The 144,179-nt window shown below is 44.2% G+C and overlaps 6 protein-coding genes across 11 annotated transcripts; 3 read left to right on the top strand and 3 right to left on the bottom strand.

The window, feature by feature from the left end:
- Positions 1–7,678: 7,678 nt before the first annotated feature.
- On the bottom strand, positions 7,679–11,138 carry CEP19 (centrosomal protein 19). Of its 3 annotated transcripts, none has more exons than XM_069975628.1 (3): positions 10,897–11,138; positions 8,820–8,987; positions 7,679–8,173 (listed from the first exon to the last, which is right to left on the bottom strand). In XM_069975628.1, exons 2-3 carry the CDS (start codon positions 8,947–8,949, stop codon positions 7,812–7,814), a joined length of 492 nt encoding a protein of 163 aa, XP_069831729.1. In that variant the 5' UTR covers positions 8,950–8,987; positions 10,897–11,138; the 3' UTR covers positions 7,679–7,811. The 3 variants fall into 3 exon arrangements, with proteins under 3 accessions (XP_069831729.1, XP_069831732.1, XP_069831730.1); XM_069975631.1 differs by lacking the exon at positions 10,897–11,138 and adding an exon at positions 10,765–10,788; XM_069975629.1 differs by lacking the exon at positions 10,897–11,138 and adding an exon at positions 9,349–9,577.
- Positions 10,931–23,379, top strand: PIGX (phosphatidylinositol glycan anchor biosynthesis class X). Of its 2 annotated transcripts, none has more exons than XM_069975626.1 (7): positions 10,931–11,189; positions 12,935–13,013; positions 14,584–14,647; positions 16,075–16,216; positions 17,411–17,621; positions 20,096–20,196; positions 23,148–23,379. In XM_069975626.1, exons 2-7 carry the CDS (start codon positions 12,941–12,943, stop codon positions 23,289–23,291), a joined length of 735 nt encoding a protein of 244 aa, XP_069831727.1. In that variant the 5' UTR covers positions 10,931–11,189; positions 12,935–12,940; the 3' UTR covers positions 23,292–23,379. The 2 variants fall into 2 exon arrangements, with proteins under 2 accessions (XP_069831727.1, XP_069831728.1); XM_069975627.1 differs by lacking the exon at positions 10,931–11,189 and adding an exon at positions 11,199–11,447.
- Positions 23,380–40,571: 17,192 nt separating this feature from the next.
- On the top strand, positions 40,572–82,621 carry PAK2 (p21 (RAC1) activated kinase 2). Of its 3 annotated transcripts, none has more exons than XM_069975624.1 (15): positions 40,572–40,590; positions 70,655–70,866; positions 72,186–72,280; positions 73,805–73,955; positions 74,064–74,098; positions 75,205–75,306; positions 76,115–76,241; positions 76,626–76,689; positions 77,095–77,143; positions 77,305–77,417; positions 78,215–78,332; positions 78,792–78,891; positions 79,475–79,671; positions 80,764–80,901; positions 81,929–82,621. In XM_069975624.1, exons 2-15 carry the CDS (start codon positions 70,677–70,679, stop codon positions 82,013–82,015), a joined length of 1,566 nt encoding a protein of 521 aa, XP_069831725.1. In that variant the 5' UTR covers positions 40,572–40,590; positions 70,655–70,676; the 3' UTR covers positions 82,016–82,621. The 3 variants fall into 3 exon arrangements, with proteins under 3 accessions (XP_069831725.1, XP_069831724.1, XP_069831723.1); XM_069975623.1 differs by lacking the exon at positions 40,572–40,590 and adding an exon at positions 48,659–48,759; XM_069975622.1 differs by lacking the exon at positions 40,572–40,590 and adding an exon at positions 48,662–48,866.
- Positions 82,622–89,690: 7,069 nt separating this feature from the next.
- Positions 89,691–98,608, top strand: AQP12B (aquaporin 12B). The gene is made up of 3 exons (XM_069975621.1): positions 89,691–90,303; positions 96,296–96,412; positions 97,974–98,608. The coding sequence occupies exons 1-3, from the start codon at positions 89,697–89,699 to the stop codon at positions 98,180–98,182; spliced, it is 933 nt and encodes a 310-aa protein (XP_069831722.1). The 5' UTR covers positions 89,691–89,696; the 3' UTR covers positions 98,183–98,608.
- Positions 98,609–99,795: 1,187 nt separating this feature from the next.
- LOC138795000 (galactose-3-O-sulfotransferase 2-like) lies at positions 99,796–109,029 on the bottom strand. Its single transcript, XM_069973941.1, has 4 exons — positions 108,881–109,029; positions 105,748–105,843; positions 102,689–103,061; positions 99,796–101,214 (listed from the first exon to the last, which is right to left on the bottom strand). The coding sequence occupies exons 1-4, from the start codon at positions 108,907–108,909 to the stop codon at positions 100,363–100,365; spliced, it is 1,350 nt and encodes a 449-aa protein (XP_069830042.1). The 5' UTR covers positions 108,910–109,029; the 3' UTR covers positions 99,796–100,362.
- A 19,121-nt stretch (positions 109,030–128,150) lies between these two features.
- Positions 128,151–133,889, bottom strand: LOC138795256 (galactose-3-O-sulfotransferase 2-like). The gene is made up of 4 exons (XM_069974250.1): positions 133,849–133,889; positions 133,588–133,683; positions 131,760–132,192; positions 128,151–129,131 (listed from the first exon to the last, which is right to left on the bottom strand). The coding sequence occupies exons 1-4, from the start codon at positions 133,887–133,889 to the stop codon at positions 128,151–128,153; spliced, it is 1,551 nt and encodes a 516-aa protein (XP_069830351.1).
- Between the last annotated feature and the right edge of the window lie 10,290 nt (positions 133,890–144,179).

Genomic DNA, 144,179 nt, shown 5'->3' with positions numbered 1-144,179 from the left:
CCCCCTCCCTCATCTTTCTCATTCACCGCTCATTATCAGGAAATCTCGACTCTTCTACATCAGTCGAGCCCTGTGTAACCTATGGAGAGGGGAGGGGGAGGAGGAAGATTAGTCAGCAGCAGAGAGCAGAGAACAAAGGATTACACAGCGGACCTGTGTGAAAGCCGGTATTCAGAGGTCGGAGAAGTCAGTGCTGACTTCAAAGGAGATAGCCCGATGATGTAGCTTTAAATTAACTCTTTGTTGTCCTGTTTTGGTGCCTCATCTCCCTCAACCCCTCCCCTCTCCATAAGAGAACCATGAAGACAGGGGGGAGAGCTTCAAACTGCTTTTTCATGATAAAAATGCATTTTTCGGCTAATAAACCCAGTTACAAAGTTTCTTAAAATCGCCTGTACTATTGATTTCTGCAAAACAAATTTAAACGACAGTGACACTTTAAGTCTGACATCTGCAAAAGTGCAGCCCAACTTGCTAATTTTGATGTGACATCTGCAAAAGTGAAACCTTTCCAGACTAAATTGAAAGAGACATTGGATGCCTTTGAGAAAGAGATTATGACTAGAAAAAAACTGAAGTTTCAGAGGGACAAAAATGATTTTGACACAGGAAAGGTTTTAAAGTGGAAGCATGCTGGTAATATGCGAGGTGGAATAAAAACCCAATTCCCTAGGAATAACATAAATGAGACTGATGCACAATGTGTTGGTAAATCTACAATAACTTAATGTAAACCTGCCTGGGATAAACATATATCTATCCTAAGATAATAAGAAGGAAAATACTAAAAGGGCAGACTAGATGGACCAGGGGGTCTTTTTCTGCCGCCAATCTTCTATGTTTCTAATTATCATATGTTTCTATTGCATATAAATAACGTTCCCTACCTGTATACACTACCCCTGAGGAAGTCCGGTGGTGCAGACGGAACGCATGGGGCTCATGTGGACTGCATTCCATTTCCATTGCTGACTTATTTATCATGTGGTAGCCAACTTGTGTTATTTTTTTTTTCATCACTGTTTTTTGTCTTTTGCACTATGATAGATTGTTTTTCTCCTGTATATTTTGGTACGGCTAGGTTCACACTGCGTTTTTAGCATCCGTTTAACTCAGGGGTGGGGAACCTCCGGCCCGCGGGCCGCATCCGGCCCCTGAGACCTCCCGATGCGGCCCACGGCCCGCAGCTCCCCTGTGATGCTCGCCGCTCTGCTGGGGAAGAAGCCGGCATACACAGCATCCTCCGGTGTCTGTGACAGCTGCCGGATACAGGAGGATGCTGTCTGTGCCGGCTTCTTCCCCAGCAGAGCGGCGCGTGTCTTCAGTCTCCTGCGGGCCGCGCGCGATGACGTCATTTCATCGCGCGCCGCCTGCAGGAGAAGACCGGCACAGAGGACCTGGGAGAGAAGAGGACCTGGACTGCGTGGGAGCGGAGGTAAGGTGAGTGGGATGTTTATTTTTTTATTTGGGGGTTAACTAGGATCCCAGGGACATGACTGATGGGGGGGGGGACAACTAGGCTACCAGGGACATGACTGATGGGGGGACAACTAGGCTACCAGGGACATGACTGATGGGGGGACAACTAGGCTACCAGGGACATGACTGATGGGGGGACAACTAGGCTACCAGGGACATGACTGATGGGGGGGGGGGCAACTAGGCTACCAGGGACATGACTGATGGGGGGGGGGGACAACTAGGCTACCAGGGACATGCCTGATGGGGGGGGGGGGGAATAACTAGGCCACCAGGGACATGACTGATGGGGGGACAACTAGGCTACCAGGGACATGACTGATGGGGGGGACAACTAGGCTACCAGGGACATGCCTGATGGGGGGGGGGGGAATAACTAGGCTACCAGGGACATGCCTGATGGGGGGGACAACTAGGCTACCAGGGACATGCCTGATGGGGGGGGGGGAATAACTAGGCTACCAGGGACATGACTGATGGGGGGACAACTAGGCTACCAGGGACATGCCTGATGGGGGGGGGGGAATAACTAGGCTACCAGGGACATGCCTGATGGGGGGGACAACTAGGCTACCAGGGACATGCCTGATGGGGGGGGGGGAATAACTAGGCTACCAGAGACATGACTGATGGGGGGGACAACTAGGCTACCAGGGACATGCCTGATGGGGGGGGGGGAATAACTAGGCTACCAGAGACATGACTGATGGGGGGGGGGGAATAACTAGGCTACCAGGGACATAACTGATGGGGGGGGGGGACAACTAGGCTACCAGGGACATGCCTGATGGGGGTTAACTAGGCTACCAGGGACATGCCTGATGGGGGGGGGGAATAACTAGGCTACCAGGGACATGCCTGATGGGGGGGGGGGGGGACAACTAGGCCACCAGGGACATGACTGATGGGGGGGACAACTAGGCTACCAGGGACATGACTGATGGGGGGGACAACTAGGCTACCAGAGACATGACTGATGGGGGGGGGACAACTAGGCTACCAGGGACATGACTGATGGGGGGGGGACAACTAGGCTACCAGGGACATGACTGATGGGGGGATAACTAGGCCACCAGGGACATGACTGATGGGGGAGACAACTAGGCTACCAGAGACATGACTGATGGGGGGGGAATAACTAGGCCACCAGGGACATGACTGATGGGGGGGGAATAACTAGGCCACCAGGGACATGACTGATGGGGGGGAATAACTAGGCTACCAGGGACATGCCTGATGGGGGTTAACTAGACTACAAGGGGCATCACTGGGGGTTAACTACAATAGCAGGGGCACTAGGGGAACAATACTATGCCTTGTCCTGGGTGCTGCAAACCCCCGCTACTAACTGCCGCGCAGTTTTATTATTATTTTATTAATGCCCGACCGGCCCTCGACATGGAAAAGGTTCCCCACCCCTGGTTTAACTGATCCTTTTTTCATTGACTTCCATTATAATAAAAAAAGCGGATGCGTTTTTTTTGACGCACAATAAAGTACTGTTGACACTACTTTTTTGACCGTTACTATATACTATATTTATACCACTATATTGATTGGGTATAATTTGCCTTGATTGTTTATCATTATATACGCACTTTATGGGTTTGTATTGTTGGCCCTATATTCTGTACTGTACAGAGAGGATGTCATATTAGCGTAGGGGTGCTGCCCTGGGTTATACCATACCTGGTATTCCGAGTTGTGTGTTTTAGTTTTAAAGCGACTCTGTACCCACAATATGATCCCCCCAAACCACTTGTACCTTCGGATAGCTGCTTTAATCTAGGATCTGTCTTGGGTTCCGTTCGGCAGGGGATGCAGTTATTGTCCTAAAAAACAACTTTTAAACTTGCAGCCCTGTGTCAAATTGGTATGGCCTAGAGTATCTGTGCCCTAACCTTGCACCACCCCTCCGTCCCTCCTTCCCACGCTCTTTACCATTAGGAATGCCCCTGGGCAGCATTTTTCCTATTCGTCACCTGTGTGAACTCTACTTAGGTGCCTTAACGATCCAACACATGTGCACTGTTCACACAGGTGATGATTAGAGAAATCCTGCCTGGGGCATCAATTATGTTGAAGAGGGTGAGGAGGAGGGATGGAGAGGCGGTGCAAGCCTAGGGCATAGACACTCTAGGCCATGCTAATTTGACACAGTGCTGCAAGTTTAAAAGTTGTTTTTTAGGACAATAACTGCATCACCTGCAGAAAGGGTCCCAGGACAGATCTTGGATTAAAAGCACCTATCCTAAGGTACAAGCGGTTTGGGGGGTCAGATTGTGGGTATAGAGTCACTTAAAATTTTGGGACTTTAAATCTTGGGACTATTTGACTTTTTTTCTGTACCTGTTGGAATAAAGTACTTTTATCTTTACTACTATTCTGGTGTGCCATTAGCATATACAGCATGTGTCTGCCTTTTGCTTTTCTCTGAGGACAGGGGAGGTGCTGTTTTTGCAACAAAGTAGCTGTAGTTTTTAAACCTGGATAGTCCCTTTAAATGCTATAAAATGTTCACATCTGTGTGGCTATTTCCAATATAACTAAGAAGACAACGTAGTGCCAAAACTGCCAATAAACGGACACCACCACTCCCCAATGGACCCTGGTGACTTCAAATGGAGTCTTTTTATGTTCATGATGTTTTATGTCATTATTTATGATGGAATCTGTTATTTAGTCTCTGAAGCAGATAGACAAAAACACATTGGGCCACATTTATAAAAGTTACGACCAGGGTGTTTGTCAGGGAGAAGGCGCAGATCAGCTCCCTTTCCTTGGCATACACCTGCTGTATCCCCCGCTCTTCCAATGGAGGGCAGGGGGGGCTCGACAAGGCGGGGAGGAGGCGTTGCCTCCTCCCGTGCCTCATTTATCATGATTTCTGCCTGCTTGCGTAAATCATGGTCCAAATCTACACCTGCTGGAACAAGACGCAGATTTGTTGCCCTGGGCGCAGGGTTGGGCGCACGCCTGGCCGGATTCACTAAGAGCTGTGCGCCTCTTAGTGAATTCAGCTGGGAGAACAGGGGGCGGGGCCCATTGTGTAGTATTGTACAGATGTTCGGATTCCTTGCTCAATATATTGTCCATTTTATAAAAAATAAAAAACAAAGCAACAAGGAACACATGTACAGGTAAGATACACACAGCATGGAGACAGGGTTAAAAAATATTGTCAGTTTTATTTCTTGAAAAATACATGAATCTGCACATCAACTATAATTCTACACCCATGATCCAAAGGAATGCAATGTGCTGCATATGTGTGATGTGTGACCCTTTGCTCCCATCATTCGTTGGCCACACAACGCTATTACAAAGGGCTATTTGTGGCCAATGAAAGAAGCTTTTTTTCTACAGGTCGGAACAATGTAATCAGCCAATAAACAAGCCCTGATCACTGTGTTTGTTACATAATTTATCGTCCTGTTTAAACAATAATGGCCCCCTGTAATAGGGTACTTAGTCATCATGTAGCTTAAAGATTTGTCTAACCTGCTGATAGCTCCCTGATGCTCATGGGGGGTTGGGTATGAAGGTTTGTCTCTTACCTTCATCCTTGGTGCCGTTCCCATGCTGTTTCAATGTAATCCTGTGTCCAGTAAGGGCGTTTGGAGCACTGCCCCGCCCCCCGAGCGCTGATCCGCCCCTTCTCATGATTATTAGTGGAGCAGGCTGGTCAGGGGTGGGCCGTATTGGCACCCTGGGGGTGGGTCAGTGCTCCAAATGGCCTTACTGGACACAGGATTCCATTGAAACTGCATGGGAACGGCACCAAGGATGAAGGTAAGAGACATACCTTCATCCTCAGCACCCATTACACAATAGAAAGCTATCAGCAGGTTAGATTCGTCTCCTTTACATGACCCAATGCAGTGCTGCCAACAAGCGCAAGATCGGCACTCATTTGCAGAGCCCTTATGAAATTCAATAGTGCAACCAGACCACACAAACAAACACTATATTATTTTTGTGGCCTTTTAACCTTTTCACACTCGGCCGTACGTGCCCGTTTACACAGGAAAAAGTGCGGCCAACTAGTGATGGTTTAAATGGCCAATCAAAAGCTGCAACTGGCCGACACACAAGAGGTTACACCTTTACACAGGCCAAGTACCGGCAGTGAGCGTTTCTGCCTGATGATAATCGGCTTGTGTAAAAGGACCTGTTCACATCTGAAGGTTATAGGCTTCTGTTTATAGTGGAAGCTATGAATCCAGTGTACAACAACATCCGCAGTACATTAACATATAATAAGTCAGTACTGTCAAGGTATACATGGTTACAAGAAGAAAATAACAGTGTTTTTTTTCTGTCAAAAACTGAATTTGTATGAACATATCGGTAATCTGATGTGGTGATTAGGATGCGGCTTACACCACAAAATGGCTTACCAGACTGGCTGCTCAATAGCTTATTCTATCATCTGCAGATTCGGCAACAAACATCCGCAATCCAGTACAGTACAATGCAAAGGAATATACTCGTCTGTACTTAAGGGCATGTGGTTGATTTTTAAAAAGTTTTGGCACACTTTTATGGTGTAAAAATTGTTGTAATATTACTACACACTAACATTTGCCACTTTTATCGGCTTCTAAAGGGGATTTACATGTTTACATCTGTAAATATGGACTTCAGAACAGAGGTGGAAGCTCTTGGGATTATAATTCAGGATGATGCCAACAGCTCAGAAACTGTTCAAATCTTTCTGCTACTGTACTGATACAGCCGCGTGGCTGTGTCAGTACAGTAACGTGAAGAGTTAAACAGTTTCAGAGTGTGATGTAGTGTGTTATGAATCCCGATGCCCCCCCCCCCTAACTCTTCTGTATAGTGATACAAAAAATACAAATCCGCTGTGATTCCCAGTTTGAACAGGGTTACATACTTGCAGCAGAATTTTCATCCCGCTGTGAGTATTTAAACGCCCTGCCCCTTAAACAGCGGCAGCCTGGTGAATACATTACCGGCCCACACTTTGGTCTGCTTCTGGATCTCTGAAGCACAGTTTAGTTGAGCTCCTATAATGCAGTTAAGGCCCTTTTATACAATAACTCTGTCCCAAAACTGAGCACTGATCTCAATATCTTAATTTGAGCTCATTTATTGAACCTTCACAATGATCAATTGTGCGGCTTATTAAATTTATCACTGTCAGCCTCATATCACCTGTTCACACACGTGCGGCCGACAACGATAGTTTCTATGGCTTCACAAAAGATCCAATCAGCCGAGGGACAAGCTGTTGCTTGTTTGTTGGCGGCTTGCTGACCCTTTTAGGGTATGTGCACACTGAGGAAAAGGCAAGGAATTGAAGAGGAAAGTTTTCTGCTTGAAATTTCTCACCTATTCAGCTCTGGCAGAATTAAAGCGGAATTTAAGCCCCATTGACTTCTATAGGATTTCTTTAGCGAAATCTGCCCAATGAATTGACAGATCTGCGGCAGAAAATTCTTCTGTGTGAATACAGTGGAAATCCCATTAAACACAATGGGAAATTGCTCTGTTCATATTTTATTTCGAGCAGATTCCTCAGAGTGCACATACCCTTAGGGCCTATTACGGGGTCAGACTACGGACCAAACTTATTGGTAAACAAGCTTGCAGATCGATGCTGGTTTACTGGACCTATTAGACGGCCCAATAATCGGGCAGTAAGGGCTGCATGGACATCATTAGCAATGTCCATGTAGCCTTTGCCCAAACACCTAATACCTTACCTCTCCCCGATCCTGGTCTTCTCTCCTGTGCTCCGCAGCTTCCCTCTCAACCAATCACAGGCCGTGACGGTCCCAGCCTGTAAATGGCTTAGCGGCCTGTCAGCTGACAGCAGACGCAGCAGCTGCCGAGACCGGGAAGCTGCGGAGCACAGGAGAGATGACCTGGAGCACTGACAGGTAAGGTAACAAGTGTTTGGGGCGAACGTCAGCCTTCAGCCACGCATCACTATTACACGTAGCGATGCGCGGTCAGCACCTGATAATTTTAGGTCCAAACCTAAATCAACGATCAGCGTTTCATCTGCTAATTGTTGTCTCTATTATACGGAGCGATAATTCTGGAGCCGTGTAATAAGGTCCTTACATAGCTCGATTATGGGGAAGATGCATTCCAAGGAGCGCTTACTTCCCTGATAACTGGCCTTCAGTTTCTGATCAGATTACTAGTGTATAGACTGTAGTCTTAAAAGTTGTGAATTTTGCCATGTACTGTAATAAAGTAAGATATGATGCATGGTGCTAAAAATATAGACATATCTGATATTTCTTGTAAAGAAGTGTAGTGTCATTTCACATATCAGTCCATAGTGTTCCTGTCGGTGGTCAGAAACCCTCCTCAGACTCTTCATCCCAGCCACAGCTTTCTACAACCCCATCCTGAGGAAAATCCACTTCGACATTGTACTCAAAGTCCGGGTCATTTTTTTTCTTTCTGTTCTTTTCAAAAAGTTCATCCATGATGCTCTTCCTCTTAGCAAGTTCCTTGTCATCCAGTTTGTTCAGGTCCTCCTCTGGATCAATGGTTTCTTCCTTACGGATGAGATCAAGGCTAACATCTAGACTCTCACCTTTCAGATGTCCTTTAAGTAATTTATATAATCTTTCCAGCTGTTTTAGAGAGACGCCCTCCAGATATTGTCTGTGCCGGGGGTTGTTTTTAAGTTGCTCAGCTGCTCGGCTGCAATCTGTGGAAAATGCATATTGATAACACTGGATCCTCAGTACTACAGAACTTACAGGCTAACGCACCAGAAATGCACTTTTTTTCATTATCACTAAAGAAACACTTATTATAATGAAGAACAGTGTGTGCTCAATATATGGCATCTAACTATTTTACACGGACAAATACAGAACTGTTTTTTGTTTTTTGCAATAGAGAAGATAACTCTTTACTGCCACCTATAGGTAGATGAAAAGCAAGAAAACTTTTACCAATGTATTGTTTAGGAGATCAAATAGGAAAAAAAAACTGCCCCTCTAGTGCCACCTACAGGCAAATTCACTATTTATATACAAAAAATTCTATAGGGTACTAAAAAATCTGTATCTATGTAACATACAAAAGATGTAAAATACAGTGATGTTAGCTAATTAGTTGAGCGGCCCCATAAGGTATACTTGGAATAAATGGGGCTAAAAATTGCACCAGCAATGGCCCGTGCACCATTTCTATTCTTGGTCTAGAAGGGAACAATATTCTGATAGCATATGTACCCAGGTCTCCCCTGGCAGGAGCCAATGGCCATTGGTGTGATCATCGGGGAATGTGCTTTGTCAGAACCTAATAAAGCTACATCATCCCAAATAAAATGTATATACATATGTTACCTGAGAATTTAGAAAAGTTCCTGATAGGCATAATGCGTTGTCTGGATTTCCCTTCTTCTGTCTTCTCATATACTAAGATAATGGCAGGTGGCTCAAACCGTACACCACATTTTATAGCCTTGTAATTCATATTATCCAACCAGAATTATATCACTGACACGTTACCACCTTGAAGAGACAAAAAAATAAGTTATTAAACTCAGGTACATTCTAACAATAAATCACAGATGTTGGCAGCGCACAGATATGGCACCGCAGAGTTCTGATGCGGGCACATCCGTGCGCGCCCGCATCAGAACTCCTCACAGCACACAATAGGGCGTACGGCTGCAGCCGCTCACTCCATTGTGTGTACTGACAGGGTTTTCTGCGGCCGCTATTCACTGCATAGCAGCCGCAGAAAAACTGACATGTCAGTTTTCTATGGCGCTGATAGGGATCCCGGACGGAATGGATACCAACGTGTATACACTCCGTCCGGGATTCCTTCAGCCTGCAGCACTACGTAAGTGATTTCCAAGGAACTTACGTAGTGTAAACATAGCCAAAAGCTGCGGCTTTTAGGCTGTAGTGTGTTACGTGTATGAGGGAATCACACATGTAGGACATCCGTGTCTGTCAGCATAGTTAAGGAGAAGAAAGGAGATGCCACAACGACCATAATAGAGGGAAAATTAGTAGACCGACAGGTAGTACAGGCAGCAGCTTCCTGAATGCACCGAAGACATATCTGGCATGTACTAATGTACTAATGGGAGATACCTCATGGGAAAAGTCTGGAACTAGGAGCAAGTTGCAAACTGCATATCAGGGGGTCTAAAAATGAGTGAAGGAATGAAGACTGCAAGGTGACCCCTTTTTTTCCCCATATCATACCTCCCAAGTGTCTCTCTTTGCCCCTTCCATGTCCCTCTTTGTGACCTAGAAATTAGATTACCATTAATAAATCTTTTATGTCGGTATAGAAAGTGCCCGGTTTCTTATTGCATAATGGACCCAAACTTGCATATTATTCTATCATGTGGTGCAAGTTGGAGCCTAAAATTGTTATATTCAGATGAATCATGTGACATTTTGGCCCCATGTGACGTTTTGGGGACATGATCCGTACCACAAAAAAAACCCAAAAAACTATTAACATTGTGCATCCGCGTCACCTATATGACAGTGGGTGCCTACAATGCGGACAGTTACTGAAACACAGTCGTAATCCAGTCCACATTTGTGGGTCCCCAATTACAGACAGCGTTACTGATGTGTGAATGAGACCTAAGGATGCAGTCACACATACAGGATCTGCTGCAGATATAAATGTAACTAAATGCATGCATCAATCCTGTAGGTGTGAATGCATCCTTGAATTAAAAAGTATAGAAATGTCTGTAAAGTTTTCCTGTGACCCACAAGTGTCCAAAAAGTTGGGAGTTACGTCCCAGATCCCAGGTTGTAGATGCCCAGTGACTGGTATTGCTACAGCACATCCAGCACCAGTAGACGGCATAGGGCAGCTTCATCCTGCAGGATCTATCATTATACCTCCCAGGTTTTGGTTTTTTTACATTTCCATCTCCCAGATATTTTATATAATATTGCAAGATTCACCTGATATAACAATTCTTAGGATCCAAACTATGTGGGGTCCAAGTTGGGGTCTAATATACATGAATAAACCAGACACATACTTTGTGGAGCAATGGAAAATTGTGAATCTATTTCCCTTGTTGCAAAGAGGGACAAAAGTAGGGATTGTCCCTGCAAAAGCTGGGAGGTTTGTGTGTGGAGTATGGAGGACAGGTGGACAATGTCTGGAGCCTCTGCTGTGATTGGATTAGATTACTAAGCAAACATACAGAGTCACTGATTAGGAATAAAAGGTCTAGTGGTGACAGAGGACTACAAGTCCCAGAAATCCCAACATACTGACAAAGAATAACAAGGCTTGCACCTCGCATATGTCCTATCTACACTATGGTGCCCCAGCTAACTACAACTCCCATCATGCCGTGCGGTGTATCAGTAATGTCACCGCATTCTACCACAATGCCACTTATTTGGATCGGAACACTGTATCACTCACCTGCAGCAGCGGAGGGAAGGCGTTACCCCGGCAACCAACCGACGAGTCCCCTCAGTCGGGCTGCCCTGGCTGCCTGATGGAATAAATACGCGCTTTACGACCGTAAACCAGAATTATGAGGATTCCCTGTTAGCGGATAATAAAACGTTTACACCCGGACTGATTTACAATTACGTATTGGGAAATATCCCATGTATATATCAAGCAGGCATTTTGTTTGGCGCCAATGTCGGGTCCTGTAGAAGGACCCCCGTGGAACGCGGAAGTGACTGCAGGATGAGCAGAAAGCAGGAGTAGGTGACATGTTATTCTATTCTAGAGTTTCACAGTCTGTACAGGAAATGTCATGATGGGAGTCGTAGTTGTGTAAGAGCTGGAGATCAGCAGGTTGGGGAACACAGCGTATGCAGTAGGAGCTATGGGGTATTGAGATTCTCAATGGAGCTAGCTATAGCATCCAGCTGTTGCAAAACTACAACTCCCATCGTGCCTGGACAGCCATGCCTGTGCAATAGTAATAACAGCAGTGGGCAGGAAAGAAAGCTAAGGGGGTAAGTATGCAAATGACTAATCAGGGAGATGCATGATGGGAAATTTAGTTTCCTATCTTAGTTATAGATTTGGCTTTTAGATAAAATTGTGACTCAGGAATGCCAGCAGCTAGAAAGACAGGAGATGGTTCAAAATAGTCAGGTGACTTGGTGAGTAAGAGCAGCTAGCATTTTATTTTTTCACTCTTAGGTGGATAACCCCTTTAAGGCTTGTGGCCATAATACTGATGCATACATTTGTCTATGAAATGCCTGTATGAAACTGTCCTAAAACAGTCTTGGAGATGGTACCTGTCTCTGATCACACAGTACAGTAAAATGATCAGATTAAAGGGCAAATCCAGTGAAAATGTTTTCCTTTCAAATCAACTTGAGTAAGAAAGTGCCAGAGATTTATAATTTACTTGTATTAAAAAATCTCAAGTCTTCCAGTACTTATCAGCTGCTGTATGTCATAGACATGGACATAGATACATAGGACATACAGCAGCTTAGGCTACGTTCACATCAGCGTTTTTCTTTTTTTCTAACGGATCCGTCCATATTAATTAAACGGATGAGCAGACTGATGCAAACTGATTGCAAAATGTAAATTTTTTTTAATGGTCCGTTTGTATTTTGGCTTAAAAAAACTGACTTTTGTACATCAGTTTGCATCAGTCAGCATCCGTTTTTCTATCAGTTTATTTTTCTTCCTTGGTTTCTTGCTGCTTCTGCGCATGCTCAGTGCATAAACGGATGAAAACAAACGGATGTGAACGGAAATACCTTCCATTTTAGATCTGTCCTCATTGACTACAATGTAAAAAAAAACGGAAGTGCACTTTCCGTTCGTGATCCGTTTTTTGAAACGGAATAAAAATTACTGCAAACACTATTTTTTCCTCCGTTCAAAAAAAACGGATCTTGAACGGATTGCATGCAAACGGAGCACAATTAGGGCAAACAGAGCACACTAAAATATCATGGGAGTCTATGGGGATTTTAACGGATCCGCCAGTTTCCGGTTTGCTTACTCCAAAACGGAAAAGGTAGACGGAATGGTGCCGGATGGTCAAACGCTGATGTGAACGAACCCTTATAAGTACTGAAAGACTTGAGATTGTTAAATTGCGACCATCCACTCAATTTCAACAGTGTGTGAACATAGCCTTTCTGTGTTTTCAATCTACTCCTGGTTTTGGTTGCAGAATACTGAGCAAAAATACTGTGTGGGAACATAGCCTAAACATGTACCCTGCTTACAAGTCATACTGTATGCGTCTGATTTTCCAAATCTTTATGTGACTCCTCCATGCTGAGAATTGGTGGTGAACTACACCTAGGACCATCAGTAGCTGCACTGTATTAGGAGATGTGCCATTTCGGACATATATCACTCACTGCTCCATGCTTGGTGGTAAATGTGCCACAATGTGATTTGGTGGAAATTGAAATGACTTCCATTATTGGTTAATGCTAAAAACCTTTTTCTTTTGTTTTTACAGACTGACATGTCGAAATCCGCAGATGCCTTGATATTAAATCTAATAGTGACTCTTTCCTTCTGTTGCGGTATTAGTAGAGGTAAACCTAATGTGATGTTACACTGCTGGAGCCCTTTAAAGGTTTTGTGACATTGACTATGAAAATGATAGATTTTTTTCTTAATTAAAGGGGACCTCTCATCATTATCTTGCTGCCCGAATCACAGGCAGCATTGAACAGGGGCAGGCTCCCTTATTGCCACTAGTGCTGCAGCATTGCACAGAAATCACCATTTTAAAACCAGCTGGGAATGGAGTAAGAAGTCACCCGGTTTCTTTTTCAGATCTTTCCCTATACACAAATAGGTTTTATGAATTCTCTAAAGGGCCACAATGTTTCAACATTTATCATACATGGCTGTAATAAGGAAGCCTGCCCCTTTCTCATGCTGCTTGGGGTTCGGACAGAAAGAAACTAATAGGATCCCATTATGTACTAGCAGTAGTACATTTCCATATAACCTGTTTGTATGGATCAGTGGATACATTGCTGGCCCCTGTATCATACCTGCATCCGGTATCCTAAAGTGTACCTATTTTTTAATAGTACAGGCTATTTTAAGAAACTTTGTAATTGGGTTTATTAGCCAAAAAATGCATTTTTATCATGAGAAAGCAATTTGAAGCTCTCCCCCCTGTCTTCATGTTTTTTTATGGAGAGGGAAGGGGTGGAGGGAGATGAGGCCGCAAAACAGGACAACAAAGAGTTAATTTACAGCTACATCACTGGCTATCTTCTCTTATGTCAGCACTGAACTCTCTGAATAGCGGCTTTCACAAAGCTCCCTCTGTGTAATTCTTTGTTCTCTGCTCTCTGCTGCCGCTTAATCTCCTTCCCCCCTCCCCTCTCCATAGAACAGACAGGGACTCGTCTGATGCAACAAGACATGATTTCCTGGAAAAAAGGCTTTTTGAATGCAGATAATGGCATATTTGCTTAAAGAGGATGTACAATCAGGTACATTCTCTTTAATTTGACCCACCGATAGATGAGCGCCGTCACAGGCAGCTAGTGCCGAGGTCCATTTTTCGATCCGCGGCCTGGTTCCCTTGTACAGCGCCGTTTTATCCATGGGTACCAGGCCGGTGCTCAAGCACGGGAGGTAGGCTGGCCCGCCCCCTATGACGCGGCTCCTTTAGAATCCATGGAGCCGCGCCATAGAGGGGCGGGCCGGCTGGCCTCCAGTGCTTGAGCACTGGCCGAGTACCCATGGATAGAACGGCGCCGTACACGGAAACCGGGCCGCGGATCGAAAAACGGCGCTGTTCTATCAGTGGGTCAAATTAAAGGGGATGCACCTGATGGTACATCCTCTTTAATAAACCCAATTACAACGTTTCTTAAAATCGACTGGACTATTGATTTTTGCAAAAAAAATTATAAATAAATATGACTGTGACACTTTAACCTCCTCTAAAAGCAATACTTCCAGCAAAGAAAACCTTTGTAAGGTTCTGTTCACATCTGCCATCCATGCTATGATGGTTCTGTTGCACAGTGGGCACCAGCAGTATCCAGTTGATCCCACTGCCTTACAATACATACTTTGTTTAGTTTGCTGTCATGTTTTTGTATCTTTCCTTTAATCTTTTAAAATCTTTATTTTCAGCTGCAGAAACGTTCTGTCCCACACTAACTGTTAGGAGAGAGATCTTGAAAAATGGATTTCACAGGTACAGATAAATTGAAAGCTTTCTTATGTTATTTGTAGTTTGCTTTACTGTTTGAATATGGAGAAACTCTTTTTCCTCAAATCGAACCTTTGGATTGGGGTAACACATTGTGAAGCGGTGAACCAGTAAATACTTGCATTCCATGTAAAAGAACGATTCTGGATGTGTCATACACATATAAAGAAAAGCAAGTCTGGCACTACTGACTCTGCTTGAGTGGACGTGGATATGAATCATAAGGTCCTATTACACAAAGCGATTATCGGCCGTATTTGGCAGCAGACCGCTGCTATTTCCTATGGGATCTGAAGATCGTCTGGGGGCCCCACCCGCAGCTCCCCGCGGCAACCCCGCACTTACCCGTTTGCTGGCAGTGAGTGGGGAACAAGGAGCAAGCAAGAGCTGACCTGACAGGTCGGCGCTGACTTGCTCCTGCTGATTGCCCTGTGTAATAGGGACTATAAAGACACCACTAGTAATGTGGCTGGGGCTCTACATTTATACAAGCTGTAGATACAATGTCCCAGTAGAGAAAGAAATGTGGTACTCGCTATTTTTATTTGCAAAATCCCCAAAAATTCTTATTCCATCCAAAGATAAAACCCGTTACACAGGTCTATGAGAGGATGCTGGAGCGCTTGTGGCAGCAACGACCTTTGTGCATTGGCACTTCATCCGACTGCATGGCCACAAATGAAGTGCTTAGACACAAAGCGTCCGTCGCTGCCACACATGCTCCAGTGTCCTCTCATAGACCTGTGTAACCGGTTTTATCTTTAGATGGAATAAGGATTTTTGGGGATTTTGCAACTGAAAATGGTGAGTGCCACATTTCTCTATTAGGACGTTGAATTCTGCTTGTGTTGTGCCATTTCCTTATTACTCCTCTAGGAGTATGAATAAATGCATGGCCCTGTATCCACTGAGCAAGAACGTCCTGCCGCAAAATCGAGCCGTGCTCATTGTGCTGCTTTGAGTGAAGGAGAGGGTGAGCTCTCCTCCGCTCTCTGCTCAAAGAAATGACAGCTCACTTCTTTGAGCAGAGAGGGGAGGAGGCAGACGCGCGCACCCACTCCTTCACTCAAAGCAGCACACTGAGCACGGCAGGATTCTTCCGCCGCGGAATTCCAACGTTGAATGGGACCAATGTGTGTATAAACTATCACTTTAGGATTGTGACATCTCAGAATATATTGTCCCTGTGGGAATGCTCTATCTGCATTTTCTACGCTTTGTGACGTAATAAGGTGACATCATGTGTATGACATCATGGTGACAGTGACATCCTGTGTATTTTCAGGGGTGTAAGTGTATGAAGTGCACCTGGGAACTTATGCCTTGTACCTCAGTTCTTTGCAACACTAGCAGATACCTGTGCTGTATGTGATGTGTTTTACAGAACTGTAGTTTACACCTCTTTGTTTTAGGGATCTGGTAACCAAAGTAGAAGTTCATGGTTATGCCAAGCAGACAGACAGCTGTCGTGTATTGCTGCAGGAGACTATCCCAGCCGGGCTATTTCTGGATCCCTATCAGCTTTCCTCTCTGAGACAGCACAATATAACAGAGGTGAGATCCTGTAATATCTAGAGATGAGCGAACCTCGGGCATGCTCGAGTCCATCCGAACCCGAACTTTCGGCATTTGATTAGTGGTGGCTGCTGAAGTTGGATAAAGCCCTAAGGCTATGTGGAAAAACATGGATATAGTCATTGGTTGTATCCATGTTTTCCAGACAACCTTAGAGCTTTATCCAAGTTCAGCAGCTCCAGCTAATCAAATGCGAACGTTCATCTCATCTCGGTTCGCTCATCTCTAGTAATATCCCATCACAGCCTTCTTGTCAGGTATCCAAGAGGGAAAACTAATCTGCCAGCAGAATACGCAGTATAATAAAACAAGAACATATTACTCCCGGATAAGTCTCCTATGGCTCCAGAGCCGATGGGGGAGATTTATCAAACATGGTGTAAAGTGAAACTGGCTCAGTTGCCCCTAGCAACCAATCAGATTCCACCTTTCATTTTCCAAAGAGTCTGTGAGGAATAAAAGGTGGAATCTGATTGGTTGCTAGGGGCAACTGAGCCAGTTTCACTTTACACCACGTTTGATAAATCTCCCTAGATGTGTCTGATCTGTAAGCAGTCATGACATGTAATCACTAAGGCCACGTTCCCACTGAGCAAAACTAGCGGAATTCCGCGGCGGAATTGTCCGCCGCGGAATGCCGTTAGCCTCCCGCTCATAATGGGAGTCTATGGGAGGTGCGCGCTCATGCTCTATCCGCACTGAAGAATGAACATGTTCATTCTTCAGCGCGGACAGGGCAGGAGAGCGCGCCACCCATAGACTCCCATTATGAGCTGGAGGCTAACGGCATTCCGCGGCGGACAATTCCGCTAGTTTTGCTCAGTGGGAACGAGGCCTAATGGTGAACCAATCTGTTATGGTGATACCAGTATGGCACATTACTGTGTGGCCAGTGATTGTGTATAGCAGTCATGTCAATCTTATAACATGTCATGGAACCATCACCATTGGATTGACAGAGAATATAACAGATGAGTAATGTATTTTATTTTTTTTTTTATGACATAGTCTACTGCCAGTTGTTGGACCCCCATTAACTGGACATTGGTTGGCTTGTCCCAGCTTTATGCCACCTATATATTTCCTGAGCAACTTCTTTAATATTTGATATGCTGATTTATATAGTTATGATTAAAAAAAAAAGTTTTAGTATCATTGTTTTTTTTTCTTAAGGTTCTTTTGCTAAATCCAGTGGATTTAGAAGCTCCTGAGTATCTGTCCGCAGAATCTATTGTGCTGGTGTATACAAGACCAGGCCAGTCATGTGAGGATTGTTTCATCTCCTCGCTGCCAATCCATGCTAGATACCACCGCCCATCAGCTCAAGTCACTGAAGTGTCCATTGTTCTTCACAAGCCTCAACTGCTCGTTCACTGCAGCAAAGGTATATTCACTACAAAAGCCCTAGCGTAGTTTTAACAATCTAACACAAAGACACTCATGTGGTACAACGGCCATGTGCAGTATTTATTGCTACCTAGATGATCATTTTCTAGTCTGCAAGTTACAGAAATAACCTATGTAATAGAAATCCAGAAGAGAAGAAGACACTGATTGCAAGTATAGGTTGTTTTGATGTTAACAAAATTGTGGTTGGCTGTGTTATTCTGTATGTCATAAATGCAGTGTGAACCCAGACATAGGGCCCTATTATGTGGCTGAATCAGCCGATTATCGCTTTGTGTAATAGGGCCTTTAGTTGGCAGCACATTCCCCCTCGTAAGCAGCGTATGGGTCCTATTACACGGGCCGACTACGGCCCAATTTATTTTTACGTTTACTGGACCTATTAGACTGCTTGATAATCGGGCAGTAAGGTCTGCATGGACATTGTTAGTGATGTCCATGCAGCCCTTGCCCAAACACCTGATACCTTACCTCTCCCCACTCCCGGTCTTCTCTCCTGTGCTTCACAACTTCCCGGTCCCGCTGGCAGCAACGTCTGAGCAGCCTGTCAGCTGACAGGCCACTCAGATGCTGCAGCTGCCGGGACCGGGAAGCTGAGGAGCACAGCAGAGAAGACTGGGAGAGGTAAGGTATCAGGTGTTGGGACAATCATTAGCCATCGGCTGTGCGTCACTATTACATGCAGCCATGCACGCCCATCAATTGTAGGGCCAAACCTAAATTAACGATCAGCCGATGATCGTTTCATTGGATAATTGTTGTTTCTATTACATGGAGCGATAATCCGTTTCGGCCAATTATCAATCTGTGTAATAGGGCCCCATGTGTTGCCACCAACAATGGAAGTAAATGGCCACAATATCTTGCACATTTCTTCACTCCCAATAATTAATAAGTGCTGACTGACTGACAGTTATCTGCCTGTTCACACATGGCGTTTAATCAGCAATATTTTGCAGCAAATTGCGCAATTTACAGAAAAATAGGCTATGTGTGTTAACATAGCCCAAATGGACCCTTACTGTCCATGACTGGCTGAGGCATTAGAAGGGTGTGGCTTAGGGCCCCAATTACAGTGGGCGATTATAGGCAAACAGGGTCAACACAGAAAAATAGTCATCATCCTTCAAACGCACGGCTTCCTGTAATAGGGAATGTACAATCAATGACTGATTGCAGCAAAGGGACACTTAAATGATTAGTGATTATTCATTCACTTTTTCATGCATATTCATTTCGGCTGCAGTTAAAGGGAATTTGTCAGCTGTAATTTACTTCCCAAGCTGCTGACTGTTACATAGCCGTTAAGTCAGACAGACACCTGGTACCCTTCATATATCCAGCTGTGCTTCCAGGATGTGTAAAATTTATTTTATTCTCTGGTACAAAGAGTTATAGATTGTCCCAAGCAGGATCAGGGGGGAATAAGGTGGTGTTCCTACTTGCTGCATTTCAGGATCTCAGGAAAACCTCTTTGACTCTTTGTACTATAAAATAAAAGTATTTTCTGTGTTATGGAAGCACAGCTGGATATATGAAAGGTACCAGGTGTCTCCTTCACCTAACAGCTATCTAACAGTGTCAGCAGTTTCGGACATGATGTGCAGCTGACAGATTCCCTTTAACTGCTTCCCACCAGATGTATCTTTATATTTAACCCTTTGGATTGTCATTTGGGTTTTCAGAAGATTGCAACGGTTACTTGTATTATTCTTTAGTGTGCTTTTTTTTAAATTTAGCAGTATAGCAATCTAGTCTGTATTAGGACTTTAAAGGACCATTTTTAGACTTAGTTAATTTCAGTACTTTCAGAAGTACATTAAAGGGAACCAATTGTGCTGATATGGTTCTCTGCAGCACAGTATAGAGTTACTGTGCAGCCTGCAGAGCACACTGGCCACAGCTGCAGCAGTAGCTTTATATAGGTGAAAACAAATTTTTATTACTCTGAGTGAGGCCGGGAGACGGGCAGCAACTAGTCATCTGAGTGGGGAGCCGTCTGTGACTAGTCACGGCTCTCTCCTTGTCAGCGTGCAGTGCGGGGATGACTGACAGGCAGAGAGGCCTCCAACAGGTCTCTCTGCCTGTCAATCGTCTTCACACTGCACGCTGACAGGCAAAGAGCTGTAACTAGTCACGGGCGGCTCCCCATCCAGATAACGAATTGCCGCCCTTCTCCCGGGCTCATGTGACATAAAACTCTTTTTTTTTCACCTTTATAAAGCTACTGCTGCAGCCGCGACTGGTATGCTCCGTCAGCTGCACAGTAGCTCTATACTGTGCTGCAGGGAACCATGTCTGCACAGTCATGCTGATTGGTCCTCTTTAATGTTTACCTCCAGTGCATACACGTGAGAGAAATCATGTAACACAGGTTTCATTTCTGACAGTGTTCTTCCTTAGTGCTTTTATTTGTTCTATCTAACTTCTTTATTTTGATTCCAAGTGTAGACTTTCTTTTAAGAAGTTGCTCAGATTACCCTATAGTTGAAGCTCCTTGTGGACCTACTGATGACGTACAATGCCAGTGGATGGATATCCCTTACACTGAGGTGTGTGCTCCATCCCTTACATCTTCTTTTGCTGCATAATCTGTGGTATTCCCAAAATAACAGTAGACACAAATAAGGGACAGATTTCTCGGCTGCTTTCTAGTTTAGAGTATGAATGGTTCACTATAATGTTAATCCTCTTGTTAACATGTTTTCTATAGAATTTGTATATATCTGTGCTGTCAACTCCTAGATCACACTAGGTACATACTTACCTAGTGTGCTGCTGCTGTGATTCAGCATCCTGTTCTTCAGCTCTCTCGTCCAGCCACTATCTTTTCAGGCCCGTCTCCTTCAGCTGTCAATCATTCTGGAGGAGGCGCCGGTCTGAAGATACAGCGACTGGCTGGGAGAGCTGGAGAGCAGGATGCTAAATCACAGCATCAGCTCACTAGGTAAGTATGTACTGCTGTGTGATCTAGAAACTGACAGCATAGATATATACATATTCTATAGAAAACATGTTAACAAGAGCATATTAGCCATCGGATTAACATTACAGTGAACCACTCATACTCTAAACTAGAAAGCATGTCAGAGCAATGATATATCTATAATGTGAGTATGAATATACGGCGTAATTTAATGTCTTATGTCAGAAAGTAGATAACCCCTGTATCTACAATGTTACATGTATGTAAGGCTGCCGTGTAACTAAAAGGGAACATTGCAAATTGGTTATATTGATTGGACCTATAAACCTATAATTAATATCCCTATCATGAAGGTTGTGGTGTGGTAACAACTCAACCTGATAATGCAGATGGGATTGTGGGTATATTACGAGTGCACTACTTGGTTAGCACCTCTGTACCGGATAAATTTGTGTGAAGTGGTAGGCTCTCTAGTAGTCACCCTTTGTGTAAAACTAGTAGTGCAACTAGTGGTGAATACATTAATGTGCTACTATACTATGCTAAACTCTCAGGATATATCCTAGCCTCAATCCCTGGCTTTTGGAGCATTTACCAACACTCCCAACATCTCATCTATGGGAGGAACGCCCAACAGAGGTGGAATTACCTGGCTGCAGTGAGCCTCCACTGCTCAAGCGTCGCTGTGCAAACTGCAGGTGGAAGCATCCATCAGTGTTCATATACGAGCAGGGAAGCCACAGCCTATCTCACGTATCCTCTGCATCTATGGCTGTAGACTTCAAGAACAATACAGGACTGGTGAGAGGTGGACTTCCACCAACATACTTTTTCTCCACTTAATGTATTACAAACAGCACAAATAACGGAGAATTATTTAATGAATTTTTTATGAATTTTCAATGAATGATCAACTATCCAACATCCCATTTAATATGCAGTAGATGCTGAAATCCCTGCTGCCAGCACAGTATTTAAACAATTGGCGGCTTGCAAGGGCCCTGCAAAGCCGCCAACGGACAACAATTATATCTATATTTATATATACAGTATTCACCACAAGACTTTCTACGTTAATAACATATTTTATTTTTTCATAATTTTTTATTTTTCATGTTTTTTAACAATTTATAACACTTAAGTTTATTGCTATATACTCCTTGTCAATGTGCAATGTGCATATAATCTATTTTTAACTTTGTTTTATTCATTTTTTCTACACAAGTAAAGTATATAAATGTTAAATTAATCATACTTAGGGTATAAACCCACACACCATATATGCAGCGTATTTACTGCTGCGATACGCAGCAAACTTGCAGCAAACTCGCAGCAAAATCGCAGCAGATTAGATCTAAATAACTGAACACAGCATCAAATCTGTACCAACAAATCTGCTGCGTATTTGTTGCATATCTGCTGCATATACGGTGTGTGGGTTTATACCCTTAATGTAGTTCTTTTACACAAAGAGTGATAACTAGAGAGCCTAGCATTTAAATCAGCACAAAAGTGTCCTCTGGGAGCTTTATCGCTAAGCAGCTGCATGCAAGCCTTACATCACCAAGCACAATGGCAAGTATTGGATTGAGAAGTGTAAACCTTCCGCCACTGGACTCTGGCATCTGATGAATGGGTCTGGGTTTGGAGAATGTTACCTGCCTGACTGCATTGTGCCAGCTGTAATGTCTGGGGGAGGGAGGGGTAATTCTGTGTGGCTGTTTTTCAGGGATTGGCTTCCTAACTTCAGTGAAGGGAAATTTTAAAGGTAAACTCTGTTATATCTATATAGCACACGGACGCTGAGAATAAAGGGCATTTTCTTACCTTCATCCTTAGTGCCGTTTTCACAAAATCTTCAGTGGCAGTTCCTGACACAGACAGAGGTGGCAGCAGAGAGCATTGTGTCAGACTAGAAAGAAACCACCACTTCCTGTAGAGCACAGGTGTCAAACTCAGGCCCTCCAGCTGCTACAAAACTACTATTCCCATCATGCCTGGACAGCCAAAGCTAAATTTTAGTTTTGCAACATCTGGAGGGCCTGAGTTTGACATCCCTGCTGTAGAGCATACAGCTGTAGCTCTCATTCCGCATCTCAGAGGTGGAGGGATGTGATATCCACCGTGTCTCCGATGTTGCAGTTTTCACCCACACGTGCTGATTGGGGCTTAGACCGACCCCTCCCTGTCTCAGACTGTAAAAAAAATTCAGCGCTTGGGAGAAGAAGGCTTTAGCCAACTTCTGCTCCCCGGACAACCCCTTTAAATCAATGACCGAGTGATAGTTTCACCATAAATCAGTATGGCTGAACTCCTTCTTACTTCTTTAAGTAAATAAGCTATACACTTTAGTTACTGCTGGCCTATGTGGTAAGATTATTGCCAGTCAGAGAGGTTGTCCTGGATGAGATAAGAGTCCTTGATCAGGTCCATTATAGCAGCTCACTCATACGCCAGACAGATTCATGTATAGTTCTGGTTCTGTTAGAATACATACAGGTTTGTTTCTATGTATGTATAGATTGGGGTTATGATAATTGTGTACATAAGAATAATGATGCTTTTCTCCCTTTACAGGTTGATGAGAAACTTGCGCTCCAGGTGCCAGTGGGCATAACACACCATGGTCCAGCAGTGTGTGCCATTACTGTAGCCGTCACCCTCTTCTGCACTGGATTGATACTCACATCAGTGTCCAAGCACAGGAAGGTTTACAGATAGCACGTAACATTCTCCGCTAGATGATGTCATTGGAAATTGTCGTTTTGTCATAGACTTTATATCACAAATTAAGTTAGTCTGTGTCCCTCGTTTTTTTTTTTTTTTTTTATAAAAAAAATAAAAATGTAGCAATCCACTGAATTTTTTTCATCAGCTCTATGCATGCTGTCTGCAGATACAACTCTATTCAGGGTGACAGTCCACTCATAATAGTACTAACATCAGAAAATTCAAAATTTTACTTGTGAGCTGACAAGTTCTTCTAAGCCTCATTTCTTAAATGGTCACTGTCATAGCCTATGTCACAGGTGTCCATATCAGGCCCTCCAGCTGTTACAAAACAACAATTCCCATCATGTCTGGAGAGCTTAAAGTGTCACTGTTGTTTAATTTTTTTTTGTAGAAATCAATAGTACAGGCGATTTAAAAAAAACTTTGTAATTGGGTTTATTAGCCGAAAAATGCATTTTTATCATGAAAAAGCAGTTTGAAGCTCTTCCCCCTGTTTTCATTGTTCTCTATAGAGAGGGGAAGGGTGGAGGGAGATGAGGCACCAAAACAGGACAACAAAGAGTTAATTTACAGCTACATCACCGGGCTATCTCCTCTGAAGTCAGCACTGACCTCTCTGACCTCTGAATACCGGCTTTCATACAGTTCCCGCTGTGTAATCCTTTGTTCTTTACTCTCTGCTGGTGTCTAATCTTCCTCCTCCCCCTCCCCTCTCCATAGAACAGACAGGGCCCGACTGTGTAAAAGAGTCGAGGTTTCCTGATAATGAGCAGTGAATGAGAGAGGAGGGAGGGGGTGACCTGGGGAAAGTCTTTATTAAAGCAGATAATTGCATATTTGCCTATTAAACCTAATTACAAAGTTTCTTAAAATCGCCTGTACTATTGATTTCTGGAGAAAAAGAAAAAAAAAACCACAGTAAAAATTTAACCTCTTAAGGAGGGGCCAATTTTCATTTTTGCGTTTTAATTTTTTCCTCCTTGTGTTTAAAAGCCAAAGCACTTGCACCTAGAAACCCACATGAGCCCTTATTTTTTGCGTCACTAATTGTACTTTGCAATGACAGAATGGCCAGAAATGGCTCCTTATCCCCCCCCCCCCAAAAAAAAAAAACAGCTCTAAAGTCCTGGGATCTCCTATGTGCAGGAGAGAGTGAAAGCTTGAGCTGAGCACCTACAATCTGTGCCATACTGGCTGCTGAATATAATCCAGACTGTTCCTGATGGATAAAGCAAGACTTCTTTTTCATCTCTCACCACCCATAAGGTTAGGGCAGCTGCCCCTTATGTAACTACCAATGTACCTACTGCTGTTCATCCATAGAGCTACAGTATAATCTCCCCTTCCTAAAAGGGTACTCCGGAAAAAAAAGTTTTAAAATAACTGGTGTAAGAAAAGTATACAGATTTCTAATTAAAAAAACTAACAAAAAGTCTTCCAGTCTGACACTGCTCTCTGCTGCCTCCTCTGTCCATGACAGGAACTGTCCAGCGCAGTAGAAAATCCCCATATAAAACTTCTGCTTTTTACAGTTCCTGACACTGACAGAGGTTTCAAACTGATAAGGATATAACACTTCATGCAGGACATAAAGCAGCTGATATGTACTAGAAGACTGGAGATGTTTTATTTGAAGAAATTTACAAATCTTATATAATATAATATAACTTTTCAACTCCACTTAATTCAAAAACATTTTTTTGCTGGAGTACCCCTTAAAGGGGTAGTTCACCCAAAATTTTTTCTTTCAAATCAACTGCTGCCATGAAGTGCCAGAGATTTGTAATTTACTTCTATTAAAAAATCTCAAGCCTTCCAGTACTTATCAGCTGCTGTATGCCCAACAGGAAGTTGTATTATTTCCAGTCTAGAGAGCAGGAGAGTTTTTCTATGGGGATTTGCTCCTGCTTTGGACAGTTCCTGACATGGACAGAGGAGGCAACAGAGAGCACTGGGTCAGACAGGAAAGAAAACACCACTTCCTGCTGGACACACAGCAGCTGATAAGTACTGGAAGACTTAAGATTTTTTAATAGAAGTGAATTACAAATCTCTGGCACTTTATGGCACCAGTTGATTTGAAAGAATTTTTTTTTGGGTGGACTACCCCTTTAAGGACAGAGCCTGAAATGGCCCTAAGGACCGGACCAATTGTCACTTTTGCACTTTTGTTTTTTCCTCCTCGCCTTCTAAGACCCATAACTCTTTTATTTTTCCACCTACAGGGTCATTTGAGGGCTCTTATTTCAGGAGCAGGTGTACTTTGTAATGGCATCTTTCTATCTGCCATAAAATGAATGACAGAACCCCCAAAATATAATTTATAGGGGGGAATTTGGGTAAAAATTGTGATTCTGTAAATTTTGGGGGGGGAGGGGGGGCTCATGTTTAGGTAATGCACTTTACAGTAAAACTGGCATTTTTTTCTTTATTCTATAGGTCGGTCTGAACACAGCAATATGCAGGTTTACTAGGTTTTGTAATGTTTTACTTTTTTTTATTAGCAGTAAAACTTTTTTCTGCAAATAGGTATATTTAAAATGGCCCTATTGTAACTCTTATAGCGCTTTTATTTTTTCACTTATGAGGTCGTATGGGGGTATCATTTTTTGCGCCATGATCTCTAGTTTTTATTAGTAATATTTTTTTTCTAGCTCAAACATATTGATTACTTCTTATTAATTTTTTATACATAAAATGTAATTTAAAAAAAAGCAATCCCTGCGTTTGTTTTTTTTTAAACTCAGTTTTATTAAAGTGTAAAACATGTTACAGGGTAAGACCAATAATGTTGACAGAACATAAGATAGGATCATAATGTGGTCCCACAAAGTTAAATAAATCAAGGATATTGGCCAGTATAGACAATTTAACAAAAGCAGTGTAACTATTGCTGCTAAAACAAAGCAAATAGATCGGAAACAAGGCAAATTAAAGTACAAAAGAGGGTATGGAGTCACCATTCGTACGCAGCATCTTAAGTAGAGATGAGCGAACCAGGTTCTGGTTCGAGTCGATCCGAACCCGATCGTTCGTTATTTTATTAGCAGTGGCTGCTGAACTTGGATAAAGCTCTAAGGTTGTTTGGAAAAACATGGATACAGCCAATGACTATATCCTTGATTTCTACATAGCCTTAGGGGTTTATCCAACTTCAGCAGCCACCGCTAATCAAATGCGTTCGGATCGACTCGAGCATGCTCCAGGTTCACTCATCTCTAATCTTAAGCAGATGGCTAGTCATCGGGAGATTGTAGTGAGAGGTGAACTAACCATTGGTTACATATTTTGTAATATTTAGTAGGGCACTTTTTGTGAAGATACAGCGTTCATAAGATACTACAACATTTATTTACCGCTTTTTGTTCACGCCCTTCATCGTTCAGGAAGATTACGCAGGCTGGGGTATATAATATGTTAATAAGCTTTATTATTTTTATGTGTTTTATGTATAAAATGAAAATCACTGGAATTTCCACCTAAATATTTGGTGGACAAAGGTGTACTACATGTACAACAAAACACGCTATCACTGAAAACATGTAGATCTAAAAAATAATAAACTTTATTGGATATGCATTAAAAACGTGGTCCACAATAAGTCATAAATATAAATTAATCAATAAATCCCAACCAATATTAAAGCAATAATTCATTAAAGCAATAATTCATACTGTGTATCACTGGTCGTGAGATGACACTTCTTACCCCTATCAACAAATGTACATATCTTACATAAAATCGGGTGGCCCCTATCTGCCACCTCAGTCTCTACGCGTTTCTCCCCTCCGGGATCATCAGGAGACAGAACAAAAGTAAGTAAACAGAAATGGGGTCAAAATTCCACTACTCCAACATGTCCCTCTGGACAATAATATACAGAAAGTGGAGGGGCACTGAAACATAAATACTTCACTCTGTGGTGTCAAAAGCATACACAATATAATCAAGTGAAGAGTGTCATAATAGACCAACAGTGCAGAAATAAAACCAGGCTCGCAGAGAGCCACTTACGATCCCCCCGACCAGATATGTGGTCTCGTGTAATGGTGCCGGGCACCATTACACGAGACCACATATCTGGTCGGGGGGATCGTAAGTGGCTCTCTGCGAGCCTGGTTTTATTTCTGCACTGTTGGTCTATTATGACACTCTTCACTTGATTATATTGTGTATGCTTTTGACACCACAGAGTGAAGTATTTATGTTTCAGTGCCCCTCCACTTTCTGTATATTATTGTCCAGAGGGACATGTTGGAGTAGTGGAATTTTGACCCCATTTCTGTTTACTTACTTTTGTTCTGTCTCCTGATGATCCCGGAGGGGAGAAACGCGTAGAGACTGAGGTGGCAGATAGGGGCCACCCGATTTTATGTAAGATATGTACATTTGTTGATAGGGGTAAGAAGTGTCATCTCACGACCAGTGATACACAGTATGAATTATTGCTTTAATGAATTATTGCTTTAATATTGGTTGGGATTTATTGATTAATTTATATTTATGACTTATTGTGGACCACGTTTTTAATGCATATCCAATAAAGTTTATTATTTTTTAGATCTACATGTTTATGTATAAAATGGTAAGGGGGGGGGTGATTTTAGACTTTTATTGAGGGAGGGGCTTTGAGACATTTTTTAAAACTTTTATTGATTTTTTTTATTACACTTTTTAAGTCCTTTTAGGGGACTTTTACTTTAATACATTAGATTTCATACACTGAGCACTGCTATGCCATAGCATAGCAGGGATCAGTGTTAACTGTGATCTTCTGATAGAGCCTGGCTGTGGCCTGTGGCAGGCTCTATCAGCAGACTGAAGATCTGACTGCACGGAGGAAGGTAAGGGACCTCCGTCAGTCAGGCCATGTTATCGGGACCCCCGCAGACACGCTGTGGGGGTCCTGATCTGTAACAGCAGGAGATACTTACACTTAAACTCCATCCCTCTGCCATCATCCTCTCCAGCAGCCACAGCCCGCACAGCTTTGGGAGTCAGGTCGTGACATCACCATGTTATCCAGGAAGTGAAGCCTTGATGCAGTAGTAAGAGCAGGGAAAGAAGCACTTAATAAGCATTTCCTGTAATAAGTGTATATTGGGGATTTGTATAACTATTGGGGGGCAATACAATACTTTAATAAAATTTTTCGCCAGACTTCTCCTTTAAGCGTTGCAGCAGTTAGGTGTTTAGTGAATCCCTTTCCTTTGTTGCTGCTCTTTCTTTTTTAGATTTGCTTACAAGGCTCAACCTTGTGAGAATACAAAAATCAAATTTTCACCACTTTGAATAACAAAACCAAGCAGGTTGTTAAAATAGTTTAGAGATGACAGGTACACTTTAATTCACATTAGTGAAAGTGTTCAGAATGATTTAACCCTCCCATGATGTAACAGCAGGTAAATGAGGAGGGGGCTTTCCTATAGAACATTTTAGTAAAGGCTTCTGTTCTCTCATGACGGGCTCTAATACTATGTTTGACAGTAAATTGGTGGGGGTAAGGATTAATAAATGCATATTCATAATATAGACCCGGTAGATCATGTGATTCTAGGCCAAAAGATCACCATAGCACCTTAACAACAAAGGGTTAGCAGGATACTCATTTAGAAGTCATTGAACCGAGTTGCCTACTCACAAAGGTGGTCAAAGAAGCCGAGGAGCGCTGTGGGGGCACCAGAGTGCTCTCTACTCAGAAGTGTTCTCCAATTGGTACCAGTCTCACCAAGTCCTCACGTCTGTTTCAGAAGACTGCAAGATGTCCACCTTCAGCTTCAGCATTCTCAGAATTTATTGAAATCAGTCTGGTCACAGTGTAACCTACAAGTATTTTGCTGCCATCAGATGAATGCCCTTATAAAAGAACTTTATTACAGGAGGTGATTTGTATGCAATGGATGAGGGGATATCAGATTGAGAGATGCATGATGCACTGTAGTGTTTATTAAGTCTAAAGGCTCTTCAGATTCATAATAGAGATGTATTTCCACCAGGACCCCGTGAATATGAGAAATATATAAAAATATAAAATCATAAAATATAAATCATATTAAAAAAAAACAAAAGTATATAGAGAATGGTGTACCCTGCTGTGCGTGGGGATAAGCTGTCTAAAGGCTTTTCAGCTTCATAATAGAGATGTATTTCCACGAGGACCCCATGAATATGAGAAACATATAAAAATATAAAATATAAATCATATTTAAAAAAAACAAAAGTGTATAGAGAGTGGTGTACCCCACTGTGGGTGGGGATGAGCTGCCTCCCAGACACAACTGCATGGAGGAGCTCTGTCAAATACTACTGCAAAGGAGCTTCAGTGCCTTTCTTTCTACCAATTGGTGGGGTCCCACCATTTTTATCTATCCATCTATCTATCTATCCAGCTCCACCGGCCCACCACTCTATTCATCTGGTGCTCTACAATGATGAGCCCCGACTCAATATTCCAGAACATACACTCACCGGCCACTTTATTAGGTACACCTGTCCAACTGCACGTTACCACTTAATTTCTAATCAGCCAATCACATGGCGGCAACTCAGTGCATTTAGGCATGTAGACATGGTCAAGACAATCTCCTGCAGTTCAAACCGAGCATCAGTATGGGGAAGAATGTGATTTGAGTGCCTTTGAACGTGGCATGGTTGTTGGTGCCAGAAGGGCTGGTCTGAGTATTTCAGAAACTGCTGATCTACTGGGATTTTCTCGCACAACCATCTCTAGGGTTTACAGAGAATGGTCCGAAAAAGAAAAAACATCCAGTGAGCGGCAGTTCTGTGGGCGGAAATGCCTTGTTGATGCCAAAGGTCAGAGGAGAATGGGCAGACTGGTTCGAGCTGATAGAAAGGCAACAGTGACTCAAATAGCCAACCGTTACAACCAAGGTAGGCAGAAGAGCATCTCTGAACTACTACAGCAGCAGAAGACCACACCGGGTGCCACTCCTTTCAGCTAAGAACAGGAAACTGAGGCTACAATTTGCACAAGCTCATCGAAATTGGACAGTAGAAGATTGGAAAAACGTTGCCTGGTCTGATGAGTCTCGATTTCTGCTGTGACATTCGGATGGTAGGGTCAGAATTTGGCGTCAACAACATGAAAGCATGGATCCATCCTGCCTTGTATCAACGGTTCAGGCTGGTGGTGTCATGGTGTGGGGAATATTTTCTTTGCACTCTTTGGGCCCCTTGGTACCAATTGAGCATCGTTGCAACGCCACAGCCTACCTGAGTATTGTTGCTGACCATGTCCATCCCTTTATGACCACAATGTACCCAACATCTGATGGCTACTTTCAGCAGGATAATGCGCCATGTCATAAAGCTAGAATCATCTCAGACTGGTTTCTTAAACATGACAATGAGTTCACTGTACTCAAATGGCCTCCACAGTCACCAGATCTCAATCCAATAGAGCATCTTTGGGATGTGGTGGAACGGGAGATTCGCATCATTGATGTGCAGCCGACAAATCTGCGGCAACTGTGTGATGCCATCATGTCAATATGGACCAAAATCTCTGAGGAATGCTTCCAGCACCTTGTTGAATCTATGCCACGAAGAATTGAGGCAGTTCTGAAGGCAAAAGGGGGTCCAACCCGTTACTAGCATGGTGTACCTAATAAAGTGGCCGGTGAGTGTATTTTCCAGTGCAAAGTGTCACAGAGTCTTTCCCAAGCTCCTGATCTTCTGAGGGCTGTAACGCCCCCCCCCCCCCCCCCTCCCATCCCTGACTACAGCTGACTCTCCATCAAGCATGTTGGGGGGGGGAGTTAGCAGGTATTGCAGCCTGCAGCAAATCAGGGGCTCGGGAAAGCCACATTGCACTAGAGAATAAAAGCATTTCTCAATGTCCTGGAAGCACAGCTGGATATATGAAAGGTACCAGGTGCCCCACTGACCTAACAGCTATCTTAAGGTTCCTGTGCACTTTATAGACTTTAGAGTTTCATCAGGCTCACGGCAGATTCGGCCGTCAGTCTAGAGCCGTGATGGCGAACCTATGACACGCGTGTCAGCACTGACAAGCGTAGCCATGTTCTCTGACACATGGCCACATACAGAGAATAATGCGGCCACATCCCGAGAAGGACTCCGGCATGCCCTGGTGGCACCGCAATAACAGTAGCCAGTGTCTGGCAGCGCTCCCAGGCCTGTCCCGTCCGACATACCCTGCCACATGTACCGCCCCGACTTTGTATGCTCCACGCTACCCGGCATGCTCCTGCACGTCTACACAAGCAGAGCACTCCCTTCTAAATAATGGACCGGACCAGATTGTTCTGCAAGTCAGTGACTAGGAATGGGGGGGGGGGGGGGGCAGGGGGACTGCGTTGTGTGTGCTGGTGAAGAGAAGTGGGCAGGGGGACTGGGGTGTGTGCTGGTGAAGGGATGGGGACAGTGGGACTGGGGGTGTATGCTGGTGAAGGGATGGGGACAGGGGACTGGGTGTATGCTGGTGAAGGGATGGGGACAGGGGGACTGGGGGTGTATGCTGGTGAAGGGATGAGGGGAAAGGGGGACTGGGTGTATGCTGGTGAAGGAAGGGGGACTGGGGGTGTATGCTGGTGAAGGGATGAGGGGAAAGGGGGTGTATGCTGGTGAAGGCATGGGGACAGGGGGACTGGGGGTGTATGCTGGTGAAGGGATGGGGACGGGGGACGGAGGACTGGAGGTGTATGCTGGTAAAGGGATGGGGACAGGCGGACTGGGGGTGTATGCTGGTGAAGGGATGGGGACGGGGGACTGGAGGTGTATGCTGGTGAAGGGATGGGGACAGGGGGACACTAAAAAAATGGATGCACTTTGATCCATTTTTTTAATAATGGAAGTCTATGGAAAGACGGATCCAAAGGGGGATGCACACAAATCCATAAACAGACAGCAAAACCACAGAGGTGCAGTGTGACCCCGGCCTTAGAGGTGCAGTGTGACACCAGCCTTAGAGGTGCAGTGTGAGCCCAGCCTTAGAGGTGCAGTGTGACCCCGGCCTTAGAGGTGCAGTGTGACGCCAGCCTTAGAGGGGCAGTGTGACCCCGGCCTTAAAGGGGCAGTGTGACCCCAGCCTTGGAGGTGCAGTGTGACCCCGGCCTTAGAGGTGCAGTGTGACCCCGACCTTAGAGGTGCAGTGTGACCCCAGCCTTAGAGGTGCAGTGTGACCCCGGCCTTAGAGGTGCAGTGTGACCCCGGCCTTAGAGGTGCAGTGTGACCCCGACCTTAGAGGTGCAGTGTGAACCCAGCCTTAGAGGTGCAGTGTGACCCCAGCCTTAGAGGTGCAGTGTGGCGCCAGCCTGATGCTGCGTTTACACGAAACGATTATTGTTCGAATTTGCACAATAACGATTGAATTTGAACAGTAATCATACGTGTAAACGCAGCGAACTATCAAATGACAACAAGAAATCGTTCATTTTGATCTTACAACATGTTCTTAAATCGTCGTCCGCAAAAAATTCGCAGATCGTTCCGTGTAAACAGTCGTTCACCGATTTAACCTATGTACGAGGTAGGCTTAACCATAGGGACTGACCATAGGGCATCTCTGGCAAATGCCAGAGGGGCCGACCCCCTCCGAGCCGGTCCCGACCCCCTACATGGCCGCCCAGACCCCATGTGATGTCGGCATATTCTGCACAGTAGCTATGAGCGCTCGTAACAAGCGCTCATAGTTACCGTTCCGCAGCACTGACAGAAAGGGAGCCCTTGGCTCCCTCCCTGTCAGTCACTCTTGTGGCTGCAGCGGTCACAAGAGGCGGCTCTGTCCTCTCTCTGGTTTGGGCGCCAGGACAAGGGAGCACTGCAGTGCAGCCACAAGAGCGAAGAGAAGAGGAGACGCTGGACCCAGGTGAGTATAAGTGTTTGATTTTTTGTTATATGCTATATGGGAGGGGAGCACAGGGGGGCTATATACTACTGGGGAGCACTGGGGGCTATATACTACAGGGAGAGTGCACAGGGGGGCTATACACTACTAGGGAGCACAGGGGGGCTATATACTACTGAGGGAGTGCACAGGGGGGCTAAATGTAAGGGAGAGCACAAAGCAGGGGTCTAAAGACTACTGGGGAAGCACACACAGGGGCTATATACTACTGGGGGAGCGCACAGGCGGCTATATACTACTGGGGGAGCTCACAGGAGGGCTATATGCTACTGGGGGAGGGCACAGGGGGCTATATATTACTGGGGAGCACACAGCGGAGGTCTATATACTACTGGGGGAGCGCACAGGAGGGGCACAGAAAGGGACATTATTACTATACGGGGACACAGAAAGGGACATTATTACTATATGTGGGCACAGCAGGGGATCCTACTGACTTTACTGAACCAAACAGCAGAATTACTACTGTATGGCAGCCTACAGGAGGGAAAAGGGGTATAACGTTGCTAGAAAAGTTTGGAGCCTAAGATGTTTGTCTGGCAGGTTGCGAAGAGACGAATTGTAGCTGCAAGAAATCATCATGGTGGTCTAGGCTGGATGAAGAGGACAAGGAAAGTGACACCTCAGATGAAAGAAGACGTCACCTGTGAGTCCCTGAATGATGATTTTTGTATTCAGTAGAACATTATTTGGTAGGAGCGCTGCACTGCTCAAAGCCGCAATAACAGTAACAGTTCATGAGGAGCAGCGAGTGCCGCACTAGGTAGCAAATGTTTACAGTTTAAAAATAAAATGATCACATTAAAAATAACAGATAATTAATTTTAAAAAAACAGAAAATATGAAGTTGTGAACTACACCTCCCAGCATGCCCTGACAGCTATAAAACTTCAAGAACTGCTGGGAGTTGTAGTTCTTCCTACAAAATTTTAACAAATGTATTTTGTAGGGCGAACATAACTGCCAGCAGTCCTGAAGGTCTATAGCGTTTTGGGCATGCATGGAGTTGTAGTTCACAATCTATGAGGTTGGGTGTTACAGTTTTTATTCCTGTAAAATGAATACCCCAGAACTATGTAACACCTAACCCCATAGATTGGGAACCACAACTCTCATCATGCCCTAACAGCTATAGGCCTTCAGGACCTGCTGGGAGTTTTAGTTCTCCCAACAAAATATATTTTTTTATTAAATGAATACCCCAGAATTATCTATTTTTTTGGAAGAATTAGAACTCCCAGCAGTTTCTGAAGGTCTATAGCTGTCAGGGCATGACGGGAGTTGTAGTTTGCATTCTATGGGGTTAGGTGTTACGTAGTTCTGGGGTATTCATTTTACATGACTGAACAAATGTAACACCCAACCCCATAGATTGTAAACTACAACTCCCAGCATGCCCTGACAGCTATAGACCTTCAAGAGAATCGTAGCTCCTGGTATTGTCCAACAAGATTATATGGTGTATAGTGTCTGTGCTGCAGTGACATTTTATCATATAATTTCCCCCGTACGGTAAGTGGGCCTATGTGCGTTGAAATGCCAGGGCTGTTTTTCAGTCCCAGCCCGGCCCTAGCTAACCCTAATACCCATTATTACACTACTACCCACCGCACCAGGGGTACTGGGAAGAGCCGGGTACCAGTAGTTTTGTAGAGTCAAAAATGGGGCTTCTGGACTGGACGGTGGCAGGCTGCTATTATTAACTAGAGATGAGCGGACAGTCGGACTTTTGGTCCAACGGCATCGGCGCTCTCTCATTATGCCTTTGATCCTGGCCGCATAGTTGCGATCCCGCAAATATGCGTCCAGGATATTCCAGGGAATTCAACAGTGATTCCCTGGAATATCCTGGCCGCATATTCCCATGAGCGCAAGTATGCGTCCGGGATCAAAGGCATGACGAGAGAGCGAAAATCCGCGCAGTTCGCTCATCTCTATTATTAACCCCTTGAGGACAGAGCCCAAAATGGCCTTAAGGACCGAGACAATTTTCAATTTGATTTTGTTTTTCCTCCTCTTCTTCTAAGAGCCATAACTCTCGTATTTTTCCAGCTACTGGGCCATTTAAGGGCTTGTTTTTTTTAGGAAGAGGTGTACTTATTAATGGCGCCTTTCGATCTACCATACCATGCATGACGGAACCCCCAAAATATCATTTATGGGGTGAAATGGGGGGGGGGGGGAATACAATTCGGCAAATTGTGTAAAACTGACATTTTGGGGGAGATTTATCAAACATGGTGTAAAGTGAAACTGGCTCAGTTGCCCCTAGCATCCAATCAGATTCCACCTTTCACTCCTCACAGACCCTTTGGAAAATGAAAGGTGAAGCCAGTTTCACTTTACACCATGTTTGATAAATCTCCTCCTTTATCATTTTTCTATAGGTCAATCTGAATACAGCGATATGCAGTCTACATAGCTTTTCTAATGTTTTATTATTTTTTTTAACGGTAAAAACTTTTTTTTTTGCAAATAGGTGTGATTACAATGGCCGTTTTTTGGCCCTTTTTTATAGCGTTTCTATTTTTTCACGTACGGGGCTGTATGGGGTGTCATATTTTGCGCCCTGATCTCTAGTTATTATTAATACCATATTTGTGTAGATTAGACATAATTGATCAATTGGACAGAGAGGAGGAACCAGCCCAACGCGCCGCATTGCGCAGCGCAACACGTTGGGCTGGTTCCTCCTCTCTGTCCAAACTGTGATGCTCTATGGTGCAGGTTGTATGTCTTGCCATGCATGCTTTTGTATTAATATGCTCTGGGAATTTTGCTTCCCCTATCAGGGATATAGACGGTTCATATTTACTGCCAAGGACAGAGTGGATAGCACACCGTATCATTGGTTGTGCTATATGTTTGCATGTTTTTAACTGTTTTTATTAATTTTCTGTGCTTCAATAAAATTATAATTAGCTAAATATGAAGTTGTGCTTATATATAGTGCTTTCTTTTTATTTTATTTTTTTTTAAGTGCCTCAATTGCGGCACTGCAGGGGTTAATGGTGGGTCGCAGCCGGTCCCCATGTGCTTTAAAGTGAGCTCACCTCATGAGGTACAGGTACGGCATGGGTTCTTAAGTGACAGAATTCCATGACATACCTTTATGGCATGGGTCCTTAAAGAGTTAACCCCTTAACGAAAAAGGGCGTATATTTACGCCCTATTGCCGGTAAGGGTGTTCAGAGCGGGGCCGCGCGGCGACCCCGCTCTGAACCGCCGCGATCCCGGGTGCCGTGTGTAGCCCGGGACCTCGGGTATTAGCGGGCACGGTCCGATCGCCGTGCCCGCTAATACAGTAATCAGATGCAGCTGTCAAAGTTGACAGCTGCATCTGACCGGATGCAGCACTTCCCTGGTGTCTAGTGGTGGAGATTGCTCCCCCGGGACGTTGTCCCGGAGGAGCGATCTCCGTACCTGCTGCCGGCCGGGGACTTCTCCAAGATGGCGCCGTCCCTGGCTCGGCACTCGTTTGTTATCGGCTGCAGCAGCCGAAAGCAAACGAGTGCCGATCTCATTGATCTTTGCTGTATAACTATACAGCAAAGATCTCAATGAGAGATCAAAGTGTATATACTAGAAGTCCCCCAGGGGAGCTTCTAGCATATGTGTAAAAAAAATTGTTGTTGTCAATAAAAAGCCCCCTCCCCTAATAAAAGTCAGAATAACCCTTTTCCCAGGTTATAAATAAAAATAAATAAACAAACATGTTTGCTATCGCCGCATGCGTAATCGCCCGAACTATTAATTAATCACATTCCTGATCTTTCACGGTAAACGGCGTCAGCACAAAAAAATTCCAAAGTGCAAAATTGCGCATTTTTGGTCGCATCAAATCCAGAAAAAATGTAATAAAAAGTGATCAAAAAGTCGTATATGAGCAATCAAGGTACCGATAGAAAGTACATGTCATGGCGCAAAAAATGACACCTCACACAGCCCCATAGACCAAAGGATAAAAGTGCTATAAGCCTGGGAATGGAGCGATTTTAAGGAACATATATTTGTTAACAATGGTTTGAATTTTTTACAAGCCATCAGATAAAAGAAAAGTTATACATGTTACATATCATTGTAATCGTAATAACTTGAGGAACATGCATAACAAGTCAGTTTCACCATAGGGCGAACGGCGTAAATGCAAAACTCCCCGAAATCAAAACAAATTGGGGTTTTTTTTCAATTTGACAGCGCAAATGATTTTTTTCCGGTTTCGCAGCAAATTTTATGGAAAAATAATGCCTGTCATTGCAAAGTACAATTGGTTTCACAAAAAATAAGTGCTCATATAAGTCTCTAGGTGAAAAAATGCAAGCGCTATGGACTTAAACATAAAATGGAAAAAGCAAAAGCGCAAAAACGAAAATTGGCTTTGACCTTAAGGGGTTAAAATTACACATGAATCGAACGGCGCCTGCATGGGGAAGCTGGTGTCGCTGTCCTTTTTTTAAACCGCAGCCCGGTTCCTGCGTATAGCACCATTCTATTGATGGTAACCGGGTTGGGGGTGAAGCACTGGAGGTGGGCCGGCCCGCCCCCTGTGGAAGGAAACCCCTGCCCCTCCATGACGCGGCTCCATTGATTCTAATGGATGGGCGTCATGGAGGGGTGGGGGTTTCCTTCCACTGGGAGCGGGCCAGCCTGGTAACCATAAATAGAACGGTGCTGTACGCGGGAATTGGGCTGCGGTTCAAAAAAGGACTGCGGCATCGGCTTCCCTGTGCCGTTCGATTCATGTGTCATTTTAAAGAGAGTGTACCTGATGGTACATCCTCTTTAAGCTGTGGAGAGGGAAAAAATTGCCCTTCCCATCTGGTACTACTAGGCTGATGCTGTAAGGCAGGAGTAGAACCCCCATTATTGTGACAGGTGTTCTGCTCCTTACAGTGTGCAGCATCTTTACAGATAGCTGCTTACGGTCTGGCAACCAAGACTTATTTCACACTGCATCCATACCAGCAAGAAAGGGGGTTAAGTGCCCTCCTTCCTTGCTCCCTGGGCTGGGCGCAGTGCAATATACAGGCACAGGCAGGGCCGGACTGGCACTGAAAAGCAGCCCTGGCACACAAACCCCACCAGCCCACATATAAATCTCCCGCACCCATTGCAACTCATTTTTCAGATACCAGGTGTACGCAGGTGCTAAAGAGTAATATCACCCAGCAGACTATAGAGAGTACAGCAGAGATCAGATGCAGAATATAGAACAATAACTGAGGATCTGTCCAATCCCCTGTCTTCTGTCAATCATAATAATAAAAGTAAAGGAAAAACAGCACCTCAAGATCTTAAAGTTATAGTACTGAAATAATTCAGGGGCATCTTTCCTTCCTGCCTCCGTATTGTGCTGTTCCTGTTATTCCTCCTGGAAATCTATGTATAAATTCCTGACTGGTTGCTCCTGTTCCCCTCGTTCCTAAACACTGACCCCGTCCTATCACCACTGTGGAGACCCATCCTGATGAGCAGAGGATTGGTAACACCCAGATGTCACTCAAGCCTGGCATACATAGTGTGTGGTCATATATTATATTATTGTGTCTCTAAAAGTCTCCATATAGACCAGGGCTGTTATCTTACGTTTCTGGGAGGAATAATAGAGGAAAAGCACAACACAGAGTTGTGTGTAAGATGCAGCAACTAGAACAGATATTCCGGCACTCACCCACTTGATAAAACAATGCTTTTATTAATTAATAATCTAACTTAAGATGCTCCAGGACTCATGGGCAGCACAGATATTTCCTATAAGAGATGTCAGGAGAGCGGAGAGGGACTCCATCAGCCAGGGACTCACAGGTAACATCTTCTCTCATCCAATCTCTAAACTATGACTCAAGCACCCTAAAAAAAATCATACCCCAGACATCTGAATAAATTTATATCCCAGACCCCTAAATAAATTCATACCCATGCAGGCACAGACCACCATGTTAACATACCCAAACACCAAAAGAAATTCAGATCCCTGACTTCCTGCCCCCACACAATAACCACACGGCTCAACACCCCTGAACTCCTATTCTTTCTAGTGCACCAACACCCTACTCCCATTATTTATAGTGTGCACCTCCTCACCAAACTATAGGGACAGAGAAGGTGATGCACCATAAAGGATGGGGGGAGTATACAATGAGCAGGTATAATCCCATACATGGTACCATTATACTGACCATATCCAGTACGCACAGACCAACTGTATATGAGGGTTAAATGATAACACCACACCATTACCAGATATTACCACCACATAATAAATATATGTTACCATTATAGTCTTTCTAAATAAAACAAAAGGTAATATTACCAATAACACTATACAGGGAGCAAATAATGCTGCCATGCCATGACCACACATCACCACCACATAATGACTAATACCATCATACTGTGTATAAACCCTTTATGCAGACCATTTATACCTCCATACATTGAGCACAGTACAGCACAGTTACAGTGCATTCAGTGACTCACAAGGGACGTCTTCTCTGATTAGAGTCTTCCTCTTTTGTTGTCTTCCCCACTTGGACCAGGCTGATGATTTCTTCTGGTCACGATTAATCTCCACAGAATCTGTCAGACACACATTTTAGGCTCTGACATTTTATAACACCACCTACCTACCTCTATATAAGCTGCCCATCCATAGTGCCCCAAATGGTAATAATGCCCTGCCGGGACCTCCAGGGAAGCACAGAGTGTCTGTACCTCTCTGCCACGCCGGATAGATAAACGATAGAGGCTGTCGGGACCTCCAGGGAAGAACAGAGTGTCTGTACCTCTCTGCCTGCGCCGGAAGATGACAGGGGAGACCGAGGAGGACGCGCGGAGAGGAAGAGGACAGAAGAGACGGCTGCCGGGAGAGGAGCTGCGCTGCCTGTTATTGTTTGCATAGTGTATGGCAGCTGGTGGCCCTCTCAGTTTGGTGGCGGCCCTCAGCCTCCAATTAGTAGCGCGGCGGTGGCCGGCCGTGGCGCTGCCAGGTAAACTTTGCACAACATTTTGCTGCTGCGAGTTTCTCTGCTATTGAAAGTATAGGGCCAGGATCTGCAGCGCAGTTCCAGTCTCGCTGCAAAAACGCAGCAAGGAGACTCGCTGCAGATCCGGCAAGTGTGTTTGTAACCTTAATGTTCTTTGTAGCCCATAGCAACCAATCAGAGCTCCCCTTTCACTTTACCAGGGCAACTTAATATGTGGAAGCCAAGCTGTGACTGGTTACTATCTGGAAACAAGGACAATATGTGATAAATCCACCGAGACCCCACCGGGTATACTCTTACAGCTAGCTTGAGAGAGAAGAGCTGGAGAAGGAGAGTGACCAACAGGGGGCGCTCCTGTGTGCCGTCCACCTTGGTTGTAGTTCCCCTTTCCTTCTCACCTCACACAATAACGGTGAGTACTACAGAGCGGCCATCTTTGGGGGGGGGGGCAGAGCTGACAGGTACAGTGTAAGAGAGGTGGTGTATGGTGTATATAGTGCCCCACATTTTCATTTTTACACACCTATACCCTTGGGACACCTTACTCCATGCTGGTGTATACCAAATCCCCCTATGTCTATTTCCTAATAACAAGAAGTACACATTTTTTGCCAAATAAAAACATTTATTTAGTATTCTAAATTATCCGCTGTCCAGGTAGGGATGCCCCTCAGAGTGTGGTGTGGTGGTGGTGGCGGGGAAGCCACGGAGCAGCTCCTGGGATATCATGGCGATGCATCTCCTTAGCGTCTCGGTGCTGGTAAAGCATCGCAGTATTAGTCTGGTGTTGTTGATACAGCTGATGAGCATCCTGCAGGTAGTGTTGATCCAGCTCAAGGTCTCACTGGCGGTTATGAGCCAGATCCACCTGTTGAAGAGGCTGGTCACCCACGTAAGAAGCTGAATAGTTGTGGCTATCCAGACAAGCTTCTCACTGACTATGCCCATCAAATGTATCAGCTCACCGGTGGTAGTTGTGGTGATCCAGCTGGTAACAGTTGTCCGGATGTGCAGGTAGCTGCTGCGGGTGAGGGTGGTCATCCAGATAATCAGGTCGCTGGTGGTGCATATCCAAGACATGATATCGTTGGTGGTGGTGATCCAACTCAGCTGCTGAAGAGTGTCAGTGATCCAGATGAGCAGGTTGCTGTCAGTGAAAATCCAGCTCAGCAGGCGGCTGGTGGTGGACACCCAACTGAGCACATCACTGACAGCGGTGATCCAGCTGAGCAGGGTAAAGAAGGCACTTTTCACGCTGTGCAGATGGCTGGTGATGGAGACCAGGCTTATCGGGTCTCCGGTGGTCACATTCCAACTCAGCAGCTCTCCAGTAGTGGTGTTTGGACCCTGTAGGCTGCTGGTGCTGGAGGTGGGCCTCTGCAAATTACTGGTGGTAAAGTTGGGATGCTGCAGGGTGGTGGTGGTAGAGTTCCACATGGGCAGATCTCTGATGGTAGCATTTGCCCACTGCAGGTCGCTGGTGACATTGTCCCAGCTGAGCGGGTCGCTGATGAAATTGCCCCAGCTCAGCGGGTTGATGAAGGGTTCAATCAAGACTAGCGGGTGTCTGGTGGAAAGACAGCCCACCAGGATTGGAACCACATAACACAGGAGGTTGCCAAAAATAGCAAGATCCCTCTCAATCCTCTCCTCTCTCTCCATGGATTGACAAAAGTAAGAAACATTAGAAATAACTGGCAGTATACGCAGGCAGAATGCAAGGTAGTACAGACAGTGTGATCGCTAGTGAGTTCCTAAGAACAGAGAGTCTGGGGCTCTGCACCTTCTTTTCTAGGGCCCAGGGATGACATCACCAATTATGTCACTTACTTGATATCACTGCGTGTCGGGTTCTGATATGATGTCATGGGCGTGCCCAGACACGTTGTTGCCATGCAACAGTGCAGACACAATCTTGCCTGCAAGTGAAGTGAAAACCAACTGCCAGTACTAACGAGACAGACCATGTGACTGTGATTGAACTGAGCATGTGCAACGCAAGAAAGAGGATGCCTGGAGGCAGGGGCGTAGCTAATGTCTCCTGGGCCCTGGTGCGAGAGGCCAACTTGGGCCCCCCCCCCTCCTTTCACGACCAAGTGATGCTATTGGTGTGTGTGTGTATATATATATATATATATACACACACACCAAGACAGATATTACCACTAACACCAGCATATTGGAAGAGAAAGTATTATCACCGTACATATTACTGCCATACTGTTACCGACCAAATCCTGTATACTGAGACCTATATTACCAGTAATACCAGTATATAGGAAGGGAACATTACTGCCACACCACGACCACTATCATCACCACCATATTGTTACTGACCAAATCCAGTATACTAAATCACCTCATCCAGTCATATAGAGGTGGCCCCAGCTCTACACAGGCTCTATACACCATATACATTACAGTGCAGATATATCAGGTGACTCACAGGGGGACGTCTTCTCTGATCGGAGTTCTTCCCTTTTCATCTTCTTCTCCATTTGCCCTGGGCCGTTATGAGAACTTCTCCGAGCCACGAATCCACAGAATCTGCCAGACAGACATATTAGTCTCCTCACTCTGGCACCATCCTCATCTATATACACACTGCACATCTGTATTGGCGCCTAAACACACTCCTTTAGTGGGTAGCCTGACTCTATGTGACCCCCTAATAATATATGCCCCCCTCTGTGTATTCCCTCTCCCCCTATGTTGCCCCCCCCCCAAATAGATGGCCCCTCTCCCCCCATGTTGCCCTCCTTATAGATGGCCCCCTCTCCCCCCACCCTCCCTTATAGATGGCCCCCTCTCTCCTCACCCTCCCTTATGGATGGCCCCCCTCTCCCCCCCTCCCTTATAGATGGTCCCCTTCCCCCCCCTCCCTTATAGATGGTCCCCTTCCCCCCCTCCTTTATAGATGGTCCCCTTCCCCCCCTCCCTTATAGATGGTCCCCTTCACCCCCCCCTCCCTTATAGATGGTCCCCTTCACCCCCCCCCTCCCTTATAGATGGTCCCCTTCACCCCCCTCCCTTATAGATGGTCCCCTTCACCCCCCCCCTCCCTTATAGATGGTCCCCTTCACCCCCCCTCCCTTATAGATGGTCCCCTTCACCCCCCCTCCCTTATAGATGGTCCCCTTCACCCCCCCTCCCTTATAAATGGCCCCCTCTCCCCCCCCTCCCTTATAGATGGTCCCCTTCACCCCCTCCCTTATAGATGGTCCCCTTCACCCCCCCTCCCTTATAGATGGTCCCCTTCACCCCCCCCCCCCCTCCCTTATAGATGGTCCCCTTCACCCCCCCCCTCCCTTATAGATGGCCCCCTTCACCCCCCCCTCCCTTATAGATGCCCCCCTTCACCCCCCCTCCCTTATAGATGGTCCCCTTCACCCCCCCCCTCCCTTATAGATGGTCCCCTTCACCCCCCCTCCCTTATAGATGGTCCCCTTCACCCCCCCTCCCTTATAGATGGTCCCCTTCACCCCCCCTCCTCCCTTATAGATGGTCCCCTTCACCCCCCCCCCTCCTCCCTTATAGATGGTCCCCTTCACCCCCCCTCCTCCCTTATAGATGGTCCCCTTCACCCCCCCTCCTCCCTTATAGATGGTCCCCTTCACCCCCCCCCTCCTCCCTTATAGATGGTCCCCTTCACCCCCCCCTCCTCCCTTATAGATGGTCCCTTTCACCCCCCCTCCTCCCTTATAGATGGTCCCCTTCACCCCCCCTCCTCCCTTATAGATGGTCCCCTTCACCCCCCCCTCCTCCCTTATAGATGGTCCCCTTCACCCCCCCCCCTCCTCCCTTATAGATGGTCCCCTTTCCCCCCCACCCTCATAGATGTCCCCCTCTTTCCCCCCACCCGTACAGGCTGATAAAAAAACAAACTTAACTCACCTGACATCGCGCTCCCACGTTGATCCTCACTCCTTCGGTCTGTCCCCGGCTGCTGCGCGGCTGCCGGGGGTGTCGCGTCTTATCCCCGGCAGCGCGCGCATCCCAGAGCTCCCTGCGCGCCGGAACCGGAAGTCAGGGCCCAAGGCGCGCAGGGAGCTCTGGGATGCGTGCGCTGCCGGGGATAAGACGCGACATCCCCGGCAGCTGCGCAGCAGCCGGGGGAAGACAGAGTCGGACTCTTGTGACCGCAAGCAAAACAATGCTTGCGGTCACAAGAGTGATTGAAAGGGAGGGCCCCCCTTTGTGGCGGGCCCGGTCGCGGCGGCGACCCCCGCGACCACGGTGGCTACGCCACTGCCTGGAGGGCTGTTACCTAGGGCAACAGGTTATAAAACTAAGCAGATTTATCAGACATGGTGTAAAGTGAAACTGGCTCAGTTGCCCCTAGCAACCAATCAGATTCCAGCTTTCATTTTCCAAAGAGTCTGTGAGAAATGAAAGGTGTAATCTGATTGGTTGCTAGGGGCAACTGAGCCAGTTTCACTTTACACCATGTTTGATAAATCTCCCCCTATATCTCTGAGACAATACATTTTGGGGCTATGTTCACACTACGTATCTTTCCGCTCGTAGTGCGAACCGCGAATATACGCACGTAGTTTTGAGGTTGATGCGTTCGCTTGAAAGTATACGTTATACGCCCGCACAGTGCACACTACGTATGAGCTTACGGCCGGATCGTATACGGTGCCGTGAAAAATTAACAAGACCATTGTTTGAGGACGGAAATGTTCAAACTCACGGCCGTGGATTTCCATGCGGTCCCGTACAAAGTACTTATTTCAGCAAAATTGAACTCGATTTTTCGATCCAAAAGGTTCTGTGTGTTTTATTGGGCTGGGCGAAGATTTCCAAGTAAATGACCTGTTTCAGATCGCTTCGAAACAAGCTAGGGAAGCATAACTGTACTACGGGCGTATGTTCGCAGTTCGTACGCATCCGGCCGCATGTCGATTTTTCCCTATGTGCGTAGTTTCAGCCGCACATGCACGGCGGCGTAAGAACTGCGGACGGAATCGTACGCAGTGTGAACATAGCCTAAGTAATACTTGTACAATGGAAATTTGTTTGATTTAACATAATGCATCACTATAGATGTAGTTGTGACAAAACCCCTTTAAATGAGCGGGGAATGATCTCCAGCGCCAGTGACAGTAAGCACACTCAATTCATATAATAGGTCAGGATGGGTTAGTTAGCTGTGTAGGAGCTTGTATTCTTTTAAAGGTGTCTACCCATTAGGGGGAGGAGGTAGTGATCCTGCAACTTCTGTACCCCCCCACCCAAACGTTGTCTGTCTCCATGGTAGCTACAGCACAGCACCCACTGGCAGGGTGAGTATTGGGGGGGGGGGGGGGGGGGGGCGGGGGCATACAGGATTCATGAGGCACCGTACAGTTTTTTGCTGTGAGGCCCCATGGATCATAGCTAGGGCCCTGGCAGTGATTTATTGCAGCAGTTACTGTTAACTGTGGAACCTTAGGGGATAAATGGTGTGATGTGAGTTATCTCTGATCCCGGCATTACAGCAGCTTGCACCTGCCAGTGATGGTGCAGCCTCTGTGCCAGTACCTCCCCACACCTCCGAACCGTCTCAGGTCCACGATCTCTGATCGTCCGGGCAGCCCATAGGATATACTATTACACGGAGCGACGGCAGATCATCGTTGCTGCATAAGTCGTTTGTCTTTTAACATGTTGAAAGACAAACGACTTCAATAATCAGCTGACATGAATGATGTCGGCTGATCGTTGCTGATATCGGCCGATAATCGTTCTGTGTAATAGGGCCTTAAATCCCTTAGGGGGTTAACCAACATTAGAAAAAATATAACTTTGCTCCAGAAACAGCGCCACTCTTGTTCTCAGTTTGTGTGTGGTATTGCAGTCCAGTTCCATTGAGGTAAATGAAGATAAGCTGTAATCCCACTACTCCCACTACTGGGGAGGGCTGGCTACTATATAAGAGACTATGGGGAAATGACTGGCTACTATATAAGAGACTACTGGGGAGGGCTGGCTACTATATAAGAGACTATGGGGAAATGACTGGCTACTATATAAGAGACTTCAGGAGGGCTGGCTACTATATAAGAGACTATGGGGGAGGGCTGGCTACTATATAAGAGACTACTGGGGAGGGCTGGCTACTATATAAGAGACTATGGGGAGGGCTGGCTACTATATAAGAGACTATGGGGGAGGGCTGGCTACTATATAAGAGACTATGGGGGAGGGCTGGCTACTATATAAGAGACTCTGGGGGAGGGCTGGCTACTATATAAGAGACTATGGGGGAGGGCTGGCTACTATATAAGAGACTATGAGGGAGGGCTGGCTACTATATAAGGAGACTATGAGGGAGGGCTGGCTACTATATAATAGACTATGAGGGAGGGCTGGCTACTATATAAGGAGACTATGGGGAGTGCTGGCTACTATATAAGAGACTATGAGGGAGGTCTGGTTACTATATGAGACTATGGGGGAGGGCTGGCTACTATATAAGAGACTATGGGGGAGGGCTGGCTACTATATAAGAGACTATGGGGGAGGGCTGGCTACTATATAAGAGACTATGAGGGAGGGCTGGCTACTATATAAGGAGACTATGAGGGAGGGCTGGCTACTATATAATAGACTATGAGGGAGGGCTGGCTACTATATAAGGAGACTATGGGGAGGGCTGGCTACTATATAAGAGACTATGAGGGAGGTCTGGTTACTATATGAGACTATGGGGGAGGGCTGGCTACTATATAAGAGACTATGAGGGAGGGCTGGCTACTATATAAGGAGACTATGAGGGAGGGCTGGCTACTATATAATAGACTATGAGGGAGGGCTGGCTACTATATAATAGACTATGGGGAGGGCTGGCTACTATATAAGAGACTATGAGGGAGGGCTGGCTACTATATAAGGAGACTATGAGGGAGGGCTGGCTACTATATAATAGACTATGAGGGAGGGCTGGCTACTATATAATAGACTATGAGGGAGGGCTGGCTACTATATAATAGACTATGGGGAGGTCTGGCTACTATATAAGAGACTATGAGGGAGGGCTGGCTACTATATAATAGACTATGGGGGAGGGCTGGCTACTATATAATAGACTATGGGGAGGGCTGGCTACTATATAAGAGACTATGAGGGAGGGCTGGCTACTATATAAGGAGACTATGGGGAGGGCTGGCTACTATATAATAGACTATGAGGGAGGGCTGGCTACTATATAAGGAGACTATGGGGAGGGCTGGCTACTATATAAGAGACTATGAGGGAGGGCTGGCTACTATATAAGAGACTATGGGGGAGGGCTGGCTACTATATAAGAGACTATGGGGGAGGGCTGGCTACTATATAAGAGACTATGGGGGAGGGCTGGCTACTATATAAGAGACTATGAGGGAGGGCTGGCTACTATATAAGGAGACTATGAGGGAGGGCTGGCTACTATATAATAGACTATGAGGGAGGGCTGGCTACTATATAAGGAGACTACTGGGGAGGGCTGGCTACTATATAAGAGACTATGAGGGAGGGCTGGCTACTATATAAGAGACTATGAGGGAGGGCTGGCTACTATATAAGAGACTATGAGGGAGGGCTGGCTACTATATAAGAGACTATGAGGGAGGGCTGGCTACTATATAAGAGACTATGGGGGAGGGCTGGCTACTATATAAGAGACTATGAGGGAGGGCTGGCTACTATATAAGAGACTATGAGGGAGGGCTGGCTACTATATAAGAGACTATGAGGGAGGGCTGGCTACTATATAAGAGACTATGAGGGAGGGCTGGCTACTATATAAGAGACTATGAGGGAGGGCTGGCTACTATATAAGAGACTATGGGGGAGGGCTGGCTACTATATTTTTTTATTAAGGTAAAATGAATACCCCAGAATTATTTTGTTGGGAGATTTACAACTCCCAGCAGTTCCTGAAGGTCTTTAGCTGTTAGGGCATGATGGGAGTTGTAGTTTCCAATCTATGGGGTTAGGTGTTACATAGTTCTGGGGTATTCATTTTACATGACTAAACAAATGTAACACCCAACCCCATAGATTGCAAAATACACCTCCCAGCATGCCCTGACAGCTATAGACCTTTATGAACTGATGGGAGTTGTTGTTCTTCCTACAAAATATTTTTTTTATTAATGTAAAATGAATACTCCAGAATTATGTAATACCTTGCACCATCAATTGTGAACTACAACTCCCAGCATGCCCTGACAGCTATAGACCTTCAGGAACTGCTGAGAATTGTAGCTCCTGGTATGTCCAACAAGATTACATGGTCTATAGTGTCTGTGCTGCAGTGACATTTTATCATATAATTTCCCCCGTACGGTAAGTGGGCCTGTGTGCGATGAAATGCCGGGGCCGATTTTCAGTCCCAGCCCGGCCCTGCTGGGCGCTTTGATTGCTTCGTGTCCCCTCTCACACAGACACACAACCTATAGGAAACAAACTGGTCCTCCCTGCACAGCGCGGGACAGGCAGCAGGGGGCGCGCTCACTGAGGAGGAGAAGGAGGAAGAAGGAGGCGGCCGCCGTGCTGTGTGTCCCGGTGCGAGGGGAAGAGGAGGAGGTGTGGCAACCCGGAACCGGAAAGGGTGAGGAGAAGGAGGGTCTGTGCAGCGAGAAAAGGGTCTGAGCAGAACGTAGGAGGGAGCCGGCACCGGCGGGGAGTTCAGGCCGCAGCTCTACAGTCTCACGCCCGGTAATTACCTGATCACCGCTCGGTACTGCCGCTGTTCTCGCTGCCGCCTGCAGGGGGCGGTGTGGCTGTGCCCGCTCCGGGTGACCACCCTGGGGAGCCCTTACCTTTTATTACTTTCGGTGGGTTGGGGGTCGTAGTGTATAATATAGGGGGCGGCGGGTGACTGGTCTCAGGTGTGAGCGTGTACGTGTATGACTGGTCATGTGACCTCCTGCCTGCCATACAAGTCTATGGGGAAACTTTCCTGCCTGCTTTACATTAACTTCTATGGTGTCTGTCATCTCTAGTCCACAGATGTGTGAAAAATACAACTCTCATCATGCTGAAGGCTGTCATGTATAATGGGGGTTGTTGTGTACCAGCTGGGGAATCATTGGTGTATGTGTATATATATCTATCATAGTGATAAGTCATTGAGCCATAGCTGGCAGATCCGCTATATATTGCATAGACATGGCTGTATATTACATGAGTACAGCTCCGGGTGCCTGCTATATCCACAGGCTGTCACTTTGTGAGCCTGTCATTGGTTTATCATCCAGGAAGTAATTCACACTAGGAGGTGATATATACCGGTCAGCGATGATATATATCGGGGATGCAGAACCTTTGGCCCTCCAGCTGTTGCAAAACTACAATTCCCATCATGCCTGGACAGCCAAAGCCGAAGGCTTTGGCTGTCCAGGCATGATGGGAATTGTAGTTTTGCAAGAGCTGGAGAGCGAGGGTTGTGCATCCCTGATATATATTGATCAGCCATAGTACATGTTCACACTAGGAGGTGATATACACTGATCATCCAAGGAAATAAATACATGAATCATGTCAGGACATTGGCCCCTGGCTGATGCTGTATATTAGGAGGTAAGTTAAAGGGCTATTCCTATGTGAGGCAGTCCTGGCTGAGATGGTGATACTTGCCAGGGTGTGGGTAGCTCGGTGTCTTAGGGCGCAGTCACATGACACTAAGAGTTATCTGCAGTCTGCTGTACACCAGTCAGTCTGCACTGAGCTCCGTCCAGTGTAAGAAGTACCTGTAATGGGAATGTGAGCTTTGTCACTGGGCTACGGGAAAATGGCGGCAGCCTGCTGACTCCATATTCTTCAGGTCTCAAGGATCTGGTGCCAGACACAGTCAGGCACCTTGTTGTCTCGGTTGTTCGGGTGGCGCTGGGGCTCTGACACCATATTAGGCAGATTGTGTAACATTATGGCTTAAAGGAGAAGTCCGGCAACATTTTTTTATTAAAGTATTGTATCGCCCCCCCAAAAGTTATACAAATCCCCAATATACAAGACCCGGCTCCCAGAGCTGTGCGGGCTGTGGCTGCTGGAGAGGATGATGGCAGAGGGACACTGAGCATCCCTCTGCCATCATCCTCTCCAGCAGCCACAGCCCGCACAGCTCTGGGAGTTGGGTCGTGACATCACCATGTTATCCAGGAAGTGACATCACCATGTTATCCAGGAAGTGAAGCCTTGATGCAGTAGTAAGTGCAGGGAAAAAGCACTTTATAAGCATTTCCCGCAATAAGTGTATATTGGGGATTTGTATAACTTTTGGGGGGCGATACAATACTTTAATAAAAAATTTTTGCCAGACTTCTCCTGTAAGCCATAATGTTACACTATCTGCCTAATATGGTGTCAGAGCCCCAGCGCCACCCGAACAACCGAGACAACAAGGTGCCTGACTGTGTCTGGCACCAGATCCTTGAGACCTGAAGAATATGGAGTCAGCAGGCTGCCGCCATTTTCCCGTAGCCCAGTGCCAATGCTCACATTCCCATTACAGGTACTTCTTACACGGGACTGAGCTCAGCGCGGACTGACTTGATTCTCCTAGATACCATTGTGTGACTTGGGGACTGTTCATTCAGTGACTACACCAGGTGCTTTACACTTCTCGTAGCATCTCAGTCCCCAGGAGCAGAACCTTGAGACCCCTGTATGTATTCTTCCTCCATGGACCTGTCTCATGAACCAGTACAGGGCCGCCTAGGTAGGACTTTATATGTGATAACTTTCATAGAAACCTTCTTATTGAGCTCGCCTATGATACCCTGCAAGCATTTTTATTTTAGTAGGAGGAGGAGATAAGCGGATGCCAAACACATCTGGCAGAACTCGTTGAAGAACAGGTTGAAATCCATCCTGTAGTATCCGCCGCCCTATCTCTAGCAGTATGGACGCCTTTCTTGTCTTTGTATAAATCTCCGCACTACTGTACTGACATGCTAAAAACAGAGTTCCAAAGTCGGTTTCATAGCACATCGCCTGTATATACGGACCATGGAGGGAACATGTAAATGATCTTCATATCATCCCCCAGCTTCTGTTTTATGGATACAGCTGTGGGTACAGCACCTGACCGGCGGGTCTATTCATTCCTATGGAGTGACAGAAAGAGCCAAGTACAGAGCTCTTCCGGTGTACTCTGCTTTTTCTGTCTATAGGAATGAATAGAGCTGCAGAGCACGTGCTGTACCCGCGGCTCTATTCGTAATACAGAAGCCAGGGGCCCGATATGGAGATCAGTGGGGGTACAGAGGTCTGACCCCCGCAATCTCCTACTTTTCCTCTATCCTTTGCATAGGGGATAAGCTGATTTTCCTGGAATACACCTTTAAGCTGGGTTCACACTACGTATATTTGAGGCTGTATTTTTGAGGCTGTATAGCAACCAAAACCAGGAGTGGATTGAAAACACAGAAAGGCTCTGTTCACATAATGTTGTAATTGAGTGGATGGCCATCATTTAATGGCAAATATTTGCTGTTATTTTAAAACAACGGCTGTTATATTGAAATAATGGCAGTTATTTACTGTTATATGACGACCATCCACTCAATTTCAACATTGTGTGAACAGAGCCTTTCTGTGTTTTCAATCCACTCCTGGTTTTGGTTGCTATGAGGACCTGACTTGCGGACCAAATATTGCCTGAAATGTACGTAGTGTGAACCCAGCCCTAATGTTACATGATAAAGGCTTAAAAAAACACTCCAACCTAATGTGTTGATCCAGAAAAAGGCAAAATCTCTTATGACACAGATGTTGTTTGCATTAATTGAGGGGGTATTACTTCCTGGCCCCAAATATGTTGGTTCTGTACTTTGTTTGCAGGGGTAATTTTTAAGCTACAGAAATGATTGAGGGTTTATTGGAGCCAGGACCCCGTTGTGGAAGTTGTTAGAAGCTTTTGTGTCTCCCAGCTCTATAAGGTTCGTTCTTTCGGACTGGTTATGTCTGCTGGGTGTAAAGTCAACAGCAGTGCTTCCATGCTATGTGAAGACTCAGCAAGCTCTGGTAGGCAGCGTGCGTTCTACTGACATTGAGCAAGGTTTACAGGCAGCAATGCAAAACTTTCACTTTTTATTAACACTTTCTAAGGTGAAACACAGTGTAACTTAAAGGGGTTGTCCAGGAAAAACCTTTTACAGTGAAGGTATAATATTAAAAAAAACAAAAAAAAAACGTAAACCCCTTGTAATTTACTTTAATTAAAAAATCTCAAGTCATTCAGTACTTATCAGCTGCTGTATGGACATGGTGTATTCTCTCCAGTCTGACACAGTGCTCTCTGCTGCCACCTCTGTCCATGTCAGGAACTGTCCAGGCAGTAGCAAATCTCCATAGAAAACCTCTTCTGCTCTCCACACTGGAAAGAATACACCACTTCCTGCAGGACATACAGCAACTGATAAGTAACAGAAGACTGGAAATTTTTAATAGAAGTAAATTACAAATCTCTGGCACTTTACAGCAGGGTGCCGGCTATATGTTACTTGTTCTCACTATACATGTATGATCTCCCTACATGGTTCGCATGAAGAGGATTTAGAGAGAGGACTTCTGGTGGTTCACACAGCTGTCAGACCCCCCAACAATTGTCAGATGCATCACCCATTTTAATGATGTGGATGGGGGGGGGTACTGCTATAGGGAGCGAGGCACTACTTGCTTCCAGCCTCTGTCTAGGGTTTTGGAAATTGTTTGACCAAGACAGTACACAGAAATGTCTGATATAGTCTTGTTGGCACTTGCAGAAAAATAGTTGAATATGTTTAGTAGAAGGGTTGAGAAGGCCACGGAGGAGCCCTGCAGGGAGATCCATCTATGTGGTAATAATACACTTCCTACGTGGCAGGACCTCTCATGGCACGGCCCGGGGACGAGACCCTGTCCAACACTGTACAGGGGGAGATTTATCAAACATAGTGTACAGTGAAACTGGCTCAGTTGCCCCTAGCAACCAATCAGATTCCATTTCTTATGCCACACAGACTCTTTGGAATATGAAAGGTGGAATCTGATTGGTTGCTAGGGGCAACTGAGCCAGTTTCACTTTACACCATGTTTGATAAATCTCCCCCTATGTGTTTCTGTTGAGCATTGGGCACATATGTTCTGCTGCCGGACTGGTCATGGTGGACAGAGGCAATGGCGGATGCATGCACACTCTTCTATAGTGCCAGTCCTGCCACGTTACCCTGTCCTGTGTGACTCTAGACATTAGCTGACCGACTCACGTCATACCCTGTAAATCCTACCCTATTACATGTGTTATACAGCAGTGCATACCTTACCTGACTCCTCCTGTAGTCACTAACGGACTACTTATTGTGAACAAGGCTTTGCTATTAAATCCCATATAAGAAGGCATTGCACATGGTGGATGGGCTCTATACGTGTCTGGATGCCGGCGCCCCTGTCTTCCACAGTGGCCGCTCCTGTGCACTCTCTAAGCTCCAGCTCTTTGATTCCAGCTTGTTTCTGCACGTCTGGCACATTCTGCAGCACATTCCACCTGCTCTCACAAAGTCCGTGCCCGCAGGCAGATTAGTTTTGAGCTATTTTTGTAGTAGCACATAGGTAAAGTGAGTTTTATCACATACCACATTGTCAGTCTGCTGCGAAATATTCTAGATCGTGGCTGTAACTGCAGCAATTTCTCCCAGAACTATAGTGTGTGTGCATAGAAGAGGGAATACCTGCTGTCACTTATTATAGAGTAGGGAAAGCTCCGACCTGTATGTTCTGCTGGATTACTAATAGAAATGGAATGTCAACATTGTACGACAGCAGCGGCATCGCCAAGCTCATAATGATTCAGCCATCTTGAGAAAACGCACAGTAGGATGTGCTAGAGTGACTGGTGCACATGCCTTACATCCCATGGATTATGGGGGTTATTGTCTTTTGGCTAGAAAGAGATTGGACACCAAAGTTTTGAGTCCCTGCAAAATTTTAAACATGTAGTCTAAAGAGGCTCCAGCCGCCTGAGCTTATGGTGATAAATCTGATGCATCTTAAAGGGTTTATCCAGCGCTACAAAAACATGGCCACTTTTCCCCCTCTCGTCTCCATATTGGGGGGGTTTCAAACTCAGTTCCATTGAAGTAAATGGAGCTTAATTGCAAACCACACCTGATCTGGAGACAAGAGCGGGGCAAAAGTGGCCATGTTTTTGTCTCGGTCTTTCCTTTATTACCTGTTCTCTGTTTAGAGTCCATTCCTGGCTTTGGCTCAGAAAAATCTGTCAGATAATATGTTTTTGTAATAGGGCCCTTAAACACTATAAAAGGTTGAACTTCTGCCTCTCCTGCCCTGTGACTGAGCCTAGTGGTGCCCATACCTTTAGTGAACCCCCTTCTAATTGAGGGTAATCCCTTTTAAAATGGATTTTTCTGAGACCTTTCTATTCTAGTTTTTTCCTTTTGGACTGGCCATTAATATGAGTGCCCCCCCCCTTCGATCAGCTTACCTCTTCTGACAGTTTTTGATGTAGGAAGCCGTGTCAGAAAATGTATACTAGTAATGGCCGTTCATCGTTGTTGGATGTCGTTCATCACGATCATCTGTGAGTTTTTAATAAATCTGTGGCTCCATTTTGATGTGTATGAACAACTAAAGCCACATTCACATATCCATAGTCCGTAACTACAGACAGGACTACGGATGTGCAACCTGTCTACCGTTGTATGGACCCCCTACATAAACCATAGGTGATCAGTGTACAGATGCAGGCTCTATCATGGCTCCCGTCCCGTCCCAAAAGGTGTGTGTATGGGGCCATAGAGACAAATGGGGCCTTAATCTTATTGTTCTGTAATGGATGACTGAGGGGAACCAGGGTTGTGGAGTCGGTAACCCGCAGCTTCGACTCCCGACTCCGACATAAATAGCCAGTCATATACCAGGGGAGTTATTTATCACACTGGCTCAGAAGCTTCTCCCTAATGTCCTACATGATCATGGGGCGATTTCTGAGGGAATAAGGAAAGATATAAAGCAGCTTCTCCTGTGTGTGCAGTGGATGCATCCAGTCTCCAGCCTCCATGTCCTGAACAACTCAGAACTAGACTAGGTGGAGCAGGTGGTCTTGTAGTTTCTAACTAAATATTCACCATACACACAGAAACACTGCTAACAATGCCAGATACCTGTGATATAGAGGGGGTCACACATAGTGATATGGAGGGGTCAGTCGTAGTGATATGGAGGGGTCACTGTGGGTGTGGGGCCACGCCATAGCGCGCGCACGCGCACAGCCTGCTGCAGCCATGGCACACGCGCACAGCCTGCTGCAGCCATGGCACACGCGCACAGCCTGCTGCAGCCATGGCACACGCGCACAGCCTGCTGCAGCCATGGCACACGCGCACAGCCTGCTGCAGCCATGGCACACGCGCACAGCCTGCTGCAGCCATGGCACACGCGCACAGCCTGCTGCAGCCATGGCACACGCGCACAGCCTGCTGCAGCCATGGCACACGCGCACCGCCTGCTGCAGCCATGGCACACGCGCACAGCCTGCTGCAGCCATGGCACACGCGCACAGCCTGCTGCAGCCATGGCACACGCGCACAGCCTGCTGCAGCCATGGCACACGCGCACACACAGCTGCAGCCATGGCACACGCGCACACACAGCTGCAGCCATGGCACACGCGCACACACAGCTGCAGCCATGGCACACGCGCACACACAGCTGCAGCCATGGCACACGCGCACACACAGCTGCAGCCATGGCACACGCGCACACACAGCTGCAGCCATGGAACACTGAAGAAAAACACCACATTGAGGACAGAGGTTACTGCTACACTACTTATGTCTTCTCCTCCTCCTCTATATTACACAGGATATCTTCATATTACACTGCTGCTCATATACAGTCATCCAGCATCCAGGAAGAGACCAGCACAGATCTCCCCCCACACAATGGACTCTTCCAGCTTAGAAACAAACTGCCAAATAGTGACCGACAACTTTTCCATGGCCCCCCTTATGTAATAGGACCAGTGTCCTATTACTGATATATTCCCTGACCCCCCCCCCTTATGTAATAGGGCCAGTGTCCTATTACTGATATATTCCCTGACCCCCCCTTATGTAATAGGGCCAGTGTCCTATTAGAATGTTGCTCATAATATATATTCATGAGCAAAACTTGTAAAATTCATATCAAAATTCAATTCTAAATTGTTCTTAGATTTTTTTTTTTTAAAGCTGGAGTCGGTACTTTTTGCAGACTCCGACTCCAGCCAAAACTAACTCCACAATCTTTCTCTACGTCTCTACTCCCTGTTCTTGCTCCTGTTGTATCATCCGTGGCTTCTACAATAAACCTGAGTCCTACCTCTGGGCATATTCACACAGTGCATAAAGGAGGCTGAATAATACTCTTCCTGTGAATCAGTGTCAGGATAAGTGTGCACTTCTTATAAGCTTAGCTCCTTTTTTATATGTGTTTTCAGTCTTTACCTGTAGGACATGGTTATGAAGTTGTGCATTGGTAAAGTAGTCTCTCTGTTTAGTAGTATAGCCCTTATGCCAGGGATGGGGAACCCTCGTCCCTCCAGCTGTTGCGAAAATACAATTTCTATCATGACAAGGTTCCCCATCCTTGAAGACCCTGTTCACACAGTAAAAACTCGTACTGATTTGAATGCATAGTCTACATCCATTTGGTATTTCCAAAAAACCCCAGGGCCTCCCTGCACTCGGGCTGTCATTTGAGTTGACTGCATACCAATGACTTGCAGTGTCACCTGTCAGCTCCTGGGGCCAGGGCTACACCAGTGTGGAGTTTCTTAGTGACCTCTTTATCCCATTTTGGCATATAACGCCATAGGCCTAGGCTTGTCCGGATTTACCCATAGGGAAGGAAGCATTGCGGTAATTCCACCAAACTTGGTCACATAAGGCCTTATTCACAAGTTCCGTAATTTATGGATCCGTATTTCCGTATCCGAGTTAGTGCACATTGAAGTCTATTGGGCTATTCACACGATCAGTAGCAGAAATGGATGAAAATCAATCCGTAAAAAAAAAAAAGGACATGTCCTGGTGCAGAGCCGGATTTTTTCCCGGATGCTCTCATTGACATCAATTGTCTACGGATTGTTTGCAGATTGCAACATGTTTGGCATCCGTATTTCCGTAGAAAAATATGGATAACTCTATATGCTCCTATTTGCACAGCAGTATATAGAAGTGCTGGGATCTATAGTTCTCCGGATCTCTGTTGCTGCTCACCGTATGCCGATTGTAGCAGAATCCTATTGTGTGCCGATTATAGCAGAATCAGTAGACGAATGTATTGAGGCAGTGTTAATGATGGTATATCAGAGAGCTGGGATCTGTAGTACTCCACAAGGTGAAGAGCATACAGAAGGGTGCCTGCTCGGAACATTGCATACTTTATATTGTGCCGAATTTAGCTGACAGGCCATTCATTAACTGCTCACAGTCTCTTAATTGATTCATTGATACTTTCCTAACCACATAGTAAACACCAATTTATTGTGCTAATTGGTAATGATGATTGGCAGCTGGGCTACAAAGGTACAAGTACCAATTACCTCAATAAATTGGGGTGTTTACAATATAGTTAGGAAAGTATCAATGAATCAATTAAGAGCACTGAAGGCAGAACGGCACAGGAGGATCGCATCCTTACCGCAGGAGGGGGTCTGATGCCGCCGCAGGAGGGGGTCTGATGCCGCCGCAGGAGGGGGTCTGATGCCGCCGCAGGAGGGGGTCTGATGCCGCCGCAGGAGGGGGTCTGATGATGCCAATCCCGGCCGAGCAGGGAAGCGTCCCCGGTTGCTATGGTGATCGCAGGAGGGGTCTGATGATGCCTGTAAAGACCGAGCACAGAAGTGTCCTCCTGCGATCACCATGGCAACTGGGGACGCTTCCGTGCTCGGTGGTGATTGCAGGCATCATCAGACTTCCGTGCTTCCGGATGCAATACGGAAGCAATACGGATGTCCAACCCGTAATTTTTAGCGGGTGGTTTCCGGACCCGAAAAAATTACGGAACGTGTGAATAAGGCCTAACTCTAGTTGAACTTTGTGACCGGAGCCTTATTCACTGTAGAATATATAGGTGGCTTTGCCAGAGAAGCCTGCGTTCAGACATTCATATTACAGGGACTTATCATGGCTTTTGTATAGGATTGTTGGGTAACTTGGGGGGATTCCGCTGCTCAGGATTCATATCTATCCCCCGGAGCGGAGAGCTACTAACAAAGAGCGAGGCTGACCATGCTCAGACAGTCTCATGGACGGACGACCGCAGCTTCCTATGCTGATAACAGCCTATTGACAAAAGTTTCTGAAGCAGAACCTGCAGCGATCGACAACATCAGACTGTAGGGCTGTACTAAGAGAGTCCCTGTAATAGTGATCATCTATATTGTCACAATACTAATGACAATAATTAGATTTCCAATATTTGCTGTTATAGCTTGGCATTGTACCGGTTACGTGAGCCACGACCGTCACAACCTCCTCGGAGTCCTTATCCTGGCGTATATTATCCTCGGAGTCATTATCCTGGTGTATATTATAAAGTCGAGTGCTATACACCTGGCATAGTCCCTATGTAACATCACAGCACATTGTTCAGATGCTGGCAGCGTCCCTGGGGCGGTCACACAATCTGCTTTCATCACGGTGTAATCTGACTACCTGCTAACAGGGCGGGATGGCTGGAATTTGGCCTTTGCACAATCCCTATGTTTGTTCTTGCAGACCATGACTGTACGGAGAGACTCTCTATATTAAGAGATGGGGAACGGGGAGCTTGGTTTATCTAATGTTTCAGCTGGGTTTTGATCACTTTTACTGGGCCCATACGTGATTTTCTGTTACCTGAGGAAAAAAGTGGTGCCCCCCTCCTGCCCAAACTTTGCTCGACAGGGCAATCCTACAAGTGCAACAATACCAGAGGTGAAATGTCCCTAGATTATATGGAGCATTATTCAGCTAGCGCTTCATTTATTGATGATAGGTTTTCAAACATTCTGAGCTCGGCTGTGTTTGGAAAATCCATAGAGAATGAATGGAACTGGCTGTGGGTGTATGGAGAGCACCGCTCATTCCCGGGACAATTTTCTTACAGTTTTTGGTATCTGGGTAGGTACCAGCAGTGGGACACCTACCAGTCCCTCCTACCCCACCAAATCCCTGTTTTGCAGCAGCCTTCCCCCACGTTTACAATGTTTCCCCCCTTGGCCAGTCCCTAAGGAAGGTTATATTATGATGCCTGGATCCCCTTCTAGGAAGCCACAGGAATATCTTCCCCCTCCTGTGCTTTCTTTTAGCTTATCACTAAAGGATTATGTGTCAATTTTTTTGGGCGGATGTTGGAATCTGGACGACCATAGAATGAAGTCTGTGGAGCCAGCGGAGAGGGTGCGAGTGGGGGAGTTTTCCACTGGAATTAACCCTTGTGCATATACCCAAAGACTGTATACAGAAACCTGCAGATGCCTACATGACCAGGGGTGACACGTCTTGTGAGCGTGCAATGCATGGGTCACACAGATCTGCTGGAATACAGCAGCCTACCCCCGTATCTGCCTGCGGAGTCCAGTATCTTGTAGACTTGTATCTGGATACTAGTTTACATTTTTCTGTTCTGTATAGGAAAGCTTAATTTGTGCAGTAAATTTGGGGCCTGTGATGGCTTTGTTTACCAGAGCCTGATGGGACGGCCTGGTATTTGATGTTCTTGTAGCCGGTCATTATTGCGGAGACCTGTTTCCTGATGCGGGTGTTTGGGGTGACGTAGGAGGAGCCCCGTCATCTGTAAGTCTAATCATGCCTGTGTGTTACTGGCGGCATAAGTGGCTCTCCAATAGGAAATCCTGCACGGAACTTCCTTTTATATACACATTCTTAGTCTGGGGAGCTCGGTATCCTTTTTCCTGTTGAGCTCTGAGCGGACTTTACATTCATTCAGTCTAATGACTTCACTGGGGTCCAGATGAAGAGCGCGATTTGCACACCTGCATTTGGTGGCTACGGTTTATGGACGGTCCTTATGGCTGACTCCTAGCTAGCCTGGCGTCTGATACTTTGTCTTACCAGTGATGCTTCAGGTAGGTTACCATTTTGTACGTTTTGCGGTTAGGACTATAGAGCGGCCAGATCTAGTAGACAAGATGAAAGACTGGAGAACCCTCAAGGTCGCAGTTATTCACTTGGATATGAGGTGTTTTATTGGCTGGAATACCCCTTTAAAGCAGGGATGGGGAACCTTTGGCCCTCCAGCTGTTGCAAAACTACAATTCCAATCATGCCTGGATAGCCAAAGCCTTCGGCTTTGGCTGTCCAGGCATGATGGGAATTGTAGTTTTGCTACAGCTGGAGGGCCAAAGGTTCCCCATCCCTGCTTCAAATATTGAACCAGCTTCCCATCCATTAAGGATTTTTGGCTTCAGATTTTATCAATTTTTATGGCTAAATCCACAACAGGACGTGTGGATTTTGTGTGACTATAAAAGAAGCTATGTAACTCCATTGCTATTGCCAGGTCTGATCGTGCCCAGTATTTCCCATAGCAAAATTATTTCATATTGGAGCGCTTTATTGTATTGTTGGAACATTTTTATATCAGTTGTCGTTACTGTAAAAGGTTGGCAGGGCATGCTGGGAGTTGTAGTTTTGGAGAGTAGCACATTCTTAGCAGGTCTGCAGTGGGCCTGAGGCTGGTCAGCATGGTGGATGTGCCAGTCTCACAGTCGGAGGTAATGTGGAAGTGATGTTGTGAAATGGACTTGTCATCGCTGCAGGATTTCCTCCGCACACATGTGAACGCTGAGCTGCTCTTGTGAAGCTGCTGCGGCCGCCCTTGGCCTCCACGTGTTCTGTCTTGCTATGCAGATGTGAGCTGCCTCCCAGCATGGAGCAGCTAGGAAGGATGTGCACACTTCTTTCAGATTACCAATTCAGACTTTATCTGGTGGCTCAAGATGGAGTCCGACAAAAGGCCCTATTCCACGGGATAATAATCGTTAACGAAAAACGATCTCAAACAATGGCTATTGCGAACGACCTGAAATCGTTCACCCATTTACACAGAATCGTTACTTGTGATCGTTCTTGCGGTCGTCTTGTTGATGTATTGCGTTTGTTGCTACTGCGAACGACCTGACAACCGAACGACGTCTTATTCCACGCAAACGATTTGCGAAAGAGCAACAATAAAAATAGGTTCAGGTTTTATTAAGCGATCAACGATTTCTCTTTCGTTGTGTAATCGTTAACTGCTATCTAACCGAACGATTATTGCTTCGCTCCAAACGATTTAACGATTATCCGAATGACAATTGTCCCGTGGAATAGGGCCCTAAATCTGAATATACATAGCAGCTTAATTACAAATAAGGTCACTATAGCAGACACCTGCTCCAGGGGACCTGCTCAGCATATTCTGTCAGATCTGACCAATCGACCAGTAAGGTTTGTGAGGCACTGGTGAGATCCCACCCTATGACTGATCCTATACTGGTGTGGCTCATCTGCTGAAATTTTCTGTAAAATCCTCAAAAAAAACCTTCCGATACATCTGGATTTGCATTCAAGAATGGTTAGAATGTTATGTTCTGCACTTTCTCAGAAGTCTTCATAGTGTGCAGACTGTGTATGAAAGAGGCCTTATATACCCCAATACCACTGGTAATACACAGTATGATCTGAGTGACACTACCGGACCACCTGAAATGGGGGCTGCTGTCTGGTTGGCTGAGTAGCGGGGCCAGGAGCGCCATGAGAATGGTGGTTGTAGTGTTGAGAGTAAGCTTATGTTTTTTCTATTTAGTAAAAAAATAAAATAAATAAATTCACAGATAATCCTTTAATTGTACATCATTAACATCCAGAGCTGCGTTCAGAATTCTGACCTCTCTATGTGCTGTTTCACTGTCTGTGTGTTATATTATGGCTTAGTTTTGTACAGAGCTGTAATAATCTGCCCATAGAAATGCTAAGGGCCTATAGGCGTCACGTGTAAGAGGACCTGCATACATTTATTTACTACGGACATCTCTTGCTGCTTTCAGTGCAGTGTTAGTGTGAACAGGATCTTAGGTGACACAATTGCCAGTGTCTAGTTCTGCTGCATAGAAAACTCCACCAGAGAACAATGATTGTTTTCCTCAGACAGTGAAAGAATTGGCAGCAACATAATAGTGAAATGTTCCATGGTCGCCTACTTTGGTGCTTTTTTCTAATTTATTTTCACCTCGCTGTTTTATGTATTTTCCCTCCCAGTTGATTCTAGACTAAAAGACTATGCTCTTCTTCACCATTTTATTTTGTTATCTCACTTTAAAGTATAGAAAAAAAGCAATGGTGTGTAGTATGCAATCCTGCAGTCTGTACTTTCTTCCATTTGTCCCTTACTTTGTGCCAATGTGCATATATAGTAGACCGCGCTGGCAGGACAGAGAGCCGTGACTAGTCACAGCCCAGATGACTAGTTCATGGCTCTCCCCCGCCTCTCATTTTACTGCACGCGAAGCCCACGGAGCCTGTATCCCCCTACACCTCCAGAGAGCTGGGTGCGTGCAGCTGTTCTGGGAGCCCAGACAGCATAAATGTGCTGATTGGTTCCCTTTAAAGAGGTTATCTGGGATTAGAAGAACATAGCTGCTTTATTCCAGAAATATTGTCACCCCTGACCCCAGGTTGTGTGTGGTGTTACATCTCTGCTCCATTCACTTCAGTGGAACTTAGCTGCAGTACCACACACAAGCTGAGAACAAGAGTGGTGCTGTTTCTGGAATAAAGCCACTATGTTTTTAAAATCCTGGATAACCCCTTTATTGTATACCAGGAGATTGTGTGATAATATATATAGTAATATACTCGCCTGCCTTGATCCCCTGCAGCTGATGCTTCTGGACACCACCACTTCCTGGTGACTCTGCAAGAGCTTCCTGCTTGACCAATCATTGACTAAGGGTCCATTTACACAAAGATTATCTGCCAAAGATTTGAAGCCAAAGCCAGGAATGGATTTTAAAATAGGAGAAATTTCAGTCTTTTCTTTATTACCTGATCTCTGTTTTTAAGTCTGTTTCTGGCTTTGGCTTCAAATCTTTGGCAAATAATCTGTCAAATAATCTTTCTGTGTAAACTGACCCTAAGGTGAGACACTGCTGTGGCCAATGACTGACTGAGAGGGGGCAATTCCTGTGGGGACCTGGGTCTAAGAAGTAGAGATTAGGCCTGAGTCCTGACTCTAAGTGCCCTTGATGTCAGATGGAGGGAGCCCACATGATTCATATTATGTGGAGCTGTACAGAACTGGAGAGATATTGGAAAGGAGTCCTTGCTCTAATTATAAAAGTATACCATATCACGATACCCCTTGAGCCCTTGCGGTGCATACTAGGTCTGATGGGCGGGTCGGCTGGACCCGCTGGAGCGGAATTGGCAATATGCAGAATATTATATCAGGCCCGCAAATTGATAGCCCAGCATTGGTTACAAGCTGAACCCCCTAGTATGGTTGAATTGACCAATAAATTAAATATGATACGACTGGAGAAAGGGATATATAAAAAAAGGAAGGCCATGAAGAAATATGAAACCATTTGGGGCCTATTGGTGGACACTCCTGGTTTGCCGTCTCACTTTCTAAAGCGTAACCCTTTGGAAGTTTTTCTATTGTTGGCTGATCAAAACGTAGATGCCGTGTGGAATAGGCCTTAAAAAACAAGTGCCATGAAAAACTTTTTCCCAGTAATTGAAGCACATTACAAAGTTATATAACTGTGTAATATGCTTCAATCACCTATCTGCCTCCCTTCCCTGTCTTTTCCCCCCTCCACCCCCCACCAGGAAGTGTCCTAACTCACACAGACCTGATTACTGTCGTCACGTCACCAGGCAGCTCCTTCTTGTGAGGATGAGTCATCAGCAGGAGGGCTGCTCTAGCTCCTGTTACACCAGCCTCCCCCTCCCCAGTCCAAGTGATGGCTTGCAGTTATTCAGCCAATGGGAGCTGAGCAAGCCTGTCACCTGACAAGGCAGGGGAGGGGGGAGGCTAGTGTAACAGGAGAAGGAGCTGAGAGAAGAGCTTGGTGACGGCAGTAATCAGGTCTGTGTGAGTCAGGACACTTCCTGGTGGGGGGTGGAGGGGGGAAAAGACAGGGAAGGGAGGCAGATAGGTGATTGAATCATATTACTGAGTTATATAACTTTGTAATGTGCTTCAATTACTGGGAAAAAAGTTTTTCATGGCACTTGTCCTTTAATGGACTCGAGGCCTCTAGTGACTTTCTATAATTAGTGCTGCATATTGTAGATGTGCTGGGGAGAATGTTCGTGTGAATGGGGTGTGTGAGTGGGGTCCCCTGCCTGGGGAAGATGAAAATTGATCGGATATGTAACAGAATGTACTGATATATTTATGCAAGATATATTTTTGTGATGACTGTGTTTTCTTGTTAAAACATGTGACGGGTAAGGGACATGTAGTCCTAAGGGTTGGGGGGGAGGGGGAAGTTGTGGGAGGGAAGGGGTGGAGGGGTTGGGGAGGGGTTTGTTGTAAAATTAAAAAAATGTTTAATAAAAAAATATCTGATAAAAAAAAAAAAAAAAAAAAGAAGTAGAGGTGACAAGTGGGAACGGGAGGATCAGCATGGCAGCTGCAGGGATTGAGTTTGGGCGACTAATAGATTTTTTTTTTTTTAAAAGCTTTTTTTTTTTTTAATTATTTCTTTCAAGGAGTAATGCATCTATTAGTAAATGGTCCCTGTTGCGTAAAACAAACCTTCAAAACATTTTAATATAGTAAGTTTTTTGCTTATGCATGTGGTGTGAATGGGGCTGAAGTGCTACCAGGAGTTGGTAATTAAGTAGTTAATACCACGTCATGAGTTGTCACCCCCTTCTCTTATGCAACCCATCCCTTCCTGACTACTTCTGCTCACAATCACAGAAGTCAGGGTGTTGGAGGAATTTACAGGTGTGTAGGCTCTGCAAGTACAGGACTTGTAGCTCTGAATCAGACAGCCTTCCTAGTGCATATCCTGTACGGGAGATCTATAGAGACCGTCACAGCACCACATGGATCCTGTTCAGGGAGGTTTCTTTGGATTTCTATAGATAGATGTTTTCCATACTGTACAGGGGTTGTGGCAGCATGGCAGGGACTGTAGATCCACATGTATTCATATATGGTTGTGCCCAGCACTTATCAGGTTCTGTGTTTGCTGAAGGATTGGCCTCCCTCCTGGGCTCGGCCTGCGTTATTTTCTTGTGTATTTTGTACTTCCAGGTTTTTCTGTTGTAAAATAAGATATGAGACTCAGAGATTGCACAGAGGTGATAGGGCTTTTATTCCTTTAAATTCCCACTGTGCTGGACCTCATAGGGCAGGGGTAAGGAACCTTGGTTCTCCAGCTGTTGCAAAACTACAACTTCCATCAGGCCTGGACAGCCAAAGCTTTAGCTTTGGCTGTCCAGGCATGATGGGAGTTGTAGTTTTGCAACACCTGGCGAGCCAAGGTTCCCTACCCGTGCCATAAGGTATCCTCAAGGGCTAAGGCTGGGTTCACACCAGGTTTTTGCAATTCGTTTGCAAAAAAACGGATGGAAAAAAACTGCATGTGTTTTGATCAGTTTTTCCATTGAATTCCATTACGTTAAAAAAACGGATCCGTTTTGATCTTTCTTTTTATAATGGAATTTAATGGAAAAACTGATGCGTACACATTTTTTTTTTTTTTTTTGGGGGGGGGGGGGGGGGGCGGCTGCTGCCAAGAGCGGATGGGGAAAAAAAACAGATTGCAAAAAATAGTGTGAACCCAGCCTAAGAAGATCTTACCAAACACTCCAGTAACAGTCAGTTTATGGTCACATTGTCATCAAATTTTTGAACACATTGGGGAGTTGTTTTAGCCACATGCCTTCCTATGTAGGGGAGAACGCAACCTCTCATGTACCCTATTTTTTTCTACTTTTGTCTAATATATTCCAGTGATACTAGGCCCATCGCTTCCTAGGCAGAATACAGGCTCCCTATCCTGAAAATCCAACGTAGAAAGAGATTTTCCACAGCTCCTTAGGATAGTGCGAATTCTTTATTGGTACATATACGGTGAAATTAAAAACTGGTTAAAATCACGCCGACGCGTTGCGGAGGCAGCCCTCCTTAATCATGGCAATGTAACTACTATACAAATAAGCCTTATATAATGTGTAGGATGTACCAAATACCACTGACTCCACCCCCACAAAGGTGGGAGGGAGAGGGAAAGGGAGGGGGAAGGGGAAAGGAAGGAGAAAGGGGGGGGGAGGGGGGGAGGAAGGGGGAGGGGGAGGGGGGGGGAGGGAAAGGAGAGGGGAGGGAAGGGGAAGAAAGGAGTGGAAGGGGGGGGGGGGGGGGAGGAACGTCCCACAGATCAACAACGGAAAAGTAGCTGCATAATAATTAATCAATATTCAGTGATATATATATGGTATGGCATACCATATATATATCACTGAATATTGATTAATTATTATGCAGCTACTTTTCCGTTGTTGATCTGTGGGACGTCCCCCCCCCCCCCCCCCCCCCCCCCCCCCCCCCCCCCCCCTTCCACTCCTTTCTTCCCCTTCCCTCCCCTCTCCTTTCCCTCCCCCCCCCCCTCCCCCTCCCCCTTCCTCCCCCCCCTCCCCCCCCCCTTTCTCCTTCCTTTCCCCTTCCCCCTCCCTTTCCCTCTCCCTCCCACCTTTGTGGGGGTGGAGTCAGTGGTATTTGGTACATCCTACACATTATATAAGGCTTATTTGTATAGTAGTTACATTGCCATGATTAAGGAGGGCTGCCTCCGCAACGCGTCGGCGTGATTTTAACCAGTTTTTAATTTCACCGTATATGTACCAATAAAGAATTCGCACTATCCTAAGGAGCTGTGGAAAATCTCTTTCTACGTTGGATTTGCCGATACGGGACACGGCCCGCATATATTTCCACGTGCTCCACTCCAAACCCGGAGACTCGTGTACCTGCATGCGCCATTAATTATCTGGGGTGAGCTGATCTACATATATATGTCTCTCCCTATCCTGAAAGGTTGTTCAGGTTTTGGGTTCTCCTATGATAACACTTTGGCTGCTTTCAGTCTCTTCATCTTACACCATTGCACGTTTGTACTTCCTCTTCAGCGGTGACGTATACCACAATAGGCGCCACTATGTAACCTGTAGTGTTTCCAGTAACCCATCACCACTGGGTTTCCCCTACTCCTATGACCTAGTGTAATGTACACCTGCTTCAGGAAGAGCGCACTGGCTTATAGGAGTCTGTTATTAAACCCTGGTTATCGCTTACTATTCTATTAGCTGCCTTCTACTTACTGCTTTTATATAGAAAATACGACTCCGTTCCCTACGTCTGAGCTGTATATTCAGCGTATAAATTAGGAAATGCCCTTGGTGTCTGTGTCCTAATACAGTGGTACCTCGGTTTAAGAGTAACTTTGATTGAGATCGTTTGCAAGAAGAGCTCACAGTTTTTCAAAATTGTGACTTGGTATAAGAGCATTGCTTTGGTTTAAGAGCTCCCTGTACTAGGTGTGAGGGGGAGTAGGGGAGGGGCATGGTCTGCATAGCGGGGTCTACAGCACTGTACTCTGACCCAGGAACTCTCCCTCACCTTCCAAATAATAGCAGATCCACTTCAGGCTGGGGCTTGCATCAGGGGACAGGACTGTGGAGGTATTCTCTTCATAGCTGTAACCCCTATTTCCCTGGACAAAGTGCTGCATTTATGTGTCCACATCTGCCCTCCTCATTCCTTCATGCTCCCTGCAGTTTCGGCAACCCGTGTGTTTCCATCCTCCATTCCTGCTATAATGTGCCTGCACTTACACTCCGCTATACACACTGCTGCTATAATCTGCCTGCACTCACACTCTGCTGTACACACTGCTGCTATAATCTGCCTGCACTCACACTCGGCTGTACACACCGCTGCTTCTTCAGGTTTATGCGCTTACTATACATTATACACCACATGCTGGTTTTTATACTGTACAGTAACTTGACACATAATATGACATATTCAGCTGGTTCTCATTGTTTCATTTGCTTTACATGTTTAGAATAAACATGCTTGTAATCCAAGGCACCCCTGTATTAGGCTATTATATGTTGGTATATTTAAAAGGGTTATTTTGCTTTGTAAAATTCATAGCCTATCATTGGCATAGACCATTAATAGTAGACCAATGAGGGACAAATCTCAGCACTCCTGCCAGTCAAATATTGGTGCAAGTGCTGCAGCCTCTTCAATGTTTACACGCACTTGTTACAGTGCCATACTTACAGTAGTGGCAGTGCAAGGTATTGCAACGTTGTAACTGAAATGAAGGGGAGGATGCTGTATTACCTTCAATGTTCAATAAACATTGAAGAGGCTGCAGCACCCTTGTGAAAACATTGCTAATTGGCATCAGTGCCTGGGGTCGGACCCTCACCAATCTAATACTAAGGGTTACAGAGGACACTCCTATTAGACAAATCGGATTTTTTTTTTTCTCTGATAAACGATTGCAGACAAGCACTTTTGCAAATGACTTGAAATGTTTCTCCAGAATACACAGAACGATAGTCATTAGTGATTGTGATCATAATTACAATCGTTCATATAGCTCTAGTATATGAACAATCGTAATAACAAGGCAACTATGTGTACATACACCGAAAGATTTGTGAATGATTTTATGGTCGGCTCAAAAAATGCGATCGACTGCATACGAATGAATTTTGTTAGTCGTGTGATCATTGCCTGCATACACACAGAAAGATTATAGTTTAAAGTGACTCTGAACCCACAATCTGTCCCCCCCAAACCACTTGTACCTTCAGATAGCTGCTTTTAATCAAAGATCTGTCCTGGGGTCCGTTCAGCAGGTGATGCAGTTATTGTTCTAAAAAACAACTTTTAAACTTGCAGCCCTGTGTCAAATTGGCATGGCCTAGAGTCTGTGCATTAGGCTGGCACAACCTCTCTGTCCCTCCTCCCCTTCCTCCTCACCATTAGGAATGCTCCAGGTAGGTATTTTCCTATTCATCAGCTGTGAGAACACGGCACCTGTGCCGTGTTCATTGCAGAGGACTAGGAAACATCCTGCCAGTGGCATTCCTAATGATGATGAGGATGGGGAGGAGGGACCGAGGGGTGGTGCACAGTTAGGGCACGGATACTCTAGGCCACGCCAATTTGGCACAGGGCTGCAAGTTTAAAAGTTGTCTTTTAGGACAATAACTGCATCACCTGCTGAACGGACCCCAGGACAGATCTTTGATTTAAAACAGCTATCTGAAGGTACAAGCAGTTTGGGGGGGGGGGCAGATTGTGGGTACAGAGTTGCTTTAAATTTAAACAATATAATTTATTGTACAATAATCTTTCCATGTTATAATCCCCTTCAGGCTTTTCACCTTTTTAGATTAAGTTAAGGACACACACTGTACAGTAATTATAACTGTTTTGAAGGCTCTGTTCACACTATACTTCAGATTGGGTCTGTTGTAACACATGACTCCCCTTCCCTGTCCAGTCTGACACTCTACAATATAGATGTTCACATCTACATCACTAGTCATTGTAAATAAAGAGGAAGATCAATGATAAGCCAGCATGGCGTCCGCAGTGGTTTCGGTGTACAGTATATTTGGACATTGCCAGCATTACTTTTCATTAACCAATAGGGGAACCTACAAAGAGATCTGCTGTATACTGCACATACTTTTTCTCTTAAAGGGGGAACTAACAGCAGGTTACACAAATCTAACCTGCTGATTGCTCCCTATTGTACAGGAGACAGCGAGAATGTCTCTTACCTTCATCCTTGGCGCCGCTCCTGCGCACTTAAGTCATTTACTCCATGATCCAGTAAGAATATTACTAGCACTGCGTGCCTCCCATAGCGGCAATCCAGCCCTCCCCACCTCTTCTAATGATAATCAATGAAGCAGGCCGGATTAGCGCTATGGGGGCAGGGCAGTGCTCCTAATGGTCTTACCAGACTGAGAAGTAATTGAATAAATGCAAAGAAACAGAGGATAAAGGTAAGAGACAGAACTTCATCCTCAACACTTCCTGCACAATAGGGACATATCAGCAGGTTAGATTTGAGGATATCCAGGATTAGAAAAAACATGGCTGCTGTCTTCTAAAAACAGCTCCACATCTGTCCTCCAACTTGGCTCCACTCATTTCAGTGGAGTTGATCTGCAATACAGCACACAAACTGAGGCCAAGAGTGGCGCTGTTTCTGGTTGTAAACAGCTATGTTTTTCTGATCATGGATCACCACTTTTAAGGCCCTCTTGCAGATATTGCCCCATGTAGTAGGGCCTACAAACAAGCAACTGTTTGCCTACTGGCTAATCGCTTTGTTTTGACATGTCAGAAAATAATCTGACTGTATCATTGCTGTCACAAGTGTGAACATATGTTCTAATATGTGTGTTTTAATGCTCTAGGTCTCAGTCAGCTGCAGCTACCATGTCTGATAATGGAGAGCTTGAAGATAAACCTCCAGCCCCCCCAGTGCGGATGAGCAGCGCCGTCTTTGGCTCTGGGACAAAAGACCCTCTGTCCAGCAACCACAGCCTAAAGCCTCTTCCATTGATCCCAGAAGAGAGAAAATCCTCCAGAAACAAAATCATATCCATCTTCTCTTACAATGAAAAAGGTGAGTGGGGATGTGCACAGACATGGCGATTGCTCAGGTGGTAGTTTTAGTTTTCATTTCAATCACTCTCACCACTGGTAAGATCCCAGACCTCCTCTCTGTTGATGTTATCACCTGCCTTCTTAGCCAGTTACCAGAAAATTATCTTTTGTTTTTAAATCTGGTTTGTGTAGTGTGTTTTTTTTTTTTTTTTTTTGTTAAATTAATGGGGGATTCCAAGTCTTATTATAAACAAAACTAAATATTTACTCAGCCTGGTGCATAACAATTATACTCTTCTTTCTCACTCCTGCTGCCGTTCTACCAGAGTGAGTGCTATTCCACAGCGCTGCGGTCAGTGTTTTTGCACTGCTTGATCAGGCAGTCGGCGGGACTGATTGTTGTCAGCGCATGCACTGCCTGCTCAGCCAAACAGAAGAAGCCCCGTGCAACGGGACTCGTTTTGGGCAAGCAGGACTGAAGGTGAGTATAATTCAGGCATGGGGGACCTTCGGTCCTCCAGCTGTTGCAAAACTACAATTCACATCGTGCCTGTACAGCCAAAGCTTTGCTTTGACTGTCTCCAGGCATGATGGGAATTGTAGTTTGGGGGCCGAAGTTCCCCATGCCTGTTATAATTGTTATGCACCAGGCTGACCACAATTTTAGAGTAATAATACAGTTCAGATACTAATAATAAGATAATAATAATAATACCCCAAAGAGTGTGTGTCATCTATACTTGAACTATTGTTTATATCAAGCTTTTTTTAAATTCCTTTATTTTATATTATTCATACAAATGTTAAAATTAACATCATGCATCCAGCTTGACAGCATGGATATCAAGCTTTATTAGGCGTACTTTATTAGGCGTATTTTTGGGGGTATGTCTTTTTTTTTTTTTTTTTTTTTTTACTTTTCTATGTTTTTAAAATCCTGAAATCTTGTTGTTTTCGTCTCTCTGCTACAACTAAAACCAAGCTGAGACTTTCTGTTCTTTCTGTGTTGATAAGAGGAGGCAGCTGTAAAGTGATCTGTACAAAATAGGTTCACAATAGGTGACGCTTACTGCTCAACCTCCCCTCTCTGTTTTTCACTGTGTTGCACTATATCCAGGCCTGTGTGTTAATACTCAGCACACTGACTCTGAGCTAGACAGTATAGTCACAGGTGAGGATAGATGTCTGTTATAGATCACTACGTTAGATCGATCCCGCTTGAAGCAATTATTTGCTCCTGGTGTAAAATGTGAGTTTAGAGAATGTTATACAAGTGTTTATAAGAATGTACTATGCTTTTCAATGGTTTTGTTATATTATAACTTTGTCTAATGATAGGGGGTAAGAAAAAAGAACGTCCTGAGATCTCCCCGCCCTCCGACTTTGAACACACTATACACGTGGGCTTTGATGCGGTGACTGGCGAATTTACTGTAAGTTATAGATCTGCTACTAGTGTATAAGTATAAGTGTATTGATGCTGAATATCAAACCACTAGTGAATACGTAGGCCGGGTTCACACTGTCTTTTTGCAATCCGATTTTCTCATCCATTTTATGCAAAAGACTGATGCAAAAACGGATGGATTTGTGTGCCTCCGTTTTTCCTTTGACTTCCATTTAAAAAAAGGTTCCTTTTTTATAATGGAAGTCAATGGAAAAACTGAGCAAAACTGATGTACACAAATCCCCAAAAAATGGACTGCAAAAACGCAGTGTGAACCTAGCCCTATCAAAAGCATAAGGCTCTCTCTACATAAGCGTCACTCTCCATTACATTGGGTTTCCATTCATGTTTTGATGTTAATCATATAACCTGCAGCGCTGTATTGGTATTCATCAATAATGGTAACCTGACTGCCCCATTGTTAGCCAATGGGATCTATTGGAAGATAGAGACATGACAGCTATGATGGTCTGTCATTTAAAAAAAAACAAAAAACTTGAGACCTATCAGAAGTTTTTATCCAATCTTGCAATAGGAGATGGCTTTGCAGGCTTATGATAGAATCTGTGTCCTGCAATGAACTAGGGGAGAAGAGCTTAGGTGTGCACTTCTCCCTGCTCAGCCTATCATGCAGTCTGTGATGTATGTGACTGTCTTTTTAAAAAAAAAAAAAAAAAATGCTGAATGCTTTTTCACCCCGCCATCTATTCACTGCAGGAAACGCATTCTATAGAGTCTATAGTCGTCCTGCAACAAGAAGATGGCAGGGAGAGGAAGCACCTCCCTGAGCCTTTCTCCTCCTCTGCTTTTGGTACTATTAGTGAGTGCGAACAAGCACATTGCATGCTAAGCAGTTAGCCCAAATCAAAAATTTTAAACATTATACCCCAGTTTGGAGCAAATTTAATTCCCCTCTTTGCCATGCCAGTAATTCCCCTCTTAGCCCAAGTAAGGTCTCCTTCACATGTTCAGTAGTTTTTAAGGACCATATACTATGGGGGAGATTTATCAAGCATGGTGCAAAGTGAAACTGACTTGGTTGCCCCTTGCAACCAATCAGATTCCTCTTTTCATTTTCCAAAGAGTCTGTGAGGAATGAAAGGTGGAATCCAGTTTCACTTCACACCATGTTTGATAAATCTCCCCCTATGTCCGCAATCTGCAAAAATATGTTCCTTGTGCATCCGTAATTCGTGTTTTTTTTTTTGTTTTTTTTTCCCCCGAACCCTTCTTCCACAAAAAAATTACGGACACTCCCATAGATGTCTACAGGTGAAACTGTTTCGCAATTATGGCAGTGTGCCCTAAATTTGACCGTAATTACAGGTCCAGAATTACGGATACAATAAAGGCTAAGGTACAAAAAAAAAAAAAAAAAAGATGCACAAGCAATATACTTTCATTTATTGTCATTTTTCTGCATAAGCGATTCCCCTTGCTTTTAATAAAAACAGAATACAAGATACTATTTCACTATTCAGAGTGTAACTAAGTGTGCGGTCTTCTACAGGGTATGCCAGAGCAATGGGCACGGTTGCTGCAGACCTCAAACATTACCAAGCTGGAACAGAAGAAGAATCCTCAGGCTGTGCTGGATGTGCTGAAATTCTACGACTCAAAGGACACAGCTAAACAGAAATACCTTAGCTTTTCGGCACCAGGTAAATTGAGCTTTTTTTTTCCCCCCATACAACCAAATTAGTAGCTCATGAAATGTGGCATTATTGTAACTACACTTTACATGCTTTGTGTGTTTTATTTTTCTTTAGATAAAGATGGCCTCCCTTCCGGCGTGTCACCCGCAGTAAGTATCAGTATATTCTGCTTACTTCTCTGAGCTCGTCATGTATCTCAAGGAATGTTACATTAAAGCCTATATATACATTTTAGATTTATTTTTTAATTTGTTTCTTAATAGAGACAAGTTAACTTGCCAAAAGTTGGGGTTCCCACTAATCTGAAAGATTCTCATGTGAATCATGCTGCTTGGAGAAGGTGGTTGCAGCCTGAGGACTGCCTAGAAAGCATGCATAGCCATATCCATGGATTCCAGCCAGTCCTCAGGCTGCTTCCACCTTCTTCAAGCAGTGGGATTCAAATGACAATTGCTCAGGTTAGTGCCAACCTGAACTGAAAGTTCATCGCTACTTCCGAACAATTGAAGCAACATTTAAAACTTTTAAAGCTGATGTGGAGCCTGTGCTGCTCCTGTACATAGCCGACTGTACTGCTGCTTTTGATATAGGTCCAACAGCACACTACTCCACTACGCACAAAGCCTTCTCTGCTCCCCCACTCCCTTCTGTGTTTGAGATATAAGTAGGTCATAGTATGGAGTAGGGGGAAGCATCTATGTTTAGAGGGCAGATCATAAAATAATGTATCTCTTTTATGAGAAAAACAGACATGTGAGTGTCAGTGTCTCATAGTATGAGGGGGGGGACTTGCCTCATGAGGCTCTTTTACACGGGCCAATTATCGTTAATGAGAACTCCTAGGAATAATTTACCGATAATTTGCTCGCTCGTCAGATGATCGCTGGCCAACTCACTCGTTTGCTGATTTGCTCTTTTGTGTAGCCGGTGAAGTCATCATTATCGGCAGGACATGTGCGGCTGATAACAATGCATTTAATAGCCACACCAATTAGGCATTCATGCAGCCCCACCGCACAATTGATCCTGCCTTGTAAGGGCCATATACAGCCACATATAGGGCCATCTTACAGGACCCTGGAGCCTAAAGAATGAGAATTCTGTACAAATATATAATTTTCTGAAGACTGCAGCATCCCTATCACACAACCTGCGTATATGCCCTATTCCTCAGAAGCACGTACCCTCATAATAAATTATTTAGGTGTGAAGAGGGTCATTAGTATAATAATAATAATTTATTTCTTTATTTTAGCCAAATGCTAAAGGATCTGAACCTACAAGAGCAACAGATGATGATGACGATGATGATTCTGCACCTCCAGTTATTGCTCCGAGACCTGAGCATACAAAATCGGTAGGAATTCTCATGGAAACACAAAATATGATATTTTTTTATGCAACTTTTATTTAAAGGGAAAAGACACAATATTGAGGGACTTGAGAGTATTTATGCAACTTTCCCTTATTCTTTTCTTGCCCTACTGAATGATTGGCAAGATGCTTGAAACAAAAGCTGAAAAGGAAAGAAAATCAAGCAGAGAGGCACTTTAAAGCGACTCTGTACCCACAATCTAAAAAAAAAAACAGTGCCACACCTGTCATAAGGGTGAGTGTGGTATTGCAGCTCCGTTCTATTGAAGTGAATGCTGCAGAGCTGTCATACCACGCACAACCTCAGGACGAGTGTGATGCTGTTTTTTTTTTTTTTTTTTGTTTTTTTTTAAGAAACTAGCTGTGTGTTTCTAATCCTAGGTGACCCCTTTAAGTCTTTAAATCCTTACATGGAAATATCTGGGTCATCTGAACAGTGATATGGATTCTTAATGAAAACAATGAGATATTGAATTCTTACAGTTTCCGTTCTGAATATCGGTCATGTGAACATGGCCTAAAGCATTTATAGCATAACCCACATGCAATGCCATAAATGTGAACAGAGGTCCTAAAGGCCTCTATAGGGAAAACCACATTCACATGCAGCCACCTCTACTCTGTAAATGTGAGCAGGTACAAGAGCGTGCCATCATATTATACTATGGATGTGAGAATAGATGTTTTAACTGGCATACAAATGTCTGACAGGGAGTGGAGGGTGAAGACATTTGGTGTCTTTGGAGAAGTAAGAAATATGACACTGACTGTGCTCTCTTGTTTTCTTAAAGATGTACACACGATCTGTAATTGACCCAATACCACCCCCTGCTGGAGATGCTGACAGTGCAGCAAGGAATGCAGACAAACAGAAAAAGAAGACAAAGATGAGTGATGATGAGATCATGGAGAAACTACGTAAGTTACATTACTCATGTTATATAATGTGTGTGGGGGGTTTATTTTTTCCTTTTAAAACACAAACCGGATCTATCTGGATAAGTAGTAATAATGTAAATATATTTTTGTTAAAATAACAAAAATATATATATATTTATTATTTCCCTTACATTACCATAAAACAACAAGATCCAAGCAGGTTGAGAAAAGACAGCCACCTTATGCCATCTGCTTTAAAAATGTTGTGTTTTTGTTTTTTTCTTACCAGCATTGTATAGGATACCAAGTATCCTCACCTGTATAAAATCCTCTTGTTCACATTGATAAGAAAATTCAAAACAGAGATCCAGAATGTGACTCTAATGCATTTCTCACAATCCCTTTTTTTTTTTTCTTTCTTAGGAACGATAGTGAGCATAGGTGACCCAAAGAAGAAATACACCAGATATGAAAAGATCGGTCAGGGGTAAGTGTCTTCAGTTATACCTTCCTTCTTTAGTTCAGTCGTTCATAGGGCAGATCAGAAATGTCTGATTGTTGATCTCAAACGTATCATCCGACTTTTTATCCTGTGAATATATGCTATAGATGTATAATTGTAAGGCCTTAAAGAGGCATTGTAGCCCACTCACTAAATGTTAGAGATTTTGCTAACATGAAATATCTTGGGGTGCCCCGATTACACATCTCTACAGTTAACCTCCCCTCCCGTTCTCCTTTTTCATGACAGTAAAATCTTATTTTTTTAGTGGTTGGCTACAGGTCCTCTCTTAAAGGGGTTTAACCCCAAGATGTTACTGAACTAATATCCAATTTATCCAATACAGGCTGATTTCTCCATGACTGTATTATATTTTGCTTGTCTTTTTAGGGCCTCTGGAACTGTCTTTACTGCTATCGATGTAGCCACTGGTCAAGAGGTAAGACCTAACTCAGTCACACTCTTGTGTATAGTATAGTTCAGTCTGGGTTTTTGTGGCTTGTAGCACTATGTTTTGTAGAGGTTATGTTTCGATATTTTTTTATTGGGATATTCTGTAAACATTGTTTATTTTGACGATGTGTTCTACTTTTCTTGCAGGTTGCCATTAAACAAATAAACCTTCAGAAGCAGCCCAAGAAAGAACTGATCATAAATGAAATTCTTGTGATGAAGGAGCTGAAGAACCCGAATATTGTAAACTTCCTGGACAGGTAATAAAATAATCTGATTGCACTTTTGTTAAGGGGGAAAAAAAAAAAAAAAGAAATTGACATTTTATGGATTAGTGTTGTACACTGTAGGTGCAGGCTGTGTTGTATAACACCTTTATGGTGTTGTGGTGCAGGTTCTGTTACACACAAGGTGACATTTATCAAACAAGCCTATAACCTTGTGCAATTGATCCTCTTATTATACTACACATCCAAAAGTAGAAAAAAAAACACTATTGTTGCGGTTATTAACCTATCCACGAGCCAGTGAAAACATTATAGGTAGGATAGATTTTAAATATCAGAAGGGGGGGGGCTGATCAGTATGGGTATTTGGCAATGTAGTCCCAAAAAACCTTGTTGCTGTGTTGTGAATACTTTGGAACATACAACCCAATACTAGTATAATGGCCGTTGTATTGTCCCACCTAATGAATTACCTTGCGTGCCCCCATTCACGTTATGATCTTGGACTGCATCTCCAATTTGTGGATACCGGCAGAAAGAGTGCTGCACACTTTGGAGTCCCACAGAAGGGAAAAAAAGTATAGGGTCATTACATAGACTATAAATTGGCCCACTGTGATGTATGTCAAAGTATGTCTTTGCCGGTATTGCTACTTGTGGTGCGTCAAATGTAATGTAAGTGTGGCCTCTGTTTTAAATATGGATGTATGGTAAGGCCTTGTAAAACTTAACTGACCATGTACAGGACTGTAGATAAATGTGGTATTACCATTGCCACTCTGTTCCCAGTAACCTCTTGGCCCTGACCTCATACAATGCGTCTCTTGCAGCTTCCTGGTTGGCGATGAGCTCTTTGTTGTGATGGAGTACTTAGCCGGTGGCTCGCTCACTGATGTTGTAACAGAAACCTGCATGGACGAAGCACAGATAGCTGCTGTATGTAGAGAGGTACGTACATTGTGCCGAACGTCCTGAGAAGACCGCACATCTGACCTGGAATATATAACTAACAGCGTCTTATGGAAGTACAGCCAGGGCAGCAGGTCTCACATTTGTTTACGTTGCCTAATACATGCTATTAGTTGGAAATTTTATTTTTATGTACCCAGTTGCATATAAGAAGCCAATGTTTCTACCTTTACTACTTGTTTGTACTAGTAACGCGGAGAAAAAAGGAAAAAAAAATACCACAATTATTATTTAGCTGGTTTTCTTTACTATACATGACTGCTTCTATCTGGAACAAAGAAAATAATAGTTGTGATATAAAAACAGAAGACAGTGTTACAGTGAAGACTCTTTGTTTAAAGCCTTAGCCACTCTCCCTTTATTTCTTGCCCTCTTTCTAACCAAATAATACAACGCATCATTTATTCTTTTATCCACATTGTTACATTCTGCCCTTAGTGTTTGCAAGCTCTGGAGTTCCTGCATGCCAACCAGGTTATTCATCGAGACATCAAGAGTGATAACGTACTTCTAGGAATGGATGGCTCTGTCAAACTAAGTGAGTATGTCGCAGAGTATTATATACTGGGGGTTTTCCCCAAATCCAGAAAATAAAGTGCCCCTAGTTTTCATGGAATTGCGGTCAAGCATATACATTGCTGCTCCCTTCAGGGTCTAAGATTGATGAGGATCAACGAGAGCTGTGCATGACCACCGTCAATAATCCTATAACCCTTGTATTGACATGGCAGTCAAGTCTGTGCGGGCAGCTTGACAGTGTGCTGCAATGTAAATGACCAGGCTATGAAAAGATGTTATTTACCCCACACTATGAACATTGTAAAGGAAATATCCAATGCCAGAACAGGCAGCATGAACATGGGATAAAAGACATCCAATCTACCCTAAAAATCCAGCAGTAAACACTACAGCTCAGCACTTGAAATAGGCTTTTCCCATTGCTTATATCTATATAGTCATCAGAATCACAGTTCATTCTATTATCATGTAATTCTGTGGAGCGTAGACTTGGCCACACATCCATATGCTATACACTGATCCACTGCTTCTCGGCAGAATTATAATGAACCTCTTGAGTTTTCAGCAACCTGAAAACCTTTTCTTGTTTTTGTCGTCTTCAGCCGACTTTGGTTTCTGTGCTCAGATCACCCCTGAGCAAAGCAAGCGTAGCACCATGGTGGGGACACCATACTGGATGGCACCTGAAGTGGTAACCAGGAAAGCATATGGTCCCAAAGTAGACATATGGTCACTGGGAATTATGGCTATTGAAATGGTGGAAGGAGAACCACCTTATCTCAATGAGAATCCCCTAAGGGTAAGTGTTCTATTTTTACACCATGGTAATGATGATACAGAAGATCAGCTTTAAATGTGTTGGCCGTTCACATTGGGTTACTGTCATCTATCCTTAATTCTTAGGGGCCTATTCCACGGAGCGATTATCGCTCTGTGGAATAGAGACAACGATCAGCCGATCGTGTTATCAGCTGATCGTTTATTTAGGGTTAAACCTAAAATCATCGGGCAATGACCGCGCATCGCTGCATGGAATAGCGAAGTGCAGCGGGCGACCAACGATTTCACAAGCAGCATACTTACCTAAGCATGTTGCAGGTCTTCTCCTGCGCTGCTCCTTCCTCCCGGTCCAGCGCGCAGCAGCAGCAGCAGCTTCGGTGCGGCCTGTTCAAGCTAACAGACCGCTCAGCCAATCACTGGCCAGGACTGCCGCGGCCATTGACTGGCTGAGCGGTCTGTCAGCTTGGACAGGCCGCTCCGAAGCTGTTGCTGCTCGCGGGACCGGAAGGGAGAAGGAGCGCAGGAGAAGACCTGCAACATGCTTTGGTAAGTATGGTGTTTAAACAAGGGCTGCAAGGACATCGGTCGCTGCAGCCCTCACTAAACATTTATCGGGCCATGGAATAGACCCAGTAAACTAGCAGATCAGCGCTCGTTTACATTATTGATCGGGCCCCCATTGGCCCGTGTAATAGGACCGTTAGGGGGGGATTTATGAAAGGGTGTAAATATACACCTGGTGTAAACTGCCCACAGCAGCCAATCACAGCTCAGCTTTCAGCTCTGGTAGAACATAAGAGATGTGATTGGTTGCAGTGGGCAGTTTACACCAGGTGTATATTTACACCCTTTCATAAATCTCCCCCTTAGAGTTTAGAAAAACTATATAGTATTTTTTTTTTTTTTTTTTTTTTTTTTTTTTTTTTTGCTTTTCTAAATTGATAGCAAAAAAATTTTTTTCTTTCAGTAAGATAATGAACCCAGGTTCCCTAGCAAAGGTAGCGGGCTAGATTTGTCATTCGGGCATCTGGCAAGCTGTCTTGTGTGTTTTGCCTTGTCCCCTGACCATCTAGAGGTTCATATGTTTCTTTTTACTATTCTCCCTCCTTAGGCTTTGTATTTGATTGCTACTAATGGCACCCCAGAACTGCAGAACCCTGAAAAACTTTCTCCAATCTTCCGTGATTTCCTGAATCGTTCTTTGGAGATGGATGTAGAAAAGAGAGGATCAGCAAGAGACCTCTTACAGGTTAGTAAAACAAATGTTATATTCCTCTCCCCCCCCCCCCCCCCCCCCCCCCCCCCCCCCCCCCCTTCGTTTCACACCGCATTTTAAAGGTAATCTGTCAGCTCTGTGCAGGGTAGGAAGCTTCAGACCCCAGCAGAGAGGGCCTAGAGAGATTAAGGATGCGTTCACATATACAGAATCTGAAGCAGATTTGATGCTATGTTCAGTTATTTAGTTACATTGATATCTGCGACATCAAATCTGCTGCGGGTCCTGTTTGTGTGAACGCATCCTTAAAGACTACCGCTTACTGTCATGGTTGTTTGTATACTTATAACCAAGCCGTGCTGAGCTGCAGTGGCGTCTTCCCTGCTGTCCCTGATTGAAGTACAGGCCTCCATGCTCGGAGCTGAGGGTATGCCGCTGTGGCTTATCCCACACCTATGACTGTGTATAATCTTCGCTCATGGCAAATAAAGGCATCTTTCCACTAGGTTAACAACACGGCTGACTGCATAAACTTGTGTATTTTATATTATGGTATTCACACAGACAGAGACACACACACATATCTTATTTGAGTTTTTTTTCACTTCTCACAAGGGTACAACTAGACTAACAAACTCCATGTTGCTAAAGTGCAAGTACCATTAAAGCAGACCTGAGTGCTGCTCCAGGGCCTTGAGGATCCACTCCTAGTTATTCCCATCCCCTTTGCTGTTGGGTGATTAGAACCTGTGCTGCACTGCTCTCTGCTGGTGAAGTGCATCATTACAGAACAAGGCATTATTGACCATTGAGCCTTGGGGAAAGGATTACCATTCGGTCCTGTTTGACATACCTTTACTTGATTTTTACTGCTTTCTCGGTGTATTGTCCTGCGTGTAGCAGTTAGTATGACTTTAATCGTTCGGTTGCAAACAAAAGCTAAATAAAAATACAAATCTATCCAAGGGTTCTGGTAATCGCTGATATAAATGGTAAGGAGAATATCATTGAATGCTTTTTTTGTGTCTCTAAACATAGTTATGCTTATTCTTTCTCGCAGCATCCGTTCTTAAAACTTGCAAAACCACTGTCCAGCCTGACTCCTTTGATCCTTGCTGCAAAAGAAGCTATGAAAGGCAACCGTTAACATCTAGTGAAGACCTTCCTCCAGTATGCCCTCTGCCCTGTTAACCCTCCTAACATTTTATAAGTGCCACTCCTCCTCCTCCTCCGCTCATCGGGAGCTGAGACAACGATCAAAACCAGCGTCCGTCGGAGAAAACACAGACCAGAGATTCACGTTCTCTCCTTGTGGCCGTGAAAGTACTGAGTGGAGGACGTGGCGCCCCCCCATGCTGTGCATCTTTCTTCCTGAAAGAAGGAAAATACTGTTTGTGGCCTTTTTTTTTTTTTTTCAATCCACATCTTTTTTGGGATTTCGACTGCATTATGGGAATAATTTTATACGTCTGCACCCTCTGAAGACACCTGCTCTTGTTTTCTGGCCTTTTTTTTTCTTGATACTTGAATAACTCTCACGCCAGTGCCTGAGCTTTTATCTCTCACTGGCTCCTTTATATTCCATTCGCTGACCCTGTGCCTGGATCCGCCACTGTCTTGGGGCGGTGTGCCTGTGTCGCTTACATTGAGGGGCAACCCGGTGAAGCTCATTGATGCTCCCTGTTACAGCAGTTCAGGTTTCTAATGTGCAAGGCATATTGTTAGTGGGGAGGTTTATTGAAAACGTCTTAACTAATGTTGATTTTTGCAGTAGGGAAAGGGCCGAGGAAGTGAGGACTTGTCCGTGCCTGTGCCATGCTATTTCAAGAGCTAATCGATTCTTCCACAGCGGTGGCCTTTTATTTTTTGGAATTAATATGAACACTTCTATGTAGTCTCAAAGTGCTCTTAACATTACACCCAAGGAAAAAAAATCTAAGTAATTTGATGTTCTTAACATCCTTCTGACGCCTTGTAATTTCACATTTAAGGGAAGCTGTGCCAAAATTACAAGCATTTTCTATGCAGGATATTGGTTTGTTTTTGTATACTCTGTTTGATTTTTATTTTATTTTTTTTTATTCTTTCAAAAATACTGTAAGAATTAACAAAATTAAGTGCCTATGATGAGGAAGTATTTTTCTGTTGGGCAGCTGCATTAGAAAATATTTCCTGTATCTGATCTACTGCCCTCGACTAAAAGTTGATGTCTCCCTTCTTCCCCTACCCCTGCAGTGTATTAGGATTAATCCCTTATTTCTGTCTCTACTAAATCTTTTCTATCTTCAAGATGGAGCTTGTGCCAAAAGTCCAAAGTCTTCAGCAAAACGTCGATTTACCATTCAGTCTTATTTGTGTACAAGGTTTGACATGTCCGACTCCCTTTCGTTGTGTTTGTAGCCCATTGGACAAAAGGGAATTCTAGTATCCTGCTATATGCCGCATTATACGTCCTAGTCCTTGCATTGTTTTTCTCGTCCCACCTTTCAAGCAGGAAGTTGAACCCAGGTCTTAGACATTTCATTGGAAGAATAGCGGACCGTGCCAACATAAACAGGAGAGAGACCGCATTGTCCTCGAGCAGTAGCATTGTGCCTTTAATGCTGGCAGACAGCCTCGTTACTACAGGCCAGAGTTTCCCGTTATTGTGGCGGTGGTAACTTACCCTCTATACATATCGACTGCTGGTATTGCGTTATTCCATGTCAGTGTTGTAGATTCTCACTTGGTCCTGTGATGCTGCTGCCAAGGGAACGATCTGTTCTGAATACAAACATTTCCAGTACCGTTTTGTTTTCCTTGTCCAAGTCCATACTGTCAGCCTGTGCTTTAAAGTTCCTGTATATAAGAAATGTGATATCCCAGCAAACCTTTTGCCTAAAGAGGTAATGTAATTTTACATAAACTTTTGACGTGTCAAGAGTTTACATCGGCCAGGGTCTCAGTGCTTAGGCCCCTTTTGATTGTTAGCCGTAAGCAGTGTACTTCACTCTCAGGCTCGCGATAAGTTCCATAGACACATAATGGAGCTGCACGCTCCAGGGGGTTCTCGCTCAACCGATCTAAGAGTTTGACATGTTGAAAATGTATTTATATCACCATAACAGTTTACAACATGGATGGGATAAGAGGGGGTTTGTTACCCAGATGGGGTAGAAGAAAGATGTTGTGTTGAACCAACATTCTGGAGGACGCAGAATTTGTCTGAAGCTTTCAGTGGCGTCTGGCTGGCTGCATGCGTTATGACCATGGCATTGCTGACACGGTTTAGTTCTTAAATTGCCCCTGTTTTTGCCTCTGTCAGATAGTCCAGGATTTAAGAATGGTGAATCGACTAACCTCTAGTGATAGTTACAAACTGGTACATATCTAACATAAAGGAATAAGGGCTTCAGTTACCAAGAACCTTGGAAATATAGTGTATAAGGTGTATAAATTCAGTTATTAGTTAGGTATTAAATGGTATAAAAAAAATAAATAAATAAAAAAAGACTTCCTAGAAAAGCGTCAAGAGTCGGGGTCTGAGTGTTCATGATTGTTGGTGCTTCTCTTCTCCATTGTAAGTCTACAGAGCCCCTCGTCTTCAGAGAGATGGAGTTCACAGTATGGTGGGGAGTGAAGTGCTCAGCTTATGCTTCCTGCTCAATGTGATGATCAGTGGGGGTTTCAGCACCCAGACTTTTCCAATCAACATTTTTGAGGTATCTCTAGGACGTGTTTTTTTTTTGTTTTTTTTTGTTTGTTTGTTTTTTTTGTATAGTGACAGGAACTCTTGTCCGCTCCTCCATAGGGATTATACATGTATCTTTGAACTGTAGATCAAAACTTAGACTGTCCTTATTTCTCCGAAGGGCTCTTTCTTGGAGGGATATTTATGTCAATATTCAGTATACACTTGTCGGTATTGATGTCTGTGATGACTGCCTAGTATAGAAGTTGCCACATCTGATGAATCATACTGTATCTGGGTTATGTGTGAAGAACGCTGTAATATCTCAACCCTAAATTATGCTTTGAGACATGTGAACATAGTATATAGAGGTTGAATAAGTGAATGTTGTGTTTTGTTTTTAAGCAAAAACCTTGGGCATTTTTAATGACTCCTTTTGCATTAACAATACCTTGGTTCCTTAACGTTTGGGACTTGAAAGGAGATTTCATAGTTGCAGTATATACACAGGGTTTTGTAAGACCATCTTGTATAAAGTATTGTAATTGTCCTAAGACACTGATGCAGAAGAACCCACGGTCTCCAGGAACCGGCGTCTCCGACTTCAGGCGTACACCGCACACACAGCTAGGTTCTGGCAACTTCTCCTTAACCAAGAAAGACTTGAGATTCCTAAAGGTCATTGGCAATGTCTCCCTGGTTAGATCGTTGAAGTTTCCTGAATCTGCATCATGACACTCGTCCGATGTCTCAAGGATGGAAGAGTGTGGTCTCCATTCAAAAGTAATCCAAGATACTTGCCCCTCCGTATTTTTGTTTCTTCTTCTCCTCCCTGTAGCTTTTGCATGCGGATGTTACATATTTTTGTGGTTCCAATCTCTGCAGTTCTTCCCTTTTTGCTTTTCCCTGTCTCGTTTAATTTATCCCATCTTTTTATTTAATTAATTTTTACGGCAATAACTACTGAATCATTTGTGTGCGTCAACTTTGCTTGGAATAAACATTTTGTTTTATTTTAGAAGTAACCTTGTCATTGTTATTGTGTGACATGGGCCGTGTAGGGTATACACTATGTGGTGCAGAACCTTCATCTGATTGAGAGGCACAAACAGGAACATGTAACTTTTCAATTAAATGCCATACTTCTGGTAACCTAGGATTTGGCTGTTGGTCGTCCTGTCTGGCTCTTGAAACCAAGACTATTAGTCCAACATGGAGGTTTCTTGTAAAAAAAACCTTAAAAGTACATAAGAGTTAAAGGGTTATTCCACTCAAGAATATCTATTATCTATTCAGTCTCCTTCCCCCAGTTCTGAGCTGCTGCTTTCTGCTGAAGACACAAACATCCGTGTGTGAGCCTTTCTGATTTCCCCCCCCCCTCCCTTTCATCTCCCTTCTGAGGCGGCTGATGTTAACAAGTCCCTGGCAGGCTTTATCTGCAACATTGTAGCTTCTTTGTAATGCTGGGAAGGCTAATCTGAGAGGTCAAGTTGCTGAAGAACTCACTGTGATTAAAGGACAACTCCCACAAAATTTTTTTTTTGCTCATTTAACACACATTACAAAGTTATATAACTTTGTAATGTGGTTAAATACCCGACCCCCCACCCCGGAAGTTATGGAATGTATACATTACCTATTACGATCGTCACGGTCCTCTTCTCCGGGGCGGCATCTGGTGACGACGACGTCAGAGCCGAGGGGCGGTCCGGGTCTTCTTCCTCCTCGGCGTCTTCATGCAAAGTGAATGGGGATGAAAAGGCTGCTGGTGCACATGCGCACCAGCAGCCTTTTCATTGGCTGGAGCGCATCACATGGCTTCCAGCTTGCTCAGCCCTGATTGGCTGAGCTTGCTGGAAGCCATGTGATGCGCTCCAGCCAATGAAAAGGCTGCCGGTGCGCAAGCGCACTGGTAGCCTTTTCCATCCCCTGGACCCGGAAGTTGGAGACATCGCTGGATGGCGGAAGGCGGCGACGGAGAGGCGGACGGCGGGCGGATCGAGTGGCGATCGTCACCGGAGAGATGGTGAGTATGGTGTCTGTGTGTATCTGTGTTTTTTTTTTTTTTGGGGTCCCGCGGGAGTTGTCCTTTAACCCTTCCAGCATTACAAAGAAGCTACAAAGTTGCAGATACAGCCGGCCAGGGACTTGTTTACATCAGCTGTCTCAGGAGGGGGGAGAGAGGCTCACACACTGATGTTTGCGTCTAAAGCGGAAAGCAGCAGCTCAGAACTGGGGAAGGAGAATAAGTATATAAGGAATTGTTAGTCTCACCATGGGCAGCAACATATCAAGTTATGTTTGAGTGGAATACCCCTTTAAATCTAGACTGTTTTGCGAAAACTTAACATGCATTATTTACATTTGTATTGTGCTCACCTACTCCTTGCACTTATTTCTCACTGTATGTCACAGTCTTCATGGAACTACACAGATATCTTTGCTGGCCCCTAAGGTCAGTCCAGCTCACCACCAATACAAAATAGGTCCGTTTCTACAATGTCCAACTACATGTGGTTGGTAGAACATCATATAGCGGCTCACAATACCCCTTGTATTGCAAGCCTCTATGTTCTTACACTGATTATCTGCTTCTTAACATATGTAAGCTTCCCTAGGTTTAAAGAAGTGGTGCTTGATTTTGAAGACTGGAAGTCAGGGTCTCCAATGCATATGTCTCTGAGAGTGTTCTTGTAGAGATGTATTAGAGTCTGACTTTTGGCCTACTTAGCTGCGAGACACCCAGTGAAGACGTCACTTGGGAAACCGATCATCAGTCCAGTAAGTATACATGTCAGCCTGCAGCAGGGAATAAAAACAAACTGCACTGCATCTTTAAGGATGGTAGGCCTCATCAGAATGTTGCTGTGATTTACTCCTAAAGGACACCCAGCCTTTGTTAAAGGGGTATATTGGTAAAAAAAAATAAACTGAGCATTGGTTATGTGATTTGTTTTAGTTCTGCACTTCTAGTTTCTCAGTGCTACCATTCTCCAGAATGAAGTGCCAGGGGAAAGCAATGCATCAGAGTCCTCCCACCCTACCTAACAACACACTTGCCAGCTCCTTGCCCAGAGCTGTTGCAGAACATTTCTTCTCATAGCAGACATACACGAAGGCTGCAGGCCCTGCTGCATTTATCCCCTGTCTGCTCTTGGGCATCATTCATCACAAGGCAGCATGCTCTAAACAATGTTCTTTTCCTCTAACTTAGTCTGGAGGGGCTGGTCGGAGATGGTAATATCACTTGAAGGTAGGGAAAGCACTCAGAGACCAGAACCAGCAAAGCCTTCTAAATTTCTGTGGCAACAATACCATGTTAGACTGCACACCCAATTGATAAAGCCAAGCCTCCTGTTACATCATAGGATAATGTGTTGTCTCGGGAGAGGGAGGAGCCTAGGAGTTGATGAGACAACACCTCTGTAATTCTATTTTCTACTTCCTGTCAGAGGTAAATCCACAATAACTGAATGTAACCTGCCTGGGATAGAAATATATCTATCCGAAGATGAGAAAGGACATAATATACAGGTGGACTAGGTGGTTTCTTTCTGCAGACAGTCTTCTATGCATCTATATTATGGATAGTTAGCCAATACCACCCTCTGATACCACAAAGTCATACTCTAACGATAGCTCTGGGGGATCTATGTAGCCGTACGAATCTTTTACATTATTTCTTTTTCCGTTTTGCAAATTGTGTCCTGCAAAAATGGTTAAAGTGATTATACAGGATTAGAAAAAGCACGTTCTTTCAAATACAGCACCATCCCTGTCCTGAGTTCTGTATGATACTACAATTAACTTCACTGGAATGGAACTGCAAAACCCCCACACAGGCAGGACAATTGGTTAAGAGAAGAGGGTACAGGGTGACCAGTCTGGGGTGGGGTAGGGATGGTCCGAACCTGCCAAGGTTCGGGTTCATATGAACCCGAACGCTCGGCAGCAGATTCCCGCTGTCTGCCCGCTCCGTGGAGCGGTCGGATCCAGCGGGAGTAACGCCCTGAAAACTGGGATACAGCCTATGGCTATGGCTGTATCCCAGTTTTCCAGGCGGTCCTCCCGCTGGATCCGCCCGCTCCACGGAGCGAGCAGACAGCGGGAATAATTACCGAGGGTTCGGGTTCGTACGAGCCCGAACCGAACTCTGTTTGGACCATCCCTAGGCAGGGGGTACAGGGTGACAAATCGGGTGGGGGCAGGGGGGTACAGGGTGACCAGTGTGGGGTGAGAGTAGAGACACAAGAAATATGTTTAAGAGGTTGGCCATTAGCAAATGGACATCATATATAGTAGATATGAGCTCACCTTGAACTTGATCGAGTGATCATACAGCATTCGAATACCGGTGGATGAAGAAGTTGGATGCTGCCCTAGGGAGTCTGGAAAAACATTGATACAGTCATATTCCATAGGGTATCCATGATTTCCCTAGGGCTGCATCCACCTTCTTCAGCCACTTGTATTCTAATGCTGAGCAATTGGACTCGAGCATGTTCATCTCTTACATATATGAAAATCTCGCTTCCTCTAAGAGACGGAGCGCAGAGCTAGTCGGTGGGACTCGATCTATCCTTGTATGACATGGATGGTCATTAATCTCAGTTGTTGCCAGTTTATACTACATTTCCTGGATCTCCTTAGCTTCTACCAGCCAAAACATCTGGTCGCCAGGAGCATCTAGAGAGCAAACTCCAAGGCCAACCGGTGCCCGAATTAAAGGGGTCCAGAGAGGAAATATTCGTTTTTGTTTTTTTTTCACTTTTGCAATCATGATCACTGCCGTGAAATAGATATGTAATCATCTCTGAGGAAATACCTGCTTACAGATCTTACCCCTTCTCTAACCAAATAGAATATTATACGGACAGTTTCAAGTTTTGGGTGAAAATTCTTCTTAAAACTCGTAACTTGTGCAATGATCACAGCGTTATACAGTAGCTCTGAGAGCCGTTGTTACTATAATGCTGTTTAAGCTGTAGCTTCCCCTTTACTTACATTATAATGTGGGCAGCACACCTGTCCTGATTCCCACCTGCATCCTTGACACAGCCAGTAGCAGATTGGGCCACGTATGCCAATTCTAATCACTGTATAAGTGCACAGCTACTTTTCCTAAGTTTCCTCTATCAGTCACCCCCTTCCTACCACCATGGCTGGACTGAACATAGTAGTAGGCTTCTTTATCTCGGTCATAGCCTTGTCCCAACTTATTCGTTGGATTAGTAAGAAATGGCTGCCTGCCAGGATTTACCGGTCTACTGTCAGTGAGTTTGCCAGTTCTCTGCAGCTATGTGCCTGCTATATGGAAATCCGCATGCTGGGTGAGATTGGCATGTGGGGTGGTGGATTTGGCCCAGATGTGGTGTCTACTCTGCTCTTTTTGCTGTTTTTAGCTCATGGATTCACTTTTGATGGAGCATCTGCCAACTTCTCGGTCTCCCTTCAGGAGTTCTTGCTGAGGGATGGCACGTTGGTAGACACAATACTTAAGTTAGTAGCCCAGTTTGGGGGCATGGAAGCCGCCAGGTTCTTGAGCAGACAGTACTGGAGGCTGGAGCTGACAGAATTCCACACAATCCAGATGCTAATGGTAGATGATTGTAGTTCCTCCTTACAAACCACTGTGGCTCAGGGGATCTTTGTGGAAGCATTGAGCGCCTTCTGCTATCATATAGTGCTACTTCGCTTCCAAAGCACAAGATTGCTCTACCGGGCGCCGACGACCGCCCTGACCGTCACCTTACTCACATATGCAGGTAAGCAGCTAAACTCTCCTTTACTTATGTACCTGTAATCACTGTATTCTATAACATCACACTGTTGGGGAAGTCTCTTAACATCTCAACATATTTAGACATTATAAAGCCAGAAATGTTAGATTGTAGCACATATCTGCCCAAAATTCATCAAATTTCCAAAGTCTACTGAAGATAGGCTGATCATAAGTCATCTTTAATGGGGTTGGATACATGTATCTTTAAAAAAAAAAAAAGTTTTGAGCAGTGGGGGTCCAGGTGATGAGCTTCCTAAAATGAATGGGAGGCAGTATTTGGCTGAGAGCTGTGCCTGGTGGTTTCTGATCATCACTGCTCAGTTACGCTTGACGCCTCTCTCCCCTCTGATATGGTTTTCTAATGTAGCCTACATTTCTGATGATGCCTCTGGCTTGCAGAGACAGAGATGACCAGTGTCTGACTGGGGTACCTTGGGCCCACCAGGGCATTTAATTCTAGGAACCCGCCTTACATATATCAGATATAACCAGCGGCAAACCTTTCACATTACTATAGTGACTCTGCTGTGTATGTGACCAGCGATGCTAGCTCACTGCTAGTAACTTGTCAGTCACTCTATGCAAACAGCATAGTGTGCCACTTAATTTTCTTGAAAGTAGAAATGTCATGAAACTAACAAATCTCAGACAGGCAGGGGGGGGTGCGGGAACATAATAATGAAAGTATACTTACCTGTCCCCATGCCCTCGTAGCGCTTCCTTAACAATATCTGACAGATGCTGTTAAGTCAAGAAGACACATGGTACCTTAAATATACACTCACCGGCCACTTTATTAGGTACACCTGTCCAACTGCACGTTACCACTTAATTTCTAATCAGCCAATCACATGGCGGGAACTCAGTGCATTTAGGCATGTAGACATGGTCAAGACAATCTCCTGCAGTTCAAACCGAGCATCAGTATGGGGAAGAAAGGTGATCTGAGTGCCTTTGAACGTGGCATGGTTGTTGGTGCCAGAAGGGCTGGTCTGAGTATTTCAGAAACTGCTGATCTACTGGGATTTTCACGCACAACCATCTCTAGGGTTTACAGAGAACGGTCCGAAAAAGAAAAAAACATCCAGTGAGCGGCAGTTCTGTTGGCGGAAATGCCTTGTTGATGCCAGAGGTCAGAGGAGAATGGGCAGACTGGTTCGAGCTGATAGAAAGGCAACAGTGACTCAAATAGCCAACCGTTACAACCAAGGTAGGCAGAAGAGCATCTCTGAACGCACAGTACGTCCAACTTTGAGGCAGATGGGCTACAGCAGCAGAAGACCACACCGGGTGCCACTCCTTTCAGCTAAGAACAGGAAACTGAGGCTACAATTTGCACAAGCTCATCGAAATTGGACAGTAGAAGATTGGAAAAACGTTGCCTGGTCTGATGAGTCTCGATTTCTGCTGTGACATTCGGATGGTAGGGTCAGAATTTGGCGTCAACAACATGAAAGCATGGATCCATCCTGCCTTGTATCAACGGTTCAGGCTGGTGGTGGTGGTGTCATGGTGTGGGGAATATTTTCTTGGCACTCTTTGGGCCCCTTGGTACCCATTGAGCATCGTTGCAACACCACAGCCTACCTGAGTATTGTTGCTGACCATGTCCATCCCTTTATGACCACAATGTACCCAACATCTGATGGCTACTTTCAGCAGGATAATGCGCCATGTCATAAAGCTAGAATCATCTCAGACTGGTTTCTTGAACATGACAATGAGTTCACTGTACTCAAATGGCCTCCACAGTCACCAGATTTCAATCCAATAGAGCATCTTTGGGATGTGGTGGAACGGGAGATTCGCATAATGGATGTGCAGCCGACAAATCTGCGGCAACTGTGTGATGCCATCATGTCAATATGGACCAAAATGCTTCCAGCACCTTGTTGAATCTATGCCACGAAGAATTGAGGCAGTTCTGAAGGCAAAAGGGGGCCCAACCCGTTACTAGCATGGTGTACCTAATAAAGTGGCCGGTGAGTGTATTTGTCTGTGCTTCCATAGCATAGAAAATGCTTTTATTCTCTGGTACAAAGAGTCAAAGAGGCTTCTCCCTGCTGAAATGACACCTGGATGCTGAGTCCCCAGCAGGTTTACGTTTTGGAGGGGGAGTTACTAATAAGTTAACATAACGTGTACATGCATATCACATACAAATATGCACAATATATACACACATCATACACAGATATAAAGAAATGCACATTATCTTTCTGCATACATAGTACACACACATGCACAATACGTACATCAAATCCTTAGGGGTTTAATGAAATCTATGATTTTATCAAAGCCCTGCAACATATATATGATGTGTATTATGGGGGTGTCTGTGTTGCTATGCTATCATCGGTGAGACCCTGTCACTTGAAAAAAACTTTTTGACAAACCTCGCAGATGTAGGTATAAGCCTTGCGATGCATGTTTTTCATCAAGATTTCAGTGCCCCTTTAATCCAGGGATATGCACATACATGCAGGAGTTCTATTATCCACTGCTCCATCCTACTTCCGCTCATTGTGCAGGTGATAGATCTGTGTAGCAGGCAGATGTCCAGCTTTATGACTCTGCAATATGTAATGGATTCCCAACTCCCAAGCATAATAAGTTAAACCAAAGAATGCAAAATAAAGACACAACACATTGTAATCAGGTGTCAAAGGGTCCCAATTTTATTTAAAATTACATGACACTGAAAATGGCAGACCCCCGACTCTCTCCAGCACTCAGGCGAGGAAAGAGTCACTCTCCAGCACTCAGGCGAGGAAAAACCCCCTGTGGGGGGAAACCTTGAGGGAGCCATGGCTGGAGAGTTGCCCCTCCGCTGGGCTTAGAGGGCAATACCATACTATAAATATAATAAACTGGATGTGAGAGAAATCTGGCATCAACATCTGTCACCTTATGTCTAGACGGATGTATCTCTTCTCCCTCACAGATCCAGGTCCACTTCTCAAGGAGGTGAAGACTTGATGAAGGGGTAGTCTAAAGCAGACCACCCCCTTTCCTCCTGCTAGAACCTCCAAATTACATCAAGGGTAGGGGGCAGTAAAGTATACAAGCTCAAGGTCCTCTGGCGCATCCAAGATGGCACTGATCAGGGCGCGGTGCATTGCTTTATGGAACCTTCTTCATGACATAAGCGCTTGTCATTGCAGTGCATGGTTGCCATGGTTACTGCAGGCAAACACATCTGAAGCATTAACCCATTAATGACTGGTGATGCACTTGACTGCAAAGGTCACTAAACACACTTGTGACCAATCAAACAGCCTATGGTTAGGCCACACTAAGGAGACTAAATAATATGGTTTTATGTGGCCCATAGCAACCAATCACAGCTCAGCTTTTGTTTCTCAAATTACTCTGGTAAAATAAAACCTGAACTGTAATTGGTTGCCATGTGCAACTTAGACAGTCTAACCTGCCCATAGCAACCAATCAGAGCTCAGATAAAGCTGCTCCATTGCTGTAAAGCTTATGATGATGATGATGACTGAAAACACATGACATCAAGCTTCCCCATAATGCTTTGCAGTCAGCCCTTCCTCTATACCTCCAAACTTTTTGGAGGGACACTTTTGGTTCACAGACATTTCTATACACTGCAATTCCCAACATTTCCTGTCACTCAGTTTAGGATCCACTGGTATACGGTTATATACGACGGATTTGTTTACATGAAGGAGAAATCTGACAATCTGATGTAATTGTATGTGGAAAGGGCTGCCAAAGAGTATTACTAATAAAGCTGTTCAAATTAATAGACTAGCAGGGGAACTCTACCTGTATATTTATGATGCGATTTGGTTGGTGAACTCCCAAGTCTCTCAAGTTCACCAATCAAAATGCATGTTACAAACGCAACATATATTCGCATTGTGTGAACACAGCCTTCTCCTAGAAACAGCTCCACTCCTGTCTATAGGGTAGCTCTTCCTTAAAGGGGTAGTGCGGCGCTCAGCAATTATTCACAGAATAACACACATTACACAGTTATACAACTTTGTAATGTATGTTATGTCTGTGGATCGCCCCCTTCCCGTGTCCCCCCACCCCCGCACGTGTACCCGGAAGTGTGGTGCGATATACATACCTGACGCGTGTCGACCCCCGTCTTCTGTTGATGGAATCCTCAGGAGGCCGGCCGACAGGTTGCAGCCGTCCCGCATGCCGGCCTCCCTCTGCAGCGTCATCAGCTGCTCAGCCGTAATTGGCTGAGCATAACTGTGCTCAGCCAATCGCGGCTGAGCAGCTGATGACGCGTGTCGCGTCACCAGCTGCTTAGCCGCGATTGGCTGAGCATAACTGTGCTCAGCTAATCGCGGCTGAGCACAGTTATGACGCGGCAGAGGGGGGCCGGCATGAGGGACGGCAGGAGCGGGTCGGCCGGCCTCCCGAAGATGACGTCTTTGAAGAAGATGGCGGACGGATCAGGTATTTATAACGCACCACACTTCCAGGTACACGTGCGGGGGTGGGGGGACACGGGAAGGGGGCGATCCACAGACATAACATACAGTACATTACAAAGTTGTATAACTTTGTAATGTGTGTTATTCTGTGAATAATTGCTGAGAGCCGCACTACCCCTTTAATAATATCCAATAGCCACCAGCCTCCTGCAGCTCCTCCAGCTGTAACTTCACATATTGGCTGATGGATCGCCCACTCAGCCAATCACTGACTGGGGATGGACACGGCTGTATTCATTGACTGGCTGAGCAGGCAATCCATCAGCTGAGTATGTGACATTGCAGCTAAAGGAGCTGGGGCCGCGATATACATGGAACCCGGTCGAAAATTAGTGAAAATGACTTCTCGCGGCTGCAGGAGAGAGAACAGTGCAGGGGCTTGGGGACTGGTGAGTATAATTTCTTTATTATTTTCCCGCACCCCAATGCCAGAATACACGCCACTACACATCTAAACAAGTGCATATTACATATACGCATAGAGAATACCCACACATATGCACCATACACACAGTCTCACACAATATACATACTTTATGTCCACACACATATTTATATCTGGTACAGGAAAGGTCACATGCTGTCAGATTTGCAGCACCAGGGCCACACTGGGCAGGCTGCAGCCTCTCTCCCTCCTCTCCTTCTGTGTCCCGACTGCCAGCAGCAGCACATAGAGCAGTAATAATATTAATATTTATTTGTATAGTGCCAACAGATGAAAGGCATGTGCAGCAGTGTTGGGGATTATATGTTATCTTGGAGCTGCTAGAAAGGGAGGCCCACCTCCTGTTTAGGGGCCCACCAAAGGGTAGGGCCCACTGGGGGATTCCCCCGCTCCCCTGAGCCTGGAGATGACAGACTCTCATCACTCACCACAGAGAATGAATGGAGCAGCAGCATGTTTGTAAGACTATACAGGTAGATTGGGGTCTCTGTTCTAAAGAATGACAAAGAACAAGATAAATATACTCCAAACCTTCATTGACATAGATCAATATAGAAATGTTTTCTAGTCATGTATCAGGACACTTTCTGCTCATGCTGCTCTTGAACTGGGACTCCAAAGGGATATTCACAGCCACATACAGATCCGCTGAGACCCCCACCGCACCATTTATTATCTATGGAGGCAAGGGCTGTGTTGGTACAGTCCACACTATTAATTCCGTGTATGATTGTGTCCCTGTTTCCAGGATTGGCAGGGGTCCTAGATCCCCAGCTATCTGTTATCCTGTGGCTAGAGGGGATTGGCATGTGTAGGAACCTACCAGGCCCTGTAGGACACTGAGAGAAGTATTGTAATGCATTATTTAAGTGATCAAACAATTGCAGGTACAAGTCACCCGGAGGAAGAGAAAATATAAGTTATGGCTCTTGCAACACAGAGATGAAAAGAACCTTGTGTCCGAAAGACCCCAAAAAAACAAGACGTTACCCAATGTGTTGTCTCCAACTTTATTCATTTACTTTTCATTTTGTTGTTCCTTTTCTCAGGTGGCCCATATACTGCAGCTTACTTCAACCCAATTCTGGCCTATGGTTTGACATTTAACTGTCCTGGAAAGACATTGCGGGAATACTCGATTGTTTATTTTGCTGGTGCTTTAATTGGTGAGTAAAAGATAGCACATTTTTATAGCGGAGGCTGTCTTATGTACTGTATGCAGGCTTGGACTAGCCTGCAGGGGAGCAGGTGAATCTTCCGGTGGACCCCCTCTTGTGTCTACTTTAAACAGAGACACTGTATCTCTGTGCAAGTCATCTTTCCACTTACATCCTGTCTCAGGTGATCCATCTCCTCTCTATTTGGATGCCCTTCCAGAACTCAGTGTCACCAGATGTGCTCTACTTACCCTATCAGACTGTAGCTTCTTGCTGCAGACATGTATACACTCCGGCTGGGATCCCTAGCAGCGCCGTAGAAAACTGACATGGCAGTTTTCTGCGTCCGCTATTCAGTGAATAGCAGCCGCAGAAAACCCAGTCAGTGCACACTATGGAGCCCCTAGCAACCAATCAGATTCCACCTTTCATTCTTCACAGACTCTCTGGAAAATGAAAGGTGCAATCTGAGCCAGTTTTACTTTACACCATGTTTCATAAATCTCCTCCTATGTGTATACACTCCAACCGGGATCCCTTCAGCCTGCAGCACTACGTAAGTTCCTTGGAAATCAAGGCCGTTGAAACAACGGCCGTGATTTTTACGGAACTTACGTAGTGTGAACATTGCCTAAATGTGTGTATAGGCTTTCATTGCCAGTTGGAGGGTAAATATGGCGTATGCTATAAAATAGCATAGCAGACTATACTTTTCTATACAATGGTATCATCTCAATGGTATCCATCTTAAAAAGTATAGTTAAATGTATACTTTATATTTACAATGTGACCCTGGATCTTTATGGCGTGAATTCCTCTTGGCCGGACCAGGTAAATATGACCAGGCCGGACTCAGAATATGCAAAGAAAGACACCAGGCACAGGAACGTTAATATTCAAATGTAGTTTTATTTGTAGTGGATGCAACAACGCGTTTCGAGGGCTACAGCACCCAGATTCCCAATAATCTGAAATGCATCCACTACAAATAAAACTACACTTGGATATTAACAGTCCTGTGCTCAGTGTCTTCCTCTGCATCGCTTGAGGTCTATTCACCTGGTCCGGCCCATAGGGATTCGCGCCATAGAGATCCATCTCTTCTCAAGCTGATCCTTCTGCTGAAGTGCCTATGCAGGATGTTGGAAGGCGAAAGGCAGTAGCTACATGTATGTGCTTAATAGAGTTGTACCTAGAGTACGACTCTCCCAGGTGAGCGTGCATTCTTCATGCTTCATGCACATCTACTCACAGGTTTAATGTTGTGCGCATGCATCGCTATTTGTGTTCCTTTTCTTTTTATATGTTGGGCATCTGTTACAGGCCTTGGTTAAACATCTATTTCATCTCCTTGAGAAGGGGAATTGCCTCTTATTGAACAAAAAAATAAATAAATAAATAACATCCTTAAACTACTAAATTAACTATTTGTGGATTTTTTGTTAAATTATTAAACAGTTTTTTTCTGCAAATAAATAATTTGGAATAATAGAGATTTCTGCTGCTATAATGAGTTAGATATGGAGGCATGGACCATTCTTTTTATTATACCTATGCGTTTCTTTCCTAGGAATGGTTTTGGCCCTCTTCCTGTACAAGGGGCACATCCCACGTCTCTTCCAAAAGAACCTTCTCTACAACCAGAAGAGCAAATTCAGAACCCCGAAGGCAAAAAGTGTTCAGTCTACAAATTCTAGGAAAGCCCTGTCCTCCCCAAAAGGGTCAGAGAGAAAGGCTGAAACAAAAGTGAAGAAGGTCACAAAAGAGAAAAGAAGCTAATCCTGCAAAGTGAATGCACCATATTGTACACAGAGACCAAGATAGACAAATCCCATGTAGCTACCTGTCATGCAGTCCTGTCAGTAATATATGTGGATAGTTACTAAAACAAATCATGTAGCAGCATTGATGTAATATTCGGGCAATAGCTAGAGAGATATAAGGTCTCCCCAATATTTTGCAATATGCTATTACTCCTATGCACTTCCCATTCATAATACTGCTGTCTGCTTTTGGGACAGAGAGCCCCTAAAAGTCCGCACCTCTATTGCTACAATGACAAAATGTATTGATGACTTTTCCTCAGAATGGATCAATATCAAATCAGTGAGAAGTCAAACACCTGCACCTGCCTGATCAGCCTTTTGACAGAGTCATGGCGCCGGCATACACAGTGTAACAGCAGGAACCAGACAGCTCCATACATTGTGTAGTGGCTAAGCTGGGTTACTGCAGCTCAGCTTTCAATGAGAGCTGAGCTGCAGTAACCCAGCTTGGCCACTACACAATGTATGGAGCTGTTACACAATGCAGGCTGGCACCATGGCTCTGAAAAACAGCTGATCGCTGTGGTCAGGTGTTGGACCCCCACTGATTTGATATTGATCTATTCTGAGGAAAGATCATCAATACATTTTGCCTGAAAACCCTTTAATGCTAGGGGTCCACTATAATTTTTCAATGTCCATGAGTAACCACAAAATTGTTACCACATCCTCAGTGTTTCTTCTAAACAGAAAAAGTCATGGTCTATATACTTGCATTCAACAGAGGTTACCTGCTAACAATAGCTAACAATTGTTGTATAGCCTATTCAGCAGTATCTGGCTGCTCCAACCTCCATAAACATAACATACTAGTAACTTACTATGTTGTCTTATGTTTTATACCTAACTCAACGTATACATTATATGACCTGTTACTAAGAGAATTAAATACAATAAACTACACTCTACTGTTTGTCCATCATCTCTGAATGTAGCAGGTATTATACTATCCTATTCTCATCTCTGATCAAAGTTATCAATCGTCTTTAGTCTTTACAAGTGAGAACAAAATATTTGTACAAAGACACCACTCAGTTTACCCCTTAGGGTCCTATTACGCGGAGCGATTTTTAACGATTAGCAACTAACGATAAACGATCGCAAACTAGATTGTTTATCGTTAACCTGAAATTGTTCACCATATTACACAGAACGATGGTTGTTTTTTACGATCGTTCGAACTATATAACGATTTTTCGCTAAATAATCGTCCCGTGTTATAGGGCCCTGACATTTTCGGGTATAGTTTAGAAGAATGAAGGCTGTAATATTGCTAGTGTACGTTTTATATACACAAGGTATGGGAACTATTTTTGTATATATAAATGTAGCAGTATGGTTTCCAGGGCTTCCTTAAGACGGAATTGAAGGAAGTTTGTGAGACTTTTAAATTTTTCATCGACCATCAATCTTTGATCATTAGCGTTCGATAATTGGCCCCTTGCTGATTCACTTTTCGCCAAAGCCATGATGCGTTTATACACTGAATACAGATAACTATGTACAGCGCAGCAGATTTAGCATTTTTGATAGCCTCTTAAAACCATTAAAAATTTTGGTCATGTAAATTTTTGAAGAAATTTAAGTTTAGTGCAAACACAGTAATCCTTTCACACTATAACCCTTCTTCCAAGCACAGACCCCATAACCTTACAGAAAACAGGACAACCCATTGCAGGCACTATAACGTCATATCATCACACCAGCCATACAGGGCATCGCGTCCCTGTGTTTCAAAGGCTGCAGGTCTAAAGTACCTGTGGCCTATGAGAGTAGATGGAAGAGCAAGTTGACAGCAATTGCTTCACCATTCTCATACGTTGTATCTGTGTCCAAGGTGTAACAGTAACCCAGAGATCCAGGGCTGAGTGTCCAGAAGTTTGGGTAAGTTGTCAGTCTATGCGTTTCAAGCCCACCCCTACTGTATAGTAGTCATGCAGGGTCACAACAGCTCGGCTCACATTCGTTTCAAAGGGGCAGGATACAACACTGAGCTCCAAATGCGAATGCTGCAATACTGTACAGGTACATTTTGAATCATATTGTGTAGTATGTAGTCCTATACATTAAACCACAGCTAAAACTGTATGTTCCAAGTTTCTCCAAGGTTGTGGCATATGGTTCCTGGTGGGATCAGGGAGCCCACTGCCGTTGTCTTGATTTTTGATTCCTTATAAGACCTCTCCATCTGGTCTTCTTAAAACCTTTCATTTTAGTTTGCTGATATTGCTTGTTATACAGTACTGCAGTATACTGAAGTTCTGGGGTGACCATGCGGCGACATAACAATTGTTGGGCTCTTCGGAGTCCTGGCTTCAGGTTGTAACCAAGAATTCTAGAAACTCCAGGCTGAAATGGTTTTAGGAACTTGTCTCTTATTTTATTTGGGTCTACGTGACCTTGGAGACAGACCTCAGATTGCTCAGCCCTCCTCCTACGAAGTTCCTGCACCTCGCTCTTCATCCGGTCTCGCCCAAAGGTGTCTACCTTTTCCCAGAAGGTCTTGTTGAAGTAACCATATAGCTGCCAATCCAGCTGGTTCCAAGTTTTGATCTTCTCTTGTGTCTTCTCAGAGAGGACATTTCGGCTGTCGTTACCCCTGCTATTTAGAGGAAAGGACAAGATATCATTGAAACGCCAACAGAGGGCATCCTTCAAAAGAATTAAGGACTCATCAAAGTACTCCGTGATCAGGACCAAGTTGAACATGGTTTCTATAGTTTTCCGGGCGAGCTCAAAGTGTTTGGGAGTTGCAGGATCATTGTGGTCAAGGCCAAGATCAAAGGCCATAAGGTTTTTACCATAACAGCTGTCTATAGACGTTTGGTTGTAATATTTGTGAGGATTTGTCACATATTCTTCTAAGCTGGAAGCATTAACAAAGACGTCTAAAGACTTGTAATAGGAAAATGATGACTCCATGTGAGACACTGGATTCCGCATTATGGTGAAGTAAAAAGTGTCCTCGGGCATCACCTTTTCCACCTGTAAAGAATTGTAAGACATGTAATTGTGTCAGTAGAGATCAGATCTTCATATTGATTCACATTATATACTGTACTCACGTGGATGGAGACATGATTGTTTCATGTTTCTTAAAGCGGACCTGTTGGGAAGCCTGTTATATGTAAATGAGGCTCAGGTTCCCAAGGAGTGTTCTCCAGTGTGGCAGGAGCCCATTTATAGCCAGTCCATCTTCTCCTATTTACCAGGGAGAGTAAGCTTAACCCTGGTGTTGTTGGGAAACGCCCACTTGGCCTCATTTGCATATTAACAAACAGGTTTCTGTACAGGTTTACTTAAAGGGGTATAAGGGAGTATTAAAAAAAATGGAACAGACTGGAACTATAGTAATAAAGCCACTGCCTTTCTAATATCACCACTTTTGTCAATGTCTAACTCAAGGTGTGAGTATTGCGGTCATGACAAGGGCTGGCCAAGGTAGGCATCCATCCACAGACAGCCATTTTGGGGTATTTGCCCCTCGTCAGTGTGGAGCAGGATTCTGGCTAGTTGGAGCAATGACAAATCAACCAACAAAACACAGTAATCACTGAACTCAAGGAGATCAGTGAAACAATTCCAATAAAGTACTCATTTAAGAGTCTCCAGTGATGCCCCAAAAAATTTAAATATGGAGGCACCCCGTGGCAACAGGCTAGAGATATCTGGCTATCCTGTGTTTTGAGACTTGCAACCGAGGCTCCACAGACTCCTGCATATTTAAATTTTTGGAGACATCAGTGGAGACTCTTGATTGAGTACTTCATTGGAATTTTTTTGTTGGTTGATTTGTCATTGCCCCAAGTAGTCAGAATCCTACTCCACACTGACCAGGGGTAAATACCCTGAAATGGATGGATGGATGCCTGCCTTGGCAAGCCCTCATCGTGATTGCAATACTCGCACCATGAGTTAGACATTGACAAAAAGGGGCCACCCTGTTGTTTCCCTATTTATTTTCCAATACTCACAACCGAGTGGGACTTAAGGGGCTATTTATCAGGGTGGTGTGGTGCTCTCCCCATCATGGAGGCACCCCGTGGCAACAGGCTAGAGATATCTGGCTATCCCGTGTTTTGAGACTCGCAACCGAGGCTCCACGGATTCTTGTTTTGCATATTTAAATTTTTGGGGGCATCAGTGGAGATTCTTGATTAAGTACTTCATTGGAATTTTTTCACTGTTCTTCTTGAGCGGTAGGAACTGTTCAGAGCAGTAGCAAATACCCATAAAAAACCTCTCCTGCTCTCCAGACTGGAAGCAACTTTGCTTGAAAAAGATCTAATTGGGAGATCGAAATGTTGCACATTGATGAGTGAATAAAAATCATCTTTTCTTCACTGAATATCAGAGTGCGGCCTTTTCTGGGATTTGTTATGTATATCATAGCGTATCTAAGTATCTGTAGCTTAGTAGTTCATGTCTCCGCATTGGCATAGATTTGGAAAGAGCGTACCTCTGTGAGGTGGAAGCGCATGTGATGGCACATTATATCATAGCTAGGCCTGATTCTTGTCACAAAGCCTTCCACGAAGTAAGCCCTGAAATGGTATGGATAAAAGAACTGCGAGAAGTTATTAGTCGGTAGAGCAAACATTAAGTTACGTGATTCTCCAAACCGGAAGAGCATATTCATGATGGTGCTGCTGCCTGTTTTATGGGTTTTTAGGAAAAATATATGTCTGTGAGGCCAGCAAGATCTCGGTTTTATCACTTTGAAGGGGCTTGCTTGAAACACTTCCACTTGTTCAGGTGATCTTTCCACAAGCTTCTGTATAATACTGACGTTCCTGCCATTACCAGAGATGAATGACAGAGTCTCAGGGCACCTGTAAATAAGAGACATAGAGTAACAACTACTTTTATATTGGGTCAGAGACATACAAAGGCCCTGGTGTCATCTGTCCACAACCAATCACAGCTCAGATCTCATATCTTTATGGGCTTTATAAAATTAAAACTGAGATGTGATTGGTTGTTGTGGGCAAATTACACAGGCTGGCATGGCAGAGAGAAGCTTCAAGTGATGATAGGTCCCGTTTAAAATGTCTGGTGATACTGCATAAGAAATGCAAGACTGCATGGCTCCCCTTTAGGGTAGCTTCACACGTAGCGGATTCGCAGCGCATTTCATGTTGCGAGTTTGCCTCACATGCAGCCGCAGCGCCTAGGTAATGTATGCTGCGGGCGGCGGGGGGTAAAAGGGCCGGGTTACATACTTGCAGCGGAATGGAAATTTGCTGTGAATCTGGTACATGTGAAGCTAAGCTTAAAGGAAAACAAACAGCAGTTTGTACTTATGAACCTGCTGTTATGTACCGGTACCTCTATGTAGGGGAAATGACAATGATTCCAGCAATGTTCATTAGTTTAAAAACCAAATATGTGACTCTATGTTTACTTGCGGTGAACAAGCCTGCAAGGTGGTGCAATGGCACAATGGACCCACATAAAACAAACATCACAGGAATTGTCATCCCTTCACTTAAAGGTACATAGCAGGAAGTTCATGTGCCAGGAAAAACAGAGGTGGTTGGGAAGCCAAAATCAGACAAAGCCGGGAAGAAAATAATAATGCAAATGGCGATACTGCAAGAAGGTAACAATATGGTTACTGTCTTGAAGAATATTTCTTATACTTGTCAGATTAGACTAGAATGTTTCTTGTAGTTCTGGATGAACTGGATTTATAGCAGTGATAATAGTTTAGGGTAGGCCAATGAAAGAAGGCATAGTGTCACTCTTAAAGAGATATGTTATCAGAAAATGTTTACTGTTTATATCAAGTTATTTTTGTTAAACATTGAATTATTTTTTTTTTAATTTCCACATATCTATCAGCTAAGTAGCAGTCTAAATGTATCCAAACTTTACTCTCCTTAGAGGTGAGAACAGATGAAGATAAGCTAAGGTCAGTGCCTTAATAACTCCCATACAGGACGCCTACTTGGAGCTGTTTATTCTTGGAATCTGCTTCCAAAACAAATTAGATACAGGGAATACCTAGACCTTGCTAGAAAGTCGTACTGATAAAATGCTATAAGAATAGAACTACCAGAACTATTCTGTACAAAAATATTTTAATAACAAATCTAGGGTTAGGTATCCTAACCATCTGTATATGTTGTATACTTGGGCCGAGGAAACGTACAATTATGAACTAAATAGTAAATCACTGTGTACGACTCCAAATGATAAGGATTTAGGAGTATTGGTGGACAGGAGACTCAACATTAAAGCTGTTGTCAAGGTCTTCCTCAGAAGGAGCAAACTGGATCTCTAGTGTCACCTACTGGAGGTAGCTTCCACTTAAAGGGGTTATCCAGCGCTACAAAAAAATGGCCACTTTCCCCCTACTGTTGTCTCCAGTTTGGGTGGGGTTTTGAAACTCAGTTCCATTGAAGTAAATGGAGCTTAATTACAAACCACACCTGACCTGGAGACAACAGTAGGGGAAATTGTGGCCATGTTTTTGTAGCGCTGGATAACCCCTTTAAGTCAATATTCAACCACTTAGAGATTTTTAAAGGAACCCATGTCATCACTAGGGATGAGCAAACATCCCGATGTTCGGTTCGGATCCCAAACACGAATATAAAAAAAATATAATTGTTCGCCGAACATTCATGAACAAATAACAAACATACAGCAGAAGCATACGTTTCGGTCTACACACATGCGTACAAATTATCAGGTGCAAAGCATAAATTACGCAGTGGCGTGCATTCGCAAGTTCGAATATGTATGAAAAATGATTGTTATAACCATTCCGATCATTGAACAAATTATTCGTGATCGGCAAACATGAAGAATTAGCGTCATGTTCATACGAACGTTCACGAACAGGTTCGCTCATCACTAGAGATGATCGAACATCGGGAATTTTCAGGTCCGTTTGAACTCGAACCATCGGTTTTCCATTCAAATTAAATGGAAAGCCGATGGTTCGAGTTCAGACGAACCTGAAAATTTCCGATGTTCGATCATCCCTACTCATCACTAGTCATCCCCTTCACCTGGCAGCTTGAGCCAAGAGACTCTGGGGCAGTCCCTAGCGCCCCCTCCCTAGATCTACCAGACTTGATAGATCTCTTTCTGTTTGGGTATAGGGTGAGATCTCTGAATCTAGCCAGGTGGGAAGAGGCCTTTATTCTGTTCTATTCTGTAGAATGCTGCTTATAATAGAATAGCTCCTGAGAGCAGGGCAGCCTGCATGAATATTATTTCTCCAGCGGATGTCAGGAATTTTTTTGTACTTTTGTATTCTGTCACTTTAGTAACAGTATCCAGACTTACATCGGTGGGTGTTGCATGTCAGCATGCATGATTCTTATAGATTCTATATATCATGTGATTCAACAGATTCTATATCATACCATAATAATAATAAAAAAAATTAAATCAACTTATATGTTGTTGTTATGTATCACAGCAATTGTTGACCATGTTGTGTAGCCATGTAACCCTAGCCAATTAGGACAACCAAGGAAGCAGTATACAGAATGTGACTCTCACCTTATGGGTTTGCAGAAGCTCTGAATCAATATCATGATGGACATTATTCCAGCGACCATAAACACCATATAGAATTGCTTCACCAATCTGATTTTCCTGTAGATAAGATGAAAAATAATGTTATGCCTTATGGGTGGTAGGTGGGGATGGTGGGTTGCATGATGACTATTGGGACATAGAACACCTGGTGCCTGATTAACTACCTGATAGTTATTTGGGGTTAGGGGCAATCTTTAAGGGTACATCAGTATTCAAACCATTGGTACATATGTTCTATTTATAGTAGCAAAGCCTCTGGAGAAGCTTAAAAGTGTTCATGTCTTTGTTGTCCAATGGTCCACATACACCTGATGGACACTAGGGGAGAATGACTCTTACGTCTACAGGATAGGGGACAAGAAGGAGATTCTGGGGGTCCGCCAATCTCCAGATCAGCCCCCGACTTCTTTGTTATGAATACAGATGTGGGTACGGCATGTGATCCACGGCTCTAATAATTCCTGTAGAGCTGCTGGAAAAAAACGAGCTCTGTACTCAGCTCTCTCCGGTGGCTCTATTCATTCTCTATTAGGCCGCCAGAGAGAGGCGAGTACTTCACTCTGCTCTTTCCATCGGCTCCATAGGAATGAATAGAGCCAGGGGTCATGTGCTGTACACGCATCTGTATTCATAACAAGAGAGCCTGGGGCCAATAGGGAGATTGGCGGGGGTACGGAGGTCGGACCCCCTGCGATCTCTTACTTGTCCCCTAAAATATGTAAAAAAAATTGTACTTTATACTTATATAAGCGTTTGGCTTTGTAGTTTTGGTAGTTGAAAAGTACTAAGACACAGCTGTATTATGGCATTTGCCCTGTTCGGGTATTGTCCTAGAGACCTGTCAAATGTTTTAATGGGTCGTAGTCTGAGTGTAGATCGCTAAAATGACTGGCAAGAGAAGTCTTATCTCTTTCCTCTCTGCCTATGGCACTAAAAAGGTCCCATAGATCTGCACTATGTGACCATCGCATTCATGCGGCAAAGAGCCAGGAGAAAACGTGCATGGCCCACACTTCTCCTGGCTCCATCACTTAGACCTGTTGTTTTTTTTCCTTCCATCTGTGGCATATGTCTGGAGGCTATGACTTCTGCTTCTGTATACACATACAGGCTATGACTTCTGCTTCTGTATACACATACAGGCACACATCACCCATTGGTTTTAATGGAAATTTCTGCTTCTGTTTCATACAGCTGAATGAAGGTTGTGAAAGTCCAATAATATGCTGCTGAGACAATACATGTAATGGAAAGTTTTAAAAGCTTGTTCTACTATATTAAAAAAAGAAAACTCCTTAGAATGCCAAGTGTTATCTACTATTTGCTCCCCTCTTAAATATTAATTTTAGATAAAAAAGTAGATATTGTTTTTATTACATGGCCAGCTAGAACAGATACTAGATAGTTATCTTGTGCTTTTCAAAGTCATCATCCTTGTTCTGCATAAAGAAGGACAATTCCAAGGCTCCAAGGAAGAAGTAAGAAAACTCCACAGATCTATGATGCAGCAAAGTCCTCATATGTTACATTCAGATTTCAATGCTGATTCTAATGTGGATTCACCATAAGGTTTTAGGATACCTTTATACACTCGCTGTGAAATCTGCTGACATACTCGGTACTATTATAGTCTATGACCCTCCATTCTTGCAGCAGATTTTCATTCCTTGTCCTCCTTATTTAAATAATTAGTTGCCATCCGGATAAAAGTAATAAACAGCCCATGTTTACCTTTGTGCGCTCCCTCGTTGTTCTCCTGCCTGAGTCTCCAGGTCCATGCTCACTGATGGCCCACTCAGCCAATCACTGGCTGCAGCGGGAGAGCAGGCTGAGCAGGCTGTCACTGAGCAGGGACCCAGAGACTCATGCAGGAGCAGAGGCCGGTAAGCATGGGCTGTCTATTATTTTTACTGACATGGCATTAGTTAAAGGGGTTATCCAGTGCTACAAAAACATGGCCACTTTCCCCCCTCTCTTGTCTCCTATTGGGTGGGGTTTCAAACTCAGTTCCATTGAAGTAAATGGAGCTTAATTGCAAACCACACCTGAACTGGAGACAAGAGAGGGGGGAAAGTGGCCATGTTTTTGTAGCACTGGATAACCCCTTTAAATAAGGCAGTCACTAAATTCTCACAGCAGAATTAAAATCTGCATTGAGAATGCAGGGTTACAGGCTATAATGGTCCATAGCGTTAAATCCACTGCAAACTTGGTACCCTGAGGCTATGTTCCCACACAGTATTTTGTGACCAAAACCAGGAGTGGATTAAAAACACAGAAAGGCTATGTTCACACAATGTTGAAATTTAGTAGATGCAGCAGCAACCCACAGGTGTAAGGGCTTACCGTATATATTCCTCCCAGCGTACACACGGCAAACACCTACTCTGTAGATATTAAAAAATGAGGATCTTAGCAAACCTTTTGATCAAACAGAGTGTACCATGTCGCCAACGTTAAGTTTTTTTGTCTGTACTTAAGCCACAAGCAGCGTGCAACCTGCAGTATGAATAGAGTCATAGATGTGCGGCCAATTTTTCTGAAATTTAGTAGATGGCTGCCATTTAATGGCAAATAATTACAGTTAATTTAAAACAACAACCGTTGTTTGCCATTAAATGGCGGCCATCCATTCAATTTCAACAGTGTGTGAACATAGCCTTTCTGTGTTTTCAATCCACTCCTGGTTTTGGTTGCAAAATACTGACCAAAATACTATGTGGGAACATAGCCTTATGCAAAAAGACCTACCCCCCCCCCCCCCCCCCCCCCCCCCCAAAAAAAAAAAACATTATTACTAATAATAAAATCTAGAACTGAAATGCAGTGGGGTATACCCTCGCCGTGAACTGTGTGCTGTATGCTAACCACTATACTGACACGGTCTAAGGCCAGGTACACACACTGCGGTTGCTGTTTTTAAGCTCAAGCTGGATCTCTCAGGATTACAGGTAATATAGTATAAGGTTCAACAACAGAAAATACTAAACAAAAAACTAAAACATAAACAAGTAGGTCTTTGTCTGTTCTCATAAAATATATATATTCTACAGACTGGATTACAAGATGTAACGTATCCTGTTTCTGTACTTACCTGCAGAAGCATCTCAGCATCAATGTCATGCTTGAAGAAAAACAAGATTTTCCCAGAAGTGATCAACAAGGATGTCTTGTCCTGTGTGTACAGCGGGGATCACTGCAACTCCTTATTGCTGTAGTACAATTCTGGGCAGCACTTTATTCCTCATCCTCTTTTCTCAACTGGAATCTTCCTCTGCAATAACTTTGCTTAGCACACACCCCTGTACCTGCCCTACTCCTCCTGATTTATTCATTGTACAAATACACGGAATGAGCTGCATAGTGGAGCAGACCGTCTACAAAGGTGTATTCTATCATTGTTGCTGAATTGTATAGACGCAAGACTAGATAGATAGAAAGAAAGAAAGAAAGGAAAGAAAGGAAAGAAAGAAAGAAAAGAAAGGAAGGAAAGAAAGAAAGGAAAGAAAGGAAAGAAAGGAAAGAAAGAGAAAGAAGGAAAAACAGAAAAGAAAGAAAGAGAAAGAAAGAAAGAAAGAAAGAAAGAAAGAAAGGAAGGAAAGAAAGAAAGAAAAAGGAAAGAAAGAAAGAAAGAAAGAGAAAAGAAAGAAAGAGAAAAGAAAGGAAAGAAAGAAAGGAAAGAAAGAAAGAAAAGAAAGAGAAATGAAAGAAAGAAAGAAATGAAAGAAAGAAAGAAATGAAAGAAAGAAAGAAAGAAAGAAAGAAAGAAAGAAAGAAAGAAAGAAAGGAAAGAAAGAAAGGAAAGAAAGAAAGAAAGAAAGAAAGAAAGGAAAGAAAGAAAGGAAAGAAAGAAAGAAAGGAAAGAAAGAAAGGAAAGAAAGAAAGAAAGGAAAGAAAGAAAGAAAGAAAGAAAGAAAGAAAGAGAAATGAAAGAAAGAGAAAGAAAGGAAAGAAAGAAAGAGAAAGAAAGGAAAGAAAGAAAGAGAAAGAAAGGAAAGAAAGAAAAAGAAAGAAAGAAAGAAAGAAAGAAAGAGAAAGAAAGGAAAGAAAGAAAGAAAGAGAAAGAAAGGAAAGAAAGAAAGAAAGAGAAAGAAAGGAAAGAAAGAAAGAAAGAGAAAGAAAGGAAAGAAAGAAAGAAAGAGAAAGAAAGAAAGGAAATAAAGAAAGAAAGAGAAAGAAAGGAAAGAAAGAAAAAGAAAGAAAGAAAGAAAGAAAGGAAAGAAAGAAAGAAGGAAAAAGAAAGAAAGAAGCACAGCAAAGCAAAGCAATGCAGGTATAGGTGCCAGCGGTCAGGGTCCTGACTTCAGACCGTCTTCATATATTAGCAGAGAATCCGCAGCACACCAAAAATTCACACCAAAATCACAGTCTTTACAAATTTTTGGTGTGCTGCGGATTCTCTGCTGATAGATAGATATCCAAACAAATTCCAACGGCACTCCGGAGACTTCAAATCAAACATGCAATTTATTCATATTGTGCAGCACAGCAAAGTAAAGCTAGCAGGGAGGAGAGATATATGTGAATGAATAAATAGATAGATAGGAGATAGATAGATAAATAGAAAAGAGTTTCGCGGCACTCAAAAGAAAAAAAGAAAAATAAAAAAATACAGGTGGGTGCCAGCATGCGTGCCGGGGAGCCTCCAGGCGAATTATATATGTTCCAAGAAAGGCTGCAGCACTCCAATGTGATGAAAAAACGGTGATAAAAGTTTATTCACATCCAACAGCAAACACAGCGACGTTTCTGACCACAACCGTGGTCTTTTTTCAAGCCATAGTGACACACATGCCCCATAGGGGTATATAAATACAACACAAGTGGTAATCAGTGAGATCAGCTGAATAAAAATTAGTGACATCACAACAATGTTATATCATGTGATAACAGATCATGTGATAACAAATCATGTGATAAGGGGAATAAACCCAAAAGTAATACAATGCATATATCACGTGGTAATATTACAAAGTGTATAATATAATGTCATATAAAATCCAAATGACTAAAAGGAATTAGAAGTGATCGCTCACCATATGCGCCGGAGCTATATGGTTAAGTCCATCCATGAGGGCGACGCCCGCTTGGAACGCAACCAGGTGCGTGTCTGTTCGGGTTGCGCATGCGTGAGTCAACTCCCGTACAACACATGAGAATCTCAGGTTCGTCACGGGGACGTCCCCAAAAAGAAAACATATGAATAGAGATCTGACACCTAATGGTAGATCAGTGTAATAACAAGTAACAAAAGCCGCTCTACCGCAGCCTAAAAGTGTTAAAGCAACATAGCAGACTTACTGTTTAGTAACTGCAAACGATTATGTTTAATGAAATCAGAATCACAGTGTAGCGCCAACCCATTAGCACGGACCAGGGACTAGAGGCCAACAGGTCCCATAATCATCCCTGAAGGGGATCGCCACCGACACACACCAAATGCCGCTTGGAGGCCGCATCGGGTGTGAACAGCGGCAAAACCCGCGGGTGTCCATGGGGGCCCATACGGTCAACTGAATATATGCTTTCAAGCAATAAGAGAAAAATAAAATAAAGTGATGTATGCGGCAAAAATACTCATAAAATAAATACAATATGGTGCAGATCGCTATTCATAATGTGTGATGTATCTGACGAATCCTGGGCAAAAGGAGAAGTTGGATGGTCACCATATGTTCCTTTGCAGAAGTCAGACGATCACCTATTCCCACAGAAAAGCTTGGATCTAAGAGCAAAAAGACAAAAATAGGATTAAATAGATGTAAGTCATTCACCTTAGTATAAAGAAAATAAATGTTTTTATGTACACGTGTGTCGTGGACCTGTGTTACAGAGTGCGAGAGCGTGGTACACCAAAGTGATAAAGAATGGTTATACCCGGTGCGTACATCGGCATTAGGTGCAAAATCTTGGTATTATTTTGAAATCCACATTGAGTCCATGTGGTCTCAACGTGTTCAAGCGATGAATCCACTCTAACTCCTTCTTTTTTAGAATGGTAAGTCGATCTCCTCTGCTCAGTGGTGCGACCTGATCTAAAATCATAAATTTCAAGTCGAGCTCAGTATGTCCGGCCTCCATAAAGTGTTTCGGGACTGGTAAAACCATTTTGCCCTTTCTAATGGTGTACCTGTGCTGTCCCAGTCTCGTCCTTATGTCGTATGTGGTTTCTCCGACATAAAGGAGTGGGCATGGACAAATCAGTAAATAAATGACCCAATCTGAGTTACATGTAAGATGTTTCCTAATCTGGTAAATTTTACCTGTCATGGGATGGGTAAACTGCTGACCCTTGATCATGTAGGAGCAGCTGATACAAGTCAAACATGGAAAAGAACCCACCCTCCTGGGACCCAAGAAAGTGGTGTGTGTGGAACTGCCCCTATTGACCTCTGTCTTGACTAAATGGTCTCTAAGGTTCCTGCCCCTCTTGTAGGACATTAATGGCCTGGATTGAAACTCAGAGATGGAAGGAAAACTATTCGAGATGATTGGCCAGTGTTTGTTAAGGACATCAGCAATATTCTGGCTCAATGTGTTATAGGTGGTGACAAATGGAATCCTATTGGAAGTCCTACGGCTAGAGGGAGACAACAATGCTGGGCGGGATGTATTGTAAGCAGTGTCAATGTGTTGTTGGATCAGTCTCCGCGGATATCCACGTTGCATGAAATTGTTTGTCATGTATTGAAAAGTGGATTGAAGTAGATTGGTATCATCTATAATTCTCCTGGCTCGGAGAAATTGACCCTTAGGTAGATTTTTCTTAAGACCAGGGGGATGACTGGATTCAAATCTTAAGAGTGTATTCCTGTCAGTGGCTTTGGTATAGAGCTTTGACAAAGCTTGTTTAGCGAAACGCAGCGTTGGGTGAGTGGTCTTACCGGGCGGAACATATTTTGGTCACCAGAGGTCTAAGTACACTTTTTTGCATTACTTTCTTATGCTTGTCTTTTTCTTAGATTATATTCCTTTGTAAATTTTTGCATTGGTAATCTTTCTTTGTATTTTTTAGCTGCACTCGCAGCTCACTTCTCTATACATATATATATTTATGTACAAAAGATTTAAGCACTTTATGAGTATATTGCTTTCCTAGACTTATACACCTTGATACCTCCTGTGATTGGGTGACATATCATCAATTAAATTGCTATACAGAGCAGGGCCGCTTTAACCAGAGGGCCCATGGTGCACGTGCACCGGGCCCACTGGTTAAAGGGGCCCCCCCGAGCAGGGCCGGCCTTTGCTCCGGTCACCAGCCTGCCAGGGGCGCCATCGGGATGGGTAAGTTACCCATCCATGGCGCCCCCTGCAGGGCCCCCCGCCTGCTGCTGCGCTCTGTACTGTAGCTATGAGCGCTCGTAACAAGTGCTCATAGGTACAGGCAGCAGCAGCGGCACTGACAGGTCGGGAGCCATTGGCTCCCTCCCTGTCAGTCATCCCTGTGGCCGCAGGCAGTGCTTTACCTGCGGTCACAAGAGGCCGCTCTTCCGTAGTGGTATCGGCGCTGAGTGACGTCACTCAGCGCCGACACCGCGAGAGGGGAGAGCGGCCTCTTGTGACCGCAGGTAAAGCACTGCCTGCGGCCACAGGGATGAAGTGATGAGAAGAGGAGCGCGCGGACCCAGGTGAGTATAAAGTGTTTATTTTTTTTATTTGCTATATGGGAGGGGGGAGCACAAAGGGGGGCTATATAACGGGGGGCAGCACACAGCGGGGGTCTATACTACTAGTGGTGCCTCAGGAGGGGCCTATATACTACTCGGGGGGGGAGGCACACAGGGGGTATATATAACTGGGGGGCCACACAGGGGGTATATATAACAGGGGGAGCGCACAGGGGGGTATATATAACAGGGGGAGCGCACAGGGGGGCTATATACTACTGGGGGTGCATAGGGGGTATATATAACTTGGGGAGTGCACAGGGGGGCTATATACTACTGGGGGGTGCACAGTGGGGTATATATAACTGGGGGAGTGTACAGGGGGATATATATAACTGGGGGAGCGCACAGGGGGATCTATATAACTGGGGGAGCTCACAGGGGGTATATATATAAATGGGGGAGCGCACATTGGGTATATATATAAATATAACTGGGGGAGCGCACGGGGGGTATATATAACGGGGAGCGCAAGGGGGGTAAATATAACTGGGGGAGTGCACAGGGGGGTATATATAACAGGGAGCACAGAGGGGGGCTATATACTACTGGGGGTGCACAGGGGGGTATATATAACTGGGGGGGCGCACAGGGGGTATATATATAACTGGGGGAGCGCACAGGGCGGTATATATAACTGGGGGAGTGCAGAGGGAGGCTATACACAACTGGGGCGCACAGGGGATATATATACAACTGGGCGGTGCGCGGGGGGTATATATAACTTGGGGGCGCACGGGGGTATATATAACTGGGGGTGCACAGGGGGAATATATAACTGGTATATATAACGGGGAGCGCACATGGGGGCTATATACTACTCGGGGGCGCACAGGGGATATATATATATATATATTTAACTGGGGGATGCACAGGTTATATATATATATATAAATGGGGGGGGTGCACAGGGGTTATATATAACTGGGAAAGCGTACTGGGGGGAGCACAGGGGATATATATACTACTGGAGGGTGCACAGGGGGGTATATATACTACTGGGGAATGCACAGGGGGACTATATACTACTGGGGGAGCACAGGGGATATACATAGTACTGTGGGTGCACAGGGGGAGTATATACTACTGGGGGAGCACAGGGGATATATATACTACTGGGGGCTGCATTGGGGGTATATATACTACTGGGGGATGCACGGGGGGTATATTTAACTGGGGGAGCACAGAGGGGGCTATATACTACTGGGGGCAGCACCTAGTGGTCTATAGTACTGGGGGAAGCACACAAGGGGTCTATATACTAGGGGCAGCACAATGGGGTCTATATACTACTGGGGGGTGCACAGGTAGTATATATACTACTGGGAGCAGCACCTATTGGTCTATAGTACTGGGGCCAGCACACAGGTGTCTATATACTACTGGGGGCAGCACACAGCTGTGGGGCAGCACATAGGGGTGTAACTACTATATAGGGGTACATAGGGGGGTAACTACTGTATAGGGGTACATAGGGGGGTAACTACTGTATAGGGGTACAGGGGACCTTACTACTGTATGTGTTGGAGCCTAAAATGTTTCTCTGGCAGATTCTGGAGAGAAGATTCACAGCCGGGGGAAGACTTCATGGTGGCCCAGGCTGGATAGAGTGAAAGAAAAGGTGACAGACTCTGATCCGAGAAGACGCCCCCTGTGAGTAAATGGATGTAACTGTTATAGGGCTGTAGTGATAGTGGTCATGGTGTGGCGGTATTATGTAATGGTATCATTGGTGATATCGTTATGAGGTAACTACCATATGTATTGGGGCTCTTAATACAGTGTGGGGACATTTTCGGGGGATCATACTGTGTGTGGAGCTCCGATTCTGATAACGCTGGGTTGGGGGGGGGGGGGGGGGGGCCACTCTTGAGGTCTGTGCACTGGGCCCACCATTGTATTAAAACGGCCCTGATACAGAGTATACATTATCTCATCTGCCTTGTAAGCCATCCGATGCATGTATTGTATTATTTTCATGCCTCCTGGTTTTTAATATGTTTTTAAATATGTATTCTTTTTTCTATATGTGACAATAAAGTATGGATTTAATATATTGATTTGGGTGTACTGTCTAGCATCATTTTTTGTTGTAGGAGATATATTTATTTTCTGATGCATATGGACATTGGAGATAAGTAGTCCGAATTTAGGTTACCTATACTGTATAGTAATAATAAATACCATAGAAATTTACAATTAAAAGGGAACTGTCAGCTGATAGCCCCCTATAGTGTTGGGGACGCTGAGTTGGAAGGTATGTGTGTTACCTTCCTCCTCCTCACCGGTCCTGCACAGTTAGTCGGAGTAATCTTCGGCCTGGAGCACAGTTAGGAGCACTGCCGCGTCATTGGCCTGCTTCTTCTAATGATAGTCAATGGAGCGGGCCGGATGACGTGGCAGTGATCCCAACAGTGCACCGGAGAGAAGATTACTCCAACTTATAGTGCAGGACCGGCGCCAAGGAGGAAGGTAACAGCCATACCTTCCTCTTCAGCGTCCCCAACGCCAAAAGGGGCTATCAGCAGGTTAGATTTGTCTAACCTGTTAATAGTTCCCCTTTAAGTAATAAATAAACTTATACCAAACTGAGCATGGTTTACAAATAGATCAAATATAGAACAGACTGTCTGTAGAATTAATGTACTAAGACTCAGGGATTCTCTTATTTAAATAAAGCAAAAGAAAAACTATGGTCATCTAGGCAAGTACACTCTGTTATATAACTGTACATGCTTATTATGCAAGAATTAATTAATTTTATATCTAATTAGAATTCTATAATGATAAGGTTTGCTCCACAGTATGGGCACATAGAAAACGTGGTGCCAATATTCAAGAAAGGGTCAAATAGTAAACCTGTAAACTACAGGCCTGTAGGTCTATCATCTACTGTGGGTAAAATGTTTAAAAGTTATCTAAGGTATGGGTATTAATAGAATATTCTCCGACTGTATCACAGCTAATTGTGGGGTAATACTGGGTTTAGTATTGTTAGTATTGTGCCCTCTTTTTACCTATTAGGGGATTAAGCTGGGTTCACACTACATTTTTGCAATCCGTTTTTTTTATCCGTTTTTGCATAAAAAAAAGGGCAAAAAATGATTCATTTGGGTGCATCCGTTTTGATCCGTTTTTCTATTGACTTCTATCATTAAAAAAAAACAACAGATTAAAACGCATCCTTTTTTAATGTAAATAAAAATAAGGTCAGCTACGTTTGTGTATGTTGAAAAAACGGATGCAATATAATCCTTTTTTTTACGTAGTGTGAACCCAGCCTAACACAGTAAACTAACCATATGAGAAGGTGACACTAAGCTCTGCAGTGAAATAAATACAGTATAATATTACAGAGCTATATGGAGAAGCTGGAGGCTTCAATCGTGCCAAGGAAACAAAATGTCCAGTTATGTGTTACTGGGTAAGTTTTAGGTTGGGACCAGGGAAGACAATGGACAAGTGCAGCCCTAGAACTTGCACCCGCCCCAGCTGTCCCTGCCTACTAGCCACATCAGCCCTAAATGGCAGCGGACTACTGGGCGACGTTCCCTAACCTGAGCAAGTGCAACACATAGAACGAAGACAGACGTACAAACACAATAAGGGGAAGTAAACAGTCCAAGTCAGTAACAGCCGATCAGCAAGGTACAAAAGCAAAATCCAGAGAGTAGTCTAAGTCCAAGCCAGAAATCTGTTACCAGAGAATAAGTCAGAACAACACGCTAGTTCAAGATACTCTCACAAGTGAGGCTCTATTGCAGGCAAGCTACTGAGACAGGGGGGAATAATTATGGAGCCTGTAGTCCCAGCCCCAGGCGTAATTGAAGCTGAGGCTCCAGGTCCTGCCCAGATACTGACAGCTGACTGGTGAGCAAGCTGTCAGTCAACAATCAGTGAATTCACTACACTTTGTGCTGATCAGCCAGGGAGTACCACACTGGCCACTGCTACAACAAGGAATAGCAAAGTGGTGCAAAACCTGAGAAGCAGTCCAGCTGCTATGGACGCCGAGCCAAATGCACAGCCTGAGTCCAAACAGTAAGATTGCCACTAAAAAAACTTGTGGTTGATGGTCAGCAAACTCAACCTTACTAGTGTCAGGTAGCTGGTGACAAGGCAAATAAAATGAAAGAGGTATAGATGCTAAAGATGAGAACATAGTTTTGTCTCGTTATAAATCACTGGTCAGACCACATATGGAATACTGTGTATAGTTCTAGGCACCAGTATATAAGACGGGCACAGCTGAACTGGAGCGGGTGCAGAGGAGGGCAACAAAGGTCATTAAGGAAATGGATGGGTTACAGTCAGGGGCGGTCTTGGCATTTCTGGGGCCCCAAGCAAAGTTATGTCTGGGCCCCCCCCCCTTGACACGCGTTTCAAAACAATAGACCGCTGTGTGTTGCCCCCAGTAGTATATACCCCTTGTGCGCTACCGCCAGTAATATATACTCCTTGTGTGCTGCCCCCAATAGTATATACCCCTTGTGTCCTGCCCCCAGTAGTATATACCCCTTGTTTGCTTCCCCCAGTAGTATATAGACCCCTGTGTGTTCTCCCAATTATATATAGCCCCCCGTGTGCTCCCCCAGAAGTATATAGACCTCCTGTGTGCTGCCCCAGTTGTATATAGACCCCCTGTGTGCGGCCCCCAGTTGTATATACCCCCTGTGTGCTCCCTCACTAGTATATAGGCCCCCTGTGTGCTCCCTCAGGGGTATTTAGCCCCCCTGTGTGCTCCCCCACTTGGATATAGACCTTCTGTGTGCTCCCCCACTTGGATATAGACCTCCTATGTGCTCCCCTACTTGGATATAGACCCCTGTGTGCTCCTCCAGTAGTATATAAACCCCCTGTGTGGTTCCCCCAGTAGTATACAGACCCCCTGTGTGCCCCACCAGTATTATATAGACCCCCTGTGTGCTGCCCCAGTAGTATACAGACCCCTGTGTGCTCCCCCAGTTATATATAGACCACCTGTGTGCCTCACAAGTAGTATATAGACCCCCTGTATGTTCCCCCAGTAGTATATAGACTCCCTGTGTGCCCCACCAGTAGTATATAGACCCCTGTGTGCTCCCCCAGTAGTATATAGCCCCCCTGTGTGCTCCCCCACTTGGATATAGACCTCCTGTGTGCTCTCCAAGTTGTATATAGACCCCATTCTGCCCCAAGTAGTACATAGACCCCCTGTGTGCTGCCCCCAGTAGTATATAGACCCCTCTGTGAATCCCCAGTAGCCTGTAGCCCCCTGTGTGCTCCCCCTGTTATATAGCCCCCCTGTGTGCTCCCCCCATTTATTTAGACCCCCGATGTGCGCTCCCCCAGTTAAACAGACCCCTGTGTGCTCCCCCTCCCATATAGTATATAACACAATAAAACAAACACTTATACTCACCTGGGTCCGGGCGTCTCCTCTTTTCTTCACTCTTGTGGCCGCAGGAATAGTTTTCCCTGCGATCACAAGAGGCCGCACTCTTCTTGTCCTGGCGCCGATGCTCCAGCGCCGGCACCACAAGGACAAAGCTGCCACTTGTGACCGCAGGGAAAACCCTTCCTGCGGCCACAAGAGGAAGGGGGCCAATGTCTCCCGCCCTGTCAGTGCTGCTGCATGTAACTATGAGCACTCATTACGAGTGCTCATAGTTACAGTTCAGATGGCAGCAGCGAGCGGGGCAGCGGCCCTGTCTAGCGGTCTTGAGCACAAGAGCGGGGCGTAGGGGCCCCCCTGGATGTTGGGGGCCCCAAGCGATCGCTTGGGGTGCTTGGTGCCAAAGACCGCCACTGGTTACAGTACCAGGACAGGTTAGTTTGTTTGGGGGGAAAAAGGTGTCTTAGGGGCGATCTAATTACAATGTACAAATATATGAATGGACAGTACAGAGATCTTTCTAGTGGTCTTTTTACTCCTAGTTCTGTAACCAGAGGGCATCCTCTACGTCTAGAGGAAAGAAGATATCACCACCAGCGCAGACAGGGAAATGGGTAAGTAACTGGTTGAGTGATAGAAAACATAGGGTGGTCATTGATGGAACATATTCAGATTGGGTTTTAGTTACTAGTGGGGTACCACAGGGATCAGTGTTGGGTCCACTTCTTTTTAATATTTTTATTAATGATCTTGTTGAGGGGCTACAGAGTAGAATCTCCATTTTTGCAGATGACACTTAACTGGATAAAGTAATCACCACAGAGGAGGATAATATCATATTGCAGAGGGATTTGGAGAAGCTGGAGGCTTGGGCAGTGAAATAGCAAATGAAGTTTAATGTGGATAAATGTAAGGTTATTCATTTGGGCCATAGAAATAATCAGTACAGTTATGTGCTAAATAATAAAACACTGGGTAAAACTGCTCCCGAAAAGGACCTGGGGGTATTGGTGGACAGTAAACTCAACTTTAGTAATCAGTGCTAGGCAGCAGCTGCTAAGGCTAATAAAATAATGGGGTGCATCAAAAGAGGTATAGATGCTAAAGATGAGAACATAGTTTTGCCTCTTTATAAATCACTAGTCAGACCACACATGGAATACTGCGTACAGTTTTGGGCACAGGTATATAAGAAGGACACAGCTGAACTAGAGCGGGTGCAGAGGAGGGCAACAAAGGTCATTAACCCCTTTGTGCTGCAGCTAGTTTGGGCCTTAATGACCAGGCTAATTTTTCAAAATCTGACCTGTCTCACTTTATGCTCTTATAGCTCAGTGATGCTTTAACGTATGCTAGCGATTCTGAGATTGTTTTTTCGTGACATATGGCACTTTATGTTAGTGGCAAAATTTGGTCACTACTTTGTGTGTTTTTTGTGAAAAACATCAAAATATCATGAAAAATTAAAAAAATTTGCATTTTATGAACTTTGAAATTCTCTGCTTCTAAAAAAAGAAAGTCGTAGCACATAAATTAGTTACTAAGTCACATTACCAATATGTCTTCTTTATTCTGGCATAATTTGGTAAACATATTTTACTTTTTTAGGGTGTTATGGGGCTTAGAAATTTATCAGCAAATTATCACATTTTCGTGAAACTGATTTTTTTAGGGACCAGTTCTTTTTTTAAATGGATTTAGAAGTCTGGTATCCTGAAAACCCCCATAAGTGACCCCATTTTGGAAACTACACACCTTAAAGAATTAATCTAGGGGTATAATGAGCATTTTAACCCTACAGGGGCTGGAGGAAAGTATTCACAATTAGGCAGGAAAAAAATTGAAAATTTTAATTTTCCAATAATATATACGTTTAGATTAAAGTTTCTCATTTTCAAAAGGAATATGAGACAAAAAGCACCCCAAAATTTGTAATGCAGGTTCTCTTGAGTACAACGGTACCCCATATGTGGGCGTAAACCACTGTATGGGCACACAGCAGGGCTCAGAAGGAAGGGAGCGCCAATTAGCTTTTCCAATGCAGATTTTGCTGAAGAAGTTTCTGAGCGCCAGGTGCGTTTGCAGAGCCCCTGTAGTGTCAGCAGAGAGAAAACCCCCCATAAGTCACCCCATTTTGGAAAGTACACCCCTCAAAGAATTCATCTTGGTGTGTGGTGACCATTTTGACCCCACAGGTATTACAGGAAAGTATTCAAAAGAAGACAGTAAAAATGAAAAACTCGAATTCTTCCAATAATATGTTCGTTTAGTTTGAAATTTCTCAATTTCACGAGGAACAAGAGGAAAAAAGTACCCCAAAATTTGTAACGCAGGTTCTCCTGAGTACAATGGTACCCCATATGTGGGCATAAACCACTGCATGGGCACACAGGAGGGCTCAGAAGGGAAGGAGCGCCAATTAGCTTTTTCAATGCAGATTTTGCTGCAGAAGTTTTCGAGCGCCAGGTGCGTTTGCAGTGCCCCTGTAGTGCCAGCGGAGTAAAATCTCGCCATAAGTCACTCCATTTTGGAAAGTGCACCCCTCAAAGTATTCATCTTGGTGTGTGGTGACCATTTTGACCCCACAGGTATTAGAGGAAAGTATTCAAAAGTAGACAGTAAAAATGAAAAACTCAAATTTTTCCAATATTATGTTCTTTTAGTTTGAAATTTCTCAATTTCACGAGGAACAAGAGGAAAAAAGTACCACAAAATTTGTAACGCAGGTTCTCCTGAGTACAATGGTACCCCATATGTGGGCGTAAACCACTGTATGGGCACACAGGAGGGCTCAAAAGGGAAGGAGCGCCAATTAGCTTTTTCAATGCAGATTTTGCTGAAGAAGTTTCCGAGCGCCAGGTGCGTTTGCAGAGCCCCTGTAGTGTCCGCAGAGTAAAATCTCCCAATAAGTCACTCCATTTTGGAAAGTGCACCCCTCAAAGAATTTATTTTGGGGTGTGGTGAGCATTTTGACCCCACAGGTGTTTGAGGAAAATATTCAAAAGTAGACAGTAAAAATGAAAAACTCGAATTTTTCCAATAATATGTTCCTTTAGTTTGAAATTTCTCAATTTCACGAGGAACAGGAGAGAAATGTCACCCCAATATATGTAAAGCAGGTTCTCCTGAGTAGAACAGTACCCCATATGTGGGCATAAACCACTGCATGGGCACACAGCCGGGCTCAGAAGGGAAGGAGCGCCAATTAGCATTTTCAGTGCAGATTTTTCTGAAGATGTTTCTGAGTGCCAGGTGCGTTTGCTGAGCCCCTGTAGTGTCAGCAGAATAGATTCCCCCCAAAAGTCACCACATTTTGGAAAGAGCACCCCTCAAAGAATTCATCTTGGTGTGTGGTGACCATTTTTACCCCACAGGTATTAGAGGAAAGTATTCAAAATTGGCCAGTAAAAATGAAAAACTCGAATTTTTCCAATAATATGTTGGTTTAGTTTGAAATTTCTCAATTTGACGAGGAACAGGAGAGAAAATTCACCCCAAAATCTGTAACGCAGGTTCTCCTGAGTAAAACGGTACCTCATATGTGGGCATAAACCACTGTATGGGCACACAGCAGGGCTCAGAAGGGAAGGAGCGCCAATTTACAGGAGCAAAACCGCAGCTAGTAATGGTTATTAGAATAGCGCAGTTACTAAAATAAAATAAAAAAAATGAAATTACAGGTAATGTGGGGTGGTTACGGGCAACCAGGGGTGGTTATGGGCAACCAGGGGTGGTTACAGGTAATCTGGGGTGGTTACGGACAACATGGGGTGGTCACGGGCAACCTGCTGTGGTTACAGGCAACGTGGGGTGGTTACAGGCAACGCGGGGTGGTTACGGGCAACGTGTGGTGGTTATGGGCAACGTGTGGTGGTCACGGGCAACGTGTGGTGGTCACGGGCAACCTGCTGTGGTTACGGCAACGTGGGGTGGTTACAGGCAACGTGGGCTGGTTACAGGCAACGTGGGCTGGTTACAGGCAACGTGGGCTGGTTACAGGCAACGTGGGCTGGTAACGGGCAACGTGGGCTGGTTACGGGCAACCTGCTGTGCTTACAGACAATCTGGGATGGTTACGGGAAACGTGGGGTGGTTACGGGCAACCTGCAGTGCTTACAGACAATCTGGGGTGGATACGGGCAACGTGGGGTGGTTACGGGCAACCTGCTGTGCTTACAGACAATCTGGGGTGGATACGGGCAACGTGGGGTGGTTACGGGCAACCTGCAATGCTTACAGACAATCTGGGGTGGTTACGGGCAACGTGGGGTGGTTACGGGCAATGTGGGGTGGTTATGGATAAACTGAAGTTCTTATAGGCAATCTGGGGTGGGTACCTGTAATCTGACATGGGCACCGCAATCTGGAGGGGGTCATTGGCAATTTGGGGTGGTCAGAGGCGACGTGTGGTGGTCAGAGGCGACGTGCGGTGGTCAGAGGCGACGTGCGGTGGTCAGAGGCGACGTGGCGTGGTCAGAGGCATCGTGGCGTGGTCAGAGGCATCGTGGCGTGGTCAGAGGCATCGTGGCGTGGTCAGAGGCATCGTGGCGTGGTCAGAGGCAACGCGCGGTGGTTACGTGCAATCTGGGGGGGTTACATGTAATCTGGCATGATTACGGGGAACCTGGGGGGGTTATGTGCAACCTGGAAGGGTTACAGACAATCTGGGATTGTTACTGATAAACTGAAGTGCTTATAGGTAATCTGGGGTGGGTACATGTAATTTGGGGTGGTTACGGGCAATCTGGAGGGGGTCACTGGCAATTTGCGGTGGTTACGGGCAACGTGCGGTTGTTACGGGCAACGTGCGGTGGTTACGGGCAACGTGCGGTGGTTATGGGCAACGTGCGGTGGTTACGGGCAACGTGCGGTGGTTACGGGTAACGTGCGGTGGTTACGGGTAATCTGGGGAGGGGTTAGGGGTAATTTGGGAGTAAACTGCAATTATTACTATAATAAAAAGTGTGTGTTTTATTTTTTTGTATGTTTGTCACTTTTTGTACTTTATACATTCATTTTCACTGTATTACTATGATTACTGTGATATTTTCTATCACAGTAATCATAGTTCAGTGACAGAGACCAAATTGGTCTCTGTCACTTTAAATTTCCAGAGCTTGGCTGGTTGTGAAGCGCATGCGCACTTCATAACCAGCCAGGACGTCGAGGAGGAAGGAGCTCCGTGGATCCGGTGAGTATATGGTGAAGGGAGGGTGACTCGGGGACGGGGGTGACAGGGGGGGTGGGGGGCGACTTGGGGGGTGGGGGGACATCACTTTTTATCCCCTGTCACCAATCATTTATGGTGACAGGGGATAAAAAGTGCCAGGAGCACATGGTACAAGCGATCAGCGGTATATAGTATATACCGCTGATCGCTTGTACCGGGACCCCACAAGGGGGTCCCCGATGACTGCCCCATGCTCTCCGCTACCTCCGGTGGCGGAGAGCATGGGGCTTTCATTCATTTTAACTTTTTAATCGCTGTGAACCGACGTTAGTCGGTTCACAGCGATTGCGGCGGCCATCTTGGAAATGATGGCCGCCGGGGGAGGGGGGTTAGTTATCGGGGCACTAGGGGGGGCTGATCTGGGGTCTGATATACACTTATTTCATCTCCCCCCGCCGTAGATTCACGGCGGGGGGAGATGAAAGGTGGCGGCGGCACCGGTAATCCTCTTTACCGACGGTCGCCGCTATAACGTTAATAGCGGCGATCGTCGGTAAGGGGGGGGGCCGGGACGGACCTCACACACTGCCCCAACCCCTCAGCTACCTCCGGTAGCCGGGGGGATGGGGTGGGAGCCGTCCCGGCCCCGCAGCCTTATTCTCTGCCATCGCCGTAAAAAGCTGATGGCAGCAGAATAAGGCCCATTAGTGACCGCCGTAGAAAGCCGTATCGGCGGTCACTAAGGGGTTAAGGGAATGGGTGGGTTACAGTACCAGGACAGGTTATCACGCTTGGGGTTATTTACGCTAGAAAAAAGACGTCTTAGGGGCGATCTGATCACAATGTACAAATATATGAATGGACAGTACAGAGATCTTTTTACTCCTATGTCTGTAACCATGACAAGGTTTCACCACCAGCATAGACACGGATTCATCACTGTACGAGCAGTAAGACTGTGGAATTCTCTGCTACATGATGTTGTCATGGCCTATTCATTAAATAAGTTTAAGGGAGGCATTGACACTTTTCTTGAAAAAGATAATATAAGTTATGGGCATTAGATTTCTCCAGGGATTGTTCTGGTTGTCATTGGAGTCGGGGGGGGGAGTTTTCTCCCTATTTTGGGGCAGTTTTCATCTGCCTCGTGGGGGGGGGGGTTGCCTTCCCCTGGATTAACACAGTAGGGTTTCCCTAGGTTGAGCCTAATGGACTCTGGTCTTCTTTAAACCTTATTAACTGTGTATGTTACCAGGGCCAGCGTTAGGGGGGGCAAAGAGGGCAGTTGCCCAGTGCCCCCATCCCCCAGGGGCCCCCTGCCCCAGTTACAGTGAGTGTTAGGTGCAGGACCGCACAGACAGCGTCCTGCAGGCTCTGGCAGTGATCTCTGGCTGCAGCTTATAGCTGCTATCAGGGGTCACACAGAGGCTACAGGACGCTCTGCTCCGGAGTGTGTAGCTTCCCCCTCCCCCTCCCTTCTGTACCATGTGATTTCCTCTCTCTTCCTGGTGAGGCTGGTGTGGAGCTGTCGGGACAATAGAGGAGAGGGCTGCAGGGTGAGGAGCAGAACCTCCTGCTGCTGCTGCCATGGACAAGGACAACTACACCCAGCATGCTGTTAGAGGGGGTAAGTATACTATACATGCAGTGTGTGTATGAATGTAGGTTTATAATGGATGAATGTAGTGTGTGTTACATGTCATGTGTATAGTGTATGGACTCTATGGTTTGGATCTGTATAATGTGTTTTCATGGATGTGTTAGTGTGTGTGTGTATATATATATATATATATATATATATATATATATATTAGTGTGTGTGTATTAGCACTGCTGACTCCAAGTGTTGAGGTGAATAGACTGTATATAGGAGCTGCAGCCATTCTCTGGTGACCACTGAGGCCGCTGATTGGCTGCAGCTCCTATGTATAGTGTATGATGATGTCACTAAGGCAACACGGTGTATTTTATTGAGAAAAAAACAAGGTGGCGGTCACTGTATGGTGGTAATATTGGTCCGTATATAGTGTCTGTATATAGTGTGTATAGAGAGTTATTACCGCCATAGAGGGACCGCCACATAATGACTCTATATACACTATATACAGACCAATATTACTGCCATAGACTGACCATCACATAATGCATAATGACTCTATATATATACTATATACAAACCATTATTACCACCATAGAGTGACCGCCACATGATATTGGTCTGTATATAGTGTATATACAGTCATTATGTGGTGATCACTCTATGGCAGTAATATTGGTCTGTATATAGTGTATATATAGTGTCATTATGCAGTGGTCAGTCTATGGCGGTAATATTGGTCTGTATATAGTGTATATAGAGTTGTTTCCGCCATAGAGTGACCGCCACATAATGACTCTATATATACACTATATACAGACCAATATTACCGCCATAGAGTGACCGCCACATAATGACTCTATATACACTATATACAGACCAGTATTACCGCCATAGACTGACCGCTGAATAACGACTCTATATACACTATATACAGACCAATATTACTGCCATACAGTGACCGCCACATGATATTGGTCTGTATATAGTGTGTATATAGAGTCATTATGTGGTGATCACACTATGGCGGTAATATTGGTCTGTATATAGAGTCATTATGTGGTGGTCAGTCTATGGCGGTAATATTGGTCTGTATATAGTGTATATAGTTATTATGTGGTGGTCACTCTATGGCAGTAATATTGGTCTGTATATAGAGTCATTATGTGATGGTCACTCTATGGCGGTAATATTGGTCTGTATATAGTGTATATAGAGTCATTATGTGGTGGTCACTCTATGGCAGTAATATTGGTCTGTATATAGTGTATACAGAGTCATTATGCGGTGGTCAGTCTATAGTAGTAATATTGGTCTGTATATAGTGTATATAGAATCATTATGTGGCGGTCATGGTGTGGTGCTAATATTGGCGTGTATATAGTGTCATTATGGGGCAGTCACTTTATGGTGGTAATATTGGCCTATATATAAGAAAAGTTTTCTTCAATAACGGTATGGAGGTAATATTTGGTCCTGATAGAGTGATTTTTTATTTTATTTTTTAAAACAATGCATATAAATAGTTTTTGTGTTTACACCACTAGCGGCGGTCCTGACATGTAGCGGCAGTCCCCGCATGTGGCGGCAGTCCCCGCATGTGGCGGCAGTCCCGGCATGTGGCGGCAGTCCCGGCATGTAACCTTCTGAATTAACTCAATGTGACTAAGGGCCCTAATATACAGAGCAAAAATTGTCCTAACCTGGCCGATATCTCTCTGTGTATATAGAGACAACTGTAATCAGCTGATCATTGTCTTTTGGCAAGTATAAAAATCATTGTCTGATGATTGTGCGTATAACATAATAAAGCTGTTACTTACCTGATCATGTTCCCCGGTGTCCTCAGGCCTTGTCTGTTCGTTACGGCCAGTGATTGGCTGAACGGCCTGTCACCTCAGAGAGAGGACCAGAAGTGAGAGCTGGGACTGGGGGATCCCACAGACAAGGCCTGAGGACATGGGGGAACGTGATCAGCTAGTATATATCTTCATTGTTCACTATATACAGCAAGGGCTGCACACACATCACTAATGAGATATAAAATCTCATCTGGCCCTGTCCTCCCCATACACAGGAATGTTCGGCACAGCTGAGCGTTTCTGTGTTCTCTATAGGAGGGGTAAGCCATAGCCAGACAGATCTGATGACTGCTTGTCTCTCTGAGAACAAAGAGGTTGGATGTTGATTTTCCATCAAGCCCAACCCCATATGTCCACTGATATCATGTCAGAGGACTGTACAAAGTGCCCCATTCACCTTACACTGATGGCCGAACCCACCACTAGCAGCCGGTACCACCAACAAGTGTATGGGAACCTTACATTGCTGCTACAATATTTCAGCATTTGGGGCCCCACTTTGCTCAACTTTGCCCAGGGCCACATTTAGTCTAAAACCGGCCCTGTATGTTACTATGTAAGATTTCACCATCAGCACAGACAGGGATTCTTCACTGTACAGTGAGACTATGGAACTCTCTGCCACATGATGTTGTCATGGCTAATTCATTGAACAAGCTAGAGAGAGAGATATAATACTACAAGATAGGTACTAGATTTCGGGAAATTGTGTGTTGATCCGGGATTTTTTTCTTATTGCCATATATGGATTCAGGAAGGAATTTTTGCCCTGATATGGGGCAATCCGCATCCGCCTCTTAAAGTGTTTTTTTGCCTTCCTCTGGATGGACTTAGCAGAGATTAGGTTGGTCCTGACTGATTTTTGTCCTTTTTGCACCTTGTCCACCATATGTGTTTTAGTTTTATTTCTAATCTGATTGACCCACAACAGGTTAGTATATTGTATTTCTGGAATAACAAGTCTATGACATAGGAAGCGATCCCCTTTGTCTAGCTCCGGCTTCAGCCTATATCCAAGAATGGTGATGGAATCAGGCTGATACGGAACTATTGATTTGTCTTTGATGTTACTTGCTTCCACTTGGCCATACAGACATTTCTCAGAAACCTGCGCTCTTCTATTTCTTAGCTCCCTCACTTCGCTCTCCATACGTTCCCTCCCAAACTTGTCCACGCGATTCCAAAAGGAATTATTAAAGTAGACGTACAATTGCCAATCCAGCTGGTTCCAAGTTCTTATTTTCTCCTTGGTCTCCACAGAGAGAACATGTCTGCTGGTTGTCTTTCTAATATTGAGAGGAAAAGACAGGACATCATCAAATGTCCAACAGAGGGCATGTCGGAGGAGCACCAGAGACTCATCGAAGTATTCAGTCATCAGGACCAGATCAAACATTGCATCCACCACATTACACAGCAGATTGCTGTGCTCCAATGACTCAGGTCCATTGTGGTTAAAACCAAGATCAAAGGTCATGAGGTTTTTAGCATAAGCACTATCTGATTCATGACTGCGATATAGTCTGCTGGTGTTATTTAGGAAGTCTTCTAAACTTGTAGAGGAATTGAAGGAACTTGAGCGTCTGTTGTATGCAAAGGATGATTCCATCAGGGTCTCTGGGTTCCTCAGAATGGTAAAATAGAAGGTATCACTGGGCATGACCTTTTCTATCTGTAATATAGTAATATAATACTGTATCATTTATCAGGCAAAATAACATTTTCTAACAATGTCAGTGTTCAGTTGCAGAATATCTCTGTGCATATATATATATATATATATATATATATATATATATATATATATATATATATCCTAGACCGAAGATGTATCTTAAAGGTTGTGTTCACCAACCTATTCTATAGGATTTAACAGGGAGAATAGGGCAGAATGGAGCGCTATTCTTCCCCTGTGACAGACCCCATTATAATTTAATAGGGCCCCACAGGCGTTACTGTCCTGATGTGTAACAGAAACCATAACCGTAATGTGAACAGAGCCTTAAAGGGGTTTTCCAGGGTTACAAAAAGCACAGTGGTGTTGTTTCTGAAAGAAAACTGCCATACTTTTCTATACCTTGATAACCTTTTTAAGAAGCAAATAAATTTATTTCTTAGCTTTTATTAGCTCTCTAAGTGAAGCATCGGGGGATCCTCTTCTACACAGTACTTACCGGAGCAACTAAGCGGAACCATGGCACCCCACCAGCTGTTCTTTCTCAACGTATGCAACAGTGTTATGTTTGTAGCACAACCATACATAGTGAGCATACACCTGTATCATTAAGGCTGGTGATCACTGGGAGTGCAACATGTGCAATACACCACTTTTTCAGCTTAGTATTTGTATTAGGCACACATTAGTTCACACATTTTTTTTTCATCCGTATTTTCAAAAAACTGATGCATTAGTGTGCATCCATTTTCATCTGTTTTTCCATTGACTTCCATTATAAAAGAAATGGATCAAAACGCATCCCTTTCTTTTTTAACGTACACAAAAATAAGGTCAGCTACGTCTTTGTGTCTTTGTGTCTTTGACACAAAGCTACGTCTTTGTGTCTTTGTCTTTGTCAGCTACATGCATTTTGATCTTTTTTTTTATAATGGAAGTCAATGGAAAAACTGATCAAAACAGGTGCACACAAATGCATCAGTTTTTTCATCTGTTTTTCATCTGTTTTGCAAAACAAAACGTAGTGCGAACCCAGCCTAAAAGTGCCTTCACACGTAGCGTATCGCTGCATATTTAACGCTGCGTTTTTATCGCTGCTTTTTTGGTGCGATTTTTACATGCGAGTTTTGATTTTCATGTAAAAGGCAAAACTCATGTGTAAAAATCGCACCAAAAACGCAGCGATAAAAATGCAGCGATAAAAATGCAGCGATACGGTACGTGGCAAGCTACCCTAACACAGATATATCAGCTCCCAACTGCATGCAGTATAGAGGACCTAGACACATTATCTCTTTCCCTCCTTATATACACCATCCTTACCAGATACAGTATACAGGTGAATACTTATCTGGGGGGGGGGGGGGGGTTAGCTATGATTCTGTCTCCCGTCTCCCAGGTATAAATTCTATCATCTTTCTCCATCATAGGTATAATACCATACCCACATATATCTTATCCCACAAAAGTTATACAAATTACCAATATACACTTATTACGGGAAATAAAGCTTGCTTATAAAGTGCTTTTTTCCCTGCACTTACTACTGCATCAAGGCTTCATTTCCTGGATAAACATGGTGATGTCACTTCCTGGATAACATGGTGATGTCACTTCCTGGATAACATGGTGATATCACTTCCTGGATAACATGGTGATGTCACGACCCGACTCCCAGAGCTGTGCGGGCTATGGCTGCTGGAGAGGATGATGGCAGGGGGATGCTCAGTATCCTGTGTCCCTCAGTGTCCCCCTGTCATCATCCTCTCCAGCAGCCACAGCGCGCACAGCTCTGGGAGTCGGGTCGTGACATCACCATGTTATCTAGGAAGTGACATCACCATGTTATCCAGGAAGTGACATCACCATGTTATCCAGGAAGTGACATCACCATGTTATCCAGGAAGTCTCCCGTCTCTCAGGTATAAATTCTCTCATCTTTCTCCATCATAGGTATAATACCATACCCACATATATCTTATCCCACAAAAGTTATACAAATTACCAATATACACTTATTACGGGAAATAAAGCTTGCTTATAAAGTGCTTTTTTCCCTGCACTTACTACTGCATCAAAGCTTCATTTCCTGGATAAACATGGTGATGTCACTTCCTGGATAACATGGTGATATCACTTCCTGGATAACATGGTGGTGTCACGACCCGACTCCCAGAGCTGTGCGGGCTATGGCTGCTGGAGAGGATGATGGCAGGGGGATGCTCAGTGTCCTGTGTCCCTCAGTGTCCCCCTGTCATCATCCTCTCCAGCAGCCACAGCGGGCACAGCTCTGGGAGTCGGGTCGTGACATCACCATGTTATCTAGGAAGTGACATCACCATGTTATCCAGGAAGTGACATCACCATGTTATCCAGGAAGTGACATCACCATGTTATCCAGGAAGTGAAGACTTGATGCAGTAGTAAGTGCAGGGAAAAAAGCACTTTATAAGCATTTCCCGTAATAAGTGTATATCGGTTATTTTGGGGGACGATACAATACAATACTTAAATAAAAAAAATTCCGGACTTCTAATTTAAGCCAGGTTAGTGTATTATAATTATTGCAGTATATATTCTATTAATACTATAGGGAATGTAGCATAACATTAAGCCAAGAGATACCTCTGTGAGACGGAAGCGCATGTGATGGCACATGATGTTGAACTTCTGCAGTTGTTTGGAAGAGAAGCCATATACATTGTGTACTGAGAAGTATTCTGGGTACATATAGTTGTATTTTTCTTTTGGGAAAGCGAATGTCAGGTTATGAAATTCCCCATAGCGGAAGAGCATATTCATTATAGTACTGCTCCCCGCCTTGTGCATTTTCAGGAAGAATATGTGTGATCGGGGTTGGCAGGAGGTCTTCTCTCTGTAAAGCGTCTGGTTGATGGGCTTCTTGCTCAGAGCTTTTTTATGCATCTTCAACATCTCCAGAAGCTCCAGCAGCTCCTTCCAGTCTGATTCTAATAGATCCTCCTTACTGAGATATTCTTCCAGTCTCGATAACATTTTTAGGTTCTGTTCATCATATCTGTATGCTGGAGGTGAAAACCTACTCGAAAGAACAAAAAGTATTTGTAGAATAATCTGGTTCCTAATTACTTATAGTGCAGGAAACAATTATTTAACCCTTTAAACTCCCTACTTCATCCACCAGTGCACATTACCATGTATTCCCAAAATGTATTGATTGTTACATATTGTATTATGCCATGGTTAGGCTATGTTCCCATTATAACTTTTTCTGGACATTGAATGGCCGCCTTTTTGGACAGCCGTCATTCTGGAATAATGGCTGTTATTTGCCGTAAATATGACAGCCGTCCAAAAACCTGGACGTAGTAGGAACACAGCCCTAAGAAGTTATTACACTGAAGCCAAGTCTTATATGCTCCATTCCTGGGACTTAGATACACCACGTATGACGTACGTAGCTTACATTACCTTTTTGTTACTTTGTATAAGATTGTAGGCTGTAGCCTTCAATAAGTGGGGTTAAGACGAATGCAAAAAACTATTTACACCTACATTTTACATGTAAATGTTGGATAAGTGACTGCTGGCGTCCCGGATCTTTAGATATCAAAGGGGTCAGATGTATTTAAATGGTAAACCTCCGGCCCTCCAGCTTTTGCAAAACTACAATTCCCATCATGCCTGGACAGCAAAAATATTAGCTCAATGAGGTTAACAGAGAAATTCTAATAAAACGGAAGTCATTGTTAGGCTATGTTCATACTGCACTGCGTTGAACTTTATGGGGACCAACGGCCATTGTTCACACATTGTATTAAACAATTGCCATTGTTCTCCTACGGCCGACATGTCTATTATTTGTGGCCTCTAATGCAGAAACAACGGCCGTTAATCCCACTGTGTCCACACAATATATGGTCGTTCTGCTGACCGTACATTGCACGGACTCAATGGTTAATTGGATTTCAGGCACACCCAAATGTGCTTGCAATCCAAATAAAATAAAATGATGTTCCTGCGGCGGATAGTAATTTCAGCCGCAAAGAACAAGCCAAACAGTGGCCTTTGTTTATACACTGTGTGAACATAGCCTAAATATTTATTGGGGAAATGTTCAGACTTTACCACACCACAACCTGATCAGGTGAGTAACAACTCATGGAGATTCATCATCGCTACCTACTCTCAATGAGAGGGCTTGATCGGTCAGCTTAGCATCTAGTAAGCCACTAAAATTCTGTTAGTTATGAATGTAGGGGAATAAGACACCACCATCCAAAATAAGGATATTTTATATTGTGTCTGTATAGATAAAGGGTGCCCTACTAGAAAAGTCCTGCTCGTGTATATGTAATAAGTGTCACAAGCACCAGTGTGAATTTAGTTTACAGAAATTAGATTAAAAAAAACATTAGACCAATTGATATTGAAAAAAGTAATGATCACAATAATGCAATGATCACCTCCTTACCTTTGTACTACATCAAGGTCATAAAACATCAAAATGATCATTGATATTCCAAAGAAGGTGACCAAAGCATACATCAGCTTCAAGGTGCTCAGATTGCTGTAGGAAAAAGCAAAAATGGTAAATAAAGTAAATTGTGGTTTTGGAAAGAAAAATATTTAAATACTAATTATGAGTGTGGGGAGCGTGTGGCGAGGGGGCGGATCGGTGGGTGGTCCGCTCAATTTGACATTTTTTCTGCTGAAAAATGTTAAAGAAACCTACGCCAGCTCTGATCCGGCATAGGTTTCACCATGTAGAGGCATTGCACCTCTACATAAATCCAAGGAGCATTGGCGCTGCAGGGACATTTTTAAGCCTGACGCAAAAAACTTAAACAAACACTAGTGACCGGTTTACAGATGGGTATTCTTTCCTGCTGTGGAGATTTTTGGCTTGGCATACATAGAAACATAGAGGACTGTTGGCAGAAGATCACCTGGCCCATCTAGTCTTCCCTTATATCATTTCTTAGGATAGATACATGCTTATCCCAGGCAGGTTTACATTCAGTTATTGTAGATTTATCAACCACATCTGCTGGAGGTTTATTCCAAGTATATACTACTCTTTCAGTAAAGTAATATTCTCTCACGTGGCTTATGGTCCTTTCCCCAACTAACCTCTCACTGTGTCCTCTTGTTCTTGTGTTCAGTCTCTAATAGAAACCACTTCCCTTCTGAACCTTATTTAGATGTTTAATATATTTAAAGGTTTCAATCATGTCCCCCTTTCCCTTCTTTCCCTCAGACTATAAAGATTTGGATCCTTAAAGCTATACTGTATCCACCAATCCCCCCCCCAACCACTGGTACCATCTGATTGATGAGAGTTAGTTCTTCCTGGTCGTGTGTTTTAAAATGTGCTGGGGTCTTGATTAGGGTAAAAAAATATCTTTTTATCTGCATCAGCCGAGTCAATGAGGTTTGGCACGTGCACTGTTTAGACAAGTGATGAATAGAGGAAATAGAGGGCGTTCCTAATGATGAGGAGGGCGTGAGGAAGAAAAGAGAGGCATCGCTGGGGCACAGACACTCTAGGCCACGCCGCCATACCTCATTGACTCGGCTGCTGCAGATTGAAAGATCATTTTTTACCATAACCAAAGCACTGGGCGCATTTTGGAAGACACGATCGAGAAGGAATCTTATCCAATTGATGGTACAAGAGGTTTGGGGAGGTGGGTTGGAGGACACAGTATCACTTTAGGGCCCTATTCCGCGGGACGATTATCGTTCACATAATCATTAACGATAAACGATCAAAACAACTGCTAGTGCGAAAGACCTGAAATCGTTCACCCATTTGCATGGAAAGATAATCGTTACTTATGATCGTTCTTGCGGTTGTCTTGTCGTCGCTATTGCATTCGTCACTACTGCGAACAACCGAACGACGTCTTATTCAGTGCGATCGATTAGCGAACGAGCAACGATAAAAATAGGTCCAGGTCTTATTAAACGATCAACGATTTCTCGTCCGGTCGTTAATTGTTAACTGCTATTTAAACGAATTATTATCGTTTAGATTCGAACGATTTAACGATAATCGTCCCATGGAATAGGGCCCTAAGTCTTTCCTGATATGTTTTATGCCTGACACCCTCCACCATTTTTGTAGCCCTTTGTACCCGTCCTATTTTATCAATATTTTTTAGTAGGTGAGGTCTCCAAAACTTGACACAGTATTTCAGTATACTAGTCATGCCCTAAAATTCCTAGTTGGAGCAGAAAGAGAAAACTAACCTGAAAAGTGGTGTGAGAGCTACTTTGCATATCCTCTCTGACCTGTTTGTGTAATGCAGGGGTGGGGAACCTTTTCCATGTTGAGGGCCGGTCGGGCCTTAATAAAATCATTCGAGGGCCGCACTCATTCGAGGTGCGCGGCAGTTAGTAGCAGGGGTTTGCAGCACCCGAACAAGGCAAAGTATTGTTCCCCTAATGCCCCTGCTATTGTAGTTAACCCTCTGTGATGCCCCTTGTACCTGATTTGAATCCTTAGTGATGCCCCTGGTAGCCTAGTTAACCCCCCAGCCATGTCCCTCGTGGCCTAGTTAACTCCTCAGTCATGTCCCTGGTAGCCTAGTTAACCCCCCAGCCATGTCCCTCGTGGCCTAGTTAAAGGGGTTGTCCGGCGATAAAAAATTATTCACAGAATAACACACATTACAAAGTTATACAACTTTGTAATGTATGTTATGTCTGTGAATGGCCCCCTTCCCCGTGTCCCACCACCCCCACCCGTGTACCCGGAAGTGTGGTGCGCTATACATTACCTGTCGCGTGCCGACCACGGTCTCCGATCGTCAGCAGTGACGTCTTCTTCGGGAGCTTGGCGGATCTTCCCGAGTGCCGGCCGCCCTCTGCAGCGTCATCCAAAGCTCAGCCGCGATTGGCTGAGCATAACTGTGCCCAGCCAATCGCGGCTGAGCAGCTGATGACGTGGCCGCGTCATCAGCCGCTCAGCCGCGATTGGCTGAGCACAGTTATGCTCAGCCAATCGCGGCTGAGCTTCGGATGACGCTGCAGAGGGTGGCCGGCACTCGGGAAGATCCGCCGGCCTCCCGAAGAAGACGTCACTGCTGACGATCGGAGACCGTGGACGACACGACATGCGGTGAGTATAATGCACCACACTTCCGGGTCTAGCGTGGGTGGGGGGAAACACGGGGAAGGGGGCCATTCACAGACATAACATACATTACAAAGTTGTATAACTTTGTAATGTGTGTTATTCTGTGAATAATTTTTTATCGCCGGACAACCCCTTTAACTCCTCAGTCATGTCCCTGGTAGCCTAGTTAACCCCCCAGCCATGTCCCTCGTGGCCTAGTTAACTCCTCAGTCATGTCCCTGGTAGCCTAGTTAACCCCCCAGCCATGTCCCTGGTGGCCTAGTTAACTCCTCAGTCATGTCCCTGGTGGCCTAGTTAACTCCTCAGTCATGTCCCTCGTGGCCTAGTTAACTCCTCAGTCATGTCCCTGGTGGCCTAGTTAACTCCTCAGTCATGTCCCTGGTGGCCTAGTTAACCCCCCAGTCATGTCCCTGGTGGCCTAGTTAATCCCCCAGTCATGTCCCTGGTAGCCTAGTTAACCCCCCAGTCATGTCCCTGGTGGCCTAGTTAACCCCCCAGTCATGCCCCTGGTGGCCTAGTTAACCCCCCCCCCCAGTCATGTCCCTGGTGGCCTAGTTAACCCCCCCCCCAGTCATGTCCCTGGTGGCCTAGTTAACCCCCCCCCCCAGTCATGTCCCTGGTGGCCTAGTTAACCCCCCCCCAGTCATGTCCCTGGTGGCCTAGTTAACCCCCAGTGTCTGCCCCAAATGAAAAAAATAAACATCCCACTCACCTTTCCTCCGCTCCCACGCTGTCCAGGTCCTCTTCTCCCTCCTCTGTGCCGGTCTTCTCCTGCAGGCGGCGCGCGATGAAATGACGTCATCGCGCGCGGCCCGCAGGATTCAGAAGACGTGCGCCGCGCTGGTGAGGCAGGAGCCGGCATACAACACATCTTCCTGTGTCTGTGCCAGCTCCTGCCTCACCAGCGCGGCGCACGTCACAGGAGGGCAGGAGTCAGAAGATGTGCACCGCTCTGAGGGGAAGGAGCCGGCACTCACAGCATCCTCCTGGCAGCTGTCACAGACACAGGAGGATGCCGTGTGTGTCGGCTCCTTCTCCTCCAGAGCGGCGCATGTCACAGGGGAGCCGCGGGCCACATCCGGAGGTGTCAGGGGCCGGATGCGGCCCGCGGGCCGGAGGTTCCCCACCCCTGGTGTAATGCATGGTAGTTATTTATCCTGCACGGTGTACTAAAAAAAAAAGCCCTGAAAAAGGAATGGCAAAATTGCTGTTTTATGGCCAACTTGCCTCCTACAAAATAGAATTAAAGGAGTAGCTTAGCAAAAAAAAAATTCTTTCCAATGAACTGGTACTAGAAAGTGCAGAGATTTATAATTTCCTTTTATTACAAAAATCTCAAGTCTTCCAGTACTTATCAGCTGCTGTTTGTTCTGCAGGAAATGGTGTTTTCCTTCCAATCTGACACAGTGCTCTCTGCTGCCACCTGTGTCTATCACAGGAACTGAACTCCTTCTCTCTATACTGGAAAGCATACACTACTTCCTGCAGGACATACAGCAGCTGGCGATTTTTTAATGAAAGTAAATTACAAATCTCTGGCACTTTCTGGCACCAGATGAATTTTTTTTGCTGAACTACCCCTTTAAAAGCAATCAAAAAATGTAACATATCCACACATGGTATCAATGAAAAGTAATTATGAAAAAACTGTATAAATTATTGCCATACAGTGCGGCAGTAACCAACTTATAAAACTTCATATGCCGTAAAGTCTAAATCCATAAGAAACTATTTCTTAAAATAAAAATAAACAATTAAAATACAGTTAGTTAATTACCGGTTTTTTTCGCTTTATAAGACGCACCTGGCTGTAAGACGCACCCCTGATTTGGACCACTGAAAACAGGAAAAAATTATTTCATGCTAATTAAACTTCCCTGGTGGTCTAAGGTCATGAAGGGGATAATGCAGTGAAGGGGTCAAAGTTAAAATAATTTAAATAACAGTGCCTTGTATCTACACATACACAGCTGCTGCATGCACAACACACACTCAGCTCTGCTACACCTTATATAAGATATTTTCTTGATAAAAAGTGCGTCTTATAAAGCGAAAAATGGTATATGTCCCTCAAAATAGAGCGCCTGAAAAATACAACCCACCCTGCAAAAAAGCCCTGATGTCGCTGTATCAATGGAAAAATTTATAACAATATGGCTTTTCGATTGTGACGATGGAAAAAGAAAATCCTGTGAGTCCAGAAAGGCTAAAAAGAGGCAAGTGGTCATGGTGTTAAAGGCTCCGGTTATGTTCAACCAGAGAGGACGGACCGGTTACACCAGACCTGCAGGGACTCTTCACCTATAGGATTTTTCTATAAATTATTGGTGCTGTTCACTTACTGATACACTATGGGGGAGATTTATAAAAGGGTGAAAATATACACCTGGTGTAAACTGCCCACAGCAACCAATCCCAGCTCCACGTATATTCTACCAGAGGTGTGAGGAGCTGTGATTGGTTGCTGTGGGCAGTTTACTCCAGGTGTATATTTTCACCCTTTTATAAATCTCCCCCTGAGTGTTAAAACAATGACATTATTATCTATTATCCATGAAACATTTGACATCATAGTAATTTTACCCTATTTGTTATGTGATTTGTTACTGTGTCTTATATCCTACATACTGTATAGTGCAGCAAAGCAGACCTGTGGGGGTATAGCTACTACGCAGTATGCTAAAATTATTATGTTAATTTGTTTTCCCTAAGACCCATTGGCATCACAACATATGGTCTTGTGATGCCAATGGGACGTAAGGGGAATATAGAATTACTGACAACTATAGATGACTGTTATCCCTGGCATGTTTCTGATCAGTTTTAGGGTCCTATTACATGGAGCGATTTTTAACGATTAACGACTGGCGATAAACTATCGCAAACGAGATTGTTTATCGCTAACCTGATATGGTTCACCATATTACACAGAACGATGGTCGTTAGTTACAATCGTTACTACAGTCGTTACTGCGATCGTTACTATGATTGTTATTGGAATCGTTACTATGATCATTTATTCCTTCTGATCTCAGCAAAACAATGGACAATGTGCAATTACACTGAACGATTAGTGAAAAAATGCGGGACTTGAGCGAACGATTGTGAAATTAGAGCAAACAATTAGCGAACAACTAACGATATTTTTAGGTTCAGATCTAAATCAACGATCAACGACATATGAAGGGTTTGGGTAAATTAAGAAAATTGTTTCCCTACTAATCCTCTGTTGACTTTCCTGACTCTAGTAATTTGATAGCAGGAACAGTGTAGTCTTCATAATTATTCTTGCCCTCAGCAATTCTACTACTACAAAGGAGGCTTCTCAGCCCCAGTACAAGCCAATGGAATACAGTATGTCAGGATTTGTTGGGACAGGTAATGGTAGATCCGTCATATGTTTGATGACTCTGCGGCAGCACAGTTCCCCGTCCTCCTCACTGCAATGAATGTAAATATGGGGAATATCATAAAGCAACCAAAAGCCTTTTTGAAACTCTACACTTCAAACCAAGGTGAAACCATAAGTATATACAAAACATAGCAGGGAGGATAGATATATGTGAATAGATAGATAGATAGATAGATAGATAGATAGATAGATAGATAGATAGATAGATAGATAGATAGATAGGAGATAGATAGATAGATAGATAGATAGATAGATAGATAGGAGATAGATAGATAGATAGATAGATAGATAGATAGATAGATAGATAGATAGGAGATAGATAGATAGATAGATAGATAGATAGGAGATAGATAGATAGATAGATAGATAGATAGGAGATAGATAGATAGATAGATAGATAGATAGATAGATAGATAGATAGATAGATAGAGATGCTAGATACATGATAGATAGATAGATAGATAGATAGATAGATAGATAGATAGATAGATAGATGGAGATGCTAGATACATGATAGATAGATAGATAGATAGATAGATAGATAGATAGGAGATAGATAGATAGATAGGAGATAGATAGATAGATAGATAGATAAATAGATAGATAGATAGGAGATAGATAGATAGGAGATAGATAGATAGATAGATAGATAGATAGATAGATAGATAGATAGATAGAGATGCTAGATACATGATAGATAGATAGATAGATAGATAGATAGATAGATAGGAAATAGATAGATAGATAGATAGATAGATAGATAGATGGAGATGCTAGATACATGATAGATAGATAGATAGATAGATAGGAAATAAATAGATAGATAGATAGATAGATAGAGATGCTAGATACATGATAGATAGATAGATAGATAGATAGATAGATAGATAGATAGATAGGAAATAGATAGATAGATAGAAGATAGATAGGAGATAGATAGGAGATAGATAGAGATGCTAGATACTAGATAGATAGATAGATAGATAGATAGATAGATAGATAGATAGATAGAGACGCTAGATACATGATAGATAGATAGATAGATAGATAGATAGATAGATAGATAGATAGATAGATAGATAGATAGATAGGAGATAGATAGATAGATAGATAGGAAATAAATAGATAGATAGATAGATAGATAGATAGAGATGCTAGATACATGATAGATAGATAGATAGGAGATAGATAGATAGATAGATAGATAGGAAATAGATAGATAGATAGATAGATAGATAATAAATAGATAGATAGATAATAGATAGATAGATGATAGATTTACAATAGTATATAGAAGAAAGTATAAAAGCTATTGATTACATAATAATAATAATAATATTATTAATAATATTATTATTATTATTATTATTATTATTATTATTATTATTATTATTATTAATAATAATAATAATAATACAAAGAGTATAATGTACAGAGTAGCATATATGTACCTCATAGTCGCTTTCCTGAACATGTTTCCTGTACTTGTCTATAAATCATCAGGTACTTGTCTCCTTTCAGCCACCTTGTGTATGTGTCTCTGACCTATCATTGCAGACCTTGTAAATGCCAGTACTCTGTTTACGCTGATGAGTTGTTGCTTTGACACTTCCGTGGAAGCCTCCCCTTTGATGTCTTAAGGCTATATTCCCACATAGCATCTTAGCCAGTATTTTAGTCAATATGTTCATCGGTATTTTTAACCAAAACCAGGAGAGATCAAAAATACAGAAGATGTTCCTTTTTATATTTTTTACTTCACACACGGTAAAATAATAACAAAATACAGCTGTAATTTGGAGTGAAAATAAAACAATGTGTTTTTTTTCCCCAAAAGCAGATGGTAAATAATGAGGATGTTTATGATTTGGATGGTTGCAATCATTTACAGGCAATATTCTATATGGTGTGCTTGCGCTGCTGGAGAATTTCCCATTCACTTTAATAAAGTGCAACATTACGTGCATAAATCTAAAGAAATTGCCAAATAATAGCCAGAAATAGTACTTTTCCTCGTATACAGACATGACAACTTGTCCCTAAAAGTTGCCTGAAACAACAAATACGCCATAAGTTCTTATAGACCACTTTAGCTTAGTACAAGGTATTTCCATCTGCCCTATATACTTCCTGCCCTCCACTGACCTGTTTTTAGCTGCCGGGGATGAGTTGCATAATTTAAATAACTCCCATTGTAGTGAATGGGAGTTGCCCAAACTGCAGCTATGCCGTTTATTTGACTCTGGGAGCTACGCGCACAGTGTAGCTCTAGGGGCTCTTCCATTTGCATAATTCCCAGTAAACTTTATCTGGATGTGTACAAACACTTTACATCAGAAGAGTCATCCTATAATATCATCAATTACAGTCAACAGCTAAAATGTGAATAAAAAGATTTTATACATCAAGGAGTCAACAGAAGAAGCTTGGGACTTATAGTGATGTATGTATTTTCCTGAGAAGCATGGCCTACTAAGAACTGGGCCCAGGATTATTTACCATGTGGTGTAAGAATTCGGGATGATGTGATTGTGTTCTACATCTTTATTATGCAGAACTGTGCAAAAAGTTTTAGGCAAGTGTGAAAAAATATAATGCAAAGTGGCTGAACTGAACAGAATGTAAATCAGATCAGTATATGGTGTGACCGCCCTGTGTCTTCAGCATCAGTTCTCAGTACAATTACGCTATGTATAACGGAACTTGGCAGGGAACGTCGTCCTAGACATCTTTGAAAACCAACCACAGATCTTCTATGGAAGTCGCTGCTCAGATGCTTCTATCTCTTCATGTAATCCCAGACAGACTAGATGATGATGATCAGGGCTCTATGGGGGCCATATCATCACTTTCAGGGCACTTGGCTTTTTTTATGCTGAAGATGACTCTTAAAGGGGCACTCCAGCACTCAGCTGCTGTATGCTCTGCAGGAAGTGATGTATTCTTCCCAGACACAGTGCTCTCTGCTGCCACCTCTGTCTGTGACGGAACTGTTTTCCTGCTGCACAATAAAAAATTGGAATTGAAACCCATTGTAGCATTCTTTCCATACATGCCTATAACTTTTGCACTTATCTAAAGATACTACTAGATTCAAACGTGTTGGCTTATAGCTGTTTTCATTATGGCAATATTTGTATGCTGCCTTATTGTAAGTCTAAGATTGTCTTTATCATTGGATTTTAAAGAAATAAAAGCAATATAGTACAGTGGTACCTTGGTTTAAGAGTAACTTGGTTTAAGAGCGTTTTGCAAAAAGAGCTCACAGTTTTTAAAAATTGTCACTTGGTTTAAGAGCATTGCTTTGGTTTCAGAGCTCCCTGTACTGGGTGGGAGGGAGAGTTAGGGAGGGGCATGGCCTGCATAGCGGGGTCTACAGCCCTGTTCTCTGACCCTGGAAGTCTCCCTCACCTTCCAAATCATAGCAGATCCACTTCAGGCTGGGGCTTGCATAAGGGGACAGCACTGTGGAGGTAATCTCTTCATAGCTGTAACCCCTCTCTCCCTGGACAGAGAGTACTGCATTTATGTGCCCACATCTGTCCTGCTCATTCCTCCATGCTCCCGGCAGTATCTGTCAGCCCTTGTGTTTCCCACCCTCTCCATTTCTGCTATACTGTGCCTGTACTCACTCTTAACTATACACACTGCTGCTATAGTCTGCCTGCACTCACACTTAGCTATACACACTGCTGCTATAATGTGCCTGCACTCAAACTCAGCTATACACACTGCTGCTATAATGTGCCTGCACTTACACTCAGCTATACACACTGCTGCTATAATGTGCCTGCACTTACACTCAGTTATACACACAGCTGCTATAATGTGCCTGCACTTACACTCAGCTATGCACACTGCTGCTATAATATGCCTGCGCTTACACTCAGCTATACACACTGCTGCTATAACGTAGCTGCACTTACACTCAAATATACACACTGCTGCTATAACGTTCCTGCACTTACACTCAGCTATGCACACTGCTGCTATAATGTGCCTGCACTCATACTCAGCTATGCACACTGCTGCTATAATGTGCCTGCACTCACACTCAGCCACTCACACTGCTGTATAGAAACGTTTCTGTCACTGTTCTCCTGCACAGGTCTGTGATTCTCACTTCCTGATTGATCCAGGCTGAATACACACCCCTTCCCCATTGCTGCCATGTGACAACACAGCCCTCTGACAGCAGCCCTGCTTCTCTATTCTAGCTTGTTGTACTACGCTACTGCATTATGGGGATCTGCAGTTCCATCATGTATCTACAAACTGCTGCTGTGTTTTCAGGTTTATGCACTTACTATGCAGTATACTCCACATGCTGATCGCTATACTGTACAGTAACTTAAAATATCACATATCCAACAGTTTCTCATTGTTTATTTCATCTGTTCTACATGTTATTCAGAATAAAGAAATTATTATTTTTGTGGTGTGGAACCCTTTGTCTGCATTTCAATGATTTCTTATGGGAAAATTTTCTTTGGTTTAAGAGTGATTTGAA

Source organism: Dendropsophus ebraccatus, chromosome 6, assembly GCF_027789765.1.
Source record: "Dendropsophus ebraccatus isolate aDenEbr1 chromosome 6, aDenEbr1.pat, whole genome shotgun sequence".
In the NCBI taxonomy this organism is placed as follows: Eukaryota; Metazoa; Chordata; class Amphibia; order Anura; family Hylidae; genus Dendropsophus; species Dendropsophus ebraccatus.
Note: the sequence above shows the minus strand (reverse complement) of the source record. Positions and strands in the feature narration are given on the sequence as shown.

Excerpts from the sequence above, each read along its gene's own strand:
- CEP19 (XM_069975628.1), bottom strand. The coding sequence starts at position 8,949 with ATGAATTACAAGGCTATAAAATGTGGTGTACGGTTTGAGCCACCTGCC. Across the intron at positions 8,174-8,819 it reads GAACTTTTCTAAATTCTCAG|ATTGCAGCCGAGCAGCTGAG; the intron begins GTAACATATGTA and ends CATTTTCCACAG.
- PIGX (XM_069975626.1), top strand. The coding sequence starts at position 12,941 with ATGTCGAAATCCGCAGATGCCTTGATATTAAATCTAATAGTGACTCTT. Across the intron at positions 13,014-14,583 it reads CTGTTGCGGTATTAGTAGAG|CTGCAGAAACGTTCTGTCCC; the intron begins GTAAACCTAATG and ends CTTTATTTTCAG. Across the intron at positions 20,197-23,147 it reads TGGATATCCCTTACACTGAG|GTTGATGAGAAACTTGCGCT; the intron begins GTGTGTGCTCCA and ends CTCCCTTTACAG.
- PAK2 (XM_069975624.1), top strand. The coding sequence starts at position 70,677 with ATGTCTGATAATGGAGAGCTTGAAGATAAACCTCCAGCCCCCCCAGTG. Across the intron at positions 74,099-75,204 it reads CTTCCGGCGTGTCACCCGCA|CCAAATGCTAAAGGATCTGA; the intron begins GTAAGTATCAGT and ends TCTTTATTTTAG. Across the intron at positions 77,144-77,304 it reads ATGTAGCCACTGGTCAAGAG|GTTGCCATTAAACAAATAAA; the intron begins GTAAGACCTAAC and ends CTTTTCTTGCAG.
- AQP12B (XM_069975621.1), top strand. The coding sequence starts at position 89,697 with ATGGCTGGACTGAACATAGTAGTAGGCTTCTTTATCTCGGTCATAGCC. Across the intron at positions 90,304-96,295 it reads CACCTTACTCACATATGCAG|GTGGCCCATATACTGCAGCT; the intron begins GTAAGCAGCTAA and ends TCCTTTTCTCAG. Across the intron at positions 96,413-97,973 it reads TTTTGCTGGTGCTTTAATTG|GAATGGTTTTGGCCCTCTTC; the intron begins GTGAGTAAAAGA and ends TTTCTTTCCTAG.
- LOC138795000 (XM_069973941.1), bottom strand. The coding sequence starts at position 108,909 with ATGACATTGATGCTGAGATGCTTCTGCAG. Across the intron at positions 105,844-108,880 it reads ATGCTGAGATGCTTCTGCAG|GAAAATCAGATTGGTGAAGC; the intron begins GTAAGTACAGAA and ends TCTTATCTACAG. Across the intron at positions 101,215-102,688 it reads TGCGCTTCCACCTCACAGAG|GTGGAAAAGGTGATGCCCGA; the intron begins GTACGCTCTTTC and ends AATTCTTTACAG.
- LOC138795256 (XM_069974250.1), bottom strand. The coding sequence starts at position 133,889 with ATGCCTCTACATGGTGAAACCTATGCCGGATCAGAGCTGGC. Across the intron at positions 133,684-133,848 it reads TATGCCGGATCAGAGCTGGC|CAATCTGAGCACCTTGAAGC; the intron begins GTAGGTTTCTTT and ends TTTTTCCTACAG. Across the intron at positions 129,132-131,759 it reads TGCGCTTCCGTCTCACAGAG|ATAGAAAAGGTCATGCCCAG; the intron begins GTATCTCTTGGC and ends ACTATATTACAG.